Source organism: Microcebus murinus, chromosome 9 (genome assembly GCF_040939455.1).
Source record: "Microcebus murinus isolate Inina chromosome 9, M.murinus_Inina_mat1.0, whole genome shotgun sequence".
In the NCBI taxonomy this organism is placed as follows: domain Eukaryota; kingdom Metazoa; phylum Chordata; class Mammalia; order Primates; family Cheirogaleidae; genus Microcebus; species Microcebus murinus.
Window position 1 is genome coordinate 92,875,068 of NC_134112.1, and position 144,179 is coordinate 93,019,246.

At 40.9% G+C, this 144,179-nt stretch overlaps 4 protein-coding genes, 1 long non-coding RNA gene and 1 other non-coding gene across 10 annotated transcripts; 3 read left to right on the forward strand and 3 right to left on the reverse strand.

The window, feature by feature from the left end:
• Positions 1-18,404: 18,404 nt before the first annotated feature.
• TCAF2 (TRPM8 channel associated factor 2) lies at positions 18,405-40,558 on the reverse strand. The gene is made up of 8 exons (XM_012768110.2): positions 40,431-40,558; positions 37,584-38,220; positions 27,912-28,903; positions 27,512-27,609; positions 26,074-26,287; positions 25,509-25,748; positions 24,274-24,611; positions 18,405-21,692 (listed from the first exon to the last, which is right to left on the reverse strand). The coding sequence occupies exons 2-8, from the start codon at positions 38,204-38,206 to the stop codon at positions 21,438-21,440; spliced, it is 2,760 nt and encodes a 919-aa protein (XP_012623564.2). The 5' UTR covers positions 38,207-38,220; positions 40,431-40,558; the 3' UTR covers positions 18,405-21,437.
• Positions 40,559-56,465: 15,907 nt separating this feature from the next.
• On the reverse strand, positions 56,466-103,949 carry TCAF1 (TRPM8 channel associated factor 1). 4 transcript variants are annotated; one of them, XM_012768114.3, is made up of 9 exons: positions 103,815-103,949; positions 77,637-78,270; positions 66,715-67,709; positions 66,342-66,439; positions 65,086-65,299; positions 64,565-64,804; positions 63,421-63,758; positions 61,679-61,929; positions 56,466-58,969 (listed from the first exon to the last, which is right to left on the reverse strand). In XM_012768114.3, the coding sequence occupies exons 2-9, from the start codon at positions 78,254-78,256 to the stop codon at positions 58,960-58,962; spliced, it is 2,766 nt and encodes a 921-aa protein (XP_012623568.1). In that variant the 5' UTR covers positions 78,257-78,270; positions 103,815-103,949; the 3' UTR covers positions 56,466-58,959. The 4 variants fall into 4 exon arrangements, with proteins under 4 accessions (XP_012623568.1, XP_012623570.1, XP_012623571.1 ...); XM_012768116.3 differs by having other exon boundaries at positions 61,653-61,929; XM_012768117.3 differs by lacking the exon at positions 103,815-103,949 and adding an exon at positions 87,042-87,187.
• On the forward strand, positions 87,276-112,070 carry LOC142872943 (uncharacterized). Of its 2 annotated transcripts, none has more exons than XR_012921045.1 (3): positions 87,276-87,392; positions 88,795-88,877; positions 111,976-112,070. It is a non-coding gene; the product is annotated as an uncharacterized LOC142872943 (long non-coding RNA). The 2 variants fall into 2 exon arrangements; XR_012921044.1 differs by lacking the exon at positions 111,976-112,070 and adding an exon at positions 98,683-98,771.
• Positions 112,071-123,105: 11,035 nt separating this feature from the next.
• Positions 123,106-124,059, forward strand: LOC142872884 (olfactory receptor-like protein OLF3). Its single transcript, XM_076006231.1, has one exon. The coding sequence runs from the start codon at positions 123,106-123,108 to the stop codon at positions 124,057-124,059; it is 954 nt and encodes a 317-aa protein (XP_075862346.1).
• Positions 124,060-127,175: 3,116 nt separating this feature from the next.
• On the reverse strand, positions 127,176-127,387 carry LOC142873099 (small nucleolar RNA U3). The gene has a single exon (XR_012921156.1). It is a non-coding gene; the product is annotated as a small nucleolar RNA U3 (small nucleolar RNA).
• A 15,435-nt stretch (positions 127,388-142,822) lies between these two features.
• On the forward strand, positions 142,823-143,776 carry LOC105873308 (olfactory receptor-like protein OLF3). Its single transcript, XM_012768128.3, has one exon. The coding sequence runs from the start codon at positions 142,823-142,825 to the stop codon at positions 143,774-143,776; it is 954 nt and encodes a 317-aa protein (XP_012623582.3).
• The last annotated feature ends 403 nt before the right edge of the window (positions 143,777-144,179 follow it).

Below are 144,179 nucleotides of genomic sequence, written 5' to 3' on the forward strand. Positions count from 1 at the left end.
GTTTTCCTCTTGATGTCTGAAGAATTTTCTCCTTCATTTTGACTTTGGCCAGATTGATTATTGTGTGTCTTGGAGATGAACTTTTTGCTGTGACTCTTCCCAGTGTTTGATGTCCATTTTGTATCTGTATGTCTGAATTTCTGGCAATACCAGAGAAGTTTTCCTCAATAATTTCCTCAAATAGATTTTCCATACTTTTAGCTCTTTCTTCTTCTCTCTCAGGAATACCTGTAATTGAAATACTCGTTCACTTAACATAGTCCATATCTCTCTCAGTGATTGCTCGGACTTTTTTATACTCTTCTCTGCCTCTTTGAGTAACTGGGTTATCTTGAGAGTCTTGTCTTCAAGCTCTGAGATTATTTCTTCTCCTAGGCTTAGCTTATTGTTGAAATTTTCTGCTGTATTTTGAAATTCCCTAAATGACTCTTTCATTTCTTTAAATTCTGTTATAAGCTTTCCTATGTTGTCTAGCTCTCAAGTGATCTTTTCATTTTTTCATTGATTTCCTGAAATATCATTTTCAACTTTTTTTCAATTTCATTCATCTTATTTGCCATCCATATTCTGAATTCCATCATTGTGGCAATTTTCTTGTGGGTGGAGTCCACTACTGTAGCTCCATTGTGTTCCCTTGGGTGTGCCAAACTTTTTTGCTTTTTTATGTTGCCAGGGTTCTTTTGCTGGTTTCTTCTCAGCTGGCTCCTCTTCTCCCAGATTTGGGTTAAAAGAAGATTTCAGGGCACCTGTTCTCTTTTGCTGGGGACTCTCTCAAACCAAGTCCAAGAGTGATGGTCACTCAGGGCTGGGGGGTCCTGAGTGAAGTGTTGGACCTTGGAGAGGTTCTGCCAGCCCAGTGTTAGTGGTGGGGACTCAGTGGTGGGGTCTTGGGGTCCAGGCACAACTCTGGAGTCTTAGGGTTGGAGGTGCAGGCCCAGTGGCAGCCTTGGAGCTACAGGGGCAGAGCCTCGGACATGGGCACAATGAAAGTTTCAGACCTGGCTCTGGGGATTTGGGGGGCAGAGCCACCCATATGGGGATGGGACTCTTCTACCAGCATGGGACTGCTGATGCCCACTCATGCAGGCAGGGGTTTGTCTCAGTGGTCCAGGATCTGTGTAGGAGGGCCAGAGCTGCTGGTCAGTGAAGGTTCTCCCCCCACAGCTAGGACCCACTGAGGCATTCACCCCAGGCTTCCCACATGGTGCCTGTGCATCTGGGTCTCCTCCTCTGTTCAGCTTCCACTCTGAGGAGGAGGAGGCATGCTCAGCCCCAGTCACAGGGCACAACACAAGGGAGTGTCTGTTCCTTCCTCTGCCCAGCAGGGAGCATGCCAATACTACTGGTGAAAGGCTGGGTCCTGAGCATACCTGGCTCTATGTGCCAGAGTGATCAGGGTGGCATTGGTTGCAGAAATCTGGGATAGGCAGGCACCAGATCTCTGCTGCACCCGCTCTCCAGGGGAATGTCTCTGCATAGACTCTGAGCAGCTTCCGATCAGCCCAGAGGGCTGCAGTGGAAGGGGGAGACCCATTGCCTACAGAGCTGCCTATAACTTTTGTTTCAGTTCTTAAAAGCAGTGTCCCCTTGGGTTGCATCTATCCTGCTGTCTTCACCTCTTCCCAGCAGTGTGAATTGTATTGGAACCCCTAGCTTAATCTTCGAGATGGTGAGTGATGCTTATGAGTAAGAGTCAGCTACGCCCTGTTTGATTGAGTTGTTATATGTTGTAATGAGCTATGGAATTGTTCTCCCTGTCAGCGTTTGGTGTTTGTAGGAAGGAGCTAACTGCAGAGATGTTCTTTTGTGCCTGTAATAAGCTCTATTCCCTCAGGTAGAGCACTTGAATCCCCCAGGCTTTGGGAGGGGCCCTGTAGCTCCCAGGGGGTTGCTTGTTCTCTACCACAGCAAAGGTGTGTGGAGGTCTGAGGCTGGGGGGTGGGGTTTAGGTTGGCCAAGACTGGAAGGCTTTGCAAAGCCCCTGCAGGGCTCAAACACCATTTTCCCGTCCACTAGGGGGAGCCACTGGTTCTAGGCAGGCTCTCCAAACCAGATGACTATTGATGAAGAAGGGGTTGTAATTCCCAACTGGCTCTAGGAGTGGGCTCTGCCCCTCGTGCATTACTTCTGCCCTCTGGCGTCTCGCTGCAAATGGGCACCTGAACGCGCCACACTCAGTTGGTATGGCGCCGTGGGCTGGGATCGTCCCAGCTGGGGGACCTGTCCTAGTCCAGTAGCATGGCTTTGAGCCTTGGAAGGGCTCCAGGTCATTTTCCCTGCCGCTGTGGAAAGCCACCACGAGGAGGGTCGAGGCAGGCTCTCCAAGCCAGGAAGGCTACTGGTGAGGAAAGGGCCACAATTTCCCGACAGGCTACTGGGAGTCAGCTCTGCCCTTCTCGTGTTACCCCTGCCCTCCGGCGTATGGTTGCAAACGGGTGCCTGAACATGCCACACTCAGTTGCTATGGCACTGCGGACAGGGATCTTCTCTGCCGGAGGACCCACCCTAGTCTGGTAGCAGGGCTTTCCTGTGGTGGGGGATGGGCGCTCTCCCAGATCTCCGTGTCTCAGACTCCCATTGTATTCTCCCATCAGTTCCACCCACGTGGGCTCCCTTGACTCCCCATCTTGACTCCAAATCTCCCCCATGTCCCCTAGCAACCTACTTGAGTCCCGGGGGCACAGGATGCAGCCTGTATGTCTGACCTGCTGGTGGGCATCTCTGGGAAATGACAGTGGGCAGGGAGCCCCCAGATCAGGCACCCTGGGTCCACTGCAGGTCCTCAAGGGGAAAGGTGAGGCCCCACTCTCTATGGAAACCTCATACTGGAGGACTCGCCAGCTGGGGCTAAATTCCCGGCTCAAACTCCTCTCCCAGCTGCAGTGGTCAGGGCAGGGGTGGGAGAGGATAAGGGTCTGAATGGAGGAGAGCTGGCTGTCTGGTCTCTCAGGTCACTCTGTTTGGAGGGGAACCCCACATACAATGCCCAAGCTCTGGGATCATGCAAGTTCTCCCCACAATTCCACGGTTGCTGCAGTGCTTGGTCTCCTGGGGGCGGAAAAGCTTCCTAGTGACTTGGTATCCCGCTGGTCACCGAAGGAGTGTGGGAAGGAGAAAGGTATTCCCCTTATCCCTTCCCTTCAGTGGGCTCTGAGCCTCTCTGGGTTTGATCCTCACCACTGTCTTATTTCCCTTTTTCTTCTTCCTTCTCTGCTTCACAGTTTTCTTCCATAGAGTCCCCGGCAGGCTCTAGTACTTCTTCCTCTGACCTACACATGAGCTGTTTCCTTTCTCTCCTCTCCTTTATCTGAAACCCTTCCTTCCCTCTGGGACTGTACGGTGTGGGATGTCTGTAGTCAGCCATCTTGCCCCCTCAGCTTTTCATTATGCTGATATTGGACCATATAGCTCTTTCTAAAAAATCCTTTAAAATCTCTTATTATCATACATTAGCCAGGACAAACAGCTGATATTCCTGGCTTTTGAACTTCTTTTTGTTTTCTTTCTTCTCTCTCTCTCTCTTTCTTTCTTTCTTCTTCTTTTTTTTTTTTTTTTAATAAAATGTGCCCAAACCAGCAAGCCTTAACCAAGGATGCATGAAGTAGAGGGGCAAACCAGACCTCCCAATACCCAGAACACCCCAAAGACAGCTCAGAGAAAGTCTCCAGATCTGTCTGGCCATATTCTTTAGGGTCTCAGCTTCTCAGCTGACCATCTACAAACAATGGCACAAAGGCCCCATATTCCGCCCTAGAAGGAAAAAGAGAGGAAATCAAAGCTGTCCATGGAGGGAAAAAGATCAATGACAAATGGATACTCCAAAGTCATACCAATATCAAACCAAAGGGATTGGTTCTCTGACCAGGAATCAGACCCAAGCCTTGGCTGTGAAAGTGGAATTTTAACTACCGGCCCGCAAGGTGGAACAGCCTTTATTGTGAATCCCACAGGGGATCCAAAGCAGGCGCTTTGAACATACAAAAGATTTAACTTTACTTAAGGTCAGATTTTTGCTCTTTAATTTTGTTAAAAGAATTTCTGAGGCTAGCCATGATACTATGATGTCTTTCTTTTCATTTCATCTTCCCAAAAATTGCTTAGAATGAGATATATCTAAATTCCTTTTGTAAAATTTAGAAGTTATTCTAACGTAAAGGGTCCGTCTTTTGCCCACTGATGATTAGAATTTCTAACGATGTACTTATTCCAACAGCGACTCAATCTAATAATCATACCCCAAATTACACCACAGTTGCCACACTGAAGACTAGTTACAGAAATCCTTCTTTCTCATTAATTAGAATTTTGCAGAGGTAAAAGAAGAAACATTGTGCTTTTTTTACCCATTGCTTGACCTGGTGCTACAGAAAAAGGAACCAGAAGCCTGGCTGGTAAGAAGTTCTTACCCTTTGCCAGCTTGTCACATCCTGGGTTCCCTTCACTGCAGCTCTGAGCAAGTGGCTTTGGTACCCTGCTCACAGCACTGAGACTGCAGGGGCCAAGGGAAAGCTTTCCCTCCACCCTCTTTGCTAAAAACTCAACTCCTAAAAGGAGATTAATAGGAAAGATGGCATGCAAATTCATTAATGTGCACACAGGGGTGGGGAGGCTATAGAGTGATTACCCTCCTTTTGAGAGAAAGAGATTTGAGTATTGTATAATTCTGAAAGTCTTTGCCTATTAGATGGATGGAGGCTGAGGGAGCCAAGAAGAAAACATGTGCTCCCTGTAGGGAACATGACTGAAAATCCATTTTGGCAGTCTTTTTCCATTCAGGAATTCTTTTAGACAATCTTTTCTTTCGCTCTTATAAATACATGACTTTACTAGAATTTTTTAAAGAAGATTCTAAATACATTGAAAATAGACCTCCCACTTATTTTATTTTATTCTAGAACTGCTTTTTTTTCTAATTGAGAACGCAGATAAACTAGTTTAGATATTTCAAGGATACCGTGTTTTCGCCATCGTAATTTGGAGTCGTTGTGAGTTATGTGTGACCAGTTTTCTAAATGTTTGCGTAAAGAGGCACTGTAAGTATTAAACACAAATCCAGTTGCTGTTTCCAGCAGTGGAACCGAGCTTCAGAATCTGGCCTGTTTTAAAAACTACAATTTTTTTTTTTTTTTGCTTAAGCCACAAAGTTTCGTTTTCTCTTTTTAAAGAGAAACTGTCTTTTCCTTGACCAAATTTTAAACGAGAGAAAAGATTGCAAACTCTAATGAGTAAGACAAACAAAACATTATAACCTAAGAAGAAAGTGAAAATCACAAATCTGCCAACAGCAGAATCTTTAGAGAATAACAAACAAAATTCCTACCTTAAAGCCTTAGAGTTGTAATTCTAGCGCCCTTGAGCATACACACAATCAGATGGCTTGAACAAAGCCTGAATCTCACCCAGGCCAGAGAAGTCGGAACCCAAGAGGGGTCTTACAAAAGAGGGGACTTACCAAAGACCCCTCTAGTGAGGTTGATTGGGCAAAAACAATCTGTGCTGGTACCAGCGTGCTAAGCTGTCCACAGAGCAGCAGCAGTCAATGGAAGTCTGAGTTGGGTCCCTTCGTGGTCACCAAATGTCAACCTAAAATTAACCAAAAGGTCAGAATCTAGTTTAAAGAGAGTTTAATCAAGCACAAAGGTTGAGGACTTCAGCCTGGGACAAAATCCCAAGTTACTTGGGGAATGCTCCCTAGAACAAGAAAGAGGCTTAAATTTTTGAAAAGAAAAAGGACAAATCAGGAGAGGAGATGTTTACAAAAGTTGTTCACCAGGAATTCTCATTGGTTTACAGAAATAACATTGGCTAGGGATTGGCTGAACTACAGAGTGTACAGCATTTTATGGCTACTTGGCGTCAGCTAGTCTAGAGCCGGCATAGCAAGTGGCTCCAAGAGGTATTTAGCTCAAGGGGTCATGAGATGTGACTAGTGTCACATTTTAAAGGCCTTTCTGGGTCTGATAATTTGAAAGGGCTCATATTTCTCAGGTAAAAGCTTTTCTTTCTCAATTCCTTGTAGTTCTCTTTCATGAATATTACCACATACCTTATTTCAACCTCAAGCTCCTGGCAAGAAAATAGACTTCTGTTTTTAGTTGGCTTTTTAATGTTTATCAAAATTTTAAAAAAAGATTATGTAAGACTGAAAAAAATTATCAGTCCCCTACTGTGCCCTTCCCCAACTGTGACTTCTGCTCCTCAATTTCAACTCTTTTAGCTGTATCTTCTGACACTGTTTTTAAAAACAATCTTAATCTACTAATATTATTCGTTGATTTTTGCAGTTTAATATATGTATTCTTTCTCAACTTTATACTGTGGCAAATGAGAATTTGGCTGCTCAACAAAAACACATACAAGACAAACACACATGTATTTCCTTTTCCCATATAATAATTGCATCATAATTTTAGTATAGAACAGTATTCACCATGCACATGATTATAACTATGTTGGCATTAATCATGGCTGAACCATAGATTATGCTATTATCACCAATTATTATGCTTCCTTTCTTGTGAACCTTTTATTTCCCCTGGAGTTAATAATTACCTCCTTTTTTTTTTTTTTTTTTTTTTTTTGAGACAGAGTCTCACTTTGTTGCCCAAGCTAGAATGAGTGCCATGGCGTCAGCCTAGCTCACAGCAACCTCAAACTCCTGGGCCTAAGCAATCCTTCTGCCTCAGCCTCCCTAGTAGCTGGGACTACAGGCATGCGCCACCATGCCCGGCTAATTTTTTCTATATATATTAGTTAGCCAATTAATTTCTTTCTATTTATAGTAGAGACGGGGGTCTCGCTCTTGCTCAGGCTGGTCTTGAACTCCTGACCTTGAGCAATCTGCCCGCCTCGGCCTCCCAGAGAGCTAGGATTACAGGCGTGAGCCACCGCGCCCAGCCTACCTCCTTTTTTTTGTTCAGTTAGCATCTATGTAGTTATAACTATATCACCCTGAACACTGGGCCAATAGTATAAATATCTGAGTACATTGAAACCTACCAGGAGATGAATGTCATGGAGACATCCCTTCTGCACCCCTAATACTCCTGCCCCACCATGGACTACTTGGTCTTTGCTCACTGCATACCTGTTTCACCACTGTCCTGGAGACAATCTTCACTTTCTACTATGTTGGACCCCTTATTCTTGAATGCTGGACTTTTCTCTCTCCTGTACTTTCTTATTGCTAGAGCATAAGCCCCTACGAGCTTCCTAAAATAAAGGGCACGTGGCAAAATAAAGTTGTCGAGACCTTTGATGTCAGAAAATCTCTTATGTGTCCACACACTGGCACATAGCAGGTGCTCAGTAAATATTTGTTTGTATGAATGAGTGAAAGGGAAGGGATCTGGCATCTACAATGAGTCCTTAAACATTTTCATGCTCTAATTCCACTTCTGGAAATCTATTTTGAGGAAATTTCACAAATGCAAAGACTTATCCCCACAGATATTCATCAAAGCAACCTATTCTAATGTAAAAAATTAAACGCCTCCTTACTGTTCCACAAGAGGAGAATTTGGGACACTTCCCAAAAGGTTCGAGGAAGGCATTGCTCACTTTGGGGGCAGGAAGGTCACTGGTTGGAATGGTACTCTCTTCCAGGGCTTTGGCACCCAGAGCCCGGCAGACCCATGGGCACTGGATTGTGCCAGCCAGCCGGCAGGATTAGTTTAGTTCATTTCAAACCATGCACTCTAATTGCAACTCTTCAAATCTCCAGGGTTTAATTTAAAAAGTTTTAGAGCAGGCTTTGAATAAGTTCCTGGGGCCTCATTATTGTCAGCTGTCCTCACTGTGGGACTGCGTGAAGGGAGTTGAGGGAAAAGAGAAAGGACACAAAGGGAGAAGGGCCAGGGAGAGAGATGTGTATACAATAGAAAGTCCCAGTGGCAAGTGGAAGCAGAGCTTTAATTATAACAAAACCTAGCTGGGCAATTTGCATCAGGGAGTTTAACCCTGAGAAGGAAACGTAGCCTTAGGGAACACTGGGGGACCATGGGTTTGCTTGGCCCCTCAGAGTAACACTTAGAGTAGACATTGCAATACAGCCCATGGCAGGCACTCAACGCCATGTGTGCAAAGATGAACACATTGGAATTTATAATTTTGATAATTAATAAAAACTACATTTATTCAGCTGAGGGATGGGAAAAATAAATGACATGATCACATTTTTTTCTCCCCAAAGAATTATTTTTTTTAAACTTGAACACCAGAGTTCTGAATCCTGGTACTCACTTTTAAGTATATGTATGCCCAAATCAAAGAATGTCTGAACTGAAAGGTACTTAGAGCTATCTTGCCTCTTCATGTTACAAATAAGGAAAATGATGCCCAGAGAGTACCTTAAGATAGTAGAGAAGGGAAGAGGATGCGTTATTTCTTGACCTGTATTTCAGCTCTCTTTCTCCACTATTCTGTACAATTTTCTAGTTTTTTCTGGGTTTATTTATTCAACAGATACTAAGAACCTTCTAGTGCAGTGCACTGGTTAGTCATAAAAAGCTTCTGCACAGCCAAAGAAACTATCACTAGAGCGAATAGACAACCTACAGAATGAGAGAAAATATTTGTATGCTATACATCCGATAAAAGCCTGATAACTAGAATCTATATAGAACTAGGGAAAATCAGCAAGGAAAAATCAAACAACCCCATCAAAAACTGGGCAAAGGACGTGAACAGAAACTTTTCAAAAGAAGATAAGCTGATGTCCACAAACACATGAAAAAATGCTCAACATCTCTAATCATCAGGGAAATGCAAATCAAAACCACAATGAGATATCGCCTAATTCCAGTGAAAATGGCTTTTATCAGAAAGTGCCCAAACAGCAAATGGTGTGGATGCAGAGAGATGGGAGCACTGAGACACTGCTAGTGGGACTGCAAACTAGTACAACCTCTATGGAAAGTAGTATGGAGATACCTCAAAGAGCTAAAAGTAGAACTACCATTTGATCCAGCAATCCCACTACTGGGTATCTACCCAAAAGAAAAATTCTATAAAAAAGACACTTGCATTGGAATTTTTATAGCAGCATAATTCACAATTGCAAAGATGTGGAAACAAACCCAAGTGCCCATCGATATATGAATGGATTAATAAAATGTGGTATATGTATATCAGGAAGTATTTACTCAGCCATAAAAAAATGATGAACTATCTATTTTCTTATCCTGGAGAGAGCTGGAGCCCATTCTTCTAAGTAAAGTATCACAAGAATGGAAAAACACACACCGCATGTACTCACTATCAAATTGCTATTAATTGATCAACACTTACGTGCACATATGGTAGTAGCATTCGCTGGGTGTCAGGCTGGGAGGGGGAGGAGGAGATGGGTATATTCACACCTAATGGGTGCGGAGCACACTGTCTCAGGGATGGGCACGCTTGTAGCTCCGACTCAGGTGGTGCAAAGGCAATTTATGTAACCAAAGCATTTGTACCTCCATAATACTCTGAAATTTAAAAAAATAGATAATAGTTATGTAATACATATTAAAGAAACTGAAAAGAAATAGAACATATTGAAATTATGCATATTTGACATTTTAAATGAATGAAACTAAAAATGATCAAAAAAGAAAAAAAAACAGAACAAACAAAAAAGATGAAATGAATGAATTCCATTTTCTGGAGGTGTATGCTCTAGATATAAGTGTTCTCACTCATATCCATCCTTTCTCTCCTTTCCTCTGCCTGATTCTAAAAACAATTTGAGGTGGCTGAGACTTAGACTACGACGAGTCCAGTAGGACCTACCACAAAGGAGAAAATACAGGTACTACTTGGGCTTCCATAGATTATAAGAATTGGGTGGATCCCTAGAGGAAAAGGCTTGTCCTGAGGATGCTAGAGTTGTGAATATATCTGGTCTATCAATCTGGGATCTTAGTTTTCAAGAAACAAAAAAGAAAGCACTGGATAAGGAAGGAATGTACTCGAAGTGATCTGGATTGCTCTCATAACTGATAGCATGTGTGGAAAGCCAAGTGTGAATACACTAGGAGCTGGGATCTAGATGTTCATAAATTCAGAGTTTGGTTATGCTGCCGCTGCCATGGCCGCTGGCCACTGGATGCCACCAACAGAACTAATTCCATGCTTTCACATGCTCCTTGTGTCATCTGCTTCAGAGTCAACTCTAGTGACAAGAGTGGAGGAGAAGGAATATATATATTTGGCATTGTTAGTGCTCCGTGAGGAAGGACCTTGTCTTTCACTCAGACTCAGACTGTTTGAGTTCCCCAAACAGAATCAGGGTCTAAATGCAGAACAGCCAAAAAAAAAAAAAAAAAAAAAAAGAGATAGAAAACTAAAAAGGCCCCCGTGTCTGATTAAAATTAAACAGAATTGAATGAGGTGAAAGCAGATAGACAGTCTGTGTTATTCTAGTCAAATTAGCACTTTTTCCATCTTTTGACACTGTTTTGGGCCATGAATTAATAAGCCTTTTGTCTGAATAGATGCATCCCAGACACCAGAGATATATTCAAAATAGAGTACTATTACTAGGGGAACACAGATATTTTACTATTACAAAACTAATCTCTGAGCTATTCATATTTTTTAAAAGAAAAATATGTATATTTCACATGTTAGTTTCTTAAAAGTCAAGCATATAACAAATCTCAAATCCCATTGAGTAGGTAGAAAATTAGTTTGTCAGACTGACCTATGGGTCATGTTCTATCTAATATATTTCCCTTGTAAACTACTTTATAATTTCATATAAAATTCAATTTAATTTACTCCCCACTTTCTAACCCTTCAATCATAATTTCTCTTCCTATACTGGATTATTTACATCTACATAGAAATATCCTCTAGAGTCTTGTCACCTTGAAAAATAAGCTATTCCCTTGTTCGTTTGCTTGTTTTATTTATTTATTAGAAACTCCAGTTGGGTTTCTAACTCACCCACCACCTACCTCATCAGGATTACCAATAGCCTCCATGTGGATGGAATCCAAAGTGACTTTTCCACCTTAATTTACATGATTTTCTTATCAGCATGCAACAACATATGACTCTTGACATCTCCCCACCAATGTCTCTTTCCCACAGTTCTGTGATATCTGGGCTTTCCTCTTATCTCCTGGGCTAATCCTTCCCAATCTCATTTGCTTGCTTCAAAATGTTGGCCTGCAGCATTCCCAGTGTTCTCCTCTTAAGCAATTCAATTTATCCTAAAGCTTTGGATACCGTCTATATTCTGATGATTTCCAAATTTATATTTTCAGGCCTGACCTCTGCTCTGAAGTCTAGACTCATCTATTAAACTGCCTATCTAATATCTTCTCTTAATTCTGTGCTCCGAAACTCTGAAGTCTAGACCATATATCAAAATATCTGATATTTCCTCTTAACCCCATAATCTCGTTTTCCATTATCTCTGTTAAAGGCCTGAAAAGTACTGGTGGCTCAAGCCAAAATCCTAGGCATCATCCTTTATTTCTCCTTCCTGTCCCTGTCATATCCATTTCATCAGCTAAGTCTAGCAGGCACACCCCCAAATTATAGAGGAGCATATTTGCTGCAAATAATGACTGTTTTGTCTCTTCCTTTCCAGTTTATTTTTCTTCTTAATGCACTGATAGGGACTTCTATGGATATACTGAAGGTAGCATTGAGAGTGAGCATTCCTCTCTTGTTCTTGAATTTAGTGTGAGGGTAGCCGACTTTTTACTACTGAGTATAATGCTTGCTGATGTTTTCTGGTAGATATACTATTTCTTATAAGAAATCTTTCTACTTTACTGTATTGCTAATGTGTAATTCTGAATGGGACTTGTATATTTTCAATTTATTTTTTGGCATGATCATGAAGTTTTTTTTTCTTGTGATCTGTGAATTCGGTGAAGGTATAGCTCTACTAGAGCTGCATCATCCTTGCCTTCCTGCGACTCATCTGCCCCCCTGATCTACTTCCTCTGGACTTGAAAGACCTTTCATGGCCCTTCCTGTTCTTTTTTGCAGTTTTTCCTGGGCAAGTTCTTGGTTTCTTTTCACCTTGTGATACCAGCTACCTGGATCTTTTAGGAGGAACCTGCCTTCTGGTTTCTCAATGCTGTGTTAGAGTTTCAGAAAAGATCTGCCTTTCTAGTAATTTCCGGCCAGAGATTGAAGAGGCTGGAGCCTGTGCTTAGTGTGCCATCGTGTGGAGAGACAGAAAAGGACTCACATTATATATAAAGAGATTTGGGGACCTTCCTGCTTACAGGAATGTCGTTGATCCAGAACATGGGGACACATAGCAAGACAGGGGAAGATGACACTTCAGAAAACAGTCTCTCCAAAATTAATATTGGCCAAAGTTCAAGTGAGGAGAGTCATGGGAAGAAGTGAAGACAAAGACCATAAAATGTCAAAGCCTAAGAAATTTAGTTAAAAGCAGATTATCTTCCCTAAAAATTTTCATCATCATCCCCCACGAAAATATTGCTAAGACAATTCTCATAAGTACTGACTCTTGTATTATAAAAGGAGGGGGAAGAAGACCATTGGAAAGTTTCCTCTCATCCAGTCTGGCCACCAGTATGACCAAAAGTTATATTGCCTGTTACGAGGTAGAAAAAAATAGCAGTCAGGTAAATTCAGCAACAGGATATAATTATAAATATATTAATCTATGCTCTCAACATGGAAGCACTCCAATGTATAAAAGCAAATATTGTCACAGCTAAACAGAGAGACAGACCCCAATATAGTAATAGTTGAGACCTCAGCACCCCACTTTCAGCAATGGACAGATTGCCCAGGCATTTAAAATCAGTGAAGAAACTCAGACTTAATCTTCACTAAAGACTAAATGGAACTAATACATATTTACAGAATGTTTCATCCCACAGCTGCAGAATACACATTCTTCTCCACAGTGCAGGGATCATTCTTAATCATACAAGTCTTTAAAATCAAACAAGTCTTTAAAAATTAAAAAAAAACTGAAATCATACCAAGTATTTTCTTTGACCACAATGGAATAAAACTAGAAATCAATAATAAGAGAAACATTGGAAAATATACAAACACATGGAAATTAAACTATGTGTTCCTGAATGACCAGTGGGTCAATGAAGAGATTAAGAAGACAATTTTAAAATTTCTTGAAACAAATGAAAATGAAAAAACACACCAAACCTATGGGATATAGTAAAAGCAGTAGGAAAGTTTATAGGAATACATGCCTACATCAAAAAAGTAGAAAAACTTTGAATAAACAACCTACTGATGCATTTTAAAGAACTAGAAAAACAAGAGCAAACCAAATCCAAATTAGAAGAAAACAAATAATAAAGATCAGAGCAGAAATAAATAAAATTGAAACAAAAAATACAAAAGATCAATGAAATAAAAAGTTGGTTTTTTGAAAAGATAAACAAAATTGGCATACCTTTAGCCAAATAGCAAACAGAATTCAACAACGTATTAAAAAGATTATTCATTATGATCCAGTGGGTTTCATCACAGGCAAGGATGGTTCAACATACACCAATCAAAGAGATACACCATATCAACAGAATGAAGAACAAAATCCATATGATCATTTCAACTGATGCTGAAAAAGCATTTGATAAAACTCAACATCCCTTCCCAATAAAAACTCCCCCAAAAACTGGGTATAGAAATAACATACCTCAACACAATAAAAACCATATGTGTGGCTGGGCGCAGTGGCTCACGCCTGTAATCCTAGCACTCTGGGAGGCTGAGGTGGGCGGATTGCTCGACGTCAGGAGTTCGAAACCAGCCTGAGCAAGAGCAAGACCCCGTCTCTACTATAAATAGAAAGAAATTAATTGGCCAACTAATATATCTAAAATTAGCCGGGCATGGTGGCACATACCTGTAGTCCCAGCTACTCGGGAGGCTGAGGCAGAGGGATTACTTGAGCCCAGGAGTTTGAGGTTGCTGTGAGCTAGGCTGACGCCACGGCACTCACTAAGCCTGGGCAACAAGTGAGACTCTGTCTCAAAAAAACAAACAAACAAACAAAAACCCATATGTGACAGATCCACAGCTAGTGTCATAATGAATGGGAAAAAAAAGAAAGCCTTTCCTCTAACATCTGGAAAAAGACAAGGATTCCCACTTTCACCACTGTTATTCAACATAGTTCTGGAAGTTCTAGCTAGAGAACTTCAGACAAGAGAAAGAAAGAAAGGGCATCCAAATTGGAAGGAAAGAAGTCCAATTATCTATGTTTGTAGATGATAGGATTTTACAGCTAGAGAAACTTAAAAACTCCATAAAAAAAAACACTGATAAACAAATTCATTAAAGTTGCTGGATACAAAATCAACATTCAAAAAACAGTAGCATTTCTATATGCCAACAGCAAACAATCTGAAAAAGAAAAATAAAAAAAATATTCCATCCTCATGAAGAATCAACGTTGTTACAATGTTCATACTACCCAAAGCACTCTAAAGATTCAATGCAATCCCCATCAAAATACCAACAACATTCTTCCTGTAAATAGAAAAATAATCCTAAAATTGATATGGAACTGACAAAAGACCCAGAATAGCCAAAGCCATCCTGAGTAAAAAGCATAAAACTGGTAGAATCACATTACCTGACTTCAAATCATACTGCAGAATTGTAGTAACCAAAACAGAATGGTACTGGCATAAAAACAGGTATGTAGACCAATGGAACAGAAAATAGAACCCAGAAATAACTCCACACATCTATAGTGAACCCATTTCAACAAGGTGCCAAGAACATACATTGGGGAAAGGACAGTCTCTTCAATAAATGGTGCTGGGAAAACTGGACATCTATACGCAGAAGAATGAAACTCCAACCTGTCTCTTGCCAAATACAAAGACTCTTTGGAATTATGAAGACAGAGCAAAAATCTAAAGACAGTATTTTTTAGTGCCAAAAGCATGGGGGTCTGATGCTGAACCCAAGATCTAGGAGTCAAAACACTGAACTTAAGTCCTAGATCTGTCTCTTTCTAATTAATTATAAGGTTAACTGCTTGTGTCCTTTAACCTCAAGTTGCTAAATCTGTGAAATGGGGGATGGTGATAATACTTCCTTAATGTATCTCACACAGTTCACAAGAAAATGGAAGGGAAGGTCTTAAAAAAACTGCAAAACACTGTGCACATATTATTTATTTTATAATGGAAACAGAACTCGTCCACATTTGAGGTATGAGTAGGAAGATGCCATCATGAGAACTTTTGTACCAGTTCACTCCCCTACAATATGTCCTCATTATGTGTTGTTAGAGTAAGGTGATGGTCACCATCTTCTGGTCAGAACAATAGCTCAGGAGAAACAATTTATATTTGGCAAAGCTGAGATTCTACCATAACATTGTCCTATCAGAACTGTGCTATTATGGTATACTTTTCACAATGATTCCACACACTTTCATTTATTTCCAGAAAGTTCTAAGGTGGAGGAGAGGAGAGGGATGTGTTTTATTATCTATGTATTATCCATTTTAGCTGTGTAAAGCTTGAGCCACAGAGAGACACCACCATGCCGCCCAGTTTCCTGTGCCCAGGGGAGGTGGTGCGCTCCCAGTTGTACATATGCTTTAGGTACGTTTCTTGTGAGCATGATGAACGTCATAATAAAAACAATATCTTTGGATTACATCTTCTGACTCTAAAAAGCCCCATTTTAGTTTTTAGAATATGCTATAACCTGTGTAGGATGCATGACAATGTTCATGAGAAAATGCAGTTTTTTTCAATTTTTAAAGTCTATGTCATAACAACTGCATTATGATAAGATTAAAGTTATGCTTGCTTCTGAGTTGTATCTTATTGCTTCTCCCCTCAAATTGCCTGGCCCTATCACAGATTAAAACATGTTCTTTCCATGTTTCTTTCTAGTTTATTCTTTAATGGTCTATATCCTAATTCCCAAACTTTATCCCAGGATCTCATTATCTCTGAAGAGGTCTTAAGAGGTTAGAATACTTTTGGTAGGAGATTGCAATAGCTCAGTCAAATTAATTTATTGCCTTCACCTCAGAACTGCCTAGACCAAGGAGTCTTGCTTCAAGTAAAGACAAAAAGTTGGGCAAAATATCCCCCAATGCAATCTGTAATTTTTTTTGTCCTTTTCCAGCTGAATATTGAATTTGGGTATAATTAAAGGGATGCATTTGTCCATATATTTCCAAGGGCAGCCACCCACTCATATTCATAAACCAATGTCCTACCAGCATAAGAATAGCTAGAGCTCCCAATATGGTATCTCTAATTAAGGTATCAACTGCATGATTCTGCTTAGAGTATTTGTATACATACATGCATATTTGGTTGGTATCAATATATGAGACTAAAATTTTACTTTGTGTACAGTAATACCTCAGAGATACTGTAGGTTTGATTCCAGACTCCTGCAATAAAGCAAATGTTGCAAGAAAGAGAGTCACATAAATATTCTGGTTTCCCAGTGCATCTAGAAGTTATATTTACACTCTACTGCAGTCTATTAAGTATGCAATAACATTGTATCTAAAAAACCAATGTATACCCTTAATTAAAAATAGTTTATTGCTAAAAAATGTTAATGCTCTTCTGAGCCTACAGTAAGTAGTAATCGTTTTGCTGGTGGAGACTCTTGCCTTGATGTTGACGGCTGCTGACTAATCAGGGTGGTGGTTGCTGAAGGTTGGGCTGGCCGTGGCAATTTCCTAAAATAAGACGACAATGAAGTTTTCTGTATCAGCTGAGTCCTCCTTTGACGAAAGACTTCTCTGTAGCATGTGATGCTGCTGGATAGCGTGTTTAGCCACGAAGAACATCTTTAAAATTGAAGTAGATTGTCTCAAAACTTGCCATTGCTTTATCAACTATGTTTATGTAATAGTCTAAATTCTTTTTTGTTATTTTAACAATGTTCATAGCATCTTCACCAGGAGTAGTTTCCCTGTTAAAAGACCATTTTCTTTGCTCACCCATAAGAAGCAACTCCTTATCCATTTAAGTTTGATCATGAGATTGCAGCAATTCAGTCACAGTCCACTTTTAATTCTAATTCTCTTCCTATTTCCTCCACATCTGCATTCACTTCCTCCACTAAAGTCTTGTTCCCCTCAAAGTCATCAATAAGGACTGGAATCAACTTCTTTTAAATTCCTGTTAATGTTGATATTTTGGCCTTCTCCCATGAATCACAATGTTCTTAATGGCATCTAAATTGGTCACTTCTTCCCAGGAGGTTTTCAATTTACTTTGCCCAGATCCACCAGAGAAATCACTATCTGTGGCAGCTGCAGCTTTATGACATGTATTTCTTAAATAATAAGGTTTGAAAGTTGAAATTACTTTTTGATCCATGAGCTGCTGAATGGATATTGTGTTAGCAGGCATGAGAACAATATTAATCTCATCTACATCTCTATTGGAGCTTTTGGGTGCTGAGGTTCACTGTCAATATTTCAAAAGAAATCTTTCTTTTTGAGAATTAGGTCTCAACAGTGGGCTTAAAAATATTCAGTAAACTATGCTGTAAACAGATGTGTTCTCACTCAGGCTTTGCTATTCCATTTACAGAGCACAGGCAGAGTAGATTTAGCATAATTCTTAAGGGCGTTGGGATTTTCAGAATGGTGAATCAGCATTGGCTTCAACTTAAAGTCACCGACTGCATTCGGCCCTCACAAGAGGATCAGCCTGTCCTTTGATGCTTTGAAGCCAGACATTAACTTCTTTCTAGCTAGGAAAGTCCTAAATGGCATATTCTTCCAATAGAAGGTTGTTTTGTCTACATTGAAAATCTGTTGTTTAGTGTAGTCACTTTCGTAAATGATCTTAGCAAGATCTTCTGGACAACTCACTGCATCATCTCCACCAGCACTTGCTGCTTCACCTTGTATTTTTATGTTACGGAAATGGCTTCCTTCCTTAAACCTCATGAACCAACCTGTGCTAGATTCCAACTTTTCTCCTGAAGCTTCCTGGCCTCTCTCAGCCTTCACAGAATTGAATAGAGTTAGGGGCTGCTTGGATTAGGCTTTGGCTTAAGGAAATGTGGCTTTTTTCATCTTCCATCCACACCACTAACACTTTCTCCATATCAGCAATAAGTCTGTTTCACTTTCTTATCATGTATGGGTTCACTGGAATAGAGCTTTTAATTTCCTTCAGGAACTTTCCTTTTGCATTCACAACTTGGGTGACTGTTTGGTGCAAGAGGCCTAGTTTTTGGCCTATCTCAGCATTTGATATGCTTTCCTCACTATGCTTAATCATTTCCAGCTTTTGACTTAAAGTGAGAGACATGTGACTCTTCCTTTCTTTTGAACACTTAGCAGTCATTGTAGGGTTGTCAGATTGGCCTAATTTCAATACGGTTGTGTCTCAGGGACTAGGGAAGCCCAAAAAGTGGGAGAGAGATGGAGAAACCGCCAGTCGGTGTAATAGTCAGAACACACACAACATTTATTAAGTTTGCTGTCTTATACGGGCATGGTTTATGGCACCCCCAAACAATTACAATAGTAACATCAAAGATCACTGATCACAGATGACTGCAATAGATATAATAATAAAGAAAAAGTTTGAAATATTGAGAAATTACGAACATGTGACACAGAGACACAGAGTGAGCACGTTATTGGAAATATTGCATCAGTAGATTTTCTCGACTCAAGATTGCCACAAATCTTCAATTTGTAAGAAATGCAGTATCTGCAAAGCACAATAAAGTTGAAGTGTGGTAAAACGAGGTATGCCTGTAGTTGACTAGTTGTTTTCAAGTTGGTTTTCTCTACACCAGTTTGGATATGATATTCCAGTTGTCCATGTGCCGGGGCTGGATCTCAGGGCCAGATCACTGGAGGTGGTGCAGAAGTTCCCCGTGTACCTAAGTATTTGATTCTGCAGCCTTTCAAGATCTCTGGGCAAGACATAGATGTTGCATTTGTTGCTGCCAAGTTAGATGAGAGTTGCAAAGCAAGGCCAGAGAAGCACCTTCTGTAAATCATGCCTTGAGAGGAAGTTTGAGAACAGAGAAATTCTCCAAAGAAGTAAAGGCCTGTGAGGTGAGAGACTCTAGTTTTAAGAGTAGGGACAGAATTCCCTGATCGTGGCTTCCACTTGGTGAGGTGATTATCTACCTGGGTATGGATGGAACTCCTTGATGAATTGCTTTTTATTGTGTTTTCTAATATACTTTTTGAATTTTTTGGCAGAGCTCTTATTAGCCTTAATCACTTTGAGGCTGGGGACCCTGTCATAACTCAGGGGCTTTGGATAAGACAGGAATGGTCTCTGCCCTGTGGAGTTTCCATGCAGTGGGAAAGAGAGACACTAAACAAGTAATTGCAAATGTGATGACTGATATAGAAGGGAAATCACAGGCTTTATGGAAGCAGGGGAGTGGGGACATGGCCTGAGGAAATGATCTTTAGGTTAAGATCTGAAGAATGAGAAGGAAACCTTTAAAACACTATACACCATTCCAAATTAATATAGAGAAGCCCTGCCCCTTTCCTAAGGCCAACCACTAGTGTGTTAAATCAAAAGTGACTTGGGGCCGGACGCTGTGGCTCACGCCTGTAATCCTAGCTCTTGGGAGGCCGAGGCGGGCGGATTGCTCAAGGTCAGGAGTTCAAAACCAGCCTGAGCAAGAGCGAGACCCTGTCTCTACTATAAATAGAAAGAAATTAATTGGCCAACTGATATATATATAAAAAATTAGCTGGGCATGGTGGCGCATGCCTGTAGTCCCAGCTACCCGGGAGGCTGAGGCAGGAGGATCGCTTGAGCCCAGGAGTTTGAGGTTGCTGTGAGCTAGGCTGACGCCACGGCACTCACTCTAGCCTGGACAACAAAGTGAGACTCTGCCTCAAAAAAAAAAAAAAAAAAAGTGACTTGGAGTGATTAAAGTCAGTGCAGCAAGAGAGGCTTCTGCTAATTTGCACTGAGGCACTCTGAGGTCTGCTAGGAAGATTACAGGACGTAACTCACAGAAAATATCGCACACAATGCCTGGGACACATTGTCCGCTCATTATGTGTTAGGTGTCATTACTGTTCTTTCATTTAAAAAAACCTTTCTTGAACACCTTTCATGTGCAAAGCACCAAACAAAACTAGTGAAATGAAAAGAAATTATCCTAGAATTGAGAGAGATGTGCTGGCGGGATTCAGAAAAAGACATCCCCTTAGTTAGTTTTTCTCATGAGGGGCCGCTGTAACCCAAACAAAGCTTATGGAGTGATTTTCCAAACGAGCAAAAATATGGTGCAAAAAAGTAAGCTAGAGAAAAGTGGCGAGGCATACACCCTATTAATCCTGGCCACGAACCTTCAATTAGGACTTCACCTAACCCGGGAGTGTCAGGATGGGTTAGAATGAAAGTATGAAACAGCTCAGGGGATGCTGGGTTGTGGGCTAATTAGGGAAGATTTGGTCTGCTGCACCCAGGAACCCTATTCCAGAGTGAAGCCCACCAAGTTCCTGTCCCTCTCACAACTGACAGTGCCTGCTCCACAGGGACTAGAGGAGTCAGACGCCTGTTTTGTGCTAAGAACAAAAAGGCTTATAGACTTGGTAGCCGTTGCTAAGGTGACTCTACTCTTTGGTTGAAACAAAAGTTCCAGAGGATGGAACTAACCTCAAAGAGCAAACTCCAACCGCTCTGTAACACTCAGTTTGCGTGCACGCCATTTTTCTTTGGGTTAGGTTGTACTGAGGATACTTCTGGAGGTGGGAGAAAAAATGCAGGATGGGCTGGGACGCTGAGGACAACTCTCCTCACTGATACTACATCTGGGAACAACATGGACATTCTCCAAACAGCATGATGCAAGGACTGGAAGCTGGCCGCAAGGGGGCCAACAGGGAAGTGAGGCTGGGTGCTCAGGAAGTGCACCACCAAGGCCACTGTGGGCCCAGAAGGCTCTCAGACAAGTTGTGGTGCACAGACTTCTCCATCAGGAAACAACAGCCCTGAGAGCAAGGGATTTGAGTCCCCGTGTCATGAGTGAGAAGACAGAAACAGAGAGGTTAAGTGATTTCCTGCAGAACAAAGCTGGTCCAGGGCCCTCTGCACCACCCCAGCCCGTCGTCTCTCTTGCTATTAGAAAACTTCTCAAAGCAGAAGAAACCAGAAGCCTTGTTTTCAAGGGTGCCAAGCGGGAGGCTATTATGGGAACTGTGGTCTTCAGAACCCTTGGTCAAACGCAGCAGCCTCAGGATGGCAAGATGAGGACGACGCTGGCCCAGGGGGGTACGGCCGTGAGAGCAACAGTGTAAGCGGAGAAACAATCAGCAGCACAAGGGCACGTTCCTGAGAAAGCCGGTTCCGATTTTGTCTCATGTCATGCAGTCCTGCAGACAGACTGGGACGCGAGATTCAGGGTCCCCGCAGGGCAGCGAGCGCCCCAGGCCAGGCGATGGGGCTGGGGCGCGATGCTGCCCCCGCGCGCCCCCTGGCGGGCGTTCTTCAGCGCTCGGCGCGCAGGTGCGCTCTCAGCGGGTGCTCCTGCCACGCGGGCAGGCAGCCCAGGCTGTCGGCCACTTCCTTCCGGACAGGCCAGCCCCAGGCCTCAAAGAAAGGAGCCAGGTTCTTCTGCACTTTTTCAGAGAACTTCTTCACCCACAGATTCATCTTGCCAGCCTTGTCTTTGGGGACGCCAGTCAGCGTCTGGTACTCGGCAAAGAGCTGGGTGAACGGCTCCCACCCGAAGGCCTCCTGGAGCTGCAGAGAGAGAGAGAGGAAGAAGGGGCGGGATGAGGGCGAGCCTGGCCGAGAAACACCACGTGCACGGTCACAGGTGCATCTCGTTCATGGGGTCCCCCCCCCCCCGCAGTCATTAGCTTCACTCCTGGGTGTGCCCCCATCTCCCCACCCCACCCCTGCACATTAATGCTCAACCCGCCTCCTGGCCACAAAACTGTGAGCCCAGGAATCTAGCAGGGGGATCACAGGAAGCTAAATGTCTGCAATGAGGTTAAGTACTCAATACATAACTGTTACTATTATCTTTACTTGTTTTTTTTTTTTTTTAATATATCACAGATCTTAACTGTTTTTCTGAGCATTAGGACATGTCTGGGCTTGACTGAGATGAGAAACCCTCACATCCTGCATATTTGGACTATGGAGGCCCTAAAAGCTGGGAACCCCCAATAGTGCTTTCCAGACATCGTTGTGATCCTTATTTTTCTGTAACCTTCTCAGACTCGTGAACCTGCAAGGCTACCATATTGCTTTGTGGAACACTGCCTTTCGGGCAAGAAAAGGAAGAATAAGGCACGCTGCAAGGGGCTCAAAATGAGAGTGGCTTATACTTTACAGAGGGGCAGCCCACCCGGAAACCCTCGGCAGGAGGCCCTTGTTTGCTGAGAGTACAGCAATTTGGAATCAGCAGGGAAGTCCCGGCCCCACTGGCCCTTTTATGGATGAGGGTCCTCTGCCTCTGGGGTGTCAAAGCCAAGGACGGATGACCCTGGGTGTCAGGCCTCCCCGGAGTCTCACTGTTATCCCTCACCGTTGCTCATCTGCTCTCACTGTCTTGGCCTCTGACAGTCCTCCTGCCCCCTCACTTATTAATTAACGTATCAATAAATTGAAAATTTATCAAATGTTTACCTAACATTTATTAGACATTCGGAAATTGTGGTAGGCAAAAGTTAAGATTAAGAGTGCTTATCCTTCCAGAGGGCACAACAGGGCCAGCGGGAGAGACAGACAAAAGTAAAATTACTAAAAAAGTTGGCTCATCAAGGAGATGATATCCAGGAGAAGGGGGCAATAGAGCTGACTTCTGACAGGTGACTTGGGTGACAGACAAGATGTCCAAGCGGGTTTCACAGCAGGGAGGAAACATGGGGAGGCACAGAAGCCGGGCACAGCTAGGTGCGTTCACAGCCGCAGCAGCCCGGCACGCTGAGGGTGAACACGGAGGTGAGAGAACGAGGAGGTGAGGCTGGGGCTGTTGGCAGAAGTCTGATCTGCACCCCGAGAAGCAGCTTGGATTATCCTGTACATAAAAGAGAACACCCTAAGCGTTTTAAAGATGCAGTATTAACATTATTTTGGGAGCAGCGTGGCAGATGGATTACAGGGGATTGAGGCAAGATGCTGGAACAACTTAGGAAGATACTGGAATAGAGAACGGGAAGGAAAATGAGGTAGTGACGAGGGGAGAAGACCTCTGGCAAGCAGAGGAATCGGAAGGTCCCTGCCTGTCCTGAGACAGAGCCTCAGACTCCACGAGATGGGCCCCCCCCCAGAGCTTGTGCTGCAGGTAGCGGGGTAGGGCACAATTCAGGTTTTAACTTAGACTTTAGTGGCCACCTACCACTTAGGTCTGCTGTCCCGTACGCCCTCAGACTGGCTATGTGAGAATATGGAAACTGGCGCAACGCACATTTATCTCATGGACTGGGGCCGCCTCGCATTCACTCTTTAGAAAAATTAGTGAAGGGAAAAAAAATGAAAGAGAGGGTATGGAAGTGCAAAAGCCTGAGTGCTATTGGACAGGTTGCTTAAATTCTTTAAATTCTTAGTATGTGCCTCTGTGAAGCGTGGGCCATACAGCTCCTACCTACGGGGCTGTGGGAGACACCATAGGAGGCTGGATATGGGGCACAGCCTTGACATCTCAAAAACATTAAAATTGAAAGCAGGACTGGGGGAGGGGGACAGGGACTCATGCTTATTTCACGGGAAGTAGACCTGCTTCGTGATTTTGGTGCTCTCCCATTGGGTTGGTTGGTTATTTATTCATTTTAAACCATTTTGGGTTCGAGTGGGGTGATGGATGTAGTAGATTTATCTCCTACAGTGCCCTCTTGTGATGCAGTTGCCGTGCAGACACGTCCCTGTTATTATAAAGGGATGTGACACCCCCTTGGCTCATAAAACTAAGGTGACGAAAAACAAAACAAAACAATGACTATTAATGGAACACTTACTAGGGGACCAAAACTGAAACCAGCGAGTGGAAAAGCTGTGAGTGATTCAGTCTCGGCAATGTCTAGCAGAGTTTCTGCCCTTGACTGATATACTGTATTTCTACTTATTTCTTTGTCATAATACTTTTCATTTCCTCTTGCATGGCAAAATCACAGGCAGCTAGTGGGACGGGTGTCATTCTCTCCGCCTTAGAGGGGTATGACCCAAGAAGCACTGCCATGTAGCCCAGTATCTCCCATGTCCAGGGGAGAGGGTGGCCCCGGCTGGGGATGGAGAGGTTGCAGGAGAGCTCGGGTGTACAGGATGCTACCCTGCTGAGGTGTCTGGTGGCCCATCTCCCAGAGGTTCTGCTCAGTACCTGTAGATACGTTTCCAGAGCTGTCCACACATTCCAGTCACACAGGGGGGCTCCTTTTTCCAGATGGGCTTTGATTCTCTTCTCTCTTTCTGGAGGGCTCAGAGCAGGGTGGGCCTGGGCCCTAGGGATGCCCAGCACCGTCTCATGCACGTAGACTGACCACAGGTTGCAGGTGGCCTCGGTGGTGTGCGGGGGGAACTCCCAGCCCTGCTGCTGCTGGTTGTGGCCCAGCTCGTGGATAGGGCCCCACAGCCCTCTGCTCCTCATGTCAGCCTCACTGATGAGCTCCTGCACCGACTCCAGATGGCACATGATGGGGTACCCCGAGTGCATCCAGCCTGGGAACACAGAAGGCAGAGGCTGGCATGAAGGGGGTCCACCCAAACTGTCTCCTCCATTCCTCTCCACTGTGGAACTTTCCCCCACCATCCTACTTCTCCCCAATAACTCCTGCTTCTCTATGCTGATTGGAAAGTAGATGGCTGTCCCCAGCTTGGTCAGGCACTGAATAGCACCAGTCCCCTTCCCATCTTGCCCCTGAGCTGCGCCCGCCTGGAGGATCTAGACACCTAGACATGGTCATCCTTGCTGGAATTCAACAATCCATTTTATTTTGCAAGCTTCCTTTGTCCCACATCTAAATTTGAGATCATTGAGGCTAGGACAGTGACATTCTTTCTTTCCCCATGTAAACCATTTTTTGTCCAGATTTGTACTGTATGACAGAGATAATTTTGTCTTTTTTTTAAAGATAAGAAAAGTGAGGTCCAAAGGAACTTTCCCCATGAGGGACCAGAGTTCCTCATCTTTCTTCCCAGGCTCCTCCTTCCTGGAAGCCAACAGTACGGAACACAAACCTCTTTACTCATCTCTCCTTCTCATTTTCAATCTGGACGTGTGTCTGAAGGGCACAGTTCATTTTGCACGCTCCCCTTGAAACGAGCCTTGTGGCCATCTGTGAATTCCTCAGAATTTTTTCTGAAATTGTTCTGAATTCCTCAGAATTTTTTCTGAAATTGTTCTGCCATCCTCTGCCAACTCAGCGTGTAGCTGTTAATGATTTACCTTCTCACATGTAAGCATTTTCCCACCCCCATTGTGGTCCGCGTCTTTTGTGTTTCTTTTCCCATACTCTACATTTACTGTGCTAACAAAATTACGCTTACCCATCTTGGAAGCTAGTAAAAGGCAACATAGTAAGTCCCCCTTGCCGCTGACCAGGAAGGAGCACCCACCCGCTGAGATCTGCACGTCAGCCACGATCCTCTCGGGCCGGAGGAAAGGGAAGGGCCGGGCTGCCAGCCTGGCCACGGCCTGCATCATCTCGTCCCAGAGGCGCAGCGCAGGCTCGGGGTCTGCCAGGGCCTGGAGGCTTGTGGTCGGCACCGTCAGGATGATGTTGTCCGTGGCCAGCTCTCCCCAGGGCGCCGGGTTCCCCTGGAGGCAGCTTCTCCACTCCTCCAGGGATGTCTCCCCTGGGAATAAACGGCTTGGGACCTGCTGCCCGCGTCCCCAACCTCCCTTGAGCTGAAAAGTACAACTTGAACTCCGGGAGGGGAGCAACTGCATTAACAAATGACTATCGCGAGCTCCACAGGCTGCGAGGTGAAGGGCAGGCTTCCAGGCCCTTCTCTCTGCCGGCCCCGGAGTCTCCGTGGCCACAGGGTGTTCCCTAGCTCCTGTCTCCATGTTGTCCTCTAACAGTTCTTCTTCCTTCACCCCTCTCCTGTTCAGCAGCCAGCCCGCGGTGCCCAGGGCGTCCGCAGCTCTCCCTCCTCCCTCATCTTTACGTCCACTTACCCAGCTTGTAGTATGGGGCAGGCACAGCCCTCGTGAAGGTGACAGACACAGGGCCGAGGTGACTGCCCTGGGGCACGATGACGTAGAGGAGGCCACCCCAGAGGCAGGAGACTGACCGCTTGGTCCTGTCCATACAGCACTGGCGTGTCACCACGGGGGCCCGACAGAGCTTGCGGGCCTTGGTCAGGTCATCGGTGTGGCAGCCAATCTGCACCTGGACAGGCGATTTCACCATGTGTCGGAGGGACCGGAGTCCCTGTGGTGTGTGTGCGGGGCTGTGTGGATGGAGGGTATAGACAAACACACCCATGAACCCAGCTTCCCTTTGCTATGAGCTATGCATGGAGACCTGTGAAATTGCAGCGCCCCAAAGTCACACGGACTAAGAAGCACGTGAGATCCAGGGATTTAGTCGGCTCCACAGTGGATCTCCGTCAGACGTGGGTTGGTGAGAGCCCAGGCATAATCCCAAGGCTGTCCCTGGGCCAGGGCGTCCTGTCTGAGCCTTGTGCACACACAGGAGGCAGCGAGGTCTGGCCTGAGGGGGAAGATTGATTCTCTCTCCCCCCTTGTCCAGAGCGCCCCTGCCTGGCCAGAAGGACAGAAATCGGTTTTGTCTGGAGTCCTGGGTTGCTTCTCTTCGGTTTGAAGTAAGCAAGCGCCAAAAAGGATGCTGACACAAAAAGAGACCCTCACTGCGTTAGGAAGTGACCTCTAGAGAGTCGAGGAGGCAGGACGCGTTTAAATTCTGCACCTAGGGCATAGTGTGGGGAGTGATGGGATTAAGCACGCCCTTCAGGCGTCCAGGGAAAGAGGTGAACCTCAGACGGGCTTGTGCGGCTGGGGACAGGGGTGAGGGACGCATTTGTAACGTTCTCCTCACAGTCACTGTTTTTGCACATCCCTGCGGTAGGCAAAAGTCCCCGCATCTGGAAACCAGAAGGCGTAGGCTGGAGCGTGGACCCCGGTATGCATAGCTGGGAACTTCAGCCACTCACTCGGGGTTCCTGACATTTAGCTGCTTCAGCTGTAAAATCTGTAAAATGGGCAGACTCATCCCTCTGTACTCTGGCAGCACTGCCGAGACCTGGAACCAGACAGCGGGTGAGGAGGACGCAGCTCTAGGGTTTTTAAAAAATCATTATTTCAAAATGTTAAGGGGGTACAAACGTCTTGGGTACGTGGATAGCTTTTATAATGCTACGTCAGGGCTGTTAGCGCGCCCATCACCCGAACAATGTCCATCGGACCTGTCAGGTAGGCTTGTCCTCCTCCTCGTGTCCCTCCCCACTTACTGACTTCCAGTGACTTTTACTCCTCTGTGCCCATGTGCGCCCATCGATTAGTTCCAAACTTTTAGGGAGTGTGTGTGCGGTTCGTTCCCCACTCCGACTCCAGGGATTTGAGAGGTGGGGGCTGTGCGCGTTCAGGGCCTTACCTTCAGGCCGGCAGAGGCAGCAGCTTCAGACAGCGACACTTCTGCATTTTGTCCTTCCAGGAGGTAGAGCCTGGTACTCACCCAGGAGTCATGGCGACCTGAGTGAGTCAGAGGGAAGGCCGAGTTCTTTCCTCCTCTGTGACTCCACCTCCACCCGGGGACTCCCAGCCCCTCCCAGAGGCACCGCCTCTCCCCTGCGTTCCTCGTTCCTCGAGTCAGCCACGCTTCCTGGACTCACTCCTCCTAAACCGTAGGCAGAACCCCAAGCCCCAGCTTCCTGAAAGTTCCTGAGAAGACACAGCCGCCTTCCCAGGGGCCGTTCCCGCTGTGTGCTACCAAGTCGGCCAGTCCCACTCCCCCAGGTCTGTAAGGCTCTGGGCGCTCTCTGCTGGTTTCATACCTGGGTTGGTTGCATCGATCTCCACGGTGATGGGGTGTTCCGAGGGGTACACGCTGGAGGGGCAGGTCCAGGTGCCAAGGCCCTGGGCCAGCTGGGAGCAGTCAGTCCCAGAGTGCGCCAGCTCCGTGGCCAGGCAGAGCACCGTGGCCTCACGGGAGTCCCTGGCCACTGGGTTCGCCTGGCTCACGGCTGGGAGGCCTGACTGCCGCAGCATCTTCCTCAGAAGCCGGTGCAAGGACACATAGGCAGGGACCCCCTCTGCAGGAATCTGTAGGAAGCCTGCACCATCCACTCCCAACCGTGCCAGACAGCTCTTTTCCAGGTTCCCGTTCCCGTGGTTCAGTGTAGCCTGGAATTCAGACAGCGCCTTGCGGAAGTGGTAGCTCCGCATCTCAGGGGTGGGGACGGGGAAACAGCCTGGGCGGAGGGTCCGAGGCAGGATGCTGAGGCCAAAGCGGTTGAGGATGATGTTACCGGGGAAATCAGCCAAGGCAGAGCGGCCCGGGTTCTGGGAGGCCCACCACCAGGCCTGGCCCCCAGTCAGCAGCCCCCCACCCTCGGCCACAAACTCCTGCAGCTCCTTAGCCTCCTTGTCGCTGTAAACCTTGCAGCAGTAGACACAGGCGTCGCTGGTCAGACGAGGCTCCAGGCTGCACTGCAGCCCATGCTCCGACAGTAGGGAACACAGGTTTTCCAGACCTGGGTTCACCCCGACTTTGCCTGTCTGGCTTCCGGCCAGCCAGCGCACAGCATTGAGCAAAAAGGGCCCCATCTTGGGGGCACAGAGCATGTTCTCGTGGGCTGCCAGGACCACCCGGCCCCGGCCATAGCGGGCAGCTGCCAGGAAGCAGCAGAGGGAGGCATCGAGCCCCAGGGGGAAGGCCAGAGCCCCGTGCACCAGCAGCTGCGAGGGGATGCCCCCTGTCCCGATGTCCAGCTCCGAGATGCCTTCCAGGAGCTGCTGCTGGTCCTGCCTGAGGTCCTCCCCACACCTGGAAAAGAGACACGAGGGACAAGGAGATACAGTCAGTCAGTCAGTCAGTCAGTCAATGAGCCACTGACGTGAGCTCACTGAGTAGAGAAATCTACACGTGGGGAGAAGGATGACACGGTTCACATCACTCTTCTCATTCTTACTAAGGACATTTAGGATTTTAGCATGTAATACCATTTATTTTATCCAGTTTAAGGCACACTTTTTCACCTTTCTACAACTGATAGCATATTAATTAGCAGTGTGTAAGAAACACATAAAATAATGGCGTTTCTTACAATCGATGTTGTCATAGACTTGATGAAACACTGTAGAGGGAGGTAGTAGCCTTATGTGCATATCTTAAAACCCACATTTTCTAAATAAACACTTCTAGGAATTCTTCCCATTTAGTTAACTAAGTGTTGAATGTTCTGATTTGAATTTCTTGTCTTTTAAAATAAATAAACATATAAATGAACTTAGAAAAACTGCTCTATTATGCCTAGAAAATGTAGTGCTGTTTATGGATTTCTCAGAGATAATCTTCTGCAAAAGAAGGCTGAAAAAACCTCAAATTTGCACTCTCCATGGGTAGCTCTGATCTGAGAACACATCACAAGTAAACTGCTTGACACCACACTTGTAGATGTATACACACATCACTTTAAAAAAATTCTCTCAAATCTGGCAATCTACTTTTTATTAAGAAGTGAGGAAAATGGAATAAATTCAGGAAAGGTTTTATATTTCAAGAACTGTTTTTTAGCCAATTGTTAGGTACTCCAAATGTCAAACAGAAGACTGGTTAAATTAGTTATGGTTAACTGCAGATAGCATACCGTGTAATAATTAAAATAATTATTAGAAAATTTGGAAAAATTGGAAAATTTTTTCAAATTAAATTCCAAGATACTGTGCTCTAAATAAGCCAAATTTTGAAAAAGTAAAATAAGAAAACCACAAAACCAGATGTAGAAACAGGATCCGAAGCATATTTACTAAAATATCTTCAGTGATCATCTTGGCTAGTGGGATTTATACGTCATTTTAATTATCTTTATAAATCTTTATTGTCTCAAGTTTTCAAGGTAACATTTATTTCTTTTATAATAAAAACTCAAATGTTATTTTTAAAAACAAAAGTAGTTTATTCATTCTGGTAGTAAAACATTATTGAAAAAAGTAACTCTTGTACAGACAGTTTCTCCTTAATTTCTTTTCAGCACAAATGAGGAAATGTCATGTCTTAGTTTCGTCATCTCATTTTCAAAGTAACATGGCAAATATCACAGGGTTCAGGTATCAGTTTTGCCTGTGGCTTTTTTCTACCTGTTGAGACTCAAGACTTATTTGGGGGGAGGGGCGGTAATGACATTGAGCTATGAGACTTAATAATAAAACTTCCCACTCCACATGTTCTTCTAGCATCTTCTGACAGGCACCTGGCAAGGTCTTAGCTAATGACAGAAAATATTCTTTTATTAAAATTTTTTTCCTTTTGTTTCTTTTTTTAAGCCTCTATAATCACATGACAGAAAACCTTCAATATGGAGAATTACAGTTATCTGCAGATAATCCTCTCAATATCTGATTAAAATCATTGAACACATTCATCCATGTGGACACACACACACACACACACACATAAACACACAAACAATCATAGCAGCACTGGAAACCCAGGAAATGCCTGGGATGGTTGGTAGGAGCTGCAGGAACTATATGGAATCAAAGAGGAAAAAACCCAAGACTTCTGCTACGGTTTCCTTGGCCCCTCCAAATCTCACATTGAAATCTGATCCTCAGCGCTGGATATGGGGCCTAATGGAAGGTTCTGGGTCGTGCGGGTGGATACCCCATGAATAGCTTTGTGGCATCCTTGTAATAAAGTGAGTTCTTGTTCTTTTAGTTTCTATTATAGAAGAACTGATTGTTAGAAGGAGCCTGGCACCTTCTCCCTCTCTCTCCTGCTTCCTCTCTCACCACATCACTTGCACAAGCCGGGCCCTCCTTGGCCTTCTGTCATTAGCGGAAGCTACCCGAAGCCCTCGTCAGAAGCAGATGCTGGCTCCAAAATAAGAAAACAAGATACTTCTTGCAAGAGCAGGAAATATATTCCAATCACCACAGTGCATATGAATGGATTAAATTTCTATATGAAAAGACAGATGCTTTTAGATTAGGTTACAAACAAGTAGATGATACAAGCTGCTCATAAAAGACATACTTGAAACTAAATGACACAGGATTGAAAATTAATAAATCGACAAAACTTTATCTCAAAAATATGAAAACAAAAAACCTCCCAGATATTAATAAGAGATTCAATTGATTTAAAAGAGGAAAAAATTAAAATAAATATTTTTTATGGATAAAAGTTACATTTTACTAAAGATATAATTTTCATTAATTTTTATGGCCTGAGAAGTACAGACCATAAAGCAATGGCTGCTACAGAGAAAACTAAAATTTGATGAGCTGATTATTGCATTTGGAGAAGGTAATGCACCTCTCAGCACCCAGTGGAAAACATCCACCCAGTGGATATTTTACATAAAAAAGAACATTAAGGATAGAGATGATTTGAGAATGACTTATAAGCTTGATTAGAGATGGAAGGCAATTGTACAATATTATCTCCTAGAGCTGTGGCCCCCAACCCATGGGCTGTGGACCAGTACGGACACATCTGTAGCCTGTTAGGAACCGGGCCGCACAGCAGGAGGTGAGTGGCAGGCAAGTAAGCAAAGCTTCACCTGCATTTGCAGGTGCTCCCCATCACTCACATCACCACCTAAGCTCCACCTCCTATCAGATCAGCAGTGGCATTAGAAGAATCACTATAGTGAGTCGTTTTCATTATATATTACAATGTAATAATAATAGAAATAAAGTACACAATAAATATAATGCACTTGAATCATTCTGAAACCATCCCCCCACCCTCTGTCCATGGAAAAATTGTCTTCCATGAAACTGGTCCCTAGTGCCAAAAAGGTTAGGGACTGCTGTCCTAGGGGACAAAAAAGTGAGACCTTAGCATGTTATATTTGCCAAGTTATTGCATAAGTATAAATATAAAAGGCAGGCATTCTCAAACATGATACATTAAATAAAAAATCAATTTGCAGAACACACACATAGATAAGCATCTGAGATGATCCACATGAAACATTTAATATTGGCTACCTTGGTCCAGAGGCATGAGATTAGAGATGGTGGTGTGTGAAGAGAGACAGGTTGCCATTTTCCTCCAGAAATTTCTGTAAATGTTTGCATTTTTTTCCACATAAGCTGCTTGATTCCTTTTTGAAATATTTTTATAAAAAGATATTTATCAAAAAAATAATGAAGGGAGGGAAGGAGGGAGGAACAGAGAGAGAAGTGAGTTAGCATAGCAGTTGGGATACTTAGGTAAATCTCAACAGATGATTTGACAGTATTATAAAGGCATTCATTATTAATGATCTCAGACAATCAGTTGTCAATATTTACATATTGTGTAATATCCATTTACAATGTTTCAGTCTGGATAATAACATAATGAAAGTAGCTATTATTTAATGAGTTTTAATGTATGCCAGTCATTTATACATATGTATTACCTCTTTTAGTCATAATAAACCTGAAGGTTGTTATTCTCACTTTATAGATAAAGTTTAGAAAAGTTAGGCATGGGGAAAATTGCTTAACTAATAACTGCCAGGGACAGGAAGCAGACCCAAGCTGGTTTGCCACTACAGCCACTGTTAATTGTCTAGAGACCAGAAATCTCTCACTCAATTGCGGGGTCTTTGAATGAAGCCCACAGCTGGGCACAGAGCAATCTGCAGGCATGTCTCATGCCAGGGAGGCTTTAAACAGACCTGAAGGTGTGAAAAACACCACATTTATGAAAAGCAAAAAGCATGTGTTAATTCAGAGCTGGAAGTGCAAGGGAAACCACTGTGGAAAAAAGGAAAGGGAGTTCAAAAACTACACCAAATCACACCTGAGCAGATAGGTGACATGGGTGATAGGTTTCTGAATGCAGATAAAAAAAAATTCCATAGTAGGAAGCTACAGAAATGATTAGAAAGTTAAGTGTGAAGTGAACTGCTATCATTTACACCATACCAAAAGTAAAACATCTAACAATTTAAACTGTTTTTTTCTTGTTTTACCTCTCTATCCAAACATCAACCAATTTTTACTTGAACACAAAGGTAATGAAGTCTCCTGGTAGAAATCAAATATATCTTCACTTAGCGTTTGTTTATTCTGCTCAGATTATATAGGATAAAAGAATACTTTTCTGGATATAATTCATTCTGATAAATATACACAGGACAGAAATACTGGAATATAGGGACAATGTTTTCTTGGGATTCATAACATCAAAAAAATAGTAGGGGGAACTATGTTAATCAGACGTTTTAAAAAACATTTTGAAGACCACCCCCATGACTTTGTATATCTTTTCTGTATTTTTTCCTTTAAGTACAGATAAACTATAGTAAATAACAAAACCTAAAAAACTGTAAATCATCACTGAGCAATATGGGTATAGACTATCAGAGAGACACTTTGAAATTGTAAACATAAAAAACTGTTTTCTCTCTTATTTTAAGCTAGTAGGCACAGGATAAAAATCCCATTAGGCCTATTAAAAACACAATTTTAAGAGACCCATTTAGTTTTCAAGGTGACTAACTTTGAAAGTTTCAGAGAAAATAGAAGTACAATGTATGATTATAGATCTTAAAAAGAAGTATAGTTAATCAGATAAGGACCATCAGAAAAAGTAAAATTTAGACTAAACTAGCTTAAAAATAAAATATAAAATAGAAGAGGGCCAGAATGTCTGTTTTTACTTTGAATACTACTGTAACTCTAGGGAGAAAGAATGGAAAGCAAAGATTAGTGTTTTATAAAAATGATAAATGTGGATTATTAATTATTCAAGCAATACAAATAAGCACTTAGAAAAAAGTTTAAAAAAACGCAATGTATCATTCCTCAGTAATAACCAGACACATCTAGATATAGGTAAAAAAGACAGCTTGCTAGCTACATAGATAGATAAATGGAGAGGAAGGAATTATGTAAGAAGGGGACCATGAGGCATTTCTATTTTTTTTAATAAAAAATCTTTACATTTAATTTTGCTTGAATTTTCAGGTGAACAATAAAATAAAATAAAACTGAGAAAGGCTTAAACAAGATATTTCTTCCCCACAAGAGAGAATAATTGCTGAAACATACCACCATGGCTAAGAAGAAAGACGATCAATTCCATTAAGAGATTGCAGTCATGAAAACAATGCTGTAGTTGGGAGAGTATTGGTTGGCTCCCTGCCATGAAAGATCAAGGAAATGCTTAAGGAAAGTTGGAAACTTAACTGGACTTTTTCCAATATCTACAGAAGACATGTATTCACTGGACAGGAAGGTCACATGCAGCTGTGTACTGTCACTGCTTCAAGGATGTCTCTCCACCAGCACACTGTCCCTGGTTGTTACTGTTAGGCTTGAAGAATTCACCCTCCCCAAACTTCCATCCAAACCTCCTATGAAACCCAGCCCTCTCCCCTTCCTAGGGGTGTATTAGGCAGGTAGCCTTTGCCAGACCCCTAGGGAGATAAAGGAATGGAATGCAAGAGGGGAACTCACTTTCCTTTTCCCTCCCAGTTGTTCGAAAATACTTTATTACAGTGGCTGTTCTGGCCCAGTTGCTCACTCCCCCTAGAAAAACCCTCTGTAAAACCCAGGGCTCTCCCTCCCTCAGTGTGGCTACTTTTTCTGGCCTCCAGCCATCTGCACCCAGATACTCAAATAAACAGCATTTTGCTACACATGATGTTTCATGTGTCTCCCTCTTGGCTCCAGACCTAACATGATCAAGAAATCAAAATATCTGGGGTTTATATACTAAGCCCACAAATTCTGAAAAATAATATAAGACAATCATGGAAATGATGACATTGAGGAAATTATTTTTTAGGTGTGATAATGGGGACTTGTGGCTATGGTTTCAAAACAGTTCATATGTTTAGAGATATATATTTAAATTCTTACAGATGAAATGATATGGTGACTGCTATATGCTTCAAAATAATCTTGGGTGGGGAGAGGCGGGGCCATCCAGATGAGATAAGATAGAGCAGGAGTCCACTATAATTGGGTTGGGTAGTAGCTGCATAGGGGTTCATTGTACTACTCTCTCTGCTTTTGCCTATGTTTAAAGTTTTCCATAATTAAAAGTTAACACACACACACACGCACACACACAAATATGCCTTAGATTCAGTGGCAGAGATGAAAAATGTAGGTGCAGATGAAGAAAATCAGGTTTAGTTTGCTGAAGAGGAGGATCCCTTGGGGCGATTGATGTGATTTAACTTGTTTCTTCCTTGTGTTAGAGCCAGAAACAAGTCAAAGCAAACCAGATCCACCCTGTCTTTGAGCAACCACATCATCTCCTTCGCCCTCTCAGAAGGGAAGACTTCCCCGAGGGCCAGCACTTGGGGCTGAGGGCCCAGGCACCACTAATGCTCACGAGCATCTGTATGCCCCTTCTTCCTTGCAGCAGAATCTTGATTTCTTCAAAGATGCCAGGGCCCATTTAAAAATATCCAGTGCCTTATACCCCCTGGCAGCTAGAGTTGGCCACGAGATCTAGGGTTGGCCACTAAAATATAAACGTAAGTCTAATGGTTAGGGCTTCCAGAAAATATATGACTTTCTAAATTAAAAGGGACAGACTCAGCAGGTATATCCATTCCAGCTTATTACTGTCTGGGTGTAATTACAGTACCTGAAGTAGTAATGGCCATCCCGTAGCCATAAGGATAAATGCAACACAACTTGATGGGGGAAGGGGTGATGGAACGAGGGGGAATCAGAGAGACAATGACCATGGGACATCTTGGAATCCCTGTCACAGGTCTGGACTATCTACCTGGCCTACATGTTACATAAGAAAAATAAATCCCTACACGGTTATCCACTATAGAAAGACTTCTGCTACATGTGGCCAAACACAGTTAGTCACTAATATCTTTAAACCAAAATATCCAAAATTAAACTCCTGATCTCCTCTAATCCACCTTCTGGTAGTCTTTCACAGCTCAATAAATGGTAACACCTTTCTTTAAATAATTCAGACCAGACAAAAAATCTCAACTCCTCTTTCTTCCTCTTGCTCCATACTCAGGCCATCCATCAAGCCTGTTGTGTCCTATCTTTGAAGTGTGTCCAGAATCAAACCTCTTCTTAGTAGCTCCATTGCCACCACCCTCATCTAAGTAGACAACATCTCTCATGTGGTTGATTTCAGTGAACTCCTGATTGGTCTTCTGCTTCAACCTTGGCCTCCTACAGTCTATTTTCTACCGTCAGAGGGCTCCTCCTATGAGTCACATTGTATCAATTCTCTGTACAAAATCCCAAATGCCTTCCCATCTCATTGTGCACAGATCTGAAGTTCTACCCCTGGTGCAGATGACCCCAGCCCTCATGCACTCAGCTCGCACCACTCTGGCTTGCTTGGCGCCCCTGGATCCTAGCAAGTGGGCTTCTGTTCCAGGTTTTCACCCTTGCTCCTCGCCCTGCCTGGAATCCTCTTCTCACAAATGTACACATGGCTCATCCCCTCACTTCCTTCGGGTCTCCTTTCAAATGCCACCTACCAGAGAAGCCTTCCAAGCTGGCCAGTCGCTTGTTTTCACTCACTCCATTGCCATTCTTCTTCATTCATCCTCTCTGTTTCAGTGAACTGCATTTCCCAGGCTCCCCTCCCCCTTGGATCCTGGCGGGGTCAGCCCACGTGAGGCAGAGGTAGAACACTGAAGTCAGGGAGCAAGCACAACGGAGCCAAGGTATGTACTTCTATCTCCAAGCTGTGTCTCTGGTATCATGGTGTCTTACCTGTGACTACAGCTCCCACCAGACATGCCTCCCACCCGTGTTTCCAGCTTCTGCTGGACAAGCCTAGCACGGCTCCAGGCTTGACCCGGTGGCCGCAGCACCTGGGTTCCAGGAACACTTTCCTCTGCGGGTCCTGCTGATGCTAATCTCTCAGTTACTTGTTGTTTCCTGTGTGGGTTCTCAGCTTTTCCATTACCTGTACAGTCAATTCTCTACACCAAACCCCTTCTGTTTGAAATGTCAAAAAAATCCTGCCAAATCCAACTTGGCCTGATGGCTAGGACTTCTCTCAAGAGCTTAAATAAAATAGGCTCCCGCCCCTCCCTGTTCTCATGCAACCCCATTTTCCCTGTGGGCTCTTATCAATGCCTGATAAAGTATATAGGTATTAGTTTCATTAATTGCCTAATTCTTCCCTGGAATATCAGCCTCATGACAGCATGACCTATCTGCTCTGACCTCTGCTAGAACCCGTGTCCAGGACAGGGCCTGACCACTGGAAGGTGCTCACACAAACAAATGTTCCTTCATTTATTTAGGAGACATCGATAAGCATTCTCTGTGTTCCAGGAACTAGACAGGGAGATAAAGTGGTGAACAAGGTACACTTTTCTATTCAGCTGATTATTGCCTTAGCCATAGGAGGGAGTGGCAGTGAGGACCCAGTCCCTCTTGTTCCTGGGTGCATTTTAATTATCCTGCTTTTGATTTGTGATAGTTTCAAAACTAAGTGGAAAATCACCTGTACTGACATAGAAGTGTGTTGAACAGGGGAAACAGACACTCACGTGACATGGAGTGGGATCTTGGGCACTTTCTTAGAGACCTTGAACCGGCCTTTGTCTCCATAGATGTCTGTGAAATACACTCCAGCCACACTTGTCACCTGGTTCCCAGGGAACATGGACAGCACCTTGTCATGGCCGTGCTGGCTGGCCCAATACCAGGCTTGGCCCCCGATGAGCAAGCCCCCTCCGTGTTTCACAAACTGGATCAGCTTCGCAGTCATGGTGTCATCGTAGGCACTGGTGCAGTAAACCCCCAGGGGCTCTCCCGGTTCTGGCCCGACCTGGGCCTCAACCCCGGAGTCCTGCAGGATGTTTGCTAGTGGCCCCAGGAATGGGTGCACTCCAACGGGAGCCCCAGGAGATGGGCGGAGCCAGCCCACTGCATTGAGAAGAAATGGAGCCAGGCCAGCATGCAGCAGGTAGCCCTCATGGGACACGACCACCAGGCGGCCTCGGCCATAGGAGGAGGCAGCAATGAGCACCTGGCCTTTGTCATTCACCATCACTGGGAAGGCGGCCTCTCCAATAAGAAGGAGTTCGCTGGGAATGGGGTCTGTGGGGACATCCCAGCTTGTCACTCCATCCATGAGAGACTTGAAAGCAGCATCCGGGGTCGTCTCCATGGTTCTGTCAGCTGCTGCAGGGGAAAGGAAAGACGCGGGACGGTCAGAACAGATGAATGAACTAGTGAAAAAAATCAACAACTAAATGCATTCAACCCTCCAAATTTTATTGGGTTTCCCATCATGGGCCAAGCACTGTTCTGTTTTAGCACCAGGAGTACAGGAACAAAACAAACAAGGTTTCTGCTTTCATGATTCAAATATTTTAGAAGGAGAAAGACAATGAATAAACATATAAATGAAATGCAACAATTGATCGCTATGAAGAAAATAAAACATGGCGATGTGATATAGACTGGAAGACTATTTCAAGTTGGGTGACAGGAAAGGCCTTTATGAGAAAATGACATTGAAACTGAAACCCAAAATGTAGGGCGGGGGAAGCACTTTACAGCACAGAGAAGGGTCAGGATGGCTGAGAGCAAGGTGCTGGGAGGAACGCCTGCGGAGGAGTGAGGGAAAGGTTAGATCCTGCAGGGCTTGGTAGATCAAGGTGAGACTTAAGTTGACATGCATGAGTTGACTTAGTGTTTGATTACTTAGGACAAAAAGGTCACATGATCTGTCAGAAACTGCATTTCCACTACATGAGTTGGAAATGCCTCCCTCTTTATCAAGTCTGCCCAAATGGGCAAAGCCCCATTTCTATTTGTGTAACATTCTGCAGTTCCTAGGTCTTCTAAAATTTGATGTGCCTAAAACTGAGGTCATTATTCCCTTCAAAGCAGCTCCTCTTGGATAAATTACTTAAGCTTTGGTTTTCCCATCTGCAGAAAGAGAATAATACAGCTCTTGGAGGAGTGTTCTTGAAGATTAAAGGAGTACAGACAAAATTACCTTGTGCAAAGTCAGCACACACAGTGAGCACTGGTTAACACTAATGTCTGTTCCTTTGCTGCTCAAGTGACAAGGGCAGTGTAGCAGATACTCTGGGTGCCCTGTGAGGAGCCCACTGTGGGGTACTTCCTGTGCACTTTGATGCCTTCTCCTCTCTGCAGGTGCACAGGACAGCCCTGAAATGGCAGTGAGTTGATGTCACTCAGTGGAGGAAGGAGTCATGGAAAAATGCCCAGTGGTTGTCCTGAGGCCCATTCTACCATGTTCCTCAGAGGGTCCCTGGAGGGCTTCCTGAAAGGCTGGCACTTGTCCCCGAGGCCACATAAGAAGTTTGAGGAGAAGGAAAGAGATGTTTATTAATTTGCTGGCCAGTGAGGAGGTTGGCAGATTCAGGTCTTAAAGTACCAACGCCCTGCCTCTTAGGAGAAATTTAGAGCTTTCAAAGGGGAGGGTTTCAGCTTCAGGTTATTGCTGTTTAACTATAGTGGATGGTTCTGATTTGTCCCAATCTTTGGCTAAAACAATCTTGTGACCTCCCAGGACAATTCCCTTGAGCCAACTCTTGTGTTACAAAGAACAAAGGACATTCCCTTGCCCCTCCGGACTACTGGCCTGCAGGTTTTAGTTCCCAGAAGGAGTGGGGGAGGTTTAGAGAGACAGAAGACAGTGTTTCCGTTTTCCATGCCATTACGCCTGTTACAGAGAAACTGAGGTCCAGACGCCCCTGTGGGCTGTAGACAGCTCAGCCACATCCCATTCGTGGCTTTCCCTCCTACCTTGACTCCTCTCCCGACTTCCTCATTCCTGCTTTTCTGGGCTCACTCCCCCAAAACCTGCCTCCCCACCACTTCCCTTCCCATCTACCACATTTGCTTAATGCTGCTCCCAGAAAGGTGGATTCACAGGAAGCCGACACTGACGGAGCCCTGAGCCTGCGGGCGGTGAGCCCAGGTTGAGGGGCTGGGAGTGGAAAAAGCCAGCGGCGAGCGCGCAGGAAGCCCGGGTCCGCGCTAACTACCTATCGCAAGACAACTGGAGTCTTTCCCGTACGGGGTCGCCCTAGTTTGCCAGGAAAAACAAAAACAAAGAAAAAACCCAGATGAGCAATACGTGCCGGGACGCCGACCCGCCGCCGCGCAACCCACGCGCCTCCGTCACTTTCGGGGCGCCCCAGGGCAGAGAGCGGAGAGAAGTGTTTGCCAACAGTGGGCCGCACCAGGCTGATGCACGCGCAGTGGAACAGGCACCCTCGACCTAAGAAGGGAACGGACGGACGCCCCGACTGCCCGCAGCGGCCCCTGCGCGCCCCTGGCACCTCGCGTGTGCCCCGCCGTTCCCCGGTGCCGGCCGCCCGCCCGCCCGGGACGCGCTCGGCTTGGAAACTCACGACTCGGCGGTCTGGAGCCGCGGGGACTGGCTCTGCCGTCCGTCAGCCGCGACGAGCCCCAACGCCAAGGCGGCCCGCAGGCGCAGAGGCCGGGCGGAGCCGGGGCCCGGGAGAATCCCCGGTGGGGCCGCGTCGGGGGCGGGGCCCGGCTGTCGCGGGGGCGGGGCCGTGTCGGGGGCGGGGCCGGGCTTTGGCGGAGGCGGGGCTGAGCTTTGGCGGAGGCGGGGCCGGGCTTTGGCGGAGGCGGGGTCGAGTCGGAGGCGGGGCCGGGCTTTGGCGGAGGCGGGGTCGAGTCGGAGGCGGGGCCGGGCTTTGGCGGAGGCGGGGTCGAGTCGGAGGCGGGGCCGGGCTTTGGCGGAGGCGGGGTCGAGTCGGAGGCGGGGCCGGGCTTTGGCGGAGGCGGGGTCGAGTCGGAGGCGGGGCCGGGCTTTGGCGGAGGCGGGACCGGGTTTAGGCGGAGGCGGGGCCGGGCTTTGGCGGAGGCGGGGTCGAGTCGGAGGCGGGGCCGGGCTTTGGCAGAGGCGGGGTCGAGTCGGAGGCGGGGCCGGGCTTTGGCAGAGGCGGGGTCGAGTCGGAGGCGGGGCTGGGCTTTGGCGGAGGCGGGACCGGGTTTAGGCGCAGGCGGGGCTGGGCTTTGGCGGAGGCGGGGTCGAGTCGGAGGCGGGGCCGTCGCAGAGGAGGAGGCTGTTGTGGAAGCGGGGCCGTGTTGGAGGCGGGGCTGTATCGTGTTGGAGGCGGGGCTGTATTGGAGACGTGGCCATGGCGGAGGAGGGGCCGTGGTGGAGGCGTGGCCATGGCGGAGGCGGGGCCGTAGTGGAGGCAGGGCGGAAGCTGAGGCGGGGCCGTGGTGGAGGTGGTGCTGTATTGGAGGCGGGGCCGTCTTGGAGGCGGGGCCATATTGGAGGTGGGGCCATATTGGAGGCGGGGCCCTTGTTGGAGGCGGGGCCGTATTGGAGGCGGGGCCCTTGTTGGAGGCGGGGCTGTGTTGGAGGCGGGGCTGTGTTGGAGGCGGGGCCGTGGCGGAGGCGGGGCCGGGGTGTGGCGGGGCCAATTCTGCCACCCAGTTGTCCCCATCCGGGGCGGTGTCTGGCTTTCCCGGCACCTCCCAGGTGAGCGGCCCCACCCTCTGGGTGGGGGCAATGGAGGGGTCCCTCGTCCTGCCGCGGTCTGGGCCCAAGCCCGCTCCCCCAGACCCTCCGAGCGTTCTTAGATCCGAGAGGAAGCTCTGCAAGGTTGCTGTCGCACTTGGAGAGAAGAGCCAACTCCAAGTCTCCAATAAATCATATTCGCCAATAAATCATACTCGAGGCGAACTATCCCCCGAAACACCATCACCCAGGGCGGAGGCCCCGTGTGGATCGGGCTCCCTTGGCTCCGATCCTGGGGGGCGGCGCCCCGGAGCCCTCGGCCGCGGCGTCACCCCAGCGGCGCGAGCTCCTGCGTGGAGCGGCTGCCCCCTGGTGGTCAGCCTCGGGCGTGCACCGCTGCCGGGAAGATGCGCGGGGCGGGGGCGTCCACTAGGAGGGCGAGAGCTGACGTTTCGCTCTGGGAGTATCACAGGAAATCTTGCTAAGTGATACTATTGCTGGGAAGGAAACGCGCCTGTCACATCACCCAGACAGACACGCCCACGAATGGCCGAAGGAATTAAGCTGAAGCTACAGAGTGGCTGCTGCTTGGATTTCCACCTAAGGGGAGTCGGAAGGCGAAAATCCAGGCGGAATAGTAGCAAGAGATTTGCCATGAATCCGTTTTTGCACAGCTTTGCACAGCACGTACAGTATTGAGATACAGGAAGGGTTTGAAAGGCGAGTTTATGACTTGAAAATGATTGTGAAGAATGAGCTTTTCTCGCTTTCTCAAGCTCCCTTTACTGGTTATACATGCAAATCATCGGATTGTTTGTAAAGTTATCAGATTTTTTTAAAATAGGCACATGGCTGTCTTTTTCTAAGCATTATTTAAAAGCAGCAGTTATTCACCACAAACATCCTTATTGAATTTTGACAGGTAGCAGACTGTTTTCTCATATTCTCTTTTCTTTCTCAGGGGTAAAGATGTCCCTCTCGCTTGTCAGGGCTGGCCTCCTCATCTGAATCTGTAGCCCATTCTCTTTATAAAATAGTGGCATCTCTTTCAGGACCTTGCTGTCCAGTTGCCCCTCCTTTTTGTATTTTTTTTTTTCTTTTCCTTATTTCTTTCGTGTACTAAAAATATGCTTTGTTTAAACTCCCTTTCTTACCTCTCTCTATAAACAGATCATCTCTTTCCTGCAGTCACTCTCTGCTCTGCCAAGGATGATAGTCAGCCTTGGCCAAGTCAGCCTCTGCTTCTACCACTCTGTTTCCTTCCTGGGTCACCAGTGGACTTCTTCCTAAGTCCAGACTCCATCCTTATGGCCTTTACTTCAGTGCACACTTGGCAATACTGGCTGGCCCCTCAGTTTTACTCCTCTATCTTAAACTAACATAATCTATATTATTACTGTGTTTCTCTTTAGAACTTTACCAAAATATATTTTCAACTGTTAAATTAAATGAAATGTGGCCTGAGGCTGCCTCCCTACTTTGAATTTCTAAATAGCTAATGGCAACCTGACTTAGTATGTTAACAGACTGCAACTTAGCAATATATTCTTAGGCTGGGCAAGATGGCTCACGCCTGTAATCCTAGCACTCTGGGAGGCCAAGGTGGAAGGATGGTTTGAGCTCAGGAGTTCAAGACCAGCCTGAGCAAGAGTGAGACCCTGTCTCTACTAAAAATGGGGAGAAATTAACTGGACAACTAAAAAGATATAGAAAAAATTAGCTGGCATGGTGGTATATGCCTGTAGTCCCAGCTACTCGGGAGGCCGGGGCAGGAGAATCGCTTGAGCCCAGGAGTTTGAGGTTACTGTGAGCTAGGCTGATGCTATGGCACTCTAGCCAGGGCAACAGAGTGAGACTCCGTCTCAAAACAAACAAAAAGAGTATATTCTTGTAACAAGCAGTTGAGTCTCAGCCAATCATAGTAGGTGTGCTCCAGCCAATCACAGGCTGCCAACTGATCAGACCATGCCCATATTAGGCAAATATCCCAACACACCACACCCTAATAAGGCAGATGCAAATGCTGAGCTTTAACCAATCAAGCTGTTTCTGTAGAGTACTTCCTTTTTCTGTCTATAAATATTTCCTACCCTCATTTTTGGACAGAGTTTTCTGAACCACTCCTGGTGCTGAGTGCTGCCTGATTCATGAATCATTCTTTGCTCAAATAAACTCTGTTAAATTTATCTAAAGTTTTTCATTTAACATAGCACTTTAAAGCAGTTTTTTCCTTTCGGGATGGGGGAATGTGAGAAATAAAATTCTAATACTTTAATACCTTGTCAGGTGCATCTTGTTATCAGCTGAATTGGGTCCCCCTAAAATTCACATGGTGAAGTCTCAACCCTCAATACCTCAGAATGTAACTGTATTTTGAGAGAAGGTCTTTAAAGAAGTGATTACGTTAAAATGAGGCTACTAAAGTGGGGCCCTAGTCCAATATGACTGGTGTTCTTGCAGGAAGAGAAAGACACACCAGGATGCAAACACAGAGGGAAGACTATGCAAGGACACGTGAGAAGATGGCCGTCTGCAACAAGGAGAGGCAGCCTCAGAAGAAACCAAACTCTACAGGCAGCCTGATCTCAGACTTCCAGCTTCCAGAACTGTCAGAAAATAAACGTCTGTTGTTTAAATCACTCCGTCTGTGGTACTTTGTTATGGCAACCCTAATAAATTAATATATGCTTCCTATTCCTTTTCTGTAAGCAAGGTATAGCACTTTAAAAGATGTTTCTTACGGAAGCCAGGTAATAGGTTATCATGGTCTAGGTTTGTGCAGAAGCAGAACTTTACTTTTTAAAAAAATTGTGCCCACTTAGTGATTTGTTTTTAGGATAAAAAAAATAAATTTTAGAGGCTCATTTTCACAATGAGAATTTTATTGCCAGGCAGAATTAGTTAATAAATAAAATATAAAAGAACAAACAGCATTTTTATTGCTAAGGTTTTCAAAGTTAAAAAATGTGTTGTCAAAAATGTGAGCAAACATTCTCCAAAATTGGTGATGAGAATGTGAAAAGGTACAAATTTTCCAGAAGATAAACTGGGAGTATTTATCAAATGTAAATCTTTCTAGATATCTGTATCTATCTAGTTATTTGTTTTCTCTTTGGCCCAGCAACCTCACTTTTAGAAATGTAAGAGTATACATGGTTGTATAAAAAAATGATGTTTAATGCAGAATTATTTTAAATAGAAAGAACACTCAAAAGTACTTAATAAGTTCAAGTGATCAGTAAGTTAATGATTAATTTAAGATACATCATACAATGGAACACTTTCCAACTGTTTAAAGAAATGAAGTAGATCTGTGAGTACTAATATGGAAATGTTTAAAAGTTTAATGTTTAAAATAAGTTGGTTAGTGCATATAAAATGATCTTGCTAACACAGAAAAATATTTTATATATACACATTGTGTTTGTGTGTGTGTGTGTGTATGTGTAACACATGATGATGTTTTGAAAGCTTCTAGAAGAACTTAGCAACCTTATCATTTATCTGTGATAAATGGTTCAAGGGTGTTTGGGAATGTAAAGGAGTATTTTTCCTCTTCATCTTTTATAGTTAGTTCTAAATCTATATTATTTATATCATAAAGACAAAACATTAAAAACAAAGAAAAACATAAATGTTTCTAAGAAATGCTTATACCCAATTTTAGTTTCAGGAAAATCACAAAGATTGCTGAGGTTTTTTACATGGCTACTTTGTAGAAGTTAATACCATCACTAAAGTCACCAAAATTTTATCCTAGCTTATACAACTTAACTAAGAAACAGCACATTGCAGTCTCTACTACAGAGTCAATCTACACCCGTTGCTCATTTCCTATCCCCTCATTCCTCAGTCAGTGCTTCTTAGTATTAAACTGCTATCACCAAGTCTTACCATCAATCACTTGGAAACCTCTCATCCCCTTTTCTACATTTCACACCCCAGCCCTCTGTGAAAACACCAGTATCTTTCTTACTACAGTGGCCCCTAACTGAACTCCTTTCACCCACTCATATAATTTCTAAATACACTCTTGACGCGGCAGTTAGTGTTCATTCCAGGGTTCAATTCTGATCATAGCTGCTCCCTGCATAAAACTAATCTTTCCATCAACCTTAGAATGCTGACCTAGGTAAACAGCCTCCACATTGATGGCTCCTGCTTGGTTCCCCAGCCTTAGTTGACACCATGGTTCCTTTTATTTTCTGCCAGTTCTTGAGTCCCGTGCATTTTCTTTAAGTTTATGGAATATGCAGCACTCCATCCTATCAAAATGAAATTTCCTTCCCCTAGAAAACTACTTTTTTTCCTCATCTTAGCTCAGTCATTACTTTCCTAGGAAAGATTTTTCTAACCTCCAGACTCTACCACATCTTCCTCCTGACTACATCAAGTACCTCTACTTCTTAGTTCTTACCTCAGTTGTAATTTTGCATTTATTTGTATGGTCATTTGATCAACACTGCTTCCTTGCATTAGGCTTTGGTACTATGAGTGCAGACTCTGTCTGTATTTTACCCACCATTGGTTGCTTAATGCCTAGTTTACTTGTGATATGTAGTAGGCTTTGGTTTCTCAATAAATACCTAAATATATACTGAATAAAAAAGTATATAGTGAAGGTCCAGAAAATGTCAGTTGAATTGGTGAGTAAATAACTGACTCTTTGAAGAGTACTAGTGGAATTCTGTATGTCAGAAAGGAAATTAGGTTTAAGAAAGAAAGAGCATAGAGAAACTTACATAAGGAAGACAATTTGGATAAATCTTGTCAGAATTTCAGAATACTTCAGGATAGAAACTCAATGTGAGGTGAAGTAAGTTGAGTTTTTAGGTTTCATACCAGGAAACAATTGACCTTCAGGAACAGAAATGGGAGATGGACACTAAAAGAGCAGGTCAGTAATGTCCCAATTCGTAAGCTGGCTCAGTGTCTCTTTCCTGTGTTTGCATTCTTAGGTTTTAACTAGTCTGCACCTATATAAACCTCATTCTTTATGGTGAAGTACCATAATTTTTCTAAAAAAGACTCCTGACAGTATTTTGGTGTTGCTCTTATAGAAGAAAGGGCATTGAACAAAGGTGGTTTTTCCAGTGTGAGAGAGCTGAAGCAGGCCTGGCTTCGTCAATTCCTTGGCATTTGGGAGCAGGGCTGCCTGAGAAATGGAACCAAACCAACGTCGGGACAGCATAAAGGTCCATTTAAAAAGTAGGAGATGACAGATGATCACCAGGGTGGGTTCTGCCTAAAGGGTCCTGGCTCATGCAAAGGTACAGACCTCTAGACCTTTTATTCACCTAGGAGAAAACAGAAACTATTCAATGAAAGTGAACATATTCTTACTGGATATCTATTCTGTGAGGGACTCTGGGACATAGAGATAATACTACAATCAGTAAGTCTTAGAGAGGAGAGCAGACATGAGAACAACTATAATATCAGATCAATTTATCTAAGTGCCAAATTTGGCTGAAAATTATTAATAAGTGCAAGGGAAAAGAAAGGAAGAAGCAATTTTTTCTGATCAAGGGATCAGAGAAGAACTCACAGAGAAGGTGACACAAAAACTTAGCTATGAGAAATACATTATGTTTGTGGGCAGAGAAGAGTGGAGGGCATTACAATATGAGGCTGTATCATATTCCAAAGCATGGAACTATGAATGTGAAAGGCTTGATTTGAGAAAGACAAAATGCTCATTGTGATTGAAACTTGTTAGGCAAGACTCGCATGGTGCTAGCTCTAAAAAGAAATTGGGAGAGAATTTGGCTGTCACACTAAGGAGTTTGGATTATATTCTACAGTCTGAAGGAAGGTTTTTAAGAAATGCCATGTAGTAAACACTGTGATTTCCTCATCAACATCACTTCCTTCCCCTGTTGTCCTTTCCAACCAAATCCAGATTTTGTTCAGATAATCTCTCCCTGATGACAGATCTCTCCCTGATCATCTCTACCTGATGATGTTCAGATAACTTCTCCCTGATGATATTCAGGAGAAAATGAAGTCATTTCCAGTTCTAAAGGTAGATACCTGTTAGCTCAGGTCAAGCAGGCTAATCCATACTTTTTGTGCTGCCATGACTGGATCTTTCATAATAAACACACATAAACAATACTATACTTAATTGTCTAGCACATACAAGAGGCATACACAAATCAGAATTTATTGTTACAAGTGGTACATCCATCCTTTTTTGTCAAATAGAGGGCAATTCCTGCAGTAATTACAGTTTACCAGTAAGCCAAATGCAGGGGTTACTGTTTTCAAGATTGGGGCTAGTATTATCACTGGCCACCTTCTTCAATTATTTTCAGTCATGAGCTTAACTTGATGTGATCTCATATATTCTTTCCCTTAAGAGCCTTAAGAATCTGGAAAGGATTAGCCATACTCTAATTTAGGAAAAGAGATGGACAAATCCACCTATGTACATCTACTGGTATGAGTCACTGGGAGGTTTACTAAGTCACTATTTAAGATGATCCAGAACAGGTGTCTACAGCTGTTTTAAGAATAAGTACTATGGTGGCTCTGAAAATACTCCTCTCAGATCTCCAACCACGGGGTGGGAGGGGAGGGGTGTAATCACAGACCACCCCAGCTGGTGTGCTCTGGAATTCCTGGCACTAAGGCCATGCTGCCCAAGGGCTTCTGTGGGCCAGTGATAAAGTATGGCAGGGATTCTAAGGCAGGACCTTTCCTGGGACACATGGGACTCTTCCAGTGGATGATTTGTGCTCAAGGACCCCTCACTGGCCTGGAAGAAACTTCCTGAGATCTGCCTGGAAGTGTAAGCCTTCCCTTCCTTCCTTCACTCACTCCTTCCCAAGGGATAAACCAAACATTGCAGTCTGATAGCGGCTCTCCCAGCCTCCTCTGGCTCCCTCTCTGTTCTCTCACAGGCATTTTCTTAATCAATCTCCTGCTCATCTGATCCTATCTTGGCTTTTGGTTCTTGGAGGACCCAGAATAACATAAATACTGTTATAATTACATCTCCTCATAGTAAAACATTCAAGTACATTTATTAAAATTGTGTGGCACTGTGAATAAAAAGCAAAATACTAAATTGAGATTATTTATAAAAGACTCATTACACATTTTATTATTTAGTACAGTTATAATAACTTTTATTCAAATTATGGCATGGTCTATATTCAAGGTCAAGTTCCTGCCTGCTTCATTGAAAGCAGCGAAGCTTTGAAGCAACCACTATAATTAGTTATAGAGGTAGTTTATAATTCTGAACTGAAGGTTCTTCCTCTATTATTTTGCACTGAGAAAGAAAAGCAGCAGACCCTGACATCCTTGAACTTGTGTGGCACTCACAGCCAATCCATATTGTTCTCCCATTGTCCATAAACAATTTGAAAGAACATCAACATCAGACAAGGTCACTCTGAAACCATCATTAAGTGAGACAAAAACAAGATCACTGTGCAACCCACAAAATATAGAACATCCTTCTCTCTTATCTAAAATGAATAACTGCTACCATTATTAAACCAATTACAACTTTATGCTCACTTCTTCAGCCTTCTTTCTACATGAAATTTATTGAGATCTCACTCATAGAATTGCCTTTGCCTCTTGAGAGCAACTAATCCACAACAAAGCCTTGCTTCCTACCTCCTCAAAATTATCCAACCGAAACTCAAATCCTAAAGTAGGTTCTTTCTAATGCCCTTTTTCTGAGATGCCCACCGTTCCCTATGTATGGCGTGCATTTGCTCCAGCTGCAATGAATAATAGATGCAACTTGTTCAACTGTAGGTATGTTTTTGGTGGTCTTTGGCTGGAGGGCATCAACAACATCATCAGCTACACCTAAGAGAATTTTTCCCTCCTCATTCCATTAAAAAGTCCTTCTTTCTCCAGCACTAGAGATCCACTAAGCTTTATGCAAAAGGTCACTCTAACATTAGTGACAAAAGTCAGCTGTTCGCATTTTTAGTGACTTTGCCAGCTGAAATAGTTTATGTCAGGTTTTCCTGAGGACCTAAGATTTTTTTGAGTCTGTTCTAGGTATTGGGAACAACCAATAAACAAGTCATAGTGCCAGTTTTCTATGATTAAATGTGATTAAATGTCAAAAGCCTTAAGTAAGGCTTATCTTTGTTTCCTTTTTAATAGTTTGTCTCTAGGGCTACATAGGCAGCAAGAACAAAAGGAAAAACTCTTACGTTTTAGAAAATAAGAGTTGCCTCACCCATCTCTATTCATCTTGGTGGAGGGTGAAGAAAGAGTTTATGACCTCTTTTCAGGTTCTTGGCTGCTATTTAAAGCACAGATGTCTCAGGGACAATAGGATGAGGCATAGGTGTAGCCTGCTGTATATACTTGGGCCCTGGACTACAGTTCTGTCCAGGAAGAAGAGGAGGCTTCTCTCTAAGCCTGTGGGACCTCCTCTGGACACTTTGATAGATTGTTTGATCATCTTGTCCTATCCCCTACTATGGGCACTATCTCAGACCAACTATGGCAAGTAATTTTGGCAGTATGTGACAATTAATTTTATGTCAGTATTGAAGCAACTCATGGAGAAAATTTTTTAGTACCTACATATACATATTTCTTAACTAGTTTCCAATACAGTTCAGATGAGTAACTTTTAATGTCCCTCAGGTGCACATATTTTTATCAACATAAACCTTGGTTCCTGTCATCACTGGCCAATATATGGCATTTTTGAAAACTTGGGGGTGCTTCCCACACCTCTCTTTATCTACTTAATTTTTTAAATTCGATTTATTTCTAATATCATGAGCACCTAAGAAACCTACCACCCAAACTGAGATGAGAGCACCAACAATAACTTAAACTACCCAAGTTCTTCTATCAAAGAAATACTCCTTTATAATATTCAAATGCATAAGAATCCAATTGCATAAGTAGTGTGAAGCCTCAGGCTAAGTGCTTTCTTTGAGCTTCTATATATTGCTTGTTTTTAGGAAGTTGGGTTGAGCAGGGTGATCGCAGTAAATTTTGGGATGAAACAAAAGGGCAAGTGTGTGGGCACAAGGGGCCAACCAATCAACATAAAGGGGAAGCGTGTAACAGGTTATGCACCTAGGGTATAAAGGGCTCCGTCCCATAGCGCTCGGGGTCTTTGCCCCAATAGAGGCCGTCATATGGGTGCTCTGGGACTTAGACCCTAGCTCGAGCTAGTCAATAAAACTCCTTTTGATGATTTCAGCCTCACCCTGTCTCTTTGTTCTGTGGTACTACGGTTTCCTGCACTAACAGTAGCATTTCTTGGTTCTTTTGATTTAGAGGTGGAGTTGGTATTTTGCACTTAAAAGAAAGATCTCTGAAAAGTTGAGGACTATCCTTTACCCCTTCTCTACTATACTTGGAAGATTGACTTCAATGACGTGGGTCAGAAAAAGAAATCTTTTTAAAAATAGAAGCCAACTAAGGGTCCAAAGGATTTGCAAGCAATAGAGAACATAGAAGGGAAATAGTCTTGAAAGAGGGATAAGGTAGATTATTTTTGTCAGCAAAAATAGTCAACATCTAAGGCCATAGCTAGATACCTATTGGCCTGTTAGGTCTGTATATTCAGTGAGGTTGTAACCTTGCATGGGAACATTGATTTAGGCACGAAGTATATCAGAGATTGAGCCTGTGAGGAGGAGAGAGGAAGGATTTCTGATTAATACTGTTGTTAAAGATTGGCTGTAAGGCCATTACTCATCAGAGAGCTCCAACTGACTTTGGAAGTCAGATGGTAGAGTAAACTGAGAGCATATTTCAATTTCTTTTTATAGAATGCAGACTGAGTGGGGTGGTGGAAGACATAAAAGAACTTGGGTTTGTGTGTGTGTGATATAACATGAGCAATCTGGGAACCCTTCTTATTTGTGAGGGTTAAATCTCTATTCCAGAACCTAATGATACATGGAAAATAGAGGAGATGCTAACTCAGATGAAAAAAGATCTTTACACAAATATTTGTCCTCAGATAGAAACATTAATGAAGATGGAGTTGGAACAGTTATCAAGAGACTAGTGATAGTAGGACACAAGAAACTTGGCAGGAAGCACAGACCAGCCCAGTGCCCTGACCCCAGGGGAGCAGCACTCTAGCAGAGCCACTGGCAGGCCAGACCTGCACTTCCCTGGAGCACAAACCAGCTCAGCACCCAGCCTCCAGGAGAGCAGCACCTGAACAGAGCTGCCAGCCATCCATCCCTGACTCTTCACAGTGCAGACCAAGCCAGTGTCTAGCCTTCAGGAGACCAGTACCTGGGTAGGCAGCCCAGCCACATAAACTTCTACAGCCCAAGCCACTGAGGTACTTGCAGGCATTGCTGACATTAACTTCAGCTGAAGAAGATGAATGAAGACTACACTACCGTGCTTACCTGAAACCAAAGCTAACATACTCTACCCAACTGGCATGGTAGGGCACATCTGCAGGTGAAAGTCTTTTCCCACAAAAGCCACTCTACAAAGTTGGAAGAGGAGACCATTCTACCAGATGCACAGATATCAATGCAGGGGTACAAGAAACATGAAAAAGCAATGAAACATAACATCATTTAAAAAAGCAATAATTCTCTAGTAACTGACCCCAAAGAAATGAAAATTTATGAACTGCCTGAAAAGGAATCCAAAATAATGATCATAAGGAAACTCAGTGAGATACGAGAATAGACAATTCAACAATATCAGGAAAACAATTCATGATCTGAATGAGAATTCCAACAAAGATATATCATAAAAAAACCCCAAACAAACAGACTTAAACTTTGGAGCCAGAGACGCCAGTGAATGAAATATAAAATACAATTGAGAGCTTCAACAGTAGACTAGATAAAGCAGAAGAAAAGGTTTTGGAACTTGAAAACAGGTCATTTGGAATAAGCCAGTTACAGGAAAAGAAAAGAAAAAAAAAAAAGAAAAGAGTGAAGAAATCCTATGGGGCTTATGGGATTATTAAGTGAATAAATATTCGCATTGTGGTAATTTAAAAAGGAGAAGAAATGAAGAAAAGGCATGGAAAGCTTATTTAAAAAAAATAATAGCTGAAAACTCTCCAAATTTTGGAGAGATATGGACAGCCAGATCCATGAAGCTCAAAGGATCCCAAACAGATTTAGCACAAAAAGTCTTTTCTGAGGCATATTACAATCAAACTATTAAAGGTGGAAGACAAAAACATTTAAAAGCATTAAGAGAAAAGCATCAGGTCACATATAAGGGAATCTTAATTAGACTATCAATAGATTTCTCAGCAGAAACCTTGCAGGCCAGGAAAGAATGGGATAACATATTCAAAGTGCTGGAAGAAAAAAACTATCAGCCTAGAATCCTATTCCGAGCTAAGCTTTCCTTTAGAAAGAGGGAGATACCAGGTGTTTCCCAGATAAGCAAAAGCTAAGGTAACTCATCACCATTAGACTGGACTTATAAGAAACGCGTAGGGGAGTGCTTTGACATATGATGTATAAATCTCACTGGTAGAGGTAAATTCATTATCAAATTCAGAATACTTCATTACTATAATGGTGGTATATAATCTTTCAAATCTCTAGTATGAAGATGAAAAGTCAAAATGGTCAATGATACTACAGCTATAGGTTGTTAAGGAACAAACAGTATATAAAAATGTAAATTAAGGCAGAAAATGATAAACTGTTGGGGAGAGAACAAAAGGCTAGAGTATTTGTATGCAACCAAAGTTGTTATTAGCTTAAAAGACTATTATAATTTTTAAATGTAAGCCCCATAGTAATCATAAAGAAAAAATTACAGCAGACACATAAATAAGAAAGAGAAAGAAATCAAAGCTCATCACTACAAAAAAAAATTAATGAAACTACAAGGTAAACAATGAGAGAGAAAAAAAGAAATAATGGATATACAAAACAACCAGAAAACAATGAACAAAATGGCAGAAGTCCTTACCTGTTGATAATAAACTTGAATGTCAATGGATTAAATTCCCAATTAAAAGATGTAGAGTGGCTGAATGGATAAAAAATAAAACTCAATAATATGCTGTCTACAAGAGACTCAATTCATCTGTAAGGACACACATAGACAGAAGGAGAAGAAATAGAAAATGGTATTTCATGCAAAGGGAAGCCAAAAGAGAGCAGTATAGCTATACTTATATCAGACAAAAATAGACTTTAAGTCAAAAACTGTAAAAAGAGACAAAGAGGTCATTATATAATGATAAAGGAATCAATTCAGCAAGAGGATATAACAGTTATAAGTATATATGCATCCAACACTAGAGCACCCAAATATAAATATATGTGTGTTTGTGTGTGTGTGTGTGTGTGTGTGTAGTGATCTAAAGGGAGAGACTGAAATACAATAGTAGGTGACTTTAACATCACATTTTCAGCATTGTACAGATCATTCAGACAGAAAATCAACAAAGAAACATATGATTTAAAGTACATTCTAGACCAAACGGACCTAACAGACATTTATTTACAGAACATTCCACCCACCAGGTATAGAATACACATTTTTTACAACAGCACATAGAACTTTCTCCAAGATAGATTATATGTTAGGCTACAAAACAAGAGTCAACAAATTTTTAAAAACTAAAATCATATCAAAGATCTCATCTGACCACAACAGAATAAAACTAGAAACCAGTAACAAGAAGAAATTTGGCAACTACACAAATATGTGGAAATTAAAAAGGAAATTTAGATTCCTTGGGACAAGTGAAAATGGAAATACAACATATCCAAACCTGTGGGATACATAAAAATAATTCTAAGAGTGAAGTTTATAGCAATATATGCCTACATAAAAAAACAGAAGAATCTCATATAAACAACTTAATAATTCACTTCAAGGAAATAGAAAAATAAGCACAAACTGAACCCAAAACTAGTAGAAGAAATAATAAAGATCAAGCAGAAGTAACTGAAATAAAGACCAAAAGAAAAAAAAAATACAAAAGATCAATGGAACAGACTTGATTTTTTAAAAAAGATAAACAAAATAAACAACTCTTTAGCTAGACCACTATCCGTCACCATGTACAAAACTCAGCTCAAAATAGATAAAAGATTTAAATTTAAGACTCCAAACTATAAACCTACTAGAAGAAAACATAGGGGAAACACTTCATGATATTGGTCTGGGCAAGGATTTTTTTGGGCAAAAAGTGTTTTGGATAATAACTTAAAAGCACAGGCAACAAAAGCAAATATAGACAAATGGGACTATATTAAACTAAAATGCTTTTGTATAGCAAAGGAAACACACAACAGAGTGTAGAGAAAATCTACAGAATGGGAGAAAATATTGTAAACTAGGTATCTGACAATGGGTAGAGCCCAGAATATATGAAGAACCCAAGCAACTCAATAATAAAAAACAAATAATTCAATTAAAAAATGGGCAAAAGGCTTGAATAGACATTTCTGTAAAGAAAACATACAAATGGCCAATAGGTATATGAAAAAATGCTCAACATTACTAATCAACAGGTAAGTGCAAACCAATACCACAATGAGACATTATCTCTGTCCATTTAGAATGATTATCATCAAAAAGACAAAAAATAAATGCTGTGGTGGATGTGAATAAAGGGGAATTCATATACACTGTTGTTGGGAATATAAACTAGTACAGCCATATAAAAAACAGTATGGAGATTCCTCAAAAAATTAAAAATAAAATTACCATAGGACCTAGAAATCCTACTGTTTATGTGTCCAAAGGAAATAAAATCAGTATGTAGAAATAATATTTGTGCTCTCATGTTTACTGCAGTACTACTCACAATAGCTAAGATATGGAATCAACCTAAATGTCCATCAACAGATGAACGGATAAAGAAAATGCTACATATATACATAATGGAATACTATTCAGCCATAAAAAATCCTGTAATTTGTGGCAACATGCATGGGCCTAAAGGACATTATGTTAAATGACATAAACCAGACTCAGAAAGATAAATACTGCATGATTTTACATGTATGTGGAATCTGAAAAAGCTGATCTCATAGAAGTAGAGAGCAGAATAGTGGTTACTAGAAGCTCGGTAAGATCCATGGGAGAAAGGACAAAAACTGGTCAACGAGTACAAAGTTAGAGTTAGATAGAAGGAGTAAGTTCTGGCACAGTAGTTAACAATATTGTATTGCATATTTTAAAACAGCGGGAATAGAGAATTTTAAATGTTCTTACCACAAAGAAATGATCAATGTTTAAGGTGATAGATATGCTAAATACCCTGATTTCATCATTATACAATGCATACATGTATCAAAACATCACACTACCCCATAAACATGTACAATTAGTATGAACCAATTAAAAAGAAAACTAAAAGAAAATAATTTGATAGCTAGAGATTTCTATTATCTACTTGACTATTTCTCCTAAGTAGAAGAGTAAAAATAGCTGGAAAGAGGTTATGGTGTTCAAGGAAAGTGGCAAAGAGCATACCAAGGAGATGACACATGGACAGAAATGCTTTGACACCAGCTGGCCTCATGCAACACTAAAACTTATTAAAGCTATCAAATGAATAGCAGTGCAGGAAAGCTTACAGCCTCATACAGTCCTCCTTGAAATGTTTCCCAGAATAGGGACAAACATCAAAGGCCTTCTTGGAAAAGCACAACAGTTGGAAATCTTCATCCAATGCTTTGTTGGACATACCTTCATTCAAAAAATATTGAAAAATTGAAAACCTTCTAGAAAGTAAGCTTAATCACTAGACATGGTGAGATCAGGGGTAGGCTTTGTCTTTTGTGGAACACATGTACAAGCAAAATAAGGTAAAGTATGGTGAATAACTGGAAGATATTTAGTGTGGCTAAAAATTCTAGAGAGTAGTGGAACAATATGATGACCATATACACATCAGGGGGATCTAGATACTTGAGTGCCTCAAAAGCCATGTTAAGGGTTTGAGTTGGATTGTATCTTAATCAATGTAAAAACACGGAAGGATTTTTATTTGAGTTTATTAAAAATTTTTTCAGAGCAATACATGCACAAGGTAAAAAATTAAATAGTACAGGACTTAAAATGAAAAACACAGTTTCTCACCTACGCTTTTTAATCCTAGCCCAATTCCCTAGAGAAAATGCTTTTAACAATATCTAATTTTAGATCATCTGGTAACTAACTCCCTAGCTTTAAATAATATGTTTGAACAATAATTTCTTGACTTATTAGCTTTAGGCAATCTTTAATAACTCCCCATTACAAAAGATAAGGATTTAACTTTCTCCATCACCACTTTCCTTTGCCCATCCTTCTCTAAATGTTTGATAGATATATCATTTTAATACTTCTATTGGATTAATTTATAGCTTTGAATAATACACTAATTCTCTAGTTCTTGTTCCCTTAACTGAAGATCTTTTTATCCCTACTTTGAATATATAAGTAGCCCTATTCTTCCTTCCACCTTTCTTCCCCCAACTAATTCTCAACCTTTTTCTGCATTCTTTTTCCTTGCCAGCATTAATTACTTTCAATTTCAGTTCTGAGTAAAAAATTAAGCCTTACATGTTTTGTCAATATGCTGATCAGAACACTGAATAGCAAGAAATGACATCTGTTATTTTGGCTATGTAAATACTTCTCACTGAGAGACAAGTAGAAGCTAGGATATTTTCTTCCCTATACACTCAATGGCACGATGCCTGTGCCACAGAAAAGGAAATGTACCTACCGCCAATGTCAAATTGAGTCTCTTTTATGCTCCATGCGTAACTCAAAATCATGCCCCATATTATTTTGTTTCATAGTTGGGCTGAATTTCTTGAGATATTTTTGATTTATCTTTGTTTTCTCTTGACTAAGAAATGTTCTTAAATATTCCAGCTTCTCAATGACACTATCTATGGCACAGAGTGAACATTCTTCCCAGAAAGCCCAAGACTGTGCTTTCATCTGAAATGGGTCTGCTCAGTAACTGTCGCTCTAGGCCGAGACATCCTGAGTGAGGTCCATTGTTCTCTGGATCCCATTTCTTCTGCCTTCCTGGTTTTCATTCTCATTTTACTGGAGATCTTCCTCAGTAAAGTTGCAAAAGAGGTAGACTTTCTGAAAATTTGCATGTCAGAAAATGTCTTCATTTTGATGTTACACTTGATGCTTTCTTTCCCTTGCTATGGAATTCTGGGTACAAAAATTTCCCATAATCTGTGCGAAGACTTTGCTCCATTGACTTGTAGCATTCAGTGTTGCTGATAAAAATCTGCTGCCAGTCTATTTCTCATCCCTTTTTTGTTGAGCTAATCAGGATAACCTAATTTTGTTTTTACTTTTGGATGCTTTTAATATCTTCCCTCTGGGCTTAATATTACAAAATTTCACAAGATTATGTCTAGATATAGGATGTATTTGGCCCCCTCCAATCTGGAGACTTTGCTCTATTCTTTAATTCTTTTCTTTTTATTTCTTCATCTATATTTTCTACGTTCTCTCCTCCAGGAACTCCTAACAATTAGATATTGATTGCCTGTGTCTCTTTCCTTTCTCCATATATTGTTCATTTCTTTTCTCCATATATTGTTTATTTCTGCATCTGGGGGTATTCTTTCAACTTTGTTTTCTAGCCTGTCTAATGAATACTTTTGGCAGTCTTATTTCACTTTCAAAGGGTTCTTCTTCTCAGAGTTTTATCTTTCTTTGTGGTATCCTGTTTTCATCTTACAAATATACTTCAAATCTCTCTGAAGATATAGGTAGAATTTTAGGCTATTTTTTCCACACAAACTTTGTTTACCTCAGAGTTTGTCATATTTTGAAACCCCCTAATACCATCTGGTGATTTTCTTTTTTTAATGCTTCTTCACTGCTCTTCCCTCCCTTCCACCTATGGGAATTCCTAGCTGATCATTTAAGATCCACGTAACTGTTAACTTTTATAAGAGTTGGTGTGGGTTTTCTCTGCTTTTATATGGACAGGTCTGTTACTCCAGTAAGCTTCTTCATGCCTGGAGGTACTGGGCACTTGAGTAGGGGTCTAAACTGTCAGGAGAGAATTAGCTGATAGGTTGGGGGCCACTAATTTCCAAAAAAGGAGGAATTTTATTCTGGAACACCAACTCTTACCTCTCCTCAGGCAGTTTATTCAATTCCTTCATACAAACGACAACAACAACAACACATTTTTAACTGATACCGATAGTAGGCTGCTTGTGTTCTATGCACAAGGGTAGGGGTAGAGTAGGATGGGGTTTAATTTTACAATGACTGTAATTCTTTAGTACATAAAGTTTTCAGGTCTCAAGTCTCTTTGGGGTTACAATGTCCAGATCAGCTTATATTCTGTCTGAAAGGTACCTTTACTTGTTCACTCATTATCTTGCTTCATCCACTTTCTCTCTTCCAGAAATGTGTTGAGATCTTCTCCACTTATAACCAAATCCCTTCAGTTTTCTTTGCTGAGATGTGTCAATTTCCTTTTGCGTTTCTTGACTTCAATTTCAGTGGGGCCTGAGGAGGGAGGGGAAGTAAACTTACATGTTCAGTCCATCATCTTAAATTGGAAATTCCACTGGAGGCTTTTAGATAGGGGAGTAACATGAATAACTATATTTTTAAAAGATCCCCGGGCTGTACTAATAGGCTGTACTGCTAAAATTTGAGGGCAAGAAAAAAAAAAAAGGACAAGAATGGACACAAACATTATTCTAAAAGATTGAGAGCTAATTTCCTTTCTGAGAACATGCAGTGTCTGGGACCTTTGGGAGTCAGGAACTTTACTAAAACAGCCCATAATTCAAAATCCAATAAAGAGAATGCTTTCGTGGTGCCCTGAAGAGAATGACTAAAACTTGAATAACCCAGAGCCTAAAAGACTTGGCCGATGCTAAAGGGCTCATCCCAGTAGTGTCTGCTGGGAAGCACTTGAGGAGCCTACATTAAATTCTTCCTTTGAACTGGCATTTGGAATAAACAGGGGATTGTTCGTTTGGAAAAAATTAGGTGAGGGATAAATATGAGCAGTGAAAGCTCTGCCAAGTAGGAACATAGCAGCCCTTCTGTTTGCTGGTTGGTTCATTTATTTACTCATTTATTTGATCATTCAAAGGACTGTAGTTATCAATGTCCATTCTATAATGAGAGTGTCTGGGTTCAAATCCCAGATCATTCACTTATTAGCAATATAGCCTTCTACAATTTACTTAATATCCATAAAATTCAGTTCTCTCCTTCATGAAATGGGAGTGACAATAGTTTCTACCTCATGAAATTATTGTGAAGATCAAATAAAACAATCTATATAAAAGAACCAGTACAATAGATGGCACATACTCAACACACTATAATTGATAGCTGTTATTTCAAATGTTGAATGAATACTCACCATCTATTAGGCTCAAAGAACCTAGACAATAGATATTCATGAAATAAAGGGAAATAATTATATGATTAAGAAATGATATAATAAAGAAATCCAAAAAAAAACCATGATATATTTCAAATCTTATTGATTCCACATCCACCCATTACCAATTATGCAAATAAAATGGCATACTGAAATAATTTAATCAAAAGAAGGGAGCTAAAGGGAAACTGGCTAGATGTACACAACATCAATCCTAGGGACCCAACTCTAGTTAAGACTATAAAGGAATGGGAATTTCTTCTAAATAAAATTAGAAGAAAACTTAGGAGAATCTTTGACTTGAGGTAATTAAATGAAGTTTGGGTCAGCTCTATGCATAATTGTTTCAAAGTCAAGTCCTCTATGTGTGTGGACTTCCGCTGCCAAACCGGTGAGTAACTCTTGCGAGTGACTGTCTTGAGTTTGTGTCAATACAGAAAGAGAAACACCATCACGAAGCCAGATGCCTAGTGTTTGCAAAGGACAAACACTGCCATGAAATTGTTTTGTTTTCTTTAAGACTTCCATTCTTGATTTAATCAAAGAAGGAATTTGATCTGAAAGATAGAATTAGGTAAAGAGACCAAACCCTAAGTAGCTTTAAAAACTCCCATTGTGAATTTAGAGTTTTTCCTTTAGGTTCATAAAGCAACATACCAGAATCCAGAATCCATAGGTTGCTGTATAAAGTGGAGGATGGAATAAAATTAACTATGACTGTCTCTGTAAATACCACCTAAAAGTGGAGCCTAGGTCTCAATATCAAGTTAATTCAATAATAATAATGACGGCTGACATTTTCTCAACACCTACTCACTGCCAGCTATTGTTCTCATCACTTTTAGAGGTACCATAAAATTTAATCTTCACAATAATCCTATGAAATAGATCCCATTTTATAGATGAGAAAACTGAGTCACAGCAAAAGTTAAGGAACTTGCCCAGGTTATATAACTAGTAGATAAAAAAAACAGGATTTGGATGTGGGGGACCTACTCTTAGAGATGATGATCTCAACTCTAAGCTCTAGGGAGAGGATGGGAAGTAATAAGCTCGTTATCCTGTGGACCAGGAGAAAACAGAACCACCCCCTAGATGGCATGCAGTGCAGAGCTCACAGACCTCTTCAGAATTATCAATCTGAACCTTCACGACAACTCTGGGAGGGATTTTTATCCCCATTTCATACACAAGAAATGGGAGTGCAAAGATAAAATGACTATCCCAAGAGGTAACTCTAATTCTGGGCTCTTCCCATTATACCAGACTGCTTTTCAAGCACTTTGAAAACTACTCAAGACATAAAATATATGACTCACGAGGGAGCTGTCTGGTTCTCATGGTAAGTTTGTGTACCACTTGAGTTCTATGGTCAGGTTTTTAGAACAACTGGTCAAAAATAAAAGGCCAGGGAGTCCTGAGGATGTAAGGTGAGAATTTGGGATATCCCTATGGGATATGGCCCACGATGGGGAATCAAGGGCCGACAAAAAACAGGTGCTAAAGCTCTCAGAAATGGGCCAATAAAGGGTAAGGAGGGAATTTGACAGCTGAGAGCAGAGAAACAAGACTCATAAACAGAGGCCCTGTTCCTGAGAAAATCTGGTTCTACTTTGGGCTATGTTCTTAACCCACTCTAGGAAGAAAAGTTAACCCACTTCCTAGAGTGGGTTAGGAAGTCAGCAATAAGGTACGGGGGCAGTGAGCCAAGAGGACAAGGCCAGACACTAGGAGGCAGAGGTAGAGGAGTAAATCCCCATCTCTGCCTACCTCCCCAAACCTCTCTACCTGCCACCTCGATGGGCACTCCTTACATCTGTGTGAGGAGGTATAATTTCATAATATTTTCCTTCCATTCAGGCAGATAGGCCAGGCTGGTAGCCACTTCCTTCTGGATAGGCCAGGCCCAGGCCTCAAAGAACGGAGCCAGGTTCTTCTGCACTTGGTCGGAGAACATCTTGACCCACAGATTCATTTTGTCGACATTGTCTGTAGGCAAGTTGGTCTGGTTCCTATACTCAGTGAAGAGACGGATGAAGGGCTCCCACCCAAATGCCTCCTGTAGCTGGAAAGAGAGAGAAAAATCAAGATGAGACATCTAATCTACAAAAAGAGGTTCCAACAAACACTATAATAAGTGAATTAAATGTATTTAACCCCATATCATCAGCTTCATATCTTTCACTGAGCTTCTCTCCTCCATTTTGCCTACTGGCCTCACACCCTGCTCCCCTCCCCACATTCTAATCTTAAGAAGGGCCTTGGGGCTAGCACGGTGCTTGGCACAAGGTAGACACTTAATCAGTGAGGCCTGTGGTAATACAGTGATTCTGATCACTATTTACTACCAGTATCATCATTCATATATCTCACTAGATCATGAAAGAAGTGATAGGATAGTATACAGGGACTTGAAATTGGCTACAGAAAAACCCCTTTACCTTTCACAGTTGCAAAGTTAAACTCCAACAATTGGGAAACTACCACCCTTATCCTGACAATGAAATACTTATTAAGCGTAGGTCTGTGTCCATTTGCAAGGCTACTAAAATGGTCTTTGGAGAAAAAAGTGAGTCAGGTAGAAGCAGAAGACTGTAGACTGGTAGCAAGAATTAAAAGTAAGTTACAATTTTAGACAAAGACAGCCATCCTGAAACTACTGGAAATAGCCAATGTTAGCTAGAGTTACAGAGCTTGAGTTAAGAGGGACTTGAACAGTTCCCTAGACCAAGGGGCCAACTTTATTTCACTGATGAGGAACTTTTGTTCCTGGCACAAAGCAGCAGTAAAAGGTTAAAATAGAGCCTCCCTGGCTGTTTCCCATCATTCTCATGGCAGTGGGAATGAAAAGAGAGGAACTGGAGCAGGTGGAAGAACCAGAATAGAGTATGCCTGGCTTGAGACTGAGATCCAGAATTCAAGGTGATGAAATTCTCCAGTGTGCCAGGAAGTGCTCCAGGCACTGGGGAGACAGAACTAGGGCACAGAACAAGAGTTCAGAGGCAAAGGCAACATCCATGTCCAGGTCAGGGAGGAATCTTGGATTTCCTACACAAGGTGGGGTCTGAAGCAAAGCCAAGTCACAAGAAGAAGATGGTATATTCATCTAAGGAAAAAACAAGGCATATCGCATGTATTTTGTGTGTGGCAGGGGGACTGTATGTTTGGTTTTAGATAGCTATTAAGTAGGAGAGTTTGGCTTTAATCTCAGGTGTGTCTGGCTTTAAAACCAGGGGAAACAAGTATATTTATAGTACTACATTTGCCTATACCATTTTTAACCTTGCCCAGTGCTTTCTATACACCCTCACGTCATATCTCTCTGAGGCGGAGGGTGAAGCTGAGGCTACTGAGACCACCTCAGGGTCACGCAAAGCAATGCACTGAGAGGCAGCCTCAAAGAGGACTGTCACACTGGGGCTTTTGCAGGGCCTCCTGCGGCTTAGTGTGGGAGACAGGTGCAGTGGGAGATCTCTTGGTCACTAGACCATCACCAAACAATGTTGCCCTGGTGGTTCCCACAGTAGAGGGCTCCCATCACCCCTTTGCACAGTACCTGTAAATACGTTTCCAGTGCAGTCCACGCATTCCAGTTTTTCAAATTGGGACCCTTGCTCAGGTAGATTCTGACTCTCTTTTCCCGAACTGGGGGCCACAGGGCAATATTGGCACGGGCTCGAGGGATGCCCAAGACTGTTTCATGCACATAAACACACCACAGGTTGCAGGTGGCCTCGGTGGTATGTGGGGGGAACTCCCACTCCTGCCGCTGCTGGTTGCGGCCCAGCTCGTGGACAGGGCCCCACAGCCCCTTAGTTCTGATGAGCTTCTCGTTGATGAGCTCCTGCACTGACTCCAGATGGCACATGATGGGGTACCCTGCATGCATCCAGCCTGGAGATGCAGGAGGGAGGAAGACAGGGTTAGGGTTCCTCCCCACTCAACTCATTAAATTCTCTTCTATATTGCTTCTTTCAAAATACCCAGTAACCCCAGGCAACTTCTGGCACCCCATATGCTCAGAAGGCCCTCCCGGGCTTCCTTCCTATCCTCTCATTTTGTAAGAACACCTTTATCTCACTCAGATCTGAAACAAGAAGTCATGTGGCTATGGGAGAGGATGCAGGCTATAAAGAGTCATTGATGTGACCATCCAATTTTTCTATTTTTATGAGGGTACCTTATCCATGTGAACCTGTGTCATTAAACCCTTTTCTCAAAATTCACAACTCTTTGAGGGTGAATGAGAGGGGTGGTCCCTCCTCTCATTATTTAGATATGGAGTTGCCCACATGGATACTACTTCACTACATAAGCCAAGAAAATGAGGGTCCTTAATGTCTATATGCCTCCCTCATTATTTAAGGCTCCTTGACCCATAGGCCATGTCTTCTCAAAGTTGTAAAATTCCCTCTCCCAACCACTCTGACCTAGGTCAAGGCCCTCCACCTTTTTTATCCATTACTTGGAGTCCCCCAGTAGACACCTGTGGAAGCTCAGGTGACATCTCTTGACACACTGACTTAAACTGCTATTTATTCCTTACATACATTTTTTTCCTTTCCCTTTATACAGCAAGAACTACATCTCTATGTCTTGCTAGCAGAACATTTTTACCCTTCTGGCTGACCACTGCACGGGTGCTGAAAAGGGGGGCACTTGGAGGCAGCATGCATGGAGGGCTGGCTCAGAGCACGCACCAACTGAGATCTGCACGTCCGCAACAATCCTCTGAGGCAGACGCAAGGGGAAGGGCTCGGCTCCCAGTCGGGCCACGGCCTGCATCACCTCATCCCAGAGGCGAAGCACTGGCTCCGGGTTCTCCAGAGTACGGAGGTTTGCGGTCGGCACCGTCAGGATGATGTTGTCCGTGGACAGCTCTCCCCAGGGCCCTGGGTTCTCCTGGATGCGCCTCTTCCACTCCTCCTGGGATGTCTCCCCTAGGAAGAGAGGCCGTGGGGCTTGAATCACACTTCCAAATCCTGTATAAACTTGGGCCCCAGGAGAACAACATCAAGATCATGAACAACTATATCCCTCCTCTCTGTTCTTCTTCTATGAAGCCCCCATGGATGTGGTCTGGTCTTTGTCTCAGTGGCCCCAAGCTGCATATGAGGAAGCCAAGCCCCCTTCCTCAACTGATGTGTCTCTCTCCTTCTACACCAAACAGCGCCCAGTGACTTCCCTCTCCCTCAGGGTGCACCCCAGAGCTTCCACTCACCCAGCTTGTAGTAGGGAGCATGCACAGCCCCCTTCACGGTGATGGGCACAGAACCCAGTTTGCTGCTCTGAGGCACAATGATATAGAGAAGGCCGCCCCAGAGGCAGGTGATAGATTTCGTGGGTTTGTCCAGGCAGCACCGGTTGATCACGAGGGGGCCTCGGAACAGCTTGCTGGCTCTGGTCAGGTCATCCGTGTGGCAGCCAATCTGTATCTGCAGCAGACAGAGCACCCCCATGGAGTCACCACAGGGTATATGTGGGTAGGAGAAGACAGGCCAGGAGGTGAAGACTGAGCAAGGGTCATTAAGCCATGACCCTATGCAAGCCTGGCCTTTTTAAAACCCTGCAACTGAGCATTCCTTGAGGTCATTATGTGCAAACATTCTCCTGAGGGCTTGTGAAGCCTCAGGAGTAACCTGTAAGGCCAATTCTGAGGAACACTAACTCCCACAAACGGCCCTTTGGTGCCTCTATAACAAGTCCTGGGTTGCACATTCCATGGTGGTGTTTCTAGAATTTGGGCTGGGACAGAGGGAACCCTGCCTTTTGCTGATTAGAGAGAGGGCCCAGTGGGAGGCAGTGTGGCCAGCTAATGTAGTGGAGGGTTGATTCAATTCCTCCCTGCTCTCCAAGGCCCCCTTCTTGGGCAGGTACTTGGTAGAACTCTGACATTGTTTTCCCTAGGTTTATGCTAAACCAGTTCCAGGATGCAAACAGGCACAGAGCAGACCCTACCCATAACAGTGACTGTCAAAGGGACAGAGCAGGATAACAAATTAATTTTGCAAATAGAGTTTGTATATATGAAAGTGACAGAGCAGAAGGTGGATCGAGCAATCGAGGAATAGCCTTTGGTGTCATGTGGAAGCAGCCAGAGTCAGAAAGACCTTGTGCTACTGTGGGAAATGTACCTGGGGATCGAAAGTGAACTAAGGTTTACTGAATGCCTAGTGTGTGCTAGGAACCCTTCCATTCGATATCTCTCTTATTCCCCAATCCATGACATAAGTCAAAAGCACAAAACTTAAGAGCCAGAGTTGGTTGGGTTTGAATCCTGGGCTCTACAATGTGTCAGTTCTGTATGTTTAAATCAATAAGTTTTTCTGTACCTTAGTTGCCTCATCCTTAAAATAGGTGTACAAATACCTGTCTTGTATTGCCAATAGGGTTTTATGAGAATCAAATACGGTGCTGACTGTGCAAGCAAGAGCCTTTGGGTTCCATGTCTCATGGTGAGACAGGGCAGGGCCTTACCTTCAGGTCGGCAGAGGCAGCAGCTTCAGGTAACGAGACTTCTATGATCTGCCTGGAAGGTATGTAGAGCCCCGTACTCATCCAGCAGTATCTGGTGCCTGCCAAAGGCACAGAAAGAGCATGCTGACTTCATCCCTCCTCCATGATCCCATTCCCACTCTGCATTTCCAAAGACCTGTCCTGACCTCTGCTCATTTCTCCCCGGCTCATGCTGCCCCGACTCAACTGTTCCCAAAATCCCAACCCTGGCCTTCTCCGCAGTACATGGCAAAGGATGGAGACTGCCCTCTGGAGGTGATGAGACCCCTGCAATGAGCCGCTGAAGTCACCCTGTCCCCATAATACTGAGCTCCCTCCCAGCCCCATCCCTTACCTGGATTGGTGCAGTCGACCTCCACGGTGATGGGAGATTCTGAGGGGCGCAGATAGAGACTGCTGTATATGTCTTCAATTTCTGGGACTAGCAGAGAGAGGTCACTTCCAGAGTGGGCCAAACCCGTGGCCAGGGAAAGCATAGCACCCCTGCAGCAGTCATTGATAACAGGGTTCTCTCGGGTGGCCACCGGGAGCCGATACCGACTTAGCAGCTTCCGCAGCAGCCGGTGCACAGACATGTAGGCAGGGATCTCTTCCGCGGGAATCTGAAGGAAAGCTGCACCATCAGGGCCCAGCTTTGCCAGCCAGCCCTTTTCCACATTTCCTCTCTTCCTGCCCATTATAACCTGGAACTCGGCCAAGGTGGAGCGGAAGTGATAGGTCCTTATCCCTGCTTTAGGAGTACGAAAGGGGCCTGGGTTGAGGCTTTGGCTTGTGATGCTGATGCCAAAGGGGTTGAGGAGGAGGTTTCCTGGGAATCGAGCCAAAGGGGATACTCCTGGGTTCTTGAAGGCCCACCACCAGGCTTGGGCTCCAACAAATAGTCCGCCACCCTCTGCTACAAACTCCTGCAGCTCTTTAACCCCCACTTCACTCGTGGGTTCAAAGCAATAGACACTTGCATCACTGGTCAGATTGGGTTCAATGCTGGTGTCTATCCCCCCCACAGCAAGCAGGCCACTCAGTGTTCTCAGCTCTGTCTGCACCACGATCTTGCCTCTACGGCCCCCATCCAGCCAGCGGACAGCATTGAGCAGAAAGGGACCCAGTTTACTAACAGTGAATAATACCTTATGGCCAGTCACAACCACCCGGCCCCGGCCATAGCGGGCAGCCGCTATGACACAGCCATGGTAGGTATCTAAACCCAGGGGGAAGGCTAAAGCCCCATGCACTAGCAGCTGGGATGGGAAACAATCCGAGTTGGTGATGTCCAGCTCTGAAATCCCATGCAGGAGCTCCTCTCTGTCCTCGGAGAGGTCATCTTCGCAACTGCAAAAGATACATGCATTCTCTATTAGAGGAATGGCTCTATAGAAAGCTCCTACAACAGCGATAGGCATACAGTAGGCACTAAAGATATGCCAGCTTTGCTAACATTGTTATTTTTAGCTCTTACAGGAGAATTGGGAGAACAAAGTGGGTAGATGTGACTTCACTGAGTATGGAGATTTGGAGGGAAGATAGAGGGACTTGGCATTAATTCTGCTCTACTCATTCTCTGAGCACAAATTCTCCAAAGGAAATTGCAAAGGCAGTCTTGCTGTGTTTTCCCAATATTATATTTTAAATATTCTAGATTTAAGTTCATGTTTATTTCGGCCCTTTAAACATTTGTTTTTTTCCTTATAAGGAGTCTTGTATATAAATTTCATGCAGCTAAATACAGATAAAGTCTATGGAAAACTAAGTTAGTGGTGCTACAGAAGAATCATTATCTCAAAAGGTGGGCAGGGGAGCTAACTGGCCTAAACTCTAGTGAGACGGTTTGGTTACCCGAACCCAAGAGGACTTGACTGTCTACATCTAGAACTGCATTCATACACCGCCTGCCCAGTTGGAGTGACGCACATCCATGCTATAAGGTTTTGCTCAGCACCAGCTGTTTGCTGTAGAAGACCTCAGGATTCTGACAATCCCTAAATGGGAGATGGAGCATGGATACCCAGTGAGATTTTGGGGGATATGGGGTGGAGTGGCCCCTATAAGCTTGCAATTCCAGAGCTGGTTCTTCCACTTTTGTTAGGTAAACCTGTGGCAAATGTATGGTCAGAAGGTGGCCATAAGGAAACAACAAAAGAAAGTGAGTCAGGTAGACAAAAGCACCCCCCTACTCATGGAGATGACTCTCTAACTCCTTGAAGCACGAACCATTAAAATCATTCAACTAGCTCTTCTTGCTCTCATTCCAGGCTGACCAAGCCATTTGTGATTATGATACTGCTTCCCATGATCAGCAGCCTAATGAGAGGAAGAAGTCATTGGCCAGGCCAGCCAGGGTGTTCTAGTTTTTGACATTTATTTTTCTCAAGTAACATCTTAGACAATCTACCTTTAATTTGGTGATTCTAAAATTAAAAAACCCTTTTTATTTTAGTATATTAAATGTATATATAAAATTAAATGAAAAAATTTGTTTTAATTCTTATAATAAGTTCTGTTCATAAATCCCCATACAGTAGAGACTGCCTGAATAAACTATGGTATATGCAGAATGGAGTATAATACCATTACATTAATAGAAAAAAATAAGAAAAATTTCTAAATATTGTTAAAAAATAACTACCAAGATACAGTAATTGAAAAAAAGCATTGTACCATAAACATATAACAAATACAAATTAGATTAAAGACCTAAATGTAAGACCTGAAACCATAAAATTCCTAGAAGAAAACACATGGGAAGAACTTCTTGATATTGTCCTTGGCAATGATTTTTTTGGATACCACACCAAAAGCTCAGGCAATGAAAGCAAGAAATGAACAAGTGGGACTACATAAAATAAAAATGTTTCTGCACAGCCAAAGAAACAACCAACAAAGTGAAAAGACAGCCTATGGACTGGAAGAAAATATATGCAAGCCATACATTTGATAATAGCCAAAATATATAACTCACACAACTTGATGGCAAAAAGGCCCCAAAGAACTCAATTAACAAAATGGGCAAAAGGACCTGAATAGACATTTTTCCAAAGAAGACATACAGATAGTTAACAAGTATATGTAAAGATGCTCAACATCACTAATTATCAGGGAAATGAAAACCAAAACCACAATGAAATATCACCTCACATCTGTTAGGATGGCTATTATCAAAAGTCAAGAAGTAAATGCTGGTGAGGGTGTGGAGAAAAGGGAATCCTGCACACTGCTGGTGGGAATGTAACTTGGTACAACCATTATGGAAAAGAGTTTGGAGATCCCACAAAAAATTAAAAGTAGAAAACTACCACTTGACCAAGTAATCTCTCCGTTGGGTATATACCCAAAGGAAATGAAATCAGTATCTCATAGAGATATATGCACTCCCATACTAAGCATTATTCACAATAGCCAAGATATAGATACAACCTAAATGCTTATCAATGGATAAACAAATGATGAAATGTCGTTCAGCCGTAACAAAGGAGATATTGCCATTTGGGACAACAAAGATGAACCTGGAGGACATTGTGTTAAGTGAATTAAGTAAGTCAAAGAAAGAAAAATACTATATAATCTCACTTATATATGGAATTTCAAAAAAAAAAGTCAAATAAAGAGAAACAGAGTAGAACAACAGTGGTTACCAGGGATGGGGAGGGAGAGGAAATGGGGAGAAGTAGGTCAAAGGGTACAAGTTTGCAGTCTGGTGGGATGCATAAGCCTAGAGATCTGATGGACAGCATGAGGACCATCATTAACAATGCACTGTATACTGAAATTTAGCTCACAAGGTAGATTTTAGCTGTTTTTATCACACACATAATAAGGAGAGGTGATAAATATGTAAACCTGTTTGACTATAATATTTTGCCATATATGTGTATATCAAAACATCATGTTGTACACCCTAAATATATACAATAAAAATAAATTAAAAATAGTAAGTTGGTTGATTCAAACATAAGAAAAGAAAAAAGCAAGGTTCAAAAGATTATTTATAGTTGCTAACTTTGTGAGATACTTGGAACAATATGTATCTACACCCATACGCTTATTGCAAAAAGAAACATAGAAGAATCAAGAAATCTAATAAAATTTGGTACCTATAGGCATGAATGGGAACAGATTACAAACAGTAGGGAAAAGAATGAGGCTTACATGATTTTACTCATTTAATTGGTGTTGAAATTTTAAATATGCCAATTTTTAAAAATCACCTTCATTGGCATGTGCTAAAATTCATCCATTTTAAGTATATATGTTGATGATTTTTCTCAAGTTTTTATACACCTGAGTAACCACCACCACAATAAAAATATGCAACTTTTCTATCACCCCAAAAAGCCACCTTTGCCCCATTATGGTCAATCCAGCCCCCACACAGAGCCACAGGCATGCAATGATGTGCTTTCTATCCACATATATTAAATTTATCTTTTTAAAAGTTTCATATAAATGCAATCATAAAGTATGTACTCTTTGAGTTTGGCTTCTTTCACTCAGAATAATTTTTTGAGAACCACCTATACTGTTTTGAGCCTATCATTAATTTCTCCCCTTTATTATTGAATACTATGCTATTCGTTTGTAGCTAAAAGTTTGTGGCTATCCACATTTTGTTTAGCTATTAATCTGCTGATGGACATTTGGGTAGTCTCCAGTTGGGGCTTGCTGCCATGAACATTCATGTACAAGTTTTTGTGTGGACATGTTTTCATTTCTCTTGGATAAATACTTAGAGATGAAATGGCTAAGTTGTATGTTAATTGTATGTTAACTTTATAAAAACATGCCAAACTGTCTTCCAAAGTGGTTGTGTCATTTTATATTCCCACTGGCAATGTACGAAAGTTACAGTTGCTTCACATACTTGTCAACACTTTGTATGGTGGGTCTTTAATTTCAGTCATTCTGGTGTGGGTGGGTATTTCATTGTAACTTTAGTTTGCATTTCCCTGAAGACTAATGATGCTGAAAATTATCTTACAGGCTTTTAATGGCATTCCATATACCATCTTTTGTGATGTCTGTTAAAATATTTTGCCTTTTTAAAAAACTGGTTGTCTTATTATTGGGATGTGAGAGTTCTCTATGTATCTTGAATTTGAGCCCATTGTCAGATATAAGTATTGTAATATTTTTTTCTAGTCTGTACCTTGCCTTTTTGTTTTCTTAATACTGTCTATTGAACCACAGGAGTTACTATGCTTATTTTTGGATAAAACTCAATTTATCAATCTTTTACTTTTATGGTTCATGCACTTTTTTGTGTCCCATGTAGGCAAAGATTACAAAGGCTAAGGTTGAAGGTATTTTCTCCTATGCTTTCATTTAGAAGTTTTTGAATTTTAGCTTTTGCATTTAGGTCTAGATCTATTTTAAAGTATTAATTTTGTGTGGAGTGGGTAAGGGTCACAATGTTACCTTTTTTACATTAGGGTATCCAGTTGTTCCAGAACCACATGATGAAAAGACCATCCTTTCCTCATTGAATTGCCTTGGTGACTCTTGTCACAAAACAAGTGAACATAAATTTGTGGGTTTGTCTCCGAACTACCTAGTCTGCTTCACTGATCTGCATGTCTATCCTTATGCCAGTATCACAGTGTTTGGATTACTTTAGCTTTATAGAAAGTCTTGAAATTAGGTAGGGTACGTCCTCCATCTTTGTTCTTTTTCAAAATAGACTTGACTATGTTAGTTATTTTTCATTTGTAAACTAATTTTAGAATCAATTTGAACTTTGGTTAGGACTGCATTGAATTTATAGGTTATTTGGAAGAAAACTGACATATGAAAATAGAGAGTGTCAGATCCACCAACATGGTATATTTCTCCATTTCTTTAGGTTTTATTTAATTTCTCTCAGTGATTTTTTATAGTTTTCAGCATTCAGGTCTTGTAACATATTTTATTCAATTTAGCCTTTAGTATTTTATAATTTTGAGTTCTATTTTAAATGATGTTATATTTTTCATTTCAATTACCAATTGTTGCTGCTTGCTAGTATATAAAAATGCAATTGGTTTTTGTATATTGATTTTTGATTCCTATAACTTTGTTAAAGACAATTAGTATATTGTGTTTTTTTTTTTTTGGTAGAATTTTTTACATAGGTCATGTTTATTGGCATTAAGTTGTTGTAATATTCTTTTATTATTCTTTTAATGTCTGTAGGATCTGTATTAACATCCCTTCTTCTATTCTTGAAATTCATAATTCGTGTTATCCCTCTTATTGTCAGGATCAGTCTTTAGAGGTTTATCACTTTTATTGACTGTTTTTCAACTAACCAGCTTTTCCTTTTACTGATTTCCTCTATTGTTTTTGTACTTCCTCTTTCACTGATTTCTGCTCTCATCTTTATTATTTCCTTATTGCTTTTGCATATTTTGGATTTAATTCAAGTTTCCTTTTTTAGCTTCTTATTGTGGAAACTTAGTCCCTTGAGTTTCAACTTTTCTTCTTTTCTAATAAAAACATTTAAAGGCTTTTTTTCCCTCTTCAGTACGGTTTTAACTGCATTCCACAATTTCTGACATGCTAATAAGTTGTACTTTCATTTTTATTCAGTTCAAAATATTTTCTAATTTTCTTTGTAATTTCCCCCTTTACTTCTGGAATATTTAGAAGCGTTTTAAAATTTATAAATATTTAGAGATTTTCTAGATACATGATTGATTTCTAGTTTAATTCCACTGTGATCAGAATATACACTGTATGATTTCAATCCTTTTAATCTTGCCAAGACTAATTTTATGGCATAGCATAGGGTCTATCTTCATGAATGTTTCATATGCACATAAAAAGAATGTGTATTCTGCTGTTGTAACTATGCTAATAGTTAACACATTCCAAAAAATAAATCAATAAATATGGGGAAAAATTTAAGTGGAACAAAAATAGGACCAAATGAAAAAGTAATCCAAGTAACTTTTGAACACAGTACTTAGACTTTATATGCTCAGTGTGGTATATTCTGAGGGAAAAAAATAATCTGGTAAGTTTGTTGTTAATGAAATATGGGTACAGTAATCATGAAGCTATTTTGTGTGTTACAGGACTGAGTAAATATTGAACCAAGATTTTCACTATGGGAGAAGGAAAACACAAATATGGAATGAGCGAAGGAGAAGAAGAATTCCATGGTTTTGGAATAATTGGGGGTACTGATATGAATTTATGATTAAAATGTGTATCTGTATATATCCGTATTTACATCTATCTATATTGGTATTGTCTTCTGAGGGGCCCAGAAATGATGACAATCCAACAGCAATGAGCATACCTTAGATCTTGGTTTCTAAATCCCATTAACCATGAAAAGGAACTAGCATTCCTTTAAGAAGTGGCTCTATCCAGGTTTTGGATAAGAAAAGAAAAAGGTAAACTTGCAATATCTTTTTGTGCCAGAAATTAAATTCGAAAAAATTGAAGGATTTATCAAAGGACTCAGGAGGTAATTTCATGGGACTTTAACTTGCCCAATTTTAGACAATTTGACCTTCAAAAATACTGGCTATAAGTACATGGTAATGCATTTGATTTTTAAAAAAGGATCCATGAGTATATAGAGTAATACTAAAATAAACTAATTTAAGAACAAGCACAAACTTAGTCACAGATGTGAAGGTGGGGAGGGAAAGTTCTTTCCAGAAAGATGCCAATCAGTTCTGGGAGAAACCTACAAGTAAATCCACACTTAGACTTGGGCAAACTCTAGAGTGTCAGGTTACTATAGGAGCACAAAAGAAAGGCATCTACATCAGAATGGGAGGGGTGGGAGAAGGTTTCTTAGAGGAGGTGATACCTGAAATGTATTTTGAGGAAAGGATCAGGAGCTACCCAAGTGGTACAAGTAGGTAATCACTTTCATAAATACTGACTCGGGCATAGATCATCAATGAAAACTAAAACTGGGTGAAAGGTTGTTGGCAAAAAGAATATTCACATAGTCTCAAATTGTCACACTATAGATTAAATTAGTTAAAAAGGGGTAAGTGTACTATGATGACAAGAAAATCTGGCAAACCCCAGTTTAACTGAATGACCAAATTTAATGTCACCAATTATGATAGGACAAACTGACCTCATGTGCCTCCTGATTTGACATATTGTGAGGAAAATAATATCACCTATGTAGTACTCTTGCTAAGAATGTTTCAACTGAGTGTAATCATGAGAAAATAATTAAACAAACCCAAACTAAAGGGTATTCCACAAAACAACTAGACTGGCTACTTCAAAAATACTAATATCCTGAAAGATTTAAAAAACAACAACTGGGAAACAATTTTAATTAAGGGAGACTAAAGAACATGACACTAATACTTGGTTAGATCCTATATTTTAAAGAAATTTAAAAAAAGATATTTTGGGAACAATTGGAGACATCTGAGATGGGCATTAGATAATAGGATTGTGTAAGTGTTACACTTTTGAACTGAGACAATCAGATTGTGTTATATGGGGGAATGCCTTTGTTGTTAGGACATGTATATGCTGCAGTATTTAGGTGTGAGGTGTCATGATGTCTGTAGGTTACTCTCAAACAGCCCAAATAAGCTGTTCATACATGTGCTTACATAGCATATATGACAAATTTTAACCACTGGTGAATCTAGGTAAAGAGTATGCTGATCATATTATTATTCTTGCCACTTTCTATAAGTGTGAAATAAAGAGCTGGGAAAAATTAATGATAACTATAAAAAAGATATAAAATTACATATAATTTCCAAACAGCAAGAATGGAAAAAGAAAGTTAATTAATCAATCAAAGGTAATAAAGGGAATTTTATAAAGAAGTGACAAGAATGTATAACAGAAAACATCAAACAAGATGACAGAAACTAGAACAAACATCAATTTCCTCAATTACATAAATAAATTATATTTATCTAGTAAATGATAGAGGCTCTCTGATTGGATTAAAAAATCAGATTTATACTGAGATACAACTTTTTAAAAACACAGAGAATAAAAGGATCAACAAATAAAGAAAACAAAGTAGGAGTAGTAATAATATTACACAAAACAGAGTTCAAGGTGAAAAATAAATATAGGAAAGAATATTTTATGCTGACAAAATTGTATAAATCATAGAAACAATTCATTTGTTTTTAGGAATCTAAAATAAGGCTTTGAAATACATACAGTAAAAGCCAAATTCAATTCTAAAATCACAGTGAAAGTATGAAACAATTGTTTTAGAAATCTCTTTTGGATCAACTATATAAAAATTAAGTCATGGAAAATATGAATAATCAGTTGATCAAAAGGATATGTATACAGATATGGATATAACTAACATAATACTTATGGAATGCTCTCAAATATGATTATTGTTATTGGCATTTTGTTAGGTCAGAAAAATAATGCTAATTTTTAAAATGTGATAATAGTACTGTGGTTATACAGTATTTAGAAATTAGTCCTTGCCCTTGGATACAGTATTTTATGGATGAAATGATGCAATCTCATGGATTTGCTTCAAAATAAACTGACAAGGTGAAGGAGTGTGTGGGGTATGAGTTGATACCAGCTACCACCTGGATATGGTACATGTGTACTCATTGTTCTATTTTTATTTCTGTATATGCTTGAAATTTTCCAAATTAAGACACTTCTAAAAGGAAATTTCCAAGTATTTAAAATGAAGAGATGTATACAAAGCTTATGCGTTATAGTGAGGATATTATTATATCATTATGTTGAGGGAAGAAATAGAAAATAACATTAAGGTAATGACAGGCAAATGGTTAAATGAATTATGAACAATTCAACTGTGAAATGCTATATATAGTCATTCGAAAGGATGATGCACATCTTTACATATGTATACGGAAAATGCTTAGGATATGTTAAGTGGAAACCCAAGCTTCAGACCTCTCTCTCTTTCTCTGTCTCCTTTCCTATCCCTCCAGCTCTCCTAACTCCAACCCCAATACACACACAGGAATGTAGAAAAAAATCAGAAAAGATAAGTGCCAACCATTAGCAGTGATCATCTCTGGGGAGAAGAACAGAATTAATAGAGGCAGAGGGGGGTGGGTGGATGGAGAACAGAGGTCTTTCATTTTTCACTTTATATACTTCTGAATTATTTTACTCTTTTTTGCCCCCCCCAACATGTGTTTTGAAATTGAAGAAATAAAAAATGTTCATAAAAAGCAAAAGAAAACTGAATTGTGATATAGCAACCTCTCTTCTAAAGTGGCAATATCATACCACTTGCACTCACCCTCTAAGTCTATTTTGTGAAAACCAGCTAACACAATTTTAGTACACATGGCTAAGAATACAATAAAAAGCACGTTTGAGTTAGGAAAGCACATTCCTCCTACCATGCTTGGCCATTATCCTGACGTAAAACCTATAATTAGCATTTTATATACACCTAACATACAACTAGCAATGACCTCCAAGGACGTATAGATCCTTGATATAAATAAAATTACTAATATCTGCTCAGATGTTTTTGTTTTCCAAACTACTTGGAGAGTCATATTCATGTTTATTGGCATGTTTAATTTGGTAGTTTTCTTGTCTGCTTTTTAACCTGGATTTAATCTTCACTTGAGCCAATTTCAAGTAGATACTCAATTTTCGAAATTCTGAAATCTCCCGAGATCTGGGAATCAGAGAACTCTTACATTGGGTCAACTCAGGTTTCACAGGGGTGTTTACAAGTTCTTCGTGGAGCATTTGTGCATTTAAAGACTACTGCACAATATTTTTTTCTATGTATCTCTAATGATAAAATTCCTCTCCTAATTCCTAGATTGCACCACCTTTTCCGCTATCGTAACTTCTGAAATCCTCTACTTCCTGTCCATCTGAACCCCGTCTGGCTGGACATTTCAAAACCCTTCCCACAGCTCTCTAGACTTTGGCATATGGGGATCTTCATGTCTGGTTTCCCTTCTTCACATTTCAGCTGAAAGCAGCCTTCTCCTATGCACCTTCCTGGATTAACTGTGCCAGCTCTTGGGGTCAGCAGTGTATTTGATTAAACTAGACGCTGGGGATATAAAAGTCAGTAAGATGCTCCTCCCCTCAAAGAGCTAAGCGGTCTGGTCTGGGAGGCAGTAGCAGCAATGAGGACCTTGCCCCTCTTGTGTCCCAAGGTTTTATTAAAATCTAGTTGATTTGTGGGGAATCCACATGTGGGCGCAAATTCCCTTTTGTGATTCTGGGAGCAACCTGCAGATAGAACCCTTTCTGCTTTTTAACCTAGGGCTAACTCCCCACTGGGGGTGAAGTACTCACCTAACTAAGACTGGGATCTTGGGCATCTTCTTGGAGACTTTAAAGAAACTTGTGTCCCCTTTGTTGTCAGTGAAGTACACACCAGCCACGCTGGTCACGAGGTTTCCAGGGAATGTGAACAGCACCCTTTCATCTTCGCCCTGGTTGGCCCAATCCCAGGCCTGGCCTCCCATGAGCAAGCCCCCTCCACGTTTCATAAACTGGACCAGCTTTTCAGTCATGGTTTCATTGTAGGCATCGATGCAGTAAACCCCCAAGGAGTCTTTCACTTCTGGCTCAATCTTTGCCTCCACTCCAGAGCCCTCAAGGATTTTGGCCAAAGGTGCCAGGGATGGATGTACACCAATGGGAGCCCCAGGGGAAGAACAAAGCCACCCCACTGCATTGAGGAGAAAGGGAGTAAGCTGGGTCTCCGCCAAGTAGTCCTCATGGGACACGACCACCAGGCGGCCTCGGCCGTAGGAGGAGGCAGCAATGAGCACCTGGCCCATGTCATTCACCATCACTGGAAACGAGGCCTCTCCAATAAGAAGCAGTTCACACGGGATGGCATCTTCGGGGACATCCCAGCTTGTCACTCCATTCATAAGCGCCTCAAAGGCAGCAGAGGGAGTCGCCATGGTTCTGTTTGTTTCTATAGGGAAGAAAGCAGAGAGTCAGGTTGGTGAAGAACAGATAACCAAACAAAGAAACTCCTCTACTAGCTGGGGGGTTCTCCCCACTATGCAGATAAAATAGACCCTGAGAAAGGACTCAAGCACTCTGCGTTAGTGCCTGCAGTCCAGGAGAACTCACTGTGCTCTGTCCTCTTAAACTCTTGTGGTCAAACTTAGAAAACTTAACACTTTTTAATGGAATGAAACAAACAGAAGGGAGAGATGAGAGTGGAATTATGTTTCTCAAAGAGATATTTTGAAGTCTTGACTCCTAGAACCTGTGAATGAGACTTTATTTGGAAATAGGTCTTTGCAGATGTAATCAGGTTAAGATGAGGCCATACTAGATTTGGATTGGCCCTTGCCCAGTAACTGGTGCTCTTAAAAGGAGATTTGGACACAGAGAGACACAGATACACAAGAAAATGCTTCAAAGATGGAGGCAGAGACGGGAGTGATTATCAACAAGCCAAGGAATGCCAAGAACCTCTGGCAAACACCAGAAGCTAGGCATGGACCAGATTCTGCCCTGAAACTGCCAGAAAAAAACTACACTGCTGACACTTGGATTGCAAACTTCAAAGCCTCCAGAACTGTGAGATAATCAATTGCTGTTATTGTAAGCCACCCTACTTGTAGTAATTTGTTACACCAGCCACTGGGAACTCATAAAGTGGTGCTGCACATTGTCCCCTTGACCCTGGCCCATTCCATCTATCTTGGCTTCCCTGCTGGTCTTATTAAACTCAGTGTGGAGAACTCAGAGTCTCTGTCTGAAAAGTCTGGGATCTGAGAGAAGGTTCTTTGGTCAAAGTTACAGGCTGGTAAGAGGAAAGTGGAAGCCTCTGTGGCTTGAATGCAAGTCTCAGATGACCGCAGGCAGAAGGTAACAAGTTATGAAATTATGGCAGATTCTTACTTGTACCTGGGACACAACTGAAAAAGGTGTATGTGTCTGGGGATGTCAACTCACAAATATCTCTGCTTCTTCACCATGAGCTCCTCCCTAAGGATGACTACTGCCCTATCTTTGCTGCATGCACTGTACTGAAACAGTTCTACCAAGGACAGGCATGTTTCATCCTGGGCATCTCATACTCACTGACCGCTCAGCAGCACTAGACATCACTGCTCTTCCTGTCCATGAGGTCACACCACCTCTAATAGTGTGGCCCAAGCCAACCTCTTTCTTTTCAACCTCTGGAATCACTTACTTTCTGACCTCCCCTCACCTCTTCTTGGAATATGTGAATAGCCCTTAAATTTGTAATCTTTGCCTTGTACCTCTTCTCTATTTCCCTTGTCAGAGAACATACTTGCTCTTAAGTAACACCCAAACTGATTACAAACTCAGGCTCTGGATGTATGGCTGTCTGGGTTTCAATCTCAGCTCTGCAGCTTACTAGTCGTGAGACCCGGGCAACACACTGCAGACTTAGTGTCTTTATTCATTAAATAGGGAAAAGAGTATCTACCATATATGGTTATCCTGATTAGAGGATTAACACAGGATTAGAGAAAGTAACACAGGTTAAATGTCTTTTCATCAGTATTCAATTACATATAGCTATGTATATGTATACATCTACCCATGTATGCTTATAATTATTTGGTTAAGAATAAACCTTTTAAATATATGAATAATAGAGATTTCTTGCAAAGTGAAAAGGAGATCTAACTTAACATTAGGATTGAGTATTCATTGATTCTCATTTCATAGTTTTCATATTTTAAAGTCAAAACTAAATACTAATGCTAACCATTATTGTATTTATTTCTCAAGTATCTCTATGGGCCCTTGAAAAAGTCCTTGGCATAGGCACTGTGCCTCCCACAGGCCACAGCTGGAAAGGCCTTGGTCCCAAGATGACTAATAAGTTCAAGATTCCCACTGAAAGCACACTGGCCATTTATAGCTGGTCTCTAAAACTAAAGAAGTCTTGAACTTATTATTTTTCTTCCAAATTAGCTCCTCTAAGGTAAATTACATAAGCTTGATGCTTCTAGTAGTTAAACAGAAGCATTATCTACCTACCTACCTACCTCAGGAAACTACAGAGAAGATACAAGCAATGAGCACTTGGTTAGTAAGAAGCTTGTCTCTTCCCTGCTCCTCCTGGTGTCCACAAATAACCTGGACAGCAAAGTGCACAGGGTCACAGTATGTCCCTGTCCCTTCTCACTCCTGTTCCCATATCCAGCTGGTCTCAAGTCCTGTCAGTGTCTGTGTTCACGGTTTCTAATCACACTGTCCTTAACCTAGTTTAGGTCCTTAGTCATTCACACCTGGACTAAACCAATCCAGTTTCTAAGTCCCCAGGATCTGTTCCCACCTTTACTCTTCTAAAACCACTCTGCCATATTATTTCCCTGAAGAGAATCCTCCCTCCCTGAGCATTCCACCTTCCCCCACAGGGACTATCTCACGCCCTCCTGTTCGAGTGTGAGGCCTCTGAGCTGGATGTCCTTATGTTTCCCAGCCTTATCTCCTACTGCCTTCTTTCCCGCATCTCCCAGGTCACCTGGCGTCCCTGGACATGCCTTGCTTCCATTTCAGATTCTCTTTCCATTCTTTTCTTCCTGTTCCCTCTCCCACATCTTTCTAGCTATGGAAATCCTATCTTTCTAAGAGAAGATAAGCACAGAAGAAGAAATTTAAATGATCATTTCTATGAAAAGACACTCAATGTTACTAGTAATCAAGCAATGGAAAATATAATGTATGTTGCCCATAAAATTATAAAACAAACAAAGAACTGGGAGAAAAAGGAGGAGGAGAAGAATAAGAAGGTGAAAAGATGGAGGAGACGACAAAGGCAGCTAATAATGTCCAATGTTGGAAATGCTATGAGGACACCATCACAGTCTGCTGAAAGGAAGAGTACAGGCAGAGAATGTCTGTACTCTTTTTCAAATGCAATCTGATGGTGCCAACTGAGTTTCAAAGGTGTGCCTATTCTCAGACCCAGCAAACCCTCTTCTAACAACCTTTCTTACAGAAATAAAAGCAGCAGTAAGTATTAAAGACATATGTACAAGGATGCTAACTGCCACACAAAACAACAAATGGAGATAAATGAAAACCTAGAAATAAAGATAGATTCACAAGGAATCTTTCCCAGAACCATTTTTGATTCTTGAAGGTACAGGATTTCTAACCCAAACCCATATCTATCCAACTTCCACATGCCCCCAGATACTCCGTTGGCATGGCCCCCGGCCTCCTACCTAGGCACCTCATTAAAAAGCTACCCTTCAGGCCGGGCGCGGTGGCTCACGCCTGTAATCCTAGCTCTTGGGAGGCCGAGGCGGGCGGATTGCTCAAGGTCAGGAGTTCAAAACCAGCCTGAACAAGAGCGAGACCCCATCTCTACTATAAATAGAAAGAAATTAATTGGCCAACTGATATATATATAAAAAATTAGCCGGGCATGGTGGCGCATGCCTGTAGTCCCAGCTACTCAGGAGGCTGAGGCAGGAGGATTGCTTGAGCCCAGGAGATTGAGGTTGCTGTGAGCTAGGCTGACGCCACGGCACTCACTCTAGCCTGGACAACAAAGCGAGACTCTGTTTCAGAAAAAAAAAAAAAAAAAAAAAAAAAAGCTACCCTTCATTCAGTCCCCCCTCTCTCTTGGCCTCTGCTACTTCCATTGATGACACACCAAGCACACCCAGGACGGGGAACTCACATTTCTGTCTCATTAGTTGTTTTATGAGCTAGTTCAAGGACAAGTTAAATCTATTCAGCATCTGCATAGAAGAATATCTGCAATACATTTTAAGTGGAAATTTCAAGTCACTATAATATGTAGGAAACGAGCACATTTTTGTGTGGACAAAGATAATGATAATAATTGTCGAAACTGTACTAGTAGTAGTAGTAGTATTAACAACACAATGTTTACCAGGTTCCTGGTTTTATTATAAGTGGTTTAGGTAACTTATTTAATCCTGATGATAAACCCATGAGGTATATACTGTCACTATACCTGTTTTATAGATGTGCAAAAAAACCCAAAAAAAACAAAAAAACAACCCAAACCCTGGTGGCCAGAGAATTTCTTACTTCCTCAAAGTCACATAGGTGGTAAGTGGTGGGTATAGGATTCAAGCCTAGGAGATCTAATGCTCAGGTCCACATTCTTAAGCACCAGGAACATATAAGTACCTGTTAAATACCAGGCTTTTGTATGCACAGAAAATCTTTACAGGCTGCACTTTAACATGCATCATTGATTACATTAGGAAGGGAAATGATGAATAGTTTTCTTTGTCTTTATACAAATCTGCATCCTTTGAACTGTTGTATATAGTAGTACTACAATTAAAAAGAACACTGAGGTAATATAAATCCAATCAAGTTAACACATTCAATGATTAAGTACAGTATATAAATGATGAGATAGACGGACCAACTGATCCTATCTCACTAGCCCTAAAAAGTCTTCCTCCATCTCCCATCAGGTTGTGCATTTTCCCCACCTATAAATTTGATTTCCTCCTCTGTGGGGGCTCCTTGAACTCTGCAACAATTATGTTCTCCCTTTACCCAGCTGTCAGTAACTCTAATGCTTGACTTTTGAACCAAATGCCTTCTTTTTATTCCTGAATCCCTGTTTGCTCTCCTAGCTTGGGGAGCCCAGATGAATACAACCTGGGGGAAATTCCTTTTATTTTTCTCCCTAACCTCTTGTGGTTCCTGCTTTCTCTCCCCGGGGCCCATTCTGGCCCCTTTTAGCTTGCTGGTATAAAAGTCACCTCCAAAGCAGAAGGCACCCAGGCACAACCTGTAACTCAGGGAGAGAACAGAGCTACTCCTATCACCAAGCAGCAGCAAGCCACCTAAATAAGGTTTTCCTCTTAAGAGATGTAAGGAAGGGAAGGCGGGTGGAGGGCCATCTTGGATTCTGCACCACGCTTATCCTGTAGTATAGTTTGATTTCAATATGTGTCAGAAGTGAGAGAATGTGTTTTATTCTGTGGATGAACAGGTACTCTATGGCTGGATGATTGAATGATGGATGTAGGTGTAAAGGTAAACCTAGGATTATTTCTTCAGCAAATAACTAGCCTGACCTTGAAAACTGATCAATATCACAGACATTCAACTCCATGTCTTCTTTTCATGTGGTTTCCTTCCATGAATGTTTTTTTCCCTTGTACATCCAATACCTTTTCCAATGTCCATCAACTTCTACTAAGCCAGAATTGAGGCTAGTTCAATCTCTTCTTCTGCATTCTGTCCTAGACATTCCCAGCTCAGTCTTATATTCCACTTAAAACTTGTTTACTTCTATGAACATCTAAAATAATATGTAATGCATGTAGAAGGCTATAGATGGTAAAATAATAAAACAATCTAAAAAATTAAACCAACTCCCATATACCTACCACCCAGCTTGAAAAACAGACCTTTACCACTATCTTTGAAGCCCCGTTTGCAGCCGTTCCCATTCATCCCTTCCCCACCCCCACAGGAATAAGCAGCACTGGAAATTTTGCTTTCTTCTGTTTCCTTATTTCCTTTTTTTCTCCTTTTATTTCATCATATTATGGGGGTACAAATATTGTTAGGGTTACATATATTGCCCCTGCCACACCCACACCCTCCCCCTTTCCTTATTTCTATTTTACCACACTTCCATCTTAATTCCTGAGTCTCCCCCCCTCTTTCTCCTGATCATCTTTGCTCACTCATCTCTCAGGAGAACAACATATTTGAGGGGGATTAGCCCAGGAGTGGGAAGACCTACGGTTTTATTTTGCTTTGTTTTTTAATCAGGGTGCTGAGTCCTCCTAGCTGTTTGCCTCAGAGGGTGTTCTATCGAAAGGACAATATGTGAGAAAGGATGTTCCAAACTCCCAGGGGCTGTCTGGCTAAGCTTGGAGCCTGGCGCGGGCTGTCCTCACCTTCCCTCCCAGGCCCAGAGCCAGTCCGCAAAGAGCAAGTCGGTGACGTCGGGGAGGAGGGGAGAGGAGGAGGGGGTCACAGGCGTGGAGGCAGCCAGCTGCGGAGGAGGGGAGCAGCAGGAAAGCTCGGCGCCCAAGCGCGCTGGCTGGGAATTCTCCAGGCGGTTGGCACAGAGGTCTGCGGACGCGGTGAGGGTCCAGACTCCAGACCTCTCCTCCGCCCGCCACGCACCCTCCACAGACCCCTGTCTCCAGGAAACAGTATAAGTAGGAGAAAGATCTCAGTCCCAGAGATTGCGTTGCAAAGATCAAAGGGTAGTAGGACCGAAGTGATGCTCTGTCACCAGCTACCTCCGTGACCCCAAGCAAGCCCTGACTCCTCCCCAATAAAGAAGGGGATTAGATGCTGTTTCTCTGGGCTAGGCCTGTACGTAACTCGACAACACAAAGCAAGCGCAAACATCAGATGTCACAACCCGGAGAGGAGGAGCAATGCGGCAGGGGGGATGCAGAACCCGACAGCAGAGAAAAATCACCCACAGAAACACGGACACAAAGGGAACGAGACTCTCTGTCCCCAATTTGGGTACACCCAGACCGGCTGAGCGCCCGCTCGGGCTGGTCCGCCTGCACCCCCATCGCCCCCCTCCCCCAACACCAAGGCCGAGAGACCACCTTCACCAGCCCCGTCTCCGGCCTGCGAGGCTCTCGGAGAGGGCCACTCACCAAGTCACTTTGCAATTTCCAACGGGCAGCTAGGAGCGACAGGGCTCTGCGCAGAGAGGGACGCACGGTCCGGCCGGGAAGGCGCTTCCCTGCACAGCAGTGACCCTGCCGCCGAGCGGGGATTTGGGGAGGAGACCACAGCTAGAGGAGAGGAGGGGCTTCCCTAACTAAGAGTCTCCTCCTCCTCACTTCCTCCCCGGCTGGAGTGGGAGCCCGAGGGGCGGCGCTTGGCAGGGGACAGCGCTTCTTTGTGTCGCCAGCCCTGGCGCCACGGCATTGCGGCGGCTTAGGGACGCCTGGCGGTCCCATCCTGGCAGTGTGGACAGCCGTTTCATTACAGATGTAAACTTCTCTGACCATACATTAGTAAGGAAAAGGCCGAACAGATTACGGGAGATACATTCTGCGTAGTACTCAATCTCCATCTAGTTGAGGAAACGCACCTTGATATATTGCCAAGGCAAAACTACAAATTGTAGAAATTGTTGAATAAGCTTTCGTTTCTATAAGAAAAAAAAAAACAAAACCCGTATACATTTGCATTATGGTGGAGAGAAAAGAGGACCTGTTATAATATTGTTTAATCTGAGGAATAGGAAAGGGGCAATTTTTTATTGTTGCAAACTCTTCATTGTTTGCATGTTACATGTGTTATTTTTGTAAATTAAAAATAATATATTTCAAACAAACAAGAGGTAGCTAAAATCTATTCTTCAGTGTACAGTTCAAATCCCATTTCTTTCCTTTCTGTTAATCAGTTGACAGCTGCTCCTCCCTCTAGGAATGGCCTGTCCCTCCCCACCTCCAATATGGGTGCTCCCTTTAGAATGTGAAATGCAGGGTGGTACAATGGTTAGGAAGCCACACTGTCACCAGATGGACTGATTTCAAATCTCACTGCTACCCTTTACCAGCTGTGTGGTTTTGGGCAAGTTCACTTAATTCCTCTGTGCCTGTTACTATCTGTAAAATGAGAATGATAAAATTAATATCTACATTACAAATTTACTGTAAGGCTTACATTAGATAAGTTAATACTTTCAAAGTTCTTAGATCAATGCCTGCATACAGTAAGGTGGTATGAGTGCCTGCTAAAATAAATATTCAAGCCATCCTAAGATTCAATATTTCACGCTTCAGGAAAATGCATAGCTTTTAATCCTGACTAGGGTTTTGGTCCCAATCCAAGCCATATTTCCATTCCCCATCTCCCTTCCGTGCCCTTCTCCAAATTGAATCATTATGGACAACTAACTAACAGGGCCATGTGGGTGGATGAGCTCAGTGCCAGGGTTTCATAGAGAAAATGGCAGGAACAGAAGTCAAGAGAACCCAAATTCAGAATACTGCGGTGGCAAGGACCGAAGGACAGTGAGCACATTCTTTATCTTCTCCAGGGTCCAGGTTTTTAAGGAAAATGAGGAGGGCTGGTGACAGGCTAAGTCCTTTCCGGGTCTGGAATGTCAGGGCTAACAGTACCGCAAGTCAAAACCCTGTAACATTGAGCCTTACGTAAAAATCTTAAATTGAAAACAAAACCGCATATATTGCTCACATAAAAATAAAGGACAAAATATACATGGGAAAGACACAAGCTAACTTACCTCTGACCATAGGGGGAATGAGACTTGGTGGGAAAAGGGTTTCGACTGTTTTATTTCCTAGGGAGGAAGGGGGAGGTAGAGAGCGCTGATGCAAAGGTGGTAAAATGTCAGCACAGGATAAATCCGTTGTGCTATTTTCTGTGCGTGGCTTTGAAATATTCCATAATGGAAAATGTTTAAAAAGGGCGGAGATGCATTAGGCTCTTGATGGTTAGGTTCCTGGAGCAGAAGCAATGCCGCACGGAAGAATTAAGAGTCAGAGTGGTAGAAAAAAACAGAGATGGAGAACCGCAGGGAACCCTCTTTGAGAGACACCTCCCGCCTCGGGCCCAGCAACCCAGGGTCTCAGGCCCAAACCGACCGCTGCGCCGCCCCGCGGGCGCTCCCCGCCCGGCCCGCGCCTCCCTCAGGCCTCCGCGCCTCAGCGGCCCCGCGCCGGGAGCCGCCCCCGCCTCGCCGCTGCGCCCGGCCCGCTCGGGTTCCAGAAGCCGCCCACGGCCAAGACTCACCGTCGGCCCGGCAGTGCCCACACCCGGCTACTCAGGCGGGGCAGGGCGTCCTCGGCAGAGACGCGACAGACGACGGGGCAGACGGCCTCGGGATCTCAAAACCCGCTGCGCGAGCCGCTGGGGGGAGGCGTGGGGAAAGGCGGGCTGGGGCGCAGAGGCGGGGCGAGGCGGAGCCATCCCGGGAGCTGATTGGCCGCTGCGGACAGGGGGCGGGGCTTGGCCGGTCGCTCCGGACGGCAGAGGCCGCGCTTTGTGCCAGTTTCTGCCCCGAGATGCGGCCCCAACCGCGGGAGGGAGGCCCTGGCGCCCGCCACGGGAGTGCAGTAGGACTATTTGTTAAAAAGTACATTGGTGAGGCTATTTATTAATAAGCGTGCGGTTGATAAGTAATGACAGACTTTTATATAAAATAATATATAACTGGTTCCAAGGATGGGTTAAATCTGTATATATTTGCCAACAGTCTCTCAGGCTCGCTCTGTATATATTAATAAGCGTGTGTGTACACACAGTATATTTATATATTATTTTTTAAATAAACATTTAATGTAGTAAAATAGTTTGCATTTTTTGTACAAAAACCTTTTAAAATGTTTTTATATACTTACATAAACACAAAAATTATATGGAAGATAAACTATTAGAATCAGTTACTTCAAACAGGAACGTAGATTACTCATACGTAATTTTTCTTCATCTACCTTTTAACATGTTAATTAGTAGTTAAATGTATTATTTTGTAATAAAAAACAAATACATTTGATCAATTATAAAACTAGTTAAAATATCCTTGCTGAAACAGTTGGTAGTGACTTCTCTACAAATGTGATTTCTCCTGTGGGAAGGTTTTTTGAACTTAGTTCCTACTTCTGACTCATTTTAATTAAGAGTGGGATACAACACTCGACTTTACAGCCAAGGACCTGGCTTTATGCCTGACCAGGTCCTGCCTTGAATCTCATCTGCTCTTCTAGCTTGGTGAGCTCAACTCTGGAACCCCGGGTGGGGGGTTGGGGGGAAACTACTTGTCCCTTTCCGTGGCTGGCCCCATGGGCCCAAGGAGATCTGCATAGCCCTGCAGATTCTCCACTTTCCTTACCCCTCACTGCCCTGGTTCCTGTTTGTCTAGTACCTAAGATGTCCCCAGACCAAATGGTCCTCAGGAATAGACCATTTTAAAGATTTTTTTCCCCTGCTACAAAACAGTGCCAGACTGGACCTCCTGGGGCATGGTGGACTCCAGTGGCAACCAGGATACAGTACGACATCTTGTTTTACTGAAGGGTTTCATTACAGCTCCCCAACCAAACTAAAGGAAACAGGTCAACAACTGTGTTTTAGTCTTCTTTTGATTCCCAATTTCACCTAAGTCATACACAGGTGATCCGTAATGTCCACTGGATGGTGGATGGATAGATGGATGGATGGACAGGATAGATAAATATGAGGGTAAGAGAGGAAGTCTGTGGGATCATTGCTCAACAAAACAAACAGCAGCTTGAGTAGAAAACTGATCAAATTACACATTTCCTGTGCTATAAGTTTTTTCCTCTCCTTCATGCTCTTTTAATCTTTTCCTCCCCTCTTAACCCCTCTGTTTACTTTCTACATCTCCCAATACTTTCCTCAAAATTTGAGCTGGTTCTACCTTCTGTTTTTTGGTTTCAGACACCACAGTACTAGCTCAATTTTAAATCCTATATCCTCTCTTAGTTTTACTGCCCCTTGAGAGTTTCTTTGTTTTTCTTTCCAGTTTTCTGCCCAGAGTAGCTCTGAGTAATGAAGACTGCCATGAAATCCTAGAACACAGAAATAACTTTTGAGACATTAAGTTCTGTAAGTACTCAGCAACATGAGAATGAACAATTTACTAAAAATCCATACTAAAAGTATTATGCAGTTTATAAAAAATGGGCTCAATTCATACCTTGAGGAATGTTCTCAATATATATTTTCAGTGAAAAATGTATGATCCTACTTTTGCAGGGAAAATGATATATGTTTATGTTTACTAAGCACAGTAGAAATAAGGACATATTTGGCTACTTCAGAAAGTGGGAAAGGGTTGATTAGTAATTTGTTTCTTTAGATACTTTGTATTTAAAAATACAACAAGTAGCATTTTGAAATTTAGACTATTCAGTAATACTATTCTTAGGTATATACCCAATAGAAATGCATATACATGTTCACCAAAAGACATGTGGTAGAATCTTCAAAGCAGCACCATCCATAATAGTTTAATACTGGAAACTCCCCAAATACCACCATCCCTGCTTTCTCAACCCTAGTGCAACCCTTCTTTATCAGCTGGGTACCATCAATAGAAGAATATTTTTTAAAATTGTGGTATATTCACAATGAAATATTGTACAGCAATGAGAATGAAAGATTTGCATTGTATACAGTATGGCTGAATCTCACCAATATACTATAGAGTGAACTAAGCCAGAAACAAAGGAGTACATACTCCATGATCATATTTATAAACTAATCTTTTATATTGAACTCAGAATATTTATCCTTAGGCAAGGTATTAACTGGAAAAGGGCACAAGGAGGACCTCTGGGTTATTCGTAATTGTTCTCTTAAATGAATTTAAGATCTGGTCCAAGGATGTGTTCATTTTGAAAAATTTATCAAGCTGTACATTTATATTGATATATAAGCACACATGTAAATATCATACCTTAATAAGGCATTAAAGTAGTACTTTAGTTCTAGAAATATAGTTGATTAAATATCCTGAATCATACTGCTGATGCAAATAATATATATACACAAAATATCATAAATTCATCAATGGAATAATATGAAAGTAAGGAGTCTGCAAAGCCAAAGCAAACTAATATTGATGGGAAACACTGATGGAAGCAAGTACAAAAGCTAGCTTTCATCATGGCACTTCTACAAAGCCATGGAGAATGTATGGGGAGCGACTCTATGGTTTCCAATCTAGGAGTTTAAGACCAGGCTCACATAAAGGATGTAATTTAAAAGGACACTCTTGCATAATGCTCAGACACCAAAGGAGTATTCCTACATACAGGGTAAAAGTAAATAAGAAGTACATTGCACAACACAGAAGAAATCAATGCAATTTGCCTGTCTTAACCCTGCTGGAGGGTGAAGGGGAAAAACATCTCAGAGAATGAGTAACCAAAGGAACAACCAAATCAGTTCCCCACATAGGTTTGCAACATAAATCCATGCTATCTCTGTGGATTGAGAAACTCTAAGCAAATAATTCAAAATGGTCCCAGTTTGGTAGTTTTCCAGCTGAAAGAAGCACATGTAGATCTTTTCTGAAGAAACTGTAGTTTAATGCATCTAGAAAGAATTTCTACAGAAAAACAATAATCCACACAAAAGGAGCAGCTCATACTAATAATTTTAAAAATCATATAACATTCAAGGAAATAAAACATCATGAATAAAAGCATCACAAATAAAAGAAATCAGAAACAGGCAGAATTCAGATATTAGAATTACTAGGCATAGAATATAAAGTAACCACATTTAATATATTTGAAAAATAAAAGAGAATCTTAGAAACTTGGAAAGAAAATATTTATATTTATAAAACAAATCAAGTAGAACTAGAAATGAAAAATATAATAGTTGAAATAGGATGGTTCAAAATAAAAATTTATTAAAGAGACTAAATAGAAGATTAAACAAAGTTCAAGAAAGAATTAATGAAGTAGATCTGGAACAGAAGAAATTATTCATAATTCAGTCTAAAACCCAAAAGAAATGGCAAATATAAAAGAGGACAGAAAATTTCAATAGCTTAGTAAGAAGATCTAACATACATCTGATCTGAGCTCCAAATGGATATGTTGGAAAGATTTCTATAATTTTTATTTGAAGAAGTAATTACTATGCATTTTCCAGAGATTTTGAAAGATACCAATCCTCAGATCCAGGAAGCCTAGCAAATCCAAGCAAGATAAATAAAAGAAATATTCATCTAAATATATTATAGTGAACAAAAGAACAGAGGACACTAAAGGGAAAAAATTAAAAGTAGTCCAATGGGAATAAAAGAACAGATCACTTACAAATAACTGATGATTAAATTGCCCACTGCCTTCTTGGCAGAAAAAAAAAAGACAGCATAATAATATTTTCAACATATAGTGAGAAAATAGTCAATCTAGAATTTTATATCCAGAAAACCACTTTTTATTACAAAATTCTTAGGAAATGCCATTTTCAGACCAACAAATACTCAGAATTTATTATCTAAAGACCTGCATAAAATGAAATTCTAAAGGATATACCTAAAGGATATTCCTCAAAGAAGGAAAATGATCTTAGATACATAATCTGAAATGTAAGACAGAATGGTAAGAGACTTTTAATTCTGGCATTGAGAGAAACTTTTTGGAACAACTTCCCGCTAAAAACAGTAATAATATATAGGAAACAGCTGAAGACTTTGAAGAGCAAACAACATAAGCAGGACTTGACGAGCCACAATCCTTGATGTACAGAAAACACAGAAAATGAGTTCCACATTCACTATGGTTTTTTTAGTTTTTGGACATTTTCCATTTCACACTGCAGGATAACTGAGGCCAAACAGACAGTGTTATTCTTACTACTTCAAGACTGCCAAGCCATTTGGAAATCAAAGGGTAAAGTTTCAGACATGAAGAAACCTCAGAAAAGTGAATCTAAAAATCTATGCACAAATTCCCCTTGAGTTATTGGCTGACTCCTAACGCATGCATGCACAGAGACAGACCCCAAGAAAATGTGCAGAAAAGTGTCCACAAAATCTAAACAACTGAACTGTCATTTTAGTAGCTATACGGTTCCAGCAATAAAGCAGTAAAGTCCAAGCCCCAATGAAAAAACACTGTGATTTCAGTTGATACAGAAAAAAATTCATGGCATATGGATAAGAACCACACCTTAGGAGTAAGGACTATGTTCTTGGAGAAGGAGCAAACCTTAAATGGACTTGTCTTAACAAAGCGTAAAACAACTAACCTTTGATACTATGAAGGTAATCTTCTGGTACTTTATCTGCTTATTTCCCTACAAAATCCTTTTGAAAAAAAATAATGTCAACCAGAATATTCATAATTTTTCATCCACCATATCCTGCATTCAATCAAAAATTAAGGAAGAGGCTCAGAAGCAGAATATGTTGCCAAGAACTCAAGAGAACCAACAAACAATAGAAACAGACTCACAGGTGGCTTACATATTTGAGTTCTTAGACTGGGAACTTAAAACAACTGTGACTAATATGCTTAAAAATAACAGAAACAAGGCTGGAGAACTTCAGCACAGAACTAAAACTAAAAGAGTAAAATGGACATTTTAGATATAAAAAATAATAACTGAAATTAGTAATTTAATAGATGACTATAATAGCACATTAGACAAAAAGACCAAGGAATTGGTGAAATATAACAAAGGTCAGTAGAAAGTATCCATAAATATTAATAACAATAAAGAGAAGAAAGGATGATGCACAAAGAGATGAAATGATATAGAAAGAGTATAATATTAATAGAATTATGAGATGTGGAGACAAGTTATATGTGTAATCACAGTTCTAGAAAAAGAAAAAGAGAATGAAACACAAGCAACATATTAATAACTAGTGGATGAAAATTACCCCAAAAGAGATGAAAAATATCAAACCATAAAATGAAGAAACTCTACATTTGCCAAGCAGAATAAACACAAAGAAAACTACTCTCTGGCACATCATAATTAAACTGCTGAAAACCAAATTCATAGAGAAAATCTTAGAAGCATCCAGAGATAAAGGATACTTTCCATTCAAATAAACAAAAATATAGCTGACTTTTCAAAAGGACCATGAAAACAAGGACACAATGGCATTGATAGAGAGAGATGGGGGAGGGGCGGGATCTGCTATTCTAAAATTCTATGTGCAAGAAAAATATCCTTCAAAGTTAAAGGGAAAATAAAGATAATTTTAGATATACCAAAGCTGAGAAAAGTTGTTGCCAACAGAATATAGTGTAGGAACTACTTATAGGAATTTTTCATGATTAAGGAATCATGATTTTTCATGATTAATTCCACATAGGAACACAGTATTGTGTTCCTATGAATACTAAAAAGAGTAAATATAAATGAATATTTACTGCTTAAATGAACAAATATAATGTCTTACGGAATATAAAAGCATATGAAAAACAAAATATACAAAAATGGCACAGCTGTTAAGATTGGGTTAATGGAGATAAACTGTTTTAAAGTTTTGCATTATTTGAGAGTAGGTAAAAGTAGCAATTTAAGGTAGACTGTAATAAGTCAATAGGTAAATTGTAACATCTATGATAACCATTAAAAGAATAATAAAATTTTATAATTCAAAATATAATATAGAAGAAATAATAATATAAAATGTTTGGTTTGAAAGAAAGCAAGAAAAGAGAAACAAAAGAATAAAGAACAGATGGAACAAAGAGAAAACAGTGTGTAACGCGGTCAACTTAAACCCAGGCTGGGCGTGGTAGTTCATGCCTGTAATCCTAGCACTCTGGGAGGCTAAGGCGGGAGGATTGTTTGAACTCAGGAGTTTGAGACCAGCCTGAGCAAGAGCGAGACCCCGTCTCTACTAAAAAAAAAAAATAGAAATTAGCTGGACAACTAAATATATATATATATATATATATATATATATATATATATATATATATATAAAATTAGCCAGGCATGGTGGTGCTTGCCTGTAGTCCTAGCTACTCGGGAGGCTGAGGCAGGAGGATTACCTGAGCCCAGGAGTTTGAGGTTGCTGTGAGCTAGGCTGATGCGACAGCGTTCTAGCCCGGGCATCAGAGTGAGACCCTGTCTCAAAAAAAAAAAAAAAACCCCAGACCAAAACAAAACTTAAACTCAGTTGTTGTAGACTGTGCGTTTGTGTCCCTCCAGAATTCCTTTGGTGAAACCCTAACAGTGGAATGGCATTAGAAGGTGGGCCTTTGAAAAGTAATTAGGTTTAGATGAGGTCATGAGTATGGAGCACCCAGGATGGTATGAGTGTCCTTATGAGAAATAAATGGAAGCTCCGTCTTTTGGGCATGTGAAGGCATAGTGAGAAGGTGGCTGTCTACAAGCCAGTAAGCCAGCCCTCACCAGACATGGAATCTGGTGGCACCTGTTTCTTGGACCTCCTAACCTCCAGAACTGTGAGAAATAAATGTTTGCTGTTTAAGGTACCCAGTCTGGCATTTGTGTTATAGCAGCCTAGACTGAGTAAGATACCAACTATATCAATAATTATATTAAATGTAAATAATTAAAAATCCAATTACAAGACAAAGTTTGTTTAAAAGAAAATACTTTAAATACGAATACACAGAGATTGAAAGTAAAAGGATGGAAAAAGATACTCCAGCCATGAAATACTAACCAAAAGAAAGCTAGTATGGCTATATTAACAACTATATTACTGCAAGACATGTTACTAAAGATAAAAAAGACATTTTATAATGATAAAAAGATCAAATCAATAGAGCATAGAGCAATATAACAATCTTAAATTTGTATCCTTAATAACATAACTTCAAAATTCATGAAAGGTAGACAGTAATAAAAGAGGCAATAGACAAATCCAGAAGTATAGTTGATGGTTTAAAACATCTTTGTCAGTAATTTGATAAATGCATACAGATCAGTAAGGATACACATTATTTGAAAAGTATAGTTAACAAATTTGACCCTTTTAACATATATAGTACATATATGCTTACCAACAACAGAGTACACATGATTTCAAGCCCATGTCAAACATTTTTCAAACAGACCATATGTTGGGCATAAAGCAAAAAACTGAAAAAACTCAAAAGCATACAGATCATAATGGAATTAAAGTAGACATCAATCAATAACTTATTAGAAAATTCTCACATGTTTAAAAATTACAAAATATACTTTAAATGACCCTTAGGTCAAAGAAGAGATCACAATGGATATTTAAAAATAATTTTAATTAAATGATAATTAAAATCTAATGTATCAAACTTTGTGGTATACTGCAAAATCAATTACAAGGAGAAAAGTGTAGCTCTAAATGCGTATATTAGTAAAAGAGGAAAGACCGAAAGTAAACTAGGCTTCTATCTCAAGATATCAAAAAAAGAACAAATTTAAGCCAAAGAAAGTAAATGAAAGGATATAATAAACATATAAGCAGAAATCAAATTTAAAAAATTAGAAATTCAATAAAACCAAAAGTTGATTTTAATGAATCAAAGGAAGACTAATCAATAAAGAGAGAAAAGGAAAATACATTATGGATATTAGAAATAAAAACGAGATATTACATTACAGTACCAAAAGACATTAAAAAAGAAAGAAAAAAGTGATATAATGAATAACATATTCTAATAAATCTGAAAAATTCAGATAAATTTTCAAATTTCTTAAAAATACAATTTATCCAAAATTACATAAGAAGAAATAGAAAATATAAATATAATGATTCTATCCACTAAGGAAATTTAATTCAAAATCAAAAACATTCCCAAAAAGGAACTTTAGACCTAGAAGGATTTTTGTGGTGAATTTTCCTAAACATTTGAGAAACATACAATACCAATATTATACAACTTCTTCTACAGAATAATAAAATAAGGAATCCTTCCTAATTCATTTTATTATACCTGGCATAATTTGATACCAAAAGCTGATAAGTACATTACAAAAACAAAAACCTAGAGACTAATACCACTCAATGAACATAGATTCAAAAACCCTAAACAAAATGCAGCAAATCAAATTCAATAATAAAAGAATAAAGAATCTAAAACAGATGCACAATGTACAGTTACCTGATTTATAATAAAGTAACTAATGCAATCCAATGGTGTCAAGAGGCCTTTTCAGTAGGTAGTTCTTGACTGATTAGTTATATGTATGAAAAAAATAAGCACTGACTCATGCCTCATGTCATATAGAAAAAATAATTTGAGATAAATTATAAACCTAAATGTGAATGATAAAACAATTAAATATAGGGTAATTTTTTGTAACCTAGGGGTAGGCAAAATTCCCTTAAATAGGACTCAAGTGCTAATCATAAATGTTTGGATTTGTTAACACAATTAGGTATTATTAAAATTAAGTAAATTAAGAAGTTCTCTTTATTAAAAACCATCATTACCAAAGTGAAAAGGCAAGCCACAGATTGGGAGCAGATATTTGTGTTAATAACTCATTAACACAAAAAAATGCATATGCATATTCAGAACATTATTAAAAACTTTCACAAAATTAATTTAAAAAAAGAAACCATCCCATTCCCCCAAATGAACAAAACAAAAGCAAGACACTTCATCAAAGATGATATTCAAATGGCCAAGAAGTATACAAAATGATGCTTCATATAATTAGCCATCAAAGCAATTCAAATTAAAACCATAAGAAACCTATATCCATTCTGGATGGCTAAAATTAACTGTGGCAATAATATCAAATGATGACAAGGATCTAGAGCTGCTGGAACTTATATGTATTTCTGATGTGAGGGTAAACTGATATAGTCATTGTGCAAAACTGGCATTTTCTAATCAGGCTGACTAGGTATATATTCAATAGAAATGAGTGATTATGTCTACCAAAAGATATGTTTTTCAAATCAGCTTTATTTGTAATAGCTAAAAAACTGGCCTCAATTGTCCATCAACGGTAGAATGGGTAAGTTGTGATGTACTTATACAATATAATACTATAGAGGAAAGAAAAAAGAACGAATTACTGCAATATGCCACCATATGGATGAATTTCATAGACCTAGTGTTGCATAAGACAAACCAAACACAAAAGACTACCTATTTATGAATCAATTTATGTGAAGATCAAGATTGGATCAATATATGATGACTGAGATCTGAACAGTGGTTATCTGTGAGAATAAAGTATATATTCTATATACTTACCTAACTATATATTAAATACACATACACATATTAAGTGTATGTATTTGTGAATTTATATATGTAAGTTATACATCAACTTTTCATAAAAAGAAAAATATGTAAGCAAATATATTAGTAAATATGTTGGAAAATCAAACACTGATGGTATTAAATAATAATAAAAATTATTTGATATTTGGAGGTGAGAGTTAGACATAAAGTCCTGAGAATCAATATTATTTAACTTGAGTATGCTACATAAAATATGTTATAAAACTAAATATGTTAAAAACTAGGAATGCTATGAGTTAAATGTGCTATGAAATTAAAATATTCCTGAAGCATAAACCTAAAACATGTAACTTCCAAGTAAAAAAAAGAAAAAAAAATGAGAAAAGAAAGAAAAAAGGAAAAAGAAGAGGGGGAGAGGAATGAAAGAGGCAAAAAAGTTAGGAAAAATAAAAAGCAAATAATAAGATGATAGAATAAATTTAATTGTATCACCAATCACAATAAATGTAAAAAGACTATATTAATAACAAGTTATAAATTGTCAATTTTTTAAAATCTAGGATTTTTAAAAATCCAGTTAAATTTACTACATATATACTTAAAACAGATTCAGAGGATTTAAAGCCAAAGGAAAAAAGAGATAAACAAACACCAAGAAAGAAACCTTGATTTGATATTGAATAAATTACAATTTTAAGACAATAAATATGAATAGATACCCATGATGTAGGATCCCTACATTAAGATAAAATGTTCAGTTTACCACAATTCACTAATAACATATCCTCAGAATATATAAAGCAAAAATATGTAGATCTACAATGAGAAATGACCTAACCTAGCATCATACTGAGATATTTTAATATACCTATTTCTGTAATTGATAATTCAAGCAGACAAAAATTGGTCAAGATATATAAGATTGGATTATATAATTGACACACTTATTTTAAAGATACACATAGAACATTATATAATTAAAGACTACACATTCTTTTTAAGCACACAAAGAAAACTAACCAGGTTCAATAGATTGAAAGGAATGGGTATATCACACATTCTTTCACTATAATATAAGTTAGGCAACGTTTATTATGAGATGATAAAACAAACTTTATATGAACAACTAGAAATTAAAATGCACATTTCTAAAAAATTCATGACTCAAACAAAATACTATAATGTAAATTATAAAGCTACATGATCAAAAAATTCATACCAAAACTTGTGAGCTATAGCCAAAAAGCAGTGAAAGAAATTTATAGCTTAAAAATCTTACATAAGAAGAAAAGCTCAAAATTAATGAGTTAAGCATATTATCTAAGAGCTTAGAAGATAAATAACAGAAAAATTGAAAGAAAGCAGGAAGAAGTAACAAAATAAGTAAAAATTAGTGAGAAGATGTAACATTTTTTTCTGTATGTGAAAGAGCTAATAACATAGACCAAGTTCCAGCAAAATTAAAACAAAAGAGAGAGACAATATACACATAGTAGTAATGAAAAGCGAATCATATTGGATTTAAACAGTTCATGAAAGGACATTATGAACAATTTTATTTTATTAATTTTGAATACATATATTTGTATATATGTAGTTGACTCTTGAACAACACAGACTTGAATTGCGTGAGTCTACTTACATGTGTATTTTCTTCTACCTCTGCCATCCCTGAGACAAAAAGACCAACCCTTCCCCTTCCTCTTCATCCTCAGGCTACTCAATGTGAAGACAACAAGGATGAAGACCTTTATGATGATCCACTTCCATTTAATGAATAGTAAACACATTTTCTCCTTCTTATGATTGTCTTAATGACATTTTATATTTTCTAGCTTACTTTATTGTAAGCATATGGCATATAATACATATAACATACAAAATATGTGTTATTTGACTATGTTACCAGTAAGGCTTCTGGTCATCAGTAGGCTACTAGTAGTTAATTTTGGGAAGTCAAAAGTTGTAAGTTAATTTTTACTGTGCAGAGAGGTTGGTGTCCTGACCCTCACATTGTTCAAAAGTCAACTGTATTTTTTTTTTTTTTTTTTGAGACAGAGTCTCGCTTTGTTGCCCAGGCTAGAGTGAGTGCCCTGGCGTCAGCCTAGCTCACAGCAACCTCAAACTCCTGGGCTCGAGCGATCCTTCTGTCTCAGCCTCCCGAGTAGCTGGGACTACAGGCATGCGCCACCATGCCTGGCTAATTTTTTTTATATATATATATCAGTTGGCCAATTAGTTTCTTTCTATTTATAGTAGAGACGGGGTCTCGCTCTTGCTCAGGCTGGTTTTGAACTCCTGACCTTGAGCAATCCGCCCGCCTCGGCCTCCCAGAGAGCTAGGATTGCAGGCGTGAGCCACCCGCCCGGCCTCAACTGTATTTTTATATATTGAATAAACATATACAAATAGGAATATATAAGAATACATATGAAATGCATAAATATCATGGAAAACACAATTTTCCAAAACTGATCCCATAAGAAAACCTAAATAATCTTATAATCATTAAAATAATTGAAGCAACAAGTTTAAAACCTTCTGACAAAGTAAACTCCAAACCCACAAAGTTTTGCAAGTGATTCGAGGAAATATTTAAGAATATTGGGATTATCTAATAGAAAAATAGAGAATACTAGAATAATAGAAAAAGAGAGAATACTACCCATATTATTTTGTGATGATACCAATACCAGATAAGAATAGTACAGAAAGGATAATAGCAGGCCAATCTCAACTACACATATAGATTCAAATATCTAATGTTTACCTTTATATCTATATCTACATACAAAAGTTATGATATATTTACCAGGAAGGCTTTATTCCAGAAATACAAAATTGGTTTATTATCAAAAATTCAATAGTATACCATGCTAATGTATTTAAAGGAAAAAGAATTCTATGTTATTCTCAGTAGCTACAGAAGAAACATTTGACAAAACATCCACTCATAATAAAAATGTTTACCAAAAAGGAATTGAACTTATCATGGGGAAAGCATTTATGAAATTACTACAGCAAATACCATGTTTAAAGTTGATATGGTGAAATATTTCTCTTTATTATATTAAGGACAAAACAAGATGTCCTTCACTATTATATTCAACACTATACTTAGGAGCTCCTAGCCATTGCAGTAAGACAGAAAAAAAAGGTATAAAAATTGGAAAGGAAAAAACAAAGTTGTCATTATTTTCAGATGATATGACTGTCTATGCAGCAAGTCTGAAAGAATCTACATGTAAATGTATAAGAAATAATTTTATCAAGTTTGCTTGATATATAATTAATACAGAAAAGGCAATTGGATTTTTATGTGTCAGCAACAATAAACTACAAAATAACTTTTATAAAAGAAAACATTTACAATAGCAGTAAAAATATTGTACTTAGAAATAAATTTAACAAAAAAGGAGCAAAAAGAAAACAAAAATAGTACAAAACATTAAAGATGATCTAAATAAATAACATCATATACCAAGTTTATAGATGGAAAGACTGAATATCTTAAAGAGGTCATATCTCCCCAAATTGATTGTGTTCTCCAAAGAGCATGTGTTGGAAACTTAATCACCAATGCACCAGTGTTAAGAAGTGGGGCCTAAAGAAAGGTCATGAGGGCAGAGTGACTAAATTAATTCCTTTATCGACAGAGTGGGTTGGTTATCAAAGGGGGAGTTAGGCTGCCTTTTATTCTCTCTGTCTGTCTCTGTCTCTATCTCTCTCTCTCTTCCCCTTTCTTTGCCCTTCTGCTATGGATGGTATAGCAAAAAGGCTCTTGCCAGATGGTGGCCCCTTGATCTTGGGCTTCCCAGCCTTTAGAATTGTGAGTAAATAAATTTCTGATTATTATAACTTGCCAATCTCAGATGTTCTGTTACAACAGCATAAAATGGACTAAAAGATTGAGTCAATACAATCAATCAGAATCCCAACAGACTTATTTGCTTGCATGTTTCTAGTTTTGGAGAACTTGACAAGTTTATTTAAATATTTATTTATAAGGTCAAAAGTCCAAGAATAGCTAAACCACCATTGAAGAAGAAGAAAGAGGTGGGAGAACTTTTCCTATCAGATGTCAAGACTTTTTATAAAACTATAGTAGTTAAAAATTATTTAGTATTGGTGGAGAGTTAGACAAATACATAATGAGAGAGGGAGCTTAAAACAAATTATGGACCATATATGGAAAACTTGATTCATACAGATCAGTGGTGCTGGGAAAACTGATTATCCATATGGAATAAACAACATAAAAATCAATTTCCAGATGGGTTAAGACTAATTGTCAAATACAAAACCATAAAAGCTTTTAGGAAACAATACAGTAAAATTAATTTATAATCTTGAGGAAATAATTCTCAAACAAGACAAACTATAAAGTAAGTACTGGTAACTTGAAATCAAAATTCAAAACTTAACATTCATTAATAGAGACAGAGAAAGAAAACCTCAAAAGCAAATTGGAAGCAGATATTTGTGGCACATATGGTTAACAAGGAATTGATTAGTAACCAGATTACATAAAGAAAGCACTCCAATGAGTCAGTAAGAAAAAGGTAAGCAGCCCAATATGAAAATGAATAAAAGCAGGAACCAGAATTTCACAGAGAGAAAGCACAATATCTGATCATTAGGTATGGGGAAATGCTAGTTAAAATCACAGTGGAATGTTATTTGATACCTGCCAGATTGACTAAAAATGAAATTTGACAAGACCAAGTTATGACGAGTATGTGGAGCAACAAGAACTCTCATCCATTGCTGGAGGGAGTGCTAACTGATTTAACGCTTTGGAAACAGCTTGGAAATGACCTAATAAAGTCAAATATATATCAATTTTATAGCTCAGCAATTCTACTCTTAGCTGTACACTCTAGGGAGTGTACAGCTGCACACCTGTACTTGAATGGTAGAGGACATTATTCGTTAATATCCTCTGCAGTAAGCAACCTTTAAAATGGCCCCTAATAATCCGTTTCCAGGTATCCATGCCCTTGTGTAACCCTCCCCCCCCCCCCTTGAGTGTGGGCTGGACCCAGGGACTCACTTCTAATGAACAGAAGATGGGAAAAAATGATGGGATGTCACTTTTGCAATTAGGTTACACCAAGAATCTGGTTTCTGTCTGTCTCTCTGGAGCCTTCGCTCTGGGGAAAGCAAACTGCCATGTTGTGGCGAGCCTCTGTAAGAGGCCCAATTGCAAAGAACTGATGTGTCCAGCCAAAGTCTTGAAGCCAAAAGACCAGCCAGCAGTCATGTGAGTAAACTGGAAAGGCCTCCAGACCCCCCTACTCCCGGCCTTGAGATGACTGTAGCCCCAGCAAATACCTTGATTGCTTGGTTCCAGGCTGTGAGAAACCCTTAATGAGCCTCCCCACCTAAGCCCCTCCTGTATTCCTGATCCAGAAACTGTAAGACAGGAGAAGGTAGGATTTATCTTGTTTCATTTGGGTTTTTTTGTTTGTTTGTTTTAAGCTGCGAAGTAGTAATTTGTTACACAGCTGTAGATAATTAATGCATCTCCTAAACTACGAGCAACCCAGATGTCCATCAGCAGTGGCATGGATAAATTATGGTGCATTTATACCACAAACAACGTAAAGGAAGCATCAGCAAGGGTGAATCTGAAAAACTTAAGAATATGTACAGGATAGTGTCATTGGTATGAAAGTAAAAACTTGAAAAAGCCAACATATATGTATGTTTTTGGAATACCCACACAAAATGGTAAAACTACAAAGAAAACAAAGGTAATATTTATTTTTTTTATTTTTTTTTTTTTTATCATTTCTTTTCCCTATCGTAGAACATGCAGACAAAGGTAATATTTAAAACAAAAATTATGCCCGTTCTCCTCCATAAGCTTGGGCTCGCAGGGGCCTGAGGTACTGCAAACCCTGATTCCTTGCCCCACGAGATGGTTCAGGCTTTCATTTTATTGTTCAGACCGCTCTTAGGTGTTTTGTGTGCTTTTTATTCAGAAATCTTCTAACAACAAAAGAAAGCAAAAAGAAAGCGAAGTACTGAAACGCAATCAATCGACACATCCATAGTTGTTCGGAGTATGACAGGATGGATAGATGGCTGGCCCGTCGGCTAGACAAATACATTCTGTCCTTTGTATCTAGTTAGAGCTGCACTTCTTCCAAGTTTTCAGGAGGATCCAACTGGCAAAGATCGTTTTCTCCTATGCTCCCTTAAGGCCTCTCCCTTTCTCGAAGGTTGGGCCAAGGCAGTGGCCAGCTCTGAGATGTTTAACTGGGAACCAGTAATCCTGCGCTTGCAGTCTCAGGCCAAACGCATCCAGACCGACATCCTCTCCAGCCTGGCACCCACGGTCGCTCGCGCCCCCGCCCCCACCCCCGCACAGCCCCTCCCCCCACTAGCGCCAGCGCATCGATTAGGGTACAGGAGGACTTCACTGCGGGGTAAGCAGAGACAAGATACCCTAAAAGAATTCAGTATCCAGCCCCCAGCAGAGGAGGCAACCTGGTCTCCATGGTTCCCGTGAGCTCAGATCTCAATGGCTCCCCGCGGAGCGCAGAACAAATCACAGGAAAAAGGGGGTCATCCACCTCCCGACGAGGAGGGGGCTCACAATGCGGCAAGGAGGAGACAGAGACCCAGCCCGCCGCAGAGAGAGGCCGGAGAAAGGACAGAAGCAAAGACTCCTCTGTGGAACGCCCCGTCACCCGCAGGCACGCGCAGAGGCCCCAGACCCGTCCGCAGCCCTGCCGGCCCCACCGTCGCGCCCACCTCCCCGCCCCGATTCTGTCCGCGGGCTGTGGCCTTTGTCGCCGCGGGCCCCTCCCGGCCGGCGCCCAGGCTACACCGCGCTCACCGTTTGCCCCGCTCTTCCCTGCAGCGCGGGCTCAGGGCTCACAGGACCTGCCGGGAGCGGGCAGAGGTGCTTCCCAAGAGGAAGGAGCTTCTCCGCCGAGAAGGCACTGGGCGGCGGACGCGACGCGGGGGGACGTGGAAGGTCGCGGCGGAGGAGGGGCGCGGGGCCGCCGTCCCGGGAGCGGATTGGCCGCCGCGCGGAGGGGGCGGGGCTTGGCCGACCGCAGAGGTTCTGCTGTGTGTCAGTTTCTGGCCCGAGATGCGCCCCAAATCCGGGATGGAGACAATACAGTGGGGGCAGTTCGTTAAAAAAAAAAAAAACCCCAAACAAAAAATCCCTTGAGCCTGTTTATGAACCAGTGGAGGGTTGATAAATAACGATAGATCTTTATATACGGTACGAATTATATCTATGGGTCCTAGACACAGTTTTAATTTAAAAACTCAAGTTGTGTTAAAATGGAGCGTAAGATTAAGAAGACATTCTGCATGTTTTATATAAGCGGCAGGGCTAAGAGTGAAGAAATTGTCTGTTGGTTCTTATCTTCACAATTACTGAATTGTTTAAAAATATCACTTGCATTGTTTTTGTAAGGTGCTAAACATTTTACTAACCAATAAATAAATGGCAGATATGAGGGAGAGAGAGAAAGGTGTAGCTGGTAAAAAGGCTGGACTTTGAAGCCACCACATCCTCTCCTTACAAGCTAGATAGTGTCTTAGTTTACTATGGCTGCTGTAACAAATCACCACGCCTTTAGTGCCGAAAACAACACAAAATTTATTATCTTCCGGTTCTGTAGCTCAGAAGTCTGGTCTCACTGAACTATCATCAAGTGTAGGCAGGGCTGTGTTCTTTCTGGAGGATCTAGGGGCCAATCCATTTTCCTTGCATTTTCCAACTTCCAGAATGCCCTACCCTGCCTCCCACCCCCAAATTCCCTGGCTTTGGGCCCTTTCCTCCATATTCAAGGCCATCAATCTGATGGCTCTGACCTCTGCTTCTGTTGTCACCACTTCTTCTCTGAGTCTCCTGCCTTCACCTTTCACTTAGAAGGACGCTTATGATTACATTGGGCCTACCCAGATGAGCTCTTATCTCAAGGTGAGTTAATTAAGCAGCCTTAATTCTATTTGCAACCTTAATTCTCTATTGCCATGGAACATTGTATATTCACAGTTCTGGGAATCAGGATGTGGACATCTTTAGGGGGCCATTTTTCTGCGTATGGTAGGGGGTTCATAAACGTCTATCTCAGTCTCCTCATTTTTTACTCTGGGGACAGTGATCATGTCTATCTCACAGGATTGCTATGAGGAATAAATGAGTTAATGCAGATAAAGCACTTAAAGCAGCGCCTGACACGTGCCAAACCCTATGTGAATGTTTGCTATGACCATAGGGATGAATAGATCCTTCCAGACCTCTTCCATGAGTCGAATCACACAATTGCCAGTGACCTCACTCTAGTATAAATAAGACCTTCTCCCTGTGCTGTGGGTCCCTTCACCTCTGCTGCTAGTTCTCTCCTCCCTGCAGTTCCTTTCTCAAAAGCAAACCCTTCTGTTCCCCTTCAGAGCCAGTTTGACCTGTTTTCCCTTTATGCCCTGGATCTAACAGGCCTCCCTCAATTCTAAATCCTGCTTCTCTTTAATGCTCATTTCTCTTAGGTCTTTCTGTTCATCTTTTCTCTTCTGTATTACTCATCTTCGTCCCTCAGATAATTTAGTTCCTTTTAGGTAGGAAGCTTAGTTAGTAGATTTTGTCAGCTTGCCTTGTCCTCTCCCTGCACTTCCTAGCCACTGAAAAGTTGCTGCTCTTTAGAGTTGTAACACATACAGTGATGTGTAAGAAATGTCATCCTAAGCTCCCAGAGGCTGTCAGTACTAAGCTTGGGGTCTGGTGGGGCACCCCTCTCTCCTCCTTTCCTCCCAGGCTCAGAGCCAGGCCACAACATGCAAGTCAGAGGAAAAATGGAAGGGGATGGAGGAACACAGGAACGTGGGGGCAGCCAGTGTGGAAAGGAGGGAAGCAGAGTGGAAAAGCCTGGCCCAGGTCCAGATGGTCTGTACGGCTTGCTGGGTGGAGGAGATTCCTTCACTGCACTGGCCCTGAGTCCTTCCAACCCCTGAAATGCACACACATGCACACACACACACATACAAAACAAACATGAGGCACCCGGAGGACTGGCCAGTGACCTCAGCCTCAGGATTTTGTACTCCAAAAGCATCTGAATTTCAAGGTCATGCTCCATCTCTACCTGTGCAAATCCCTTCTGCTGCCTGCATTTCAGTGTTCCTTTTTTTCAATTTAAAGGAGGAGATTGGATGAGATATTTTAGATATGAAACTCTGTGGTCAATAGCACAGGAAAAACAGCAGCAACTAAAAATGGTGGGTTTGGCCTATGTGTTTGGAGAATGGGGGTGGGCAGGCTTATGTCCTGTTGACTGTCAGATTCTGAGAGGAGGAGGGAGCTGGCAAGAGGGAAATGCAGCTGTCTTGGCAGAGAGAATGTGAAATGAGAGAATGAGAAAGAGACAGCTCAACCTTAAGGAACCCTGGTCTTTTAGAAGCATTCAATCTACAATCCCCAAACACCCACTTGCCTCCACTGGTGCCCCCCGACACCCCATTCCACTGCAAAAACACCCAGATTCTGGCTTTTCCTCTCATCATAGTCAGAAACTACTCCTCTGTGCTGGGAGGTGGGTGGGTTCACTTCTAGAAACCTCCCATGTCTGTCTTCTAATCTCAGGCCAGGCATGGCAGGGTAGTTCTGAGGGAGATCAGACTTGCAGGGAGGTGAGACAGCACACAGTTTGGAGATTTAAAAAGTAAAGGAGCAAGGGAGAAGGGAGCCCTAGTGTCCTTCTGATCCCCTCCTACCATGCTAGATTGGGATGCCAAGGGGTTTCGTGACCTGAAATGCACTTCCTAGAATGCTACTATCATGAGAGAGGGAGGCAGGAAAAGGGGTGGGGAAGAGAGAGAGAGAGAGAGAGAGAGAGAGAGAGAGAGAGAGAGAGAGAGAGAGAGAGAGAGAGAGAGAGAGAGATTAGAATACCTTTCTGATTTCCTTCCTCCAGACTTGATTGACAGCTAGAAAGGGTGAGTAGAGAGGGTTGGTGTTGAATTCCAGAACCAGCCCTTGGTGAGTTATACTTATTATGCAGATCTCTCTTCAGCTTTATGAAATTTATAGTCTTGTCTATAGGTTTAGGAAGCCTAAACCTGGATCCACTCTTGAAAATATGGCAAGGTAATTTTTCTGGATGTGTAGTAAATTTCACAGTGCTTTGCATTTCTCATCCTTTTCCCAACCTCTTGATCAGGTAGCCAGGATTCATAATTCCTCACCTCAGGTACTTCGCCAGTGCGGAAAGCCAAGAGTCAGGGGCCACTTCATGGGTGTGCGACGACTGCAGTTGCACAGAGCCTCATGCTCAGAAGGGCACAGTGCTCAGAAGAGACCAGCCCTTGGTTTAATGTTCTGCTGTTGCCATCTTGAAATTCTTACCAAGTTTTGAATAAGAGGCCCCACATTTTCATATTGCACCAGGCCCCCTTGTAGCCAGTCCTGCAAGGCATCTTGAAAGAGTAAGTCCTCAGAAAAACCCTGAGCCACTGAAAAGGTATTTAAAGGTGCTTAGACAGTCAGGTGAGGATGAGAGAGCCTTGAAAAACCAGTAGAGCCAAGAGGAGAGAATGCAGAGACAAGGATTAGGGTCCGCACACCCCAGGACAGCGATGACAGGGATGACCTATGCATGCCTTGTCATTATACCCCAAAGAGCTGGCCAGACTTCAGGGAGGGGATAGCTGGGATCGTGGCAATGACTCTGGCAGAATTTTCCATTAACTCAGTGGGATAGGATCTCACTGTCAGAGTTAAGTTGATTTAATAGAAACAAAGAAAATTATTTGTTTTCCATATATGATATTTTCCACTGAGAAGGATACATACCCCATGAACAAGCAGAAAGATTTTTCCAAATTTACGTATAATAAAGGTCACCAGTCAGCAGCCCATGCTAGGCTTGGTCCCCAGAGGTGTGTTTCAGGAGCCTGGATAGTCGTCTGGATCTTCTTATTAATTTCCAACATTAGAGAAATTAGGAGATTTTGCCTAAGGATCCAGACTCCCAGCTTCTCTTGAATGATTTGAATATTGAGTGTCAGAGGCCTTGTGTTACATGGCACAGCAAGCTCAGGCTCCCTGTAGAAGAGTGCTGCGTTGGCTGCACTGTCCCCCACTCCCATCATCCTGCACCAGGCCCACTTTGCTTGTTTACATTACTGGCTGACCTCTGTAAGCCCTGGGATCTGTAATCACGTCCTAAATGTTTCCCAACCATCCCTTTCACTGCATAGCATTGCTCTGGGGGGATAAAGCGAAATTCCTGCAGTGTCGCAACTTGAGTTGGGAAAGTGAACACAGAGTCACAAGGAGACCTGATAGGCCCTTAGAAACTCTCTCAAAGAAAAGCTTAACTTGAATTCAATAAGGAAACTGAAGAATTGCTCAGGTAAGTGGCTGTCTACACATGAACATTTCAAATATTCTTACGTATGGTGTACTGGAGTTTTGTCTACGTGGTTGGAGTGTATCCAGCTCTCAAGGCACGGTGCTCTTGAACTGGGGAAACCGTGAGTGCTGCTGTTTTCTTTGGTCTCTGAGAAGTCACTGGTGGAGATAAGAAGAAGTTTCTACACCTGAAGGATATTGTTCACTCTTTTCCTGGAGTTAGTCATCATCTCAGTTCACTATCTCAAGATTGGATGATGTCACCGAGAATTCTTAGTGTTTTGTAAACTCACTTCTTTCCTTAGCACAGTTTCTCAGGGTGTGGAGGGGTCATTGACAGAAAGAGTTGGGGATAGTATTTAAACATCATTCCAAGATGAACCAGATGCTTATTTTTCACAGAAGCAGAATTTGGAACCAAATATCCTGGCTTCAAATACACATTCTCACATAAGACATAGCTTGAAGAGAGCCTATCACCCAGCAAGTGCTTGAGAAATGTCGTGTATTTATTATTAAGTTATATTCACTTTTAGAAGTTTATGGAATAAGGCTGCATTCCATTCCTACTTTGCTTTATGCTATAAAATATTTTTTATGCTCTGACAACTTTCTTTAATTTGGTTTTTTTTTTTTTTGTGGAGACAGAGTCTCATTGTGTCACCCAGGCTAGAGTGCCGTGGCATCAGCCTAGCTCACAGCAACCTCAAACTCCTGGACATAAGCAATCCTCCTGCCTCAGCCTCCCAAGTAGCTGGGACTACAGGTGTGCACCCACCACGCCCAGCTAATTTTTTCTGTTTTTAGTAGACACAAGATCTTGCTTTTGCTCAGGCTGGTGTCCAACTCCTGACTTCAAGCAATCCTCCCACCTCAGCCTCCCAGAGTGCTAGGATTACAGGCAAGAGACACCATGCTTTGCCCAAATTAATTTTGATAGATATTGACAGAAAGTAATCTATCTTTCTGGTATCTTAGAAATGCCTGCGATTGCCTTCTCCCAGATGTAAGCATTTATGCCAACCAGCACATTTGTGGAAAGATTTCATCTATTCTCCTTCACAGAATTCCCAAGTATTCCCAGTTTTTACATTATCTAATAAAAAATTTATAGGCTATTTTCTCCTGGTCATTCAGATATATTGTATCCATACCGTAAACCTAAACCTGCAGTCTCTCTCTCCCTCTCCTCCCCTCCCATCTTCTCTCTTCTCTCCTTTCCCTTCTCCCCTCCTTCTTCTCCTCCTCCTCCTCCTCCTTCTTCTCTCTCTCTCTCAATTCATTTAGGAAATTCAAATAGGGTGGTTTGGGGAAAGGAAAAAATGCCCTAACATCTTTCCAAGGGAAGAAAAACAATATATTTTAAAGCATAATACAAAAAATGCCTTGACAGCTCTGGCTTATCTCTGGCATGCTCTTCTGCCTAGAAGGCAGCAGGTTCTTTTGACATTGATTATAAGAAACTGCCTAGTTTTGGATACTTTAAAATATGGAGAACATTAACTACTATTTTATTTGAAATATATTAGAAATATAGTGGACAAAAGAGTATATAAGATGGAAACATAAAGACTCAATCAACACCATCCACGTTGTCCAAACTCTAGAGGAGTTTAAAGTGCAAGAATGCTTTTTCCCTGAACCATTTGAGAGCGGGTTGCTAAAATAATGTCCCAATCACCCCTGAATTTTAAGGGAATTCTCCTATATAAGCATCATACAACTATCACAATCAGAAAAGCTACCATTGATGTATCATTACCATCTAATTTTCAGACCCTATTTGAATTTTGCCAATTATCCCAATAATGATATTTGTAACAATAAGATCTAGTCTAGAGTCACGTGCTCCATTTTGTTGTCATGTCTGTTTAGCCTTTGGTTTGGAACAGTTCCCCAGTCTCCTTGACTTTTATGACAGTGACACTTTTGAAGACTACAGGCTAGTTATTTTGTATATCCTGAATTTGGATTTTCCTGATATCTCTTTATGATTAGTTTCAGGTTAGGCATTTTAACAGGAATATCACAGAAGTGACGCTGAGTTCTCCATTCTGTCAGATGTCACATGATCTAAACTGATCCCATGACCAATGATGTTCATGATCTCTACTTGATTAATGTAGCATCTGCCAAGCAGTTGATGGGAAGTTATTTCTTTAGCAAAAAGTTCTCATTTAGCTCTCCTATAATACAGTTCTTTAATGCCATTTTAATTTAGTGTACCCTACCTTATGGTCACACACACTCCCTTTTTCCAAACATGTGGCAGTAGTATCACTAAAGCCACTAACTTGGCCTCTTTTGTACTTGCCTAGTTTTTGTGTCATATCATCCTTTTTTATTTGAGTACTTAGAAAATTTATCTACCTTTTTTTGAATATGCAGTATCCTTTATTCCTAATTTATATGAAGGAACATCACATCATTGGTTTCTAACATCTCAATTTTAACATATAATATGCAGAAAGTTTATTTCTTCATGCTTGTACATGCTTCCTTTGTGTGGAAGACTAGCCAGAGAAATTCTTTTATTCTGTATAAAATCAAAATCATAGTAGTAGAATTATTTGTTTAAATATTAGGTTGTTAGAAAATTGAATTTAAAAGGCAATTTTGATTTTCAAAAGAAAGAGGAGGAGAAGTTGAAATTGAAGGGGAGGTCAGAAGAAGGTGGGATGAGAAAAGTATACCAGAGAGGAAGGGCTATGTCCTCTTCTGCCATTTGGGGTCGAGCTGGCACCCAGGTCTCCGTGCCAAGGGTGAGAGCTGGGTGCAGGATCGCTGCCTCTGCCCCAACACAGGGAAGCAGAGGGTGGGTGCGCTCAGCTGCAAGGTTGTATAGTGGAAGAACAAGATGGAAGAGATAAATCGGGAGGTCAGCATAGGCTGTCATTAACTCTTGTGCGATGCTAAGCAATTCTCTTCTTGGGATCTCAGCTTTCATGTCGTGGGAATGAGGAGAGGGGATTGCCCTTCCAACCAGCGCAAGGAACAAGGAACAGGTCAGAGCCGTGAAGTTCTGAGATGAGAAAAAGAGAAACATAAGCACGGAGAAGACTTTTGCCCCCGTGGGCTCACGGCATCTCTAACCCACAGCTTCCCGTGCTCCGCACATTCCCAAGGCTCCACCCCATGCACCCTTTGTGACTTTCCCTCTCAGCCTCTCACCGGGGAGCTATCCACGTGCCCCCTCAGCCTTGCAGCCTGTTAAGCAAAATTTGTCATGTTCCAGAAACTCTTAGAGGTAGAAACTTCCTCCTTTCTGCTACCGTCCCAGCTCAGATGTGCTTAGAGAGAGATTTGTCTTCAGAGACGTGATGAGGAGACAGGCAGACATCTTGGAGGTTTAAAGAGCAGGAAAAGAGTGTGAAAAGGAAAATTATTTCCTGTAAAAGTCTCCTTCTTTCCTTCTGGCCTTGACTGGAGGTTTGACGGGGCTGGAACTTTGCGTTGTAGAGGGGCTCTGATTGGAGGAGATTTATAAAGACAGTCTGTGGGGCTTCTATGCTTAGGAAATTTATAGAGCTGTGTGGAAAGAAGTTACAAAACCATTTAGAAATTGTTTAGTCATGTTAAGAGGTGCTTTATTATTTTTGTTACCATTTTTAAGAATCAATTTCTTTCTCAGGCATTGCATCTGACGCAGCCTTCTCACTGAAGAGACATTCTGCACAGTTGGAGGTTGCTAGTTCCAACAGGCTTTGAGAATTGTAACCAAGGGGCTATCAGGTAAAGCAGCATAAAGGAGAAGAAAGGAGTTTGTTTTGCATTAAACTAACCCACTAAATAAGTATGATTTTAAAAGCTGAGCTGCCTTCTAGGAATGGAAAGAATTAGTCATGGGCCAGGGCTTCGCAACTACATGCCCACAGAGCATCTCTTTCTGTTTTGAGGTGGGTGGAGCAAGGCGGAAGTGTTTCCTTTAGGCAAAGTAGCTAAACAGCACAAAGAGCTTCAAATGCCAGGCAAGGCAAATAGACCATTGCAGTGGCAGCTGGCGGGCAGGCAGATTAGAAAGACTTTCTAGAGAGACCTTGGCTTCTGAAAATCCTAAAGCAGCTTCTCTAACTACCCGTGTGGTTCTCTACACTTCATGGACATTCTCTCGCCTTAGTGTAAATTGGGGGCTCTGCTTAGGGGGTGGGGCTTAAGGAAAGGTGGATGCCTTTAAATTCCAACGATTCTTTGAAGGTCTTTTCCAGTGGTAATATATACCCACACGGGTATATATAGATCAGTTGGTTGTAGGTAGATGGTTTTATTTCTGAGTTCTCTATTCCATTCCATTGGTCTGTCTCTACTTTTATACCAGTTGCATGATGTTTTGGATACTATAGCCTTGTAGAATAGTAGTATAATTTGAAGTCAGGTAATATGATGCCTCCAGATTTGTTCTTTTTTTTTTTTATTTTGGCATATGATGGGGGTACAGATTTTAAGGTTTCAATAAATGCCCTTTCTCCCCTCCCCTCACAAGTCTGAGTCTCCAGCATGACCATCCCCCAGACGGTGCACATCTCACTCATTATGTATGTATATACCCACCCCCCGCCCCCCTGCCCAATACCCTATTACTATAGTACCTATGTGTCCACTTAGGTGCTGCTCAGTTAATACCAGTTTGCTGGTGAATATATGTGGTGCTTGTTTTTCCATTCTTGGGATACTTCACTTAGTAGTATGGGTTCCAGCTCTAACCAGGAAAATATAAGATGTGCTATATCACCGTTGTTTCTTAGAGCTGAATAGTACTCCATGGTATACATATACCACATTTTGTTAATCCACTCTTGGATTGATGGGCACTTGGGCTGTTTCCACAGCCTTGCAATTATGAATTGTGCTGCTATAAACATTCGAGTGCAGGTGTCTTTTTTGTAAAGTGTCATTGGATCTTTTGGGTAGATGCCCAGTAATGGGATTGCTGGATCAAATGGTAGATTCACTTGTATCGCTTTAAGGTGTCTCCAAATTGCTTTCCATAGAGGTTGAACTAGTTTGCAGTCCCACCAGCAGTGTAGGAGTGTTCCTCTCTCTCCTCATCCACGCCAGCATTTGTTGTTTGGAGACTTTTTGATAAAGGCCATTCTCACTGGAGTTAAGTGATATCTCATTTTGGTTTTGATTTGCATTTCTCTGATGATTAGAGATGTTGAGCATTTTTTCAAATGTTTGTTGGCCATTCTTCTGTCTTCTTTAGAAAAGTTTCTGTTTAAGTCCTTTGCCCATTTTTTAATAGGGTTATTTGATTTTTTTCTTGCTGATTTTCGTGAGTTCTAAGTATATTCTAGTTATCAATCCCTTATCGGATGCGTAGGATGCAAAAATTTTCTCCCACTCTGTAGGTTGTCTGTTTACTCTCATGACTGTTTCTTTGGCTGTGCAGAAGCTTTTTAGTTTGATCATGTCCCGTTTATTTATTTTTGTTGCTGCTGTGATTGCCTTTGGGGACTTCTTCATAAACTCTTTGCCCAGGCCGATGTCTAGGAGAGCAGATTTGTTCTTATTAATTAAGATTGCTTTGGCTATCTGGGATTTTTTCTTTTTCTTTTGGTTCCACATGACACTTAGGATTATTTTTTTAGATCTGTGAAATACAAATGTTTATTGCAGCACAATGCACAATTGCAAAGGTGTGGAATCATCCTAAGTGCCCTTCAATTCATGAGTGGATAAAGAAAATGTGGTTATATATATATATACACCATGGATAAAGAAATGTACTGGACGTCCATGATATTCACAATGCTCACAGAAGCCCATTAGACTCTTTGCATATATTCCAAGGAGTGAGAGAAAATCCAAAGGGGGAGAATTGGTGTTTATTCCAGATTTGGATTCAGGCCCAGTTACCGCTCACTAGAACTGGGGCATTGAGGGCTAAAAGTTTGATTTGGGCTATAGGAAAACATCTTAAAACCTCAGAAAGCTGGCTTCTCTGAATTTTTGGAGTAACCCAAGGCTTCAGCGAAGGTGTGAGGGGAGAGGAATGGAGGAGAAAAAAGCCTACCACAGGGAGAAGAGGGCAGCATTCTGCCCTTGCGAATTGGGAGTGGTGAGAGCAATTAACATTCTAATGCATGAAGCTCCCAAGGGGACACTGTCAGCTCCACACTGCCAATGGAACTGCTGCCAAACTTCATTAGGTCTGTGTTTCAGCTGTTTTCAGAGCACTTGTCAATTCCCTCCCAGTAGTGTCTCCCATAATCACAATTAGTCCTTAGCAATTTATGAGTCCAGAAGCCCAAAAAATTTAGAAATATCTAATCTATAGGGTCTATCACTTTGTTGGAGGGAAGTACTCTTCAGAAACTAACTTAAACCTAGAGTGAAGTAGACACACTTATTTTGTCAAGCACTGATTAATGTTTGAGAGACGTCAGCAGAATGTAGGGGTATAGGTTTAGAAGGGATAGAAATAGAAGTGATTTGATTTGTAAGGCACTTTGAATCAGGAAATAGAAAACATGGCTGGCGAAATCTTTTCATAGTAAGTATCATAGTAAATGCAAAATAACTCTGCTTTACAGAAGCTTGAGACTTGGGTACAATTTTTTTCAACAGGCTTCTTTATTCCAAGGCTTAGAACTGGAGGAGAGAGGGGGGGGGAGAGAGAGAGAGAGAGAGAGAGAGAAAGAGAGAGAGAGAGAGAGAGAGAGAGAGAGAGAGAGAGAGAGAGACTTAGGAAAAAAGCCTGGAAGTATAAAATCTTTAGTTGGGTATTGATATTGATTAGCAGGTGATGGGAATATTAGTATATTACATTAGCAGAAAAAAATAAATTGTCAATTGCTTCAAAGCATCCTATCTCAATTATTTCCCTAAGGATTTGGTCCACATGATATTATGCTTTCTCTTTTAATAACAGGCAAATGGAAATGTAAGTTGATTAGTGGCTTATTCAAAGACTTTCAGCACTCAGAAAGTGAACTGGAGCTAGAATTTAGGTCTCTTAACTCTTATTCTGTGGTTGGTTGCTCTAGAATTGGTGGTAGTGGTTGTACTGTGAAGAATGGCCAGGCTGAGAGAATTATACTGCAAAAGAAGGCCCTAGTTTTAGCTACAGTAGACACGAGATATAATGAGGGTGAGAATTTACACAATGAGGCCATAATAAAATATGTCACCAAAGGTGAATGTAAGAGTTGCACATGTTTGAGAAACTGGGTCTAAATAATTTCACATATATGTAAAAAATCAGGTAGTTAAATGAGATTGCAAGAAGATAACACAACCCCAAAGAGAAAAAATAAATTGTTCTTTCTAGATATCAAATGCATCTTTGAGAAATCAGCCACCCAAGAGGCCAGGGGGCTCCGTTTTCAAACATTAAGATGTTGCAAATATTCCTTCTCACGATGCACCCAGCATTTACATCAACTAAATCTTCCATCATGAGTCAGAGAAATCTTCCTCTAAATGAAAGTTCCATTGCTATTGACAGCTCAACTTTGTAAAGGTATGGCTCTGAGTTGTTTTGACTAGCATGAAGGAAACATGTACCATTATGTGCTCTGCTTCTGTATTTAAGACTTTCACTCACCCCATCCAAGATTGTTTATAATTTTGTAGAACCTCAATACAAAAGAGCATATAGGTTCAAGGCTAAATGGATAAGGTTTCTTTTTTTGAACAACAGCAACAAAAATATAGCTAACTAAAATTGAATTTTCTAATTAGCTTATATAAAATGTTAATTAGCTTTTCTAATTAACTTATATAAAAAGTTTTGCACTGGAATCTGAAAACTTATTTTTAGTTTTTATTCTCTGTCATAGATTCAAGGCATTGTGGTTCTATTTGCTGTAACTATTAATAGCTGGGTAATGGGAGAAGGCACAGGGTGGTACTTTTAACTAGGGTCAATGAAAGTAATATTGTAACAATGAAGAGTAGGTCTCTGTTGTCCATACCTGATATCTAATTTTCCCTAAAATTTCAGTGTCATTCCTCATCTTTCCCCTTTTGTAAAGGTCTCATTTTTCTACTCTTTCATGACCTATTTTAAAGGGCCACAATAAAATCAGGTAATTCATATTTGAAAAATACCATTTAGAATAATTATACCTTAAAATTCACAAAGAAGACAATCTCAATAAAAGTAATAAATTATTAATATTGGAATTTAAAGTATTAGTGATGGCAATGGGATATAATTTGTAGCAGAATATTTCAATGGTGCCTTTCTTATTATATCACTTATTGTGTTCTATTTATTATGGCCACAGTAATTACCCTACATCCATCACAATTCATAAAACACAGATTAAGAAAGTTTTTCCTTCTTAGTGCTCATGTCCAAGGAGATGAACCACAGAGGTATGTCATTGTTCAATACTATGTTCTGAACAAACAGCATGGATTGTTTATTTTTGGATAGACAGACAAAGCTCAAAATATATAAAGAGGTATGGTTTGTGATGTGTTCATTATGAGAGTAATATGACCCAAAAGATGTAAAATGAGATTTTATTGTTTATTAAAAGAAAATTAGGTACCTACAAAAAGATAGAACATCTGGAGTTGGGATAAATACTAAGAAAAGAACACAAAAACAGGTTTGTGCAGGAGGAAGATCTAAATAGGACTGACTCTTACCTGTGTTCATTGTTCAAAACTAGCCTTTGAACAAAAGCTGTGTTCCTAGCCCTATACTAAGAGGATATTGACATCTCATTTGTACAGGAAGGAATGGAACAAATATTCTCAAAAGTCTATCGTTTGATGTTATCTTTCACTGATGTTGATACCAATTAAAAATACAGGTTTAGGGATAGTTTCACATCACCCAAAACCACTGGAGTTGAGAAGACTAAGCTTTAGCCTTCGGACACCAAGTGTTTGGATCTGCAACACACTGACTTTCACTTAGTTCATTCTTCATTCAGAACACAGACTAAGAATCTAGCTCTATTTATGTGAAACCTGAGTCTAAAATAATGTAGAGATGGTCTTAATTGCAGGTGTGCTATGCCAACACGTTTCCTCATTCATTTATCTTTTAAAATACAGATACTACTTCTATTTTCTCTGTCTACCATGAATCCAAGAAGCAATTCTATGGCTATAGAAAACAGGAATATTTGGATATTAATTATTTTAAATTTAAATTATTTTAAAGCCAAGGCAATGCTAAATACAGTCATTGATGGGTTAAAAGTAATCAGGTGACATATCCATTTAAATATTAGCAGGATATTTTACTAACATACTTTGTTCTAAAGCACATACATGATAATAAATGTTACAATTTGTTACAATTAATAATATAAAATATAGACAGGATAGGACATATTATCAAGAATTGAATGTGTATCAAGAATGTGTCACCATGCCTGGTCTTAATCCCAGCTCTTTCAGAGGTGAGGGCAGGAGGTATGTTTCAGGTTAGGAGTTTGAGATTAGCCTGGGCACCATAGCAAGACTCCCATCTCTACAAAAAAATAAAAAAATTAGCGGGTATGGTGACACATGCCTGTAATCACAGCTACTCGGAGGCTGAGGTGGGAAGATAGCATGAGCATAAGAGTTTGAGGTTACAGTGAGTTATTACCATGTCTTTGCACTCCAGCCTGGGCAACAGAGTAAGACGCTATCTCTTAAAAATAGTAATAATAATTTGCACCCCTCCATGCCCAGGATGCTTAATCTTCTATTCAATTAGACATCGCAAGATCTGTTTGTGCATGAAAATAGTATGATTATGTTTTAGGATCATTAGCCTGGTGGTAGAGTATGGGGTGGTAGAGTGGGCACAGGCAGAATCAGTGAGATTCCTAAGGAGATTGTTGCATTTCATGAGATGGGAAGTAATGAGACATGTGTTAGGATATTAGCAGTCTGAATGAAGACTAAAGGAGAGGAGAGAGATATGCAATAAAATAATGAAATATGGTATTCTGTGGAAGGGTAGTAAAACTTAAACATGATGCCTTGGGAAAGTGGAAGAATTTTAGGTCCACTGATAGAAATAAAGAAGTCAGAAGGGAATTCACGTGGTGAAATATTTAGAAAACATTCACTAAGCTGTTGTAGGAAGCATTTGAACCTGGAGAGAAGCCTAGTAGATAAATGTAGAACTGAGAGTGACCCATATGGAGTTGGTAATAATTATCACGGTTAGAGATGAAACCTTCAAGGAAAGGCTATAAAAAGAATAGTGCAAGTTCTGAGCACAGAACCTCACTTAGCAAGGGAGAATTAGAAAGATAATTATATAGCAAAGATTCTTCTTCCTGAATAAGTCTGAATATTAGTCTTATGATGAGGGAACAAAAGTCAATCAGGAGCAGGAGAAATGAGAGGGTGTTAGAGAGGGGGAATAAGATCCTGAAAGTGACCAAGAGCATGCAATGAAAGGCCAACCAACTGTCATCACTAAATGGTGAGCACTAGTGTGATTCAATCATTACCATATGAACTTAAGATCTTCAATGCATTTGTTTTCCCCAAGAGCCCTTTCAGTTGGCCAATATTATCTGTATTAGACAGATGAAGAAATAGCAAATTCAGAGAGGCTAAGTAGCTTGCTTCAGGTCTCAGGAAGCAGGATAAATGTGGATTCAAAGCAGAACTATTAATATTTGGCTCTGAAGCTCATGTTTTTTTCTGGGATGTGACACTGTCATTCATTTGTGATGAGACAAGGGCTGTAGTGAAGAGATGTGCAGGGTGGGTGAGAGGAGTGCAGGGAGTCATGGGCCAGCAGGGTCTCCAGGTGGCTGGCCCAGTGCCACAGAGGGAGGAATGATGTGATAATGATTTGTTCTGTGTTCTTTTCTGCACTGATAGGTCAGCTCTCTGAGTACAGGGAAGTATAATATTCACCCTGAAATCCCAGCATCTAGCAAAGATGGCACTTCATAGATATTTGCCAAATTAATTGAAAGCAAAATGTCTACTTTAGAGGCAGATGTGCTATATACTCAAAAACGTCTAACAGATTTGCTTTTATTCTATTATGCTGGAAAGCCTAAGTGGCCATTTTCTTGCTATCTTTTTTTTTTTCTATGACCATATGCAAAGGCTAGAGTCTTAGAAAAATGAAAATAGTAAGAATAAGTAAACAGAATGGTAGAAAAATAAAAACAACAAGGTAAAATTACCACTCATCTCCCTTTCCTACCAACAATTGAAGAGACCAAATTCCCAAGTCCCAAAGTTGCCAGGAACTTCAAATAGTACAAGACTTCAGATCTATCAAAAATTTGCTTCCTTTTGTTTTTTATGTCTGAACTTGTGGTGGGGATATGAGGGGAAAGCACATTGGTTACTCTACCTCCCCCCAGGGTGGAGGTCATGTTACAAATAATACATGTACTACTAAAGTATCACTACCAGTAACAGTTTATAAAGTAGTTTTTTCATGAGTATCTATATTTATGCTTACAGATACTTGTGAGTTATGCAATATTACCCAATGTTGAATATAAACAATTAAGTTTCTAAACCAAATCACACATCTGGTAAGTCATAAAAACAGGATTCATATCCAGATTCTCAGATTCCTGGTCTTTCCATGAAACACTAGCCTTGTTGTTACTATATATCTATCTCTTCTGATTTTTTTCTTATAATTTACTTATACATTTCATCATGTTTGGTGTAGTAGGTATATGCAGGGTAGTTCTTGAACTCTGAGCTATGTTCATCTTTATTGTTTATCATTTTACCTACCATCCTTTCTGCCCTGAATAACATACTGGAGAATGTTTAGTCCTTATTAATAATAAGTAAGAACTTATTACTATCATTTTCCAATCATTTTCTGGTTGTTTTGTAGATACTTTCTTCTTGTAGATACTTTCTTCCTCTCTTTTGCTGTTTTCCTTTGTGGTTTGATGATTTTCTATAGTGGTATGCTTTGAATCCTTTATATTTTTGTCTTATACTTCTAAAAATTTTTGCTTTATGGTTACCAAGAGGCTTAAGTAGAACATCTTATACTTAAAAGAGCATATTGCAGGCTAAAAAGAATTTAAATCTTATTGTACACAATGACTCTACACTTTTACTCCCTCTGTACACATTATATGTTTATGATGTCAGAATTTACATTATTTTCTAATGTGTATCTTTTGACCCTTTTGACAATGTATTTTATATAATATTATTAGTAGTGATTTTGTTTTTTAACACTTGTACTAGAGATAAAATTGCAGTTCTAGAGAATTCTTAATATGGCTCTGCTTAATTTATACCATTGAGTTTTGTGCTTTTATATGTTACATGTTATTAGTTAGCAGCAATTTGTTTCAGCTTAAAGAACTCTCATTAGTAATTTCTGTAAGGCAATATAGTGATGATGAACTCCCTTAGCTTTTTGTTTGCGAAAGTTTTTATTTCTCCATTATTTCTGAAATATTGGTAGGTAAAGCATTCTTGGTCAGCAGGGTTTTGTTTTGTTTTGTTTTGTTTTGTTTTTCTTCAGGACTTTAACTATGTCATTCCACTCCCTTCTGGCCTGCAAGATTTCTGCTCAGAAATCCAACTATGGTTGTACTGGCACTCCTTCATATGTGATGTGTTTCTTATCTTTTGCTGCTCTTAGAATTTTTCTTTTCTTTACATTTTGATAGTCTAATTATTATCTGTCTTTCTGAACTCATATTTGAGTTAAATTGGTCTGGAGACCTGCATTTTCTGTACCTGGATGTTTGCTTGTATCCCCAGAATACGGAAATTTTCAGCCATTTTTTCTGTAAATGTGATTTCTGGCCCTTTTACTCTTTCTTCTCCTTCTGTAACTCTTATTATGAAAAAGTTTCCTAGGCTTTCCAGGGTTTCTTTTTCTTCTTCTTCTTTTTTTTTTCTTTGCTCCTCTGAGTGCATAATTTCAAATGGTCTGTCTTCCAGCTCACTGATTATTTTTTCTGCTTGATTGAGTCTGCTGTTGAAGCTTTCTATTGAATTTTTTAGTCCAGTCATTGTATTATTTATCTCTAAGATTTCTGTTTGGTTCTTTATTATTCTTTCTATTTCTTTGTCAAACTTCTTGCTTTGTTTGTGTATTGTTTTCCAAATATAATTTAATTTTCTATTTGTATATTCTTTAGATCACCAAACTTCTTTAAAGGTTTATTCTGAATACTTTGTCAGTCATTTCATAGATCTCCATTTCTTTAGGGTACATCATTAGAGCTTTATTAGTTTCTTTTGGAGGTTTTATAATTCCTTGATGCTTTGTAATCTTCATGTACTTGCACTGTTGTCTGTGTACTTGATGAGACAGTCCCCTTTTCTGGCCTTAACATGTGTTCTTTGTCAGGGATCAACCTTCAATATTTAGTCTAACCTGTGATTCTGGAAGGGCCTGCTGATGACAACCCTGGGCAGGCAGAACTTGTGGGCTCTGTACTTTGCTGGGCTGCTGCTTTTGCTCTGATATTAGATGGGGCTGCTGGCTGGATATTGCAATGACTTTTATTTGGGCTAGTTACAGAATGTATTCCCTGGTTGAGAGATTCACTTTTTGAGCTTTGCAGATGGGTAGGGCCGTAGACTGGGCTCCAAAGTTAGCTGGAGTCACTGGTGAGGAAGGGTGAAACCTCATGCTATGCTCCTTAGAAATGACAATTGAGGATTGCTTCCTTGTAAGGATGAAGCTGTAGGGTAGACTTCTGGCTGAGCTGAGTGGCTGTTTGACCTCCTAGGTCAAGCAGGTCTAACCCCTATGCCTCTCTGAAATGTACATATGTGTACTTGGGAAGCTTTTTGGCTGAGTGAAGCTACTGTTTGACTTCCTGAGTCAAGTAGGCCCCTACACTTCTGGGTTGGGGCCAGCATCTCCCTGTTTGGACAGGGGTTTGGGGGGTGGGCTCTGAGGTGGGGCATGGAGACTGGCTATCTAGGAACTCAAGCTAGATTGAAGTTCCCACCATGCTTCTAAAGGTGACCAGCCCAGCTTTGCAGATGGGCTATGAAGTTGGCTATCTTTAATCAGGCACTACAGCTGGAAGGAACACAGAAGTATCACCAATATCTGTGTGCTGGTCACTATGACCTCCACCTCCTTTCTTTTTTCTATCTTAATACACATAGTCTAGCTATGCTGTTACCCTCATAATTCTCTATGAGGTAAGATCAAAGTGGGCTTTCCAGGAAGCATCTTGGAATATTAGGGAAGCTGAATGTCTGCCTTCAGGTTTCTTTAACTTTTATAGAAACTGTGGGCCCAGGAAAATACTCTTTGTTTGGTGTTGTGATGATTTCGGGGATGGGGAGGTAGAAGGGTGGCACACTTAAAGTGAAACTATTCATCTTACTGTTCTAATTCAGTTTTCCTTCAGGGGACCATATGGGTGTCTAGGTTTGTTTCAGAACTTTGGGGTTTTCAAAAAGATGTTCTGCTCTGTGGATAGTTGTTAGAAGAATTTTTTCTTGGGGGTAGTGCGGCCTTGGACTTCATATTCTGCCAGCTTGCTGACGTCACCAAAAAACCCTCCATGCCATGGATGCTGAGGTAAGTTAGTAAGGATGTAAAGCTTCCAAATATTATACTGCAGGCTTTAACTGACCTCCTTGTGACATATATCCTTATGAAAGCTCTACTATTAATATCTCTCTGATGCAAAGTAAACAAACTGCATATTGGGATCAAGCTGGTTTTCTTGGCCTCATGAATGATCTGAAACATTTGGCTAAGACTGGCAGGTTGTATACAGTATACATTACTAATATGCTATTCTTATGGTTCTTTGATTCAACAGCTTGTGTTTCTGTGACTCTCTCTGCAGATTAATATTACTCACATTTTTCAATGGGAACAGATAATCAGACACAGGTGACAGAATTTATTCTCCTTGGCCTGACCAGTGACCGGGACGTTCAGGTCTCCCTTTTTGTCCTGTTCTTGGTAACGTACCTCATGACATTGACAGGGAACTTTCTCATTGTTCTCCTGATCAGACTGGACAGCCGACTCCACACTCCCATGTATTTCTTTCTCACCAACCTCTCCCTTGTTGATGCCTCCTATGCCACAAGCATAGTCCCTCAGATGCTGGTGCATTTTCTTGCAGAACATAAAGTCATCCCACTCCTGAGCTGTGCAGCCCAGCTATTTTTCTCCCTGGCATTGGGCGGGATTGAGTTTGTTCTCCTGGCAGTGATGGCCTATGACCGCTACGTGGCTGTGTGTGACCCCCTGAGATACTCGGCCGTCATGCATGGAGGGCTGTGTACTAGGTTGGCCGTTACGTCCTGGGTCAGTGGCTCCATCAACTCTCTCATGCAGACTGGTATTACCTTTCAGCTGCCCATGTGCACCAACAAGTTTATTGATCACATATCCTGTGAAATCCTAGCGGTGGTCAGGCTGGCTTGTGTGGACACCTCCTCCAATGAGGTTGCCATCATGGTCTCTAGCATTGTCCTTCTGATGACACCCTTCTGCCTGGTTCTTTTGTCCTACATCCGGATTATCTCCACCATCCTGAAGATCCAGTCCACAGAGGGAAGGAAGAAAGCCTTCCACACATGTGCCTCTCACCTCACAGTGGTTGTTCTGTGCTATGGCATGACCATTTTCACTTATATCCAGCCTCACTCCGGTCCCTCTGTCCTTCAGGAAAAGTTGATCTCTGTCTTCTATGCCATTATTATTCCCATGCTGAATCCGATGATTTACAGTCTAAGGAATAAGGAGGTGAAGGGGGCCTGGCAGAAACTATTAGGGCAATTCTCTGGGTTAACATCAAAACTAGCAGCTTGATGACTCATCAACATCACTGAGAAAAAAGCTCTGCTTCAGTGTTCTCCACCCAACTCACATGTGATAGGCATGAACCACATTTCCCTGGCCACCAGGGAGGAGATGGCATACCGTGTGTAGCTGAGTGGTGGTGGTAGGGTGTGGGATGTGGGGGTATTTTTTATGTCACAGCAGCATGTTCAATGACGTTAAACACTGCTATAAATGTACTTCCCACACCTACTCTCCTATCTTATGGCCTGCCAATAATTGAACAAAATATATGAGTTACTGTTTTGATTTGTCACATTGTTTGTAATCATGGACCTATTCATGGATCTTACCTTGGACTGTTGGTTCTTATTCATCCACATTTTGCAAAAGGTTACGAATTTTATCCTTTGACGACTCACTTAAAATAACATGTGCTGTATGAAGCCACATGCAATAATTGTGTAAGTGAGCATCCTGAGAAATGTTGTTGTTAAAGCTGATTAAAATGTTTTTGTTCAGGACCTACCAAATATTGACATGATGTTTTTTTTTGAGTGCTGGAAGTAATTCAGTAGAGAAATATCAACAATAGGTCTTGTTTACCTTGATAGGGTTATAATTAATGGTTGTTTGTACTGAAGACTATTATTGGCCAAGGAAAAGTTAAGTTTCCAGCACTACTTGACAGCATTTGAACAGTTTGAGTGGAATTTTAGTGCATATATAAGGAATATCATTTAAAGTGTTAAAATTGACCAGTCTCTGAAAAATTCACAAATCATCTGAATCTTTAGAAACAAAATAAGCCTATAAATTATGAGATAATGCATAAAACATATGCAACATATGCATATCAAACACATAGTTAAAGAATGGACATATTCTTTGGCCAAAGCCAATGAAAAGTATGACAATTTCATAGGGGTTTTAAGGAGTCAGGATAATTGAGTCAGACATACAAATGTTACCTTCCTGTCTCCATGTGAAGGATCTCTCCTTTCTGCCTTCACACACATATGACAGGATCTTGGTCAAACCTAGTGATGTGAGCTTGAGAGTGAACCTTGTCTCTGTTGATAGTCTTAAATAATGCAAAAGAAGGAGAAGAAATAAATCTATAAGGTAAGGAAGAGGAAATAGGAGAAAGAATATGATACTACCTGATCTTCTCACTCCCTTGAAGAAATCTAAGTCCTATTTCTTGAAGTCGGTTAATTTGCAGTTGTTTCATTGAAAATGACATTTTCATAAAACTTCAGGCTTTATACAAAGTTGAAGGTTATATAATCCAAAGCCCTTTTGATATTTGAATTTCACCTTAATTGTAATCCTGTCTTAATTTTGCAGTGTAGGCAGGCACCTCAAATGATGTCAATGCTAGCAGACTATATTTTTACGGGTGTTAATTCAAGCATTATCGACTGAGTGTCAACCACATGCCAGTAACAATGCATGGTTCTGGAGACTCAATAGTTAATAAAACACAGTCCTGACAATCAAAGATATGGTTGTGTAGCAGGAAAGATGGATCATTAAGCAATAATAAAGTAATGTTATAAGCATCACAGATAGAGTAAGCTTATGAGGGATAATTGCATAAGTCTTCCTGTTTACAAGGACCAGAAAAGATCCATGTTGAGACCAGAAAAGTGAGAACAAGTTATCCGAATGACAAACAATAAAGCAAAGGAAAAATCTGTGTCAAAGTGCAGATGTGGAAGACAGTTGAGAGTCCAGAAATATCTGGAAGCTGCACTTGTAAGGCAGAGAAGAGTGCAGAAATAGTGAGGATGTAACTGGTGGATAGATAGGCATTGGTGCCTATCTAAACTCTGTCAGTTCATGGAGGGCACTGATGACAGATTATCTCAACTTTATCCTGATAGCAGTGGGGAGTGGGTAGAGATTTTAATCAGAAATATGGTTTGATAAATTTTTAATTTTTGATATATCACCTCTGACTAATGAGGTAGAGGAAGAAAAGATTAGAAGCAAGTAATCAATCTAGTGGGTTGCTTTAATAATACCACTTAGACATTAGAGAAATATGAACTAAGGGTGTGACAATGGTCTGGGGCCTGCTGGATTGGGGCTCACAGGCTGGGTGAGCATAGATAGATCTGCTTGTGGTAACTCTCAAGTGGACAAATATGGAAAACACAGAGTCTTAAATCACAGGTGCAGATAAAAGGGGAGCTTTCATCATTATCACCAAAATGAAAATTTCAAGGCTATGTACCCAGATGTTAGACCTTGAAAACATAGTTCTCTGATTAGAAATCTTACTGCCTTATATGGTATACCATTGAGGATATTCTTATGAACCTCTCACTCTGCATGGGCTGCAAGGATTACAGTCTTGCAATAAGTGTCTGTGAATTAAACCCTGTACATCATCTACATTTCAACCTGTTCTTTGCATTAATTCTTTCCTGGTTCAAGAGCAAACCAAATTAGAAGGAAACTGAATCTCCAATCTGGATCAGATTCTGTGGTCTGGTTTGTTGACTCTGAAGACCATGTGCTCCTGCTGGCTCCTTCCCGTGAGATGACATGGGGTGGCCTCCTGCAGACAGCCTGAGAGGAGATTAGGAAGAGTAAATTGTGTGATGTTGAGATGCAGCAGACACTCTTTATGCCCCAGGCCTGAGCCGCAGCCTGTGGAGGACAGTAGGTTGGGTGCCGCTGACCTTACTGAGAGATTGGGCTTGTAGGGGTTGGCCAGCAGCAGGCTGGGTGGCTTTGGACAGTGTCTGCCTCTGGGCTCCTGTCTTCTGAGTAGTGAAATGAATAAAGATAAAGTAAAATAACTTTCAAGAAGGGTATGATTCCTTTCTGCTCTAGTGATCAAGGATGCATAGATGTGTCTAGAATGACTGGTTGGATTATTTCCTATAAGGAGATTTAGAAGGGAAGAATTTTATAGGTGGAAGAATCAGTGTCAGCCACAGCTTAGTGGTGAGAAATCATAGATGTATGTAGGGTTTCATTTGCCACAACCAAAGCTATGCAGAGAACTAAATAATCAGGCTGAATGTTCCTAAATGATTACTTATTAGCATGAATCCTAAGATGTCTTACTATCAGGAGTCTCCTTTATGGGGTCTGAATGTTCTTTTTTTTATTCCAATGTTAAAATGATAACCACTCAGATTATATTCTCTTCCTGTTACTCTCCAGAATGAGAGAAAGATGAGTATCAATGGCAAATGGCAGTTGCAGTGAAATAATACCCAGAGCTGGCTTCATGCTCAGGAGAGAAGGCTGTGCCTCCTCCTTGTGGTTTCTGGTACCCTACACATTCAGAGAAACTTCAGTAACACACTTCAGGAATGATTCCTGAAAATATAGTCTTGGGGTCTGAATATTCCAAATAACCTCCTTAAATTGTAGAGATCTGAAATAAACACATGATCTCAAATGTGGTCTAATCTGATCAGCATCCGATTCTGTGGCAGAGATTGGCTAGATGCTCATTGAATTCATCTTCTCTTCTTCTTGGCACAGAATTAGACTAAATAGGAGCCAACTTTGCAGGCAGTTGTGGCCACGGGCCAACTACTACAATTCTAACTACTGAAGCATGGATACACAGAAAATATGCCATCCCCAGGCCTGGCCTGTTGAAATCTACTGAGTGCCAGCCTCCATTGCTCACTGTCTGGCTCTGACATCATCCGGATTCTGGGAATGCAGAGCAGGGTGGGGCCAGGGAATGGAATAGTCCCACCTGGTGGAGAAGATCTGGGTCCTGAGCCACCAACTGGATGAGAACTACCAAAGAGCCACTTCACCAGTGTCACCTCCATGGAAATTTTGTGTAAATAAGAAATAAAATTTTATTATGGTAAGCAGTAGTTATTTTGGGATTGATTGTGTCAGCAATTAGCCTAATGAATACCACAATCAGATTATTATTAATATAATCATTTCAGAAATATCCTTTGCAAGTCTAGTTGACACTCTGCTATTCATAAATAACAAATGGTTTTTGTCTTCAAACAACTCAAAAGGTTATCTTTTATTTTATAATTCATAATTATTATAAATGTGTTTAGATGACTTTATATTTTTAAGTTTTAAAACCAGTACCAAGGTAGGAGAAATGGTGGAGTAAAGGTAACCCCCTGGACTCCTGCTCCCAGAGAAGGAGACACAGATCTTGGTCTCCTACACATGAGTGGATCTCCCCACTACAAGGACATCAAGAATCTGCAGAGGTTCATTGCAGGACTCTCATAAAAGGAAAAACAGGGGCCAGGGGGTGAAGTGGGATCAGACCCACAGGAGAACTCCTTGCTTCCCCATTGACCTCCACACCCACCCAGCCAGAGACCTGTCTGAAACTGGTGCAAAATCGGGGCAGAAGAAGAGAGTGCTAGAGGGTGAGGTTAATGGTGAAAAACAACGTGATCTCCCCTGAGCCCCGTGCTAGGACAGCTCCAAGATGGGAGGAAACTGAACTGTCCAGACAAGGGAGGCAGTTAGAGGTCTTGCCTCTGGTAACCAGCGAGACTAAGCGGGAGCTCTAAGCTGGAACTGCCCCAGGTGAATAAATCCCCACAGGGCCGGTCAGTAAAAGAGTGGGCTCTGGCTGAACAGGCTGTTGGGCAGGCGGAATGGAAAAGGCTATGGGGCATCCTATTGACCTAGGCTCCCAACCCGGCACCTGCTGCATCCTCATCAGTTGCCCCCAGTACTGGTGCCCTGCGAGTGGGCTAGCAGTCACCATTGAGGGGGTCCACAGCCCAGCCGTCAGAGGCCAAGTCCCCCACCCCCGCCCAGCCTAGAGTCTCTTCTGGTAAATCCCACCCCTACACAATCTGCAGTCAGCTCGCCAGGCCTGGCTCCATCAATGAACTACTGAGAAGTCTAATAGTCGAGGGGAGTTATAGCCACTGGGGCGCTGGGGTGCAGGGCAGACTGGGGAGATACCTCCCACCCTCAGCCCGCATCTCTCTTGCCAAAAGTGGTAGGCTTCACCCCTGGAGGCAGGGCGAGACAAGAAAACCCACTCTCCCCCAAATCTAGGGTGAACCCACTGAAACTACCCCCATCAGAGGAACCTTCCAAGTGTGGTGGAAGAGCTCCCCCGAGTGGCTAATAAAGAAACTATAAAAGAGTGGACACCTGAGCTCTAGCAATTGACCCAGATGGGGAGAGCCCAACACAATTCAAAAAATCAAACCAAAAATATTCCCCCTAGGAGATACACCAGGTCTCAAGAAACGGAGTCTGAACAAACCCGAAACACTAAAATGACAGAAGAATTCCAAAACTGGATTGTAAGAAAGCTCAATGATATGCAAGAAAAAAATGGATAACCAACACAAAGAAACTACAAAGAAGATACAAGAATTGGAACAAAGATTCACTAAGGAGATTGAGATCTTGAAGAAGAACCAAACTGACATCCTGGAAATGAAGAATTTATTCAGGGAAATTCAAAACATAGTGCAAATCCTCAAAAATAGGATGGACCAAACAGAAGAAAGAATCTCAGAGGTTGAAGATAACTCATTCAAATCAAATAAGTTAATCACAGAGTTAGAGCAGAAAAATAAGAGACATGAGCAAAGCATACAAGAATTGTGAGATTATATAAAGAAAAATAACCTGCGAGTCCACTGGATTCCAGAGAAGGAGGAAGAAAAACCCAAGGGTTGGATAAGATTTTTGAAGAAATAATTGAGGAAAACGTCCCAGGTCTAACCGGTAACCTAGAATTAGAAATACAAGAGGCCAAAAGGACTCCGGGGAGATACAATTCAAACAGGGAAACACCACACCATGTAGTCATCAGACTGACCAAAATATCAACAAAAGAGACCCTCCTACAAGCTGTAAGGTGAAAGAAGCAAGTTACATACAAATGAAAACTGATCCAAATAACGCCAGATTTCTCAACTGAAACAATACAAGCAAGGAGAGACTGGGGCCCCACCCTCACCCTTTTGAAACAAAATAATGCCCAGGCTAGAATCCTGTACCCTGCAAAACTAAGCTTTATATATGAAGGAGAAATTAAGACATTCTCAGATAAGCAAAGTCGCAGAGAATTCACCAAGACAAGACCAGCCCTACAAGAAGTACTCAAAACAGTGTTACACATGGAACACCATAATAAAAACTCATGAATATAAAAACAACCAAAACCCAAAGATATTAAAGGCAAGATATTACAATGGCTCAAGAGAGAAATCAAAGCAACAACATCCAACCCAACAGAATGAACAGTAATCTACCTCATCTATAAGTTCTCTCAATAAATGTGAATGGCTTAAACTCTCCACTCAAGAGACATAGGCTGGCTGAATGGATAAGAAAATACAGGCCAACTATATGCTGTCTTCAGGAAACACATCTAACCTGCAAGAATGCATATAGACTAAAAGTAAAGAGGTGGAGATCAGTATTCCAGGCAAGTGGAAGCTAAAAGAAGGCTGGCCTGGCAGTTCTAATCTCAGATGATTTAGTTTTTAAACCAACAAAGGTAGTGAAAGACAAAGAGGGTCATTATATAATGGTGAAGGGCACAGTTCAACAAGAAGAGATAACAATTTTGAATATATATGCACCCAAATTCAGTGCATCCAGATTTATAAAGCAAACCTTACTGGATCTAAGCAAATTGATTAATAGCAACTCCATAATCACCAGAGATTTCAACACCCCACTGATGGCACAAGACAGATCCTCCAAACAGAAAATTAATAAAGAAATAATGGACTTAAAACTCTAGAACAATTGGGTCTGACTGACATTTGCAGAACATTCTACCCCAAATCCACTGAATATACGTTCTTCTCATCAGCTCATGGGACATTCTCTAAGATTGACAATATCCTAGGTCACAAAATAAGACTCAAGAATTAAAAAAAAATAGAAATCATACCATGTATCTTCTCAGATCACAGTGGAATAAAAGTAGAAACAGAAATTCACATTTCTACACAAAAATGTGGAAATTAAACAACCTCCTACTAAATGATTACTTCATAAATGAAGAAATCAAGATGGAAATAAAAAAATTCTATGAAGAAAATGACACTGGAGAGACAAGTTATCAAATCCTCTGGGACACAGCTAAAGCAATCCTGAGAGGAAAGTTTATTTCCATAAATGCCTATAACCAAAAGTTAAAAAGATCATAAATAGAAAATCTAATAAAACGACTCAAAGAGCTGGAAAGAAGAAGAGACCAACCCCAAGCCCAGCAGAAGAAGTGAAATCAACAAGATCAAATCAGAACTAAACAAAATTGAAAACAGGGAAGCTATACAGGAGATTAAGAAAACAAAAAGTTGGTTCCTTGAAAAAATAAACAAAATTGACATGCCATTGGCTAGGCTAATGAAAAGCAGAAAAGAGAAATCTCTAATAAGCTCCATTAGGAAGAAAAAAGGAGATATCACAACTGATCCCAAAGAGATACAAGATATAATTTATGGATACTACAAAAATCTTTATGCACACAAACTGGAAAATGTGGAGGAAATGGACAAATTTCTAGAAACACACAGCCTCCCGAGGCTCCATCAGGAAGAATTAGAATTCCTGAACAGACCAATCTCAACAGCTGAAATAGAAACAGCAATTAAAAATCTTCCTAAAAAGAAAAGTCCTGGTCCAGATGGTTTCACACACGAATTTTACCACACTTACAAAGAAGAACTGGTGCCCATCTTGCAGAAATTATTCCACAACATTGAGAAGAACAGAAACCTCCCCAACACCTTTTATGAAGCAAATATTACTCTGATACCAAAACCAGGAAAGGAAGCAACAGAAAAAGAAAACTACAGACCAATATCCCTAATGAATTTAGATGCAAAAATTTTCAACAAAATCCTAGCTAACTAAATCCAGATGCTTATCAAAAAAATAATCCATCATGACCAAGTGGGCTTCATCCCAGGGATGCAGGGATGGTTCAACATACGTAAATCTATAAATGCAATTCACCACATAAACAGAAGCAAAAACAAAGACCACATTTTTCTTTCAATAAATGCAGAAAAAGCTTTTTACAAAATTCAACACCCTTTCATGATACAAACACTTACGAAAATAAGCATAGAAGGGACATACCTAAAAATGATACAAGCCATATATGACAGACTCATAGCCAACATCATACTGAATGGGGGAAAATTGAAAGCATTCCCACTCAGAACTGGAACCAGACAAGGCTGCTCACTATCTCCATTTCTATTCAACATAGTGCTGGAAGTCCTCGCTACAGCAATCAGACAGGAAAGTGGAATTAAAGGTATCCACATAGGGGAAGAAGAGATCAAACTTTCACTGTTTGCTGATGATATGATATTATATTTAGAAAACCCCAAAGATTCAACTAAGAAACTCCTGGAACTGATAAATGAACTTAGTAAAGTCTCAGGATACAAAATCAATACACAGAAATCAGAGGCATTTGTATACACCTACAACAATCAAATTGAGAACCAAATGAAAGGCTCAATTCCCTTCACAATAGCAACAAAGAAATTAAAGTACCTAGGAATATACTTAACCAAGGAGGTAAAAGACCTCTAAAGGGAGAACTATGAAACACTGAGGACGGAAATAGCAGAGGATGTAAACAGATGGAAATCCATACCATGCTCGTGGGTTGACAGACTCAACATCATTAAAATGTCTATACTACCCAAACTGATCTACAGATTCAATACAATACCTATTAAAATCCCATCAGCATTCTTCACAGATATAGAAAAAATAATTTTATGTTTCGTATGGAACCAAAGAAGACCCCGAATATCAAAAGCAATTCTAGGCAACAAAAACAAAATGGGAGGCATTAATATGCCAGATATCAAACTATACTACAAAGCTGTAGTAATTAAATCAATATGGTATTGGCACAAAAATAGGAATATTGACCAGTGGAACAGATATGAGAATCCTGATATAAAACCATCCTCATATAGCCATCTAATCTTTGACAAAGCAGATAAAAACATATGCTGGGGGAAAGAATCCCTTTTCAATAAATGGCGCTGGGAAAACTGGATAGCCACTTGTAGAAGGCTAAAACAGGACCCACACCTTTCACCTCTCACAAAAATCAACTCACTCTGGATAATCGACTTAAACCTAAGGTATGAAACTATTAGAATTCTAGAGGAAAATGTTGGAAACACTCTCCTAGACATCGGCCTAGGCAAAGAATTTATGAAGAAGTCCCCAAAGGCAATCACAGCAGCAACAAAAATAAATAAATGGGAAATGATTAAACTAAAAAGCTTCTGCACAGCCAAAGAAATAGTCATGAAAGTAACAGACAACCTACAGAATGGGAGAAAAGTTCTTACTATGGATCTACCATTTGATCCAGCAATCCCATTACTGGGCATCTATTCAAAAGATCCAATGACACTTTACAAAAAAGACACCTGCACTCGAATGTTTATAGCAGCACAATTCATAATTTCAAGGCTGTGGAAACAGCCCAAGTGCCCATCAATCCAAGAGTGGATTAATAAAATGTGGTATATGTATACCATGGAGTACTATTCAGCTCTAAGAAACAACGGTGATATAGCACATCTTATATTTTCCTGGTTAGAGCTGGATCCCATACTACTAAGTGAAGTATCCCAAGAATGGAAAAACAAGCACCACATAAACTCACCAGCAAACTGGTATTACATGTTCTTTTTTAATTTTATTAAAAAATAGACTTTATTTCTTTAGCAGTTTTAGGTTCACAGTAAAACACAGTGGAAAGTACAGAGATTTCCTCTACACTTTCTGCCCCCACACATGCCTGGCCTCCCCCATTATCAACATCCTTCATCAGTATGGTACATCTATTATAACTGCTGAATATCCAGCTGACTAATCATTATCATTCAGAGGCCATAGTTTACATTAGAGTTAACTCTTGGTGTTATACATTATATGGGTTTATACAAATTTATAATGAATACATTGATGATTATAGTATCATAGAGAGCAATTTCGCTGTCCTAAAAATCCTCTGTATTCTGCCTTTTAATCATTCCCTCCACCCCAACCCCTGGCAATCATTAGTCTACTCATAGTTTTGCCTTTTCCAGAATGTCATAAAGTTGGAATCATATATATATATATATATATATATATATATATATATATATATATATGATTTCACAGTTTGCATGCCTTTTATTTCTTTCTCTTGCCTCATTGCTCTGGCTAGAACTTCCAGCACTATGTTGAATAGAAGTGGTGGCATTTGGCACCCTCATCTTGTTTCAGTTTTGAGAGGGAATGGTTTCAATCATATATATGTGATATATATATATATATATGTATATATATATAGTATTTTCAGATTGGCTTGTTCCACTTAGTAATATGCATTTAAGTTTCCTCCACATTTTTTCATGACTTGAGAGCTCATTTCTTTTTAACACTCAATAATATTCCATTGTTTGGTTATACGACAGTTTATTTATTTATTCACCCACTATAAAATATCTTAAGTGCTTCCAAGTTTTGACAGCTAAGGATAATGTTGGTATTAATGTTTGTGTGCAGGTTTTTGTGTGGACATAAGTTTTAAACTCCTTTGGGTAAATACCAAAGGGTGTGATTGCTAGATTTATGGTAAGAATATTTTCTTAGAGAGTTTGGGCTGCTTAATAAATTACCACAGACTAGGTGGCTTAAACAACAATCATTTTTCTCTTGCAGTTCTGGAGGCTAGAAAGCCCAAGATCAATGCCAAAGACCTGGCATTTGTTGAGGGCTTGCTTTCAAGTTTACACGTGGATGTTGTCTTGTGTCTTCTTATGAGTGAAGAGCAAAAAGAGAAGGGATTAAGTCTCTTCATCTTTCTCTAAAGACATTAATCTCATTACAGGGGCTCCACTCTCTGACTTAATTGACTCCAAAGGTCTCACTTCCCACTACCATCACATCATAGCTTCAACATATGAATTTTGGGTGAACACAAATATTCTGTCCATAACAAGCATGTTTAATTTGTAGGAAACTGCTAAAATGTCCTTCAAAACATTTTGCATTCCCACCAGCAATAGATGAATTTTCCTGTTGATCTACATCTTCATCAGCATTTGATATTGTTGGTGCTCTGGATTTTGACCATTCTTATAGATGTGTGGTGGTATCTTGTTGTTTTAATTTGCATTCCCTTATATCATATGATGTGGAGTATCGTTTCATATGCTTATTTGCATTTGCCATATGTATACCTTCTTTGGTGAGTCATCTGTTAAAGTTTTTGACCAATTATTTAATTGAGTTGTTATTTTCTTATTTTTGAGTTTTAAGAGCTCTTTGTAGATTTTGGATAATAGTCCAATATCAGATATGTCTTTTACAAATATTTTCACACAGTCTATGGCTTGTCTTGTCATTCTCTTGACAGTATATTTTACAGAGCAGAAAACTTTAATTTTATTGAAGTCTAGCTTATTAATTATGTCTTTTATGGATCATGCCTTTGCTGTGTATCTAAAAAGTCACTGACAAACCCAAGGCCATCTAGCATTTCTCCTATGTTATCTTTCAGGTGTTTTATATATTTGTGTTTTATAATGCAATTCAGTCTATGATCCATTTTGAGTTAATTTTTGTAAAGAATGTAAGGTTTGTGTCTAAATTTCCTTTTTTGCATGTGGATGTCCAGTTGTTCCGGCACCATTTGTTGAAAAGACTACCTTTGCTCCATTGTATTGCTTTTGTTCCTTTGTCAAAGATCATTTGACCATGTTGATGTGTTTCTATTTCTGGGCTCTGAATTCTTGTCTATTGATGTATCTGTCTATTCTTTCACCAATACCGCATGTCTTGATTACTATACTTTTACAGTAAATCTTGTCGTCAGGCGGTGTCACACTTCAATATTGTGTTAGTTCTTCTGGGTCTTTTATCTCCCCATAAAAACTTTAGAATTAGTTTGTTGATACCACAAAATAACTTGCTTATATTTGGATCGCAATTGTATTAAATTTATAGATCAATTCTACTAGAGTTTAGAAATTGGACAGAAGAATGAGAAGAATATCTACTTTTTAAGAATTGTCTGGAATATCATAGGAGCTTCATCAAAGACACCCAGTGCTATGGTACCAGAAGAGTTGGTAACATGATGGAATTAATTAGTGGATAGGCAGATGGATGTTACATTGGGTGAGTATAGAAGATTTAGTAGCCACTTAAAAGATGTTAGGGAGATAGATGAGTTGGCATATGGGTGACAAAGTGCATCAGTGGGTGGAAAAGCAGATGAGTGGATGGATGACTGAGTAGTTAGATGGTGATAGACAGTTACATAAATGAGTGGACAGATAGATGGTGGTGCTGAGGAATTATTAGGTATTTGACTTGGTATATGGATGATTAATGCATCAATGATTCACTTAAAAGGTGCTTGAGGCATAAAGAATATGTCAGAGAATGGTAACATGACTCTTTTATTTCAAAATTACAACAAACCCCTTCACAGACATTAAAAATTTAAAGAGATGCAGAAAGTTAACCATCTGTATTAAGAATTTTTGGATGACCTTTTTACTTTCTGTTTTTCTCTTTGTAGATAAGACTCTTCTTTTTGGAGATCTTATTTGCAGTCTTAAATCTTCATTAAAATCTCAACATGATGTTATTATTATTGGAACTTGAATAGCACCATGAAAATATACTTGGGTGTTTGTCAACATTTGCAATGGTCAGAGATACACCTTGCAGAAACTTTGGGGTTTGAAGCACAACTCTATCGCCTGCAGAGGGAGCAGTAAGGGGATCCTAGAATCAAAGGTAAGAATTGGCTTGGTTCACCAGATGTGATGCAGGCCCATACATGGCTCCCTAGAATAAAAGCTTTGAGGGCTAAAGGTTAGGTTTGGGTTATAGGAGAACACACCAAAAGCTCACAAAGCTTGCTTCTATGAGTTTTTAGAATGACTTAAGGCTTCAGTGAAGTTTTGGAGGAAAGTGGGATGGAGGAGAACAACCTTTCCCAGGGTGAGAAAGGGCAGCATGGAGGTCCTGCCTTTGAGAATTGGGAGTGGTGACAACAACACTCTAATGCATGAAGCTCCTGGGGGGAATCTGTCAGCCCCCTGTTGCCAGTGCAGCCACCACCACACGTCATTAGTTCTGTGTGTTTGAGCCAATTTGGGAGCCCCTGTGAACTACCTCCCTAGTTCCCTCAAATGTAAATGAGTCCCTGGGATACCTAATCTCTGTGGTCCACCACTTTGTTGCAGGGGAGCACTGTTTAGAAAATCACTTAATCCTAAACTAAAGCAAAGTCCATTTTTTCAGGCATTGATTAATACTTGAGAACTCTCAATAGGTGTCAACAGAGGGTGGGTGTAAACAGAGGTTTACAGAGGCGCAGCGGTAGAGCTGATAATGATTGGTTAGATTAGGGACTTTGGCTCTGAGCTATGAATCCTCAATGGTGAAATCTTAAGTATTATAACAAATATAGTAAAATAATTCTGCATTTCAGAAGCTGGAGGCTTAGGTACATTTTCATTGTATGAGTGTCAATCCCAAACTTTCGAAGTAGCAGAGAGAAAAAGAAAGAGTGAAACAGAAGTTGGGGAAGACAATAATTATTAATTAAAAGACAGAGATACCATGGACGAATTCTGCATTATTTTGGGGAAAGACACTTAGAGGGAAAACTCAGATCTATAAAACTTTTATTTAGATATTGATGACATTCATGAATATGTGGTAAGTTTATACTTCCAAATATGTATATTTCCAGACAAATTGTCAGTTTCTCTGAAGTCTTTTTCTCAATTATTTCCCTAAGAGTATTTAAATTTTGAATTTCCTTTCAGTGATAGAAATTTTAGATGTAAGATGATTAAGTAAATTGATAGAACTCACACAGCACTCATAATGTGAACGGGGACTACAATTAAGGTGTCCTGACTCTCTCATTTCAGGGTTGGTTTAACTAGGATGTATTGTAGGGAATGCACTGTTGAAACTTCTCAGACTAAGAGAAATATAGTGCAAAAGAATAATCTGGTCTTAGATACAGGTGCAAAGAGATATAAAGAAGGTGAGGATTTACAGAAAGAAACCATAAAATATACCACCAAAGGTATACTGGCTTGTCTTAGCCATTCCAGTAAAGGTAATATTTTAACTGAGCAATTTTTATCTTTGCTGTCCACACCTTGTCTCTGACTTTTCCTGCAATTTCCATTTTATTTATTTCTAAATTTCCAGTTTTCTACTCTTTATGTGATCTACTGCAAAGGGTTAGTGTAAACTGATATACTAGTTTACAGTAAGTTCAGATACTTCATATTAAGAACTTACCATTTAGTATTATTTATTTTTAAATATTTCACAAAAAAGGAGGATGCTCAGCATAAATGGAATAAATTTTAGGCATTAATGATCAAGTCTTAAGGAGATAATTTTTCATGGAAATTTTAGTTGCACCTTTTATATTAAATCACATATTGTGTTCTATTTGTTATGGCCACAGTAATTACTCTAAATTCACCACAATTCATAACATACAGGTGAGAAGAAATCCTTCCTCCATGGTGCTCATGTCTAAGGGGATGAATCCCCAAGGGTATGTCATTCTTTAATACTATGTCCAGAGAAAGCAGCGTGGATTATTTATTTTCAATAGCCAAAAAAGCTCAAAACACATGCAAAGAGGTTTGGTTTGATGTTTGTTGGGTATGAAGATGATAGAACCCCAAGAATGTAAAAGCAGGATTTTACCACTTACTAGAGGACCATTGGATGCTTGGCAAAAAGGTAAAGTAGTTGGAGTTGAACAAAGGCTAAGAAGAGAGCACAAGTCATACTTGTACACAAGGAATAGCTAAATAGGACTATTAGCTGTGTTCATTGTTGAATATTGGTTTTGAAAATTAGCTGCATGCCTAACCTTGTACTAGGAGGTTTTTCTGTCTTATTTGTAAAGACAAATAGAGGAAGTATTCTTACAGTTTTCCATTAGTTTTATGAATTCAGTGACAATCACTGGTTTAGGGTGAATACAGATCCTACAAATTAGTTAGAACTGAAAAGACCAAACTCTGGTTCCCTTATAGGAGTGGTTAGATACGAAGCATATTATCTGGCACCTACTATATTCACCATGAAATAAGAATAGAAACCCAGTTATATTTAGCTGGAAGGTGAACCCAAAGTAATATGGGATGGAATTAACTGAAAGTGTGTTAAAATCATCTGCCTTATATATGTTTTCTCCATCTTTTGACTTTCCAAACACAGATGATGTTTCTTTTTTTTATCTAACTTTGAGTCTAAAAACTATATGCATAAAATATATTTTTGGATATTAATTATTTTTAAAGCAAGGCAATGACCTTTGGAAATACATAGCAAACTTGATGGGTTATAAACAATCAGCTAGCTTATTATCCAGTGAAAGGTATTTAAGTATTAGCAGCCAATTTTAATGAAAGGCTTTGCTGTAAAATACAGGACATGAAAATAAATGCTACAGTTAATAAAAGTTAGTAATAGAAGATGATCAGATTATGAATTAGGTAAAAACTCTTCTGCCCAGGATAAACTCAATTCTGTAAACACTTAGATATATAGATATGCATAATATACTGAAATTAAGAAAAAGATGCAAAAATTTTGTATTTTGCCTGAGTAATTTGGAGGTAGAGTGTATGTAGGATTTTTGGAGTGAGTTGAGATTACATTAGGGAAATTTACAAGGAACCTCTTGCACTTCTTAAATGGGAATGATAAGGGCAAGGGTAAGTGTAGATGAGAGTAAGGAGAAAATTGGGGAGATATGTAATAAAATAAATAAATGAAGAAAATGTATTCTGTGGAGTGGTGAAGCATAGGGAAAAATCAAATGTGATTCACTGGGAGAGTAGGAGAATTCTATTTCCATTGAGAGGAGTAAAGAAATCAAGGGGAATCTAGTTTTTGAAGAGAGGAAGGTAGTCATTGGTGAGATATTTAGGAAATATTCATTAAGCCATTTATAAAGCATCTGAACCTTTAGAGAGAGGAGATTAATATAGAATTGAGAATGAGTCACATAGAATACATAATATAATAGTTACTGTAGTTAGAAATAAATCTTTCAAGAAGAAATTGTAGAAAGAAGGGTACAAGTTATGAGCACAGAACCTTAGTGCTCACAGCAATGGAACAGGAAAATTTAGAAAAGTTACCTAAGAATACAGATAAGGAACATTAGAATGGATGAAAATGATGACAGAGTGTATGACAGAGTTGAAAATTTGAAGGAACAAATAGTTAACATTGCCAAAAGATGAATAAAAAAATACATAAAAGTTTCTGGTTTTAATGATAAGAGGTTTTCAGTAACCTTTCAGTTTGCAAATTCTATAGCTTCATGAGAATGAACATTTCCACGTGCTATGAGATGGATATTAAGAAATGGATCCAGAAAATGGACCCCAATCATTTGAGAATGTGAAATGAAGGAAGACTTCGAATGGTGAGTATATAGCAAAGATTATTCCCCCAAATTGAGAGGTCTGTGTATATGTTTTTAAAATGAGGGAGAAGTAGCCACTCAGGAGCAAAAGAAAAAAAAAAACCCTGAGGATAGTAGAGAGGGACGATAAATACCCCAATAATATGCTGAAGTAAAAAAAAGAGAGAGAGGGACGATAAATAAGGAAAGAAGACCCTAATAGAGATAGAGCATATAATCAAGACTAATCATCTCACTAAATAATGGGCTCTGGTCTGCTCAGGCACTCCCATAGGAACTTCAGTCTTTTGCCTCCTTTAATTTCATCAACAATCTTTTCATTTAGCAAGTGTTCTGCAGATTCTACAGGTGAAGAAATACGAGGCTCATTGACACTAAGCAGCTTGCTCCAGCTCTCAGGAAGCAGAACAGATGTGGATTCACAGCAGGAGCTGTTTGGCTCCGAAGCTGATGTTTTTCCTAGGATGTGACACTGTCGCTCATTTCTGATGAGACAAGGGCTGTAGTGGAGAGATGTGTGGGGTGGGTGAGGGAGTTGTGGGCTTACACGGCCCCCAGGCCCCTGGCCCAGTGCAGCAGAGAGTCAAACGACTTGTAACAACCTCCCTGTGTCTTTTCTCTGCCCATGCGTGGGGCAGCTCTATGAGCACAGGGAAGGGTAATACTTACCCTGAAATCCCAGCATCTAGCAAACATGGCACTTCATAGATGTTTGCCAAATTAATGGAAAAAACATCTAAATCAGATGCAGATCTGCTGTCTATTCAACAATAGTTGACAAGTTTTTTAAATGAAACATTTTGTTGAGGTTTTGGAATTTAAATTTGAGTGTGTTTTTTGAGGCAGATGTCTCGTCAGGCTGACTATGATTGTAGAGAAGCTCCCTGAGGGGCGGAGGTGGAGCAGGACAGAGCAGGAGAGGAGGAAGTGCTGGAGGGAGAGCAGGTTGTGAGGAGGACGTTAGGGGCGTGTTTAGAAAGAGCGTGTATGTCTGTCTGAAGCCTGAGGAGATGGGCATTTCTGGAAGTCTGTGTTCTGTCCTTTATCAGGTGAGAGAGTTGGAGTACTGACGATCTTTCAGCTCAGAGACCCCTAGTCTGATGAAGAACCTCTGTTTCTGACCTCAGTCCCTCGGTCCCTCCTGCCTCCTTTCTCACCTACTCTCCCGTGTGCTGTGCGCGGCAGTACAAAGGAAGCTGGGGAACTGGCAGACATGGAATAAGAAGGAGTCAGGTCTAAAAACGTTTTTAAAATGCAACCTCTTTCTGTTTAATGTTAAAAACTGACACTATAACATATTGGTTTTACTGAAGAAGCACCTGCTGAGCAAAGTAAAACATGAAAAGATTCTCCATTCCAATGTGCATCTGCGTGAATTCATACCTCTGTGCCTTAAAAATCTGCTTTCTCTCTCTCCCTTTTATTTAGAAAGTCTAAGTGTACACACATACTCTTATTTGCTTTCTTTGGAGGTCAGAGCCACAGGAGCAAATTATGAAAAATATGAAGAAAGACATAAAATTTGTAATAGATTTACATATTTCTTCAGGATGGCTCTAGTTGACATATTTAAGGTAATTCTTTTTTTTTTTTTTTTTTTTTGAGACAGAGTCTCGCTTTGTTGTCCAGGCTAGAGTGAGTGCCGTGGCGTCAGCCTAGCTCACAGCAACCTCAAACTCCTGGGCTCGAGCAATCCTTCTGCCTCAGCCTCCCGAGTAGCTGGGACCACAGGCATGCGCCACCATGCCCGGCTAATTTTTATATATATATATCAGTTGGCCAATTAATTTCTTTCTATTTATAGTAGAGACGGGGTCTCGCTCTTGCTCAGGCTGGTTTTGAACTCCTGACCTTGAGCAATCCGCCCGCCTCGGCCTCCCAAGAGCTAGGATTACAGGCGTGAGCCACCGCGCCCGGCCTTAAGGTAATTCTTGAACTTCCCAACCACATTCTTCTTCATTGCTTATCATTTTACCTGCCGTTGTCACACACTATTCTCTCCTTGCCCTGGAATCTGAGGTAAGTTGGTAAGAATGTAGAACTCCTAAAATTACATTTCATTGTCTCCAGGCAATAACTGACCTCCCTGACACCACATTGTGCCTCCTGACTGCAATAGACTCTCTCTGAGGCAACGTAGATATATTGCATATTGGGATCAGGGCTATCATCTTGGTCAATAAGTGGTCTGAAAGGTTTCCCTAAGGCTGGCTGGCATGCAGTGTGCATTCGAAAAAGTTATCCTTATGGTTATTCATTAGATTCTGTGTTTTCCTGACTCTCTCTGCAGATTAATAGTCCTCACGTTTCTTAATGGAAACAGTTAACCAGACATGGGTGAAAGAATTTATTCTCCTTGGCCTGTCCAGTGACTGGGACACTCAGGTGGCCCTCTTTGTCCTGTTCTTGGTCATGTACCTGGCGACAGTGCTGGGGAACTTTCTCATTGTTCTCCTGATCAGACTGGACAGCCGACTCCACACTCCCATGTATTTCTTTCTCACCAACCTCTCCCTTGTTGATGCCTCCTATGCCACAAGCATAGTCCCTCAGATGCTGGTGCATTTTCTTGCAGAACATAAAGCCATCCCACTCCTGAGCTGTGCAGCCCAGTTATTTTTCTCCCTGGCATTGGGCGGGATTGAGTTTGTTCTCCTGGCAGTGATGGCCTATGACCGCTACGTGGCTGTGTGTGACCCCCTGAGATACTCGGCCGTCATGCATGGAGGGCTGTGTACTAGGTTGGCCGTCACATCCTGGGTCAGTGGCTCCATCAACTCTCTCATGCAGACTGGTATTACCTTTCAGCTGCCCATGTGCACCAACAAGTTTATTGATCACATATCCTGTGAGCTCCTCGCTGTGGTCAGGCTGGCTTGTGTGGACACCTCCTCCAATGAGGTCGCCATCATGGTCTCTAGCATTGTCCTTCTGATGACACCCTTCTGCCTGGTTCTTTTGTCCTACATCCGGATTATCTCCACCATCCTGAAGATCCAGTCCACAGAGGGAAGGAAGAAAGCCTTCCACACATGTGCCTCTCACCTCACAGTGGTTGCCCTGTGCTATGGCATGGCCATTTTCACTTACATCCAGCCCCGCTCCAGTCCCTCTGTCCTTCAGGAGAAGCTGATCTCTCTGTTCTATGCCATTTTGACACCCATGCTGAATCCCATGATTTACAGTCTAAGAAATAAAGAGGTGAAGGGGGCATGGCAGAAACTATTAGGGAAATTCTCTGGGTTAACATCAAAACTGGCAGCTTGATGACTCATGAACATCACTGAGAGAAAGAGCTTTGCCTCAGTGTTCTCCACCCAACTCAGATGTGACAAGCATGAACCACATTGCCCTGGCAACCAAGGATGAGATGGCATACCGTGTGCAGCTGACGTTATGTAGGAGGCTGAGTGGTGGTGTTAGGGTATGGGATGTGGGGGTATTTGTATGTCACAGCAGCATGTTCAATGACGCTAAACACTGCTATAAATGAACTTCCCACACTTACTTAATCTCCTATTTTATGGCCTGCCAATAATTGAACAAAATATATTACTTACTGTTTTGGTTTGTCACATTGTTTGTAATCATTGACCTATTTATGGATTTTACCTGGACCACTGGTTCTTAGGCATACACATTTTAAAAAAAGATGTCTGCTGTTTCTATT

Coding starts and splice junctions, on each gene's coding strand:
- TCAF2 (XM_012768110.2), bottom strand. CDS start 38,206: ATGGAGACGACCCCGGATGCTGCTTTCAAGTCTCTCATGGATGGAGTG. Junction 24,612..25,508: donor TGACGTGCAGATCTCAGCGG/GTGGGTGCTCCT, acceptor CTGTGTTCCCAG/GCTGGATGCACTCGGGGTAC. Junction 21,693..24,273: donor CTCTGGAAACGTATCTACAG/GTACTGAGCAGA, acceptor CTCTCTCTGCAG/CTCCAGGAGGCCTTCGGGTG.
- TCAF1 (XM_012768114.3), bottom strand. CDS start 78,256: ATGGCGACTCCCTCTGCTGCCTTTGAGGCGCTTATGAATGGAGTGACA. Junction 65,300..66,341: donor CTGCCTCTGCCGACCTGAAG/GTAAGGCCCTGC, acceptor TGTCTGCTGCAG/ATACAGATTGGCTGCCACAC. Junction 64,805..65,085: donor TGCTCCCTACTACAAGCTGG/GTGAGTGGAAGC, acceptor CTCTCTTCCTAG/GGGAGACATCCCAGGAGGAG.
- LOC142872884 (XM_076006231.1), top strand. CDS start 123,106: ATGGGAACAGATAATCAGACACAGGTGACAGAATTTATTCTCCTTGGC.
- LOC105873308 (XM_012768128.3), top strand. CDS start 142,823: ATGGAAACAGTTAACCAGACATGGGTGAAAGAATTTATTCTCCTTGGC.